Below are 118,822 nucleotides of genomic sequence, written 5' to 3'. Positions count from 1 at the left end.
AAATCAGAGTCAAATATACACTTTGTAACTGCAGAATTTTAAATAAAACAAGTTATCACAAGTTTAGGCAAAAGACCTCTCTTTCTGTTCCTATTGACGAATAACGGAGTCAAAGGTCATCAGGGTAGACAGAATGTGAAGCTGAGGCCACAATCAGATCAGCCATGATCTTATCGAATGACAGAACAGACTCAAGGGGCTGAATGGCCTACTCCTGCTCCTAATTCGTATGTATGTGCTTTTAGTGCAATTATTTACTTGTTTATTTTCATGTTATTTTCTTTATGCTCCCTGTCACATACTGCATCCAAGCCTGATAAAACAAGTGGGTGATCCATTTTAAGGAGTATAAACTAAGACTTTGAGGTGTTTAAAATTTGGTGCATGTGATTAGTCAAGTGGTGCTTTTATACTGTCAGATTCACTAGAGGAGATGTCATCTACTCTGACTCTCCACAGTAATAAGGCTGAGACCAATAAATCAGTGGGATGACCAATTATGTGTACAAACAAGGTCAAACCACTCCAACAAGTAAAACATAGCCACAAGCAAATCTAATTATATTATTTTTAATGGTAGATACAAATAGGAAAATACAATTTGACTTAAATGAAAATCACAATCAAAATGAAACAACTGAATAATTTGAAGTCTTTAATAGTAACAATGGTTACTAATTTTATGCTAATTTCTCAGTCTTTATAAAATTCCTAAAAACAATGTAAAGAAAGCAAGCACAAATGCGCTGGGTTTTGAACTATATTTATTTATACAAAGCACATTTGGTAAACAACTTAACGCTAATTTTTCATCATACCAATACCACAAGATATTGATACATTTACAAGATACATTTTCTTTTTAAAACTCTAATTATCCAATTTAACACTTTCATATCATGACATCCCTATTCATTGCTTCATGCTTCCATTTTCATTAGTTCAGAGGAAAGATTCCAATAATCTGAAATGTTAATTTTATATAATCTTTAGAGATTAAAACTCTTCGCACTTAACTGGTGGGGCCTAAGATTTGAAAGAAATTGCAAACCTTAAGGTCAGCAGTCATGAGCAGGACGAGTTAATCAATTACAAGAAAGAAATGTCATGTAACTCGGGCTATATGAGAGTCACATTACTCTGTTCCACGAGTGAGGTAGCCTTCAGACAGTTCTCACTTGGATAGTCCTACTTTGACTTTAAACATGGTTATACAAGCATTAAAGTTAAAAAGGAGTAGGGTTTTTCCCAAAAAAAAACTTATTTGTGGTTATATACAGTGCATTCTTTAAATTGGAACAATTTTGTTCACCAAAAAGCTAGTGCTTTATGAACATATTCCAAAAACTTTTGGGAATATTATATTAGTTTTCTTAAAACTTTTTTGTACAAAAAAATACTTTAAAACTGTGTAGATTGTGAATTTTGAGTGTGACATTGTTTGCATCAGCTGCAGCTGAGCTGTTTATTTGACACAAAGAACAGGTCTTTCCCACTTGGAGAAGGTTAGGAATCATCATCGTATTCAACGGGAACTGACTGGCCACTTTTGGTCACTTGTCTTCTCACCACATAGGAGGGTAAATCATCATCAGGCATGGCTAAACAATGCAGTACTACACTACAGCCAAACAGACCTTAAGGTCTTACTGGAAGTTCCATGCAATTCCAGTTGAAGCAATGGAATATTTCTAATATCCCATATGAGTATCACCACTTTGAAACCTTGCTGATAATTGTGTATGCACAATCATGTTTATACAGTAATTTTTCAATTACGTTCAAAAAAACTACATTTCCCTTTTAGAATCATGTAATGCTAATTAAAACATAAGATTTAACTTAACTTGAAATTGCAGAACAATAACCTTTACCTTTCTGAATAACCATCGTACAGTCAGCAAAATTAAATGTTGCATCCTGCACTTTGTAGGTTACTCTTTCAGAACCTAGCTTCTCCTTTTCCCAACACTTGTAAAACTAAATGTAGCACTAATAAAATAGTGTTTTAAAAATATTAAGACACTGTGAATGAGTACCTAAAAATAGGAGGTACAAATAAATATCAAAATAGTAACAGCATACCAATTCTAGAAAAAATTAACAGGCAATTTGGCTTTTTAGTAATTAATTGGATTGCACACTAATATTTTCTTTTCATTTAGCCAATTACTTGAAGGTGAATTACAGCAAAATGCCTTCCTTCTAATTTTCTAGCAACCAAATTATTTAATCATTGATATATGTATGTACATTTTCATGAAAAAGTTGAAGTTCTTAAATGGATTATTTTGCAAATAGAACATCTTGAATTGATGGTCAGGAATTTAATAAAGGGATTTTTCCAAATCAAAGAAAAAAGCTGTATAGTCTATTTCTGTAAGACTTTCCATTCTTCCATTTAGGAATGTTCCAGAGTTTCTCCAAATGATATCTTCATATCATCAAAGGAAGAACCAAGTCAAACTCTTAGATGGAGAAAAAAGAACACACAGCACCTAACATTCTCTTCTTAGTCCCATAATAACCAGGCAGCCAAATCAAAGTTCAGGGAACCTGCTCGGGTCTTCGCTATAGTCATTTGGAATATTGAAGATAGAGTCGTTAAACCCGTCATATCGGAATTCCTGAAATGTCACAGTGGCAGTGATGGTTGGAAACACAGGTATATCTAAATAGGAGGCACAAGCAGATTAGTGCAGGTTGACCATACATGATTAAGGAGTTAATTGCAGTAAAATGCTCCAGATAGAGATTGTTTTAAGTTCCTAATTTCTAGCAAAATGTTTGACAAGTTTTAAATGTTTTTAAAGGCAACCAAATTATTTTCATACAACTATTTTGTATACAAATCAATTCTGTGACAGCCATTCATTGGTTCATTCCCTAGGGAATATAGTGACCAGAATCAAGCTGTCTGGTTTAAATTTCAAAGAATGCTTGGCAGTTAACTGTCAGTCACCATCAACTGGGGCATTCTCCATGGCAACGCCTCTACCAGACTCCACTTGTCAACCAACCAGCACACTCTTCTCATACAGTATACATTTGTTCTTTCCCCAGATATTGGCATATTATTGTGAATTGTCCTGAGTGCAAAATGAAAAGCTTCGACAAAAATAAAGTATCTTTCAGTAATACTCAAGTTCTGTAGTACCAAATAACATTGTCCAGTATAATCTTAGATGTCTACATATTTTAACAGTAGGAATGAGATTAGGGAGTGGCTGACTGAAGACACATGAATCCACATTAGCACTATACAATCAGAACATCCCTAATTTTCATTATTCCTGGGATATACAGACGATGAACGACCAGTAATCCTGATCCTATGTGCCCATTATGTTCCTTTATAACTGTATTCACTTCTCCTTTACCCATCTATTTAACCAATTCTTAAGTAGTGATAAAAGCAAAAAACTGCGAATGCTGGAAATCCAAAACAAAAATACCTGGAAAAACTCAGCTTGTCTGACAGCATCTGCAGAGAGGAACACAGTTAACGTTGAGTCCGTATGACTCTTCAACAGAACTAAGGAAAAATAGAAAAGAGGCGAAATATAAGCTGGTTTAAGGGGGGGAGGTGGGACAGGTAGAGCTGGATAGAGGGCCAGTGATAGGTGGAGATAACCAAAAGATGTCATAGACAAAAGGACAAAGAGGTGTTGAAGCTGGTGATATTATCTAAGGAATGTGATAATAAAGGTACAGATAGCCCGAGTGGCGGTGGGGTGAGGGGAAGGGATCAAAATAAGCTAAAAGGCAGAGATAAAACAATGGATGGAAATGCATTTAAAAATAATGGAAATAGGTGGGAAAAGAAAAATCTATATAAATTATTGGAAAAAAGGGGGATCGGAAAGGGGGTGGGGATGGAGGAGAGAGTTCATGATCTAAAATTGTTGAACTCAATATTCAGTCCGGAAGGCTGTAAAGTACCTAGTCAGAAGATGAGATGCTGTTCCTCCAGTTTGTGTTGAGCTTCACTGGAACAACGCAGCAGGCCTAGGACAGACATGTGGGCATGAGAGCAGGGTGGAGTGTCGAAATGGCAAGCGACAGGAAGGTCTGGGTCATGCTTGCGGACAGACTGAAGGTGTTCCTCAAAGCGGTCACCCAGTCTGCGTTTGGTCTCTCCAATGTAAAGGAAACCGCATTGGGAGCAGCGAATGCAGTAGACTAAATTGAGGGAAATGCAAGTGAAATGCTGCTTCACTTGAAAGGAGTGTTTGGGCCCTTGGACGGTGAGGAGAGAGGAAGTAAAGGGGCAGGTGTTGCACCTTCTGCAGTTGCATGGGAAGGTGCCGTGGGAGGGGGTTGAGGTGTAGGGGTTGATGGAGGAGTGGACCAGGGTGTCCTGGAGAACACCCTTGACTACAGCTCCTTACATCCTGCTTCCTGTAAGGATTCCATCCCATTCTCTCAGTTTCTTCGCCTCCGTCGCATCTGTTCTGATGATACCACTTTCAAAAACAGTTCCTCTGACATGTCTTCCTTCTTAACCGAGGTTTTCCACCCACGGTGGTTGACAGGACCCTCAATCGTGTCCAGCCCATCTCTCGCGCATCTGCCCTCACACCTTCCTCTCCCTCCCAGAACCATGATAGGGTCCCCCTTGTCCTCACACCCACCCCACCAGCCTCCACATTCAAAGGATCATCCTCCGCCATTTCCACCAACTCCAGCATGATGCCACCACCAAACACATCTTCCCTTCACTCCCCTCTGCGGCATTCCGCAGGGATCGTTCCTTCCGGTACACCCTGGTCCACTCCTCCATCACCCCCAACACCTCAACCCCCTCCCATGGCACCTTCCCTTGCAACCGCAGAAGGTGCAACACCTGCCCCTTTACTTCCCCTCTGCTCACCGTCCAAGGGCCCAAACACTCCTTTCAAGTGAAGCAGCATTTCATTTGCACTTCCCTCAATTTAGTCTATTGCATTTGTTGCTCCCAATGCGGTTTCCTCTACATTGGAGAGACCAAACGCAGACTGGGTGACCACTTTGCGGAACACCTTTGGTCTGTCCACAAGCATGACCCAGACCCTCTCTGTCGCTTGCCATTTCAACACTCCACCCTGCTCTCATGCCCACATGTCTGTCCTTGGCCTGCTGCATTGCTACAGTGAAGCTCAACACAAACTGGAGGAACAGCACCTCATCTTCTAACTAGTCACTTTACAGCCTTCCGGACTGAATATTGAGTTCAACAATTTTAGATCATGAACTCTCTCCTCCATCCCCACCCCCTTTCCAATCCCCCTTTTTTCCAATAATTTATATAGATTTTTCTTTTCCCACCTATTTCCATTATTTTTAAATGCATTTCCACCCATTGTTTTATCTCTGCCTTTTAGCCTATTTCGATCCCTTCCCCCCATCCCACCCCCACCAGGGCTATCTGTACATTTATTATCACATTCCTTAGATAATATCACCAGCTTCAACACCTCTTTGTCCTTTTGTCTATGACACCTTTTGGTTATCTCCACCTATCACTGGCCCTCTATCCAGCTCTACCTGTCCCACCCCACCTTAAACCAGCTTATATTTCACCTCTTTTCTATTTTTCCTTAGTTCTGTTGAAGAGTCATATGGACTCGAAACGTTAACTGTGTTCCTCTCTGCAGATGCTGTCAGACCTGCTGAGTTTTTCCAGGTAATTTTGTTTTTGTCTTAAGTAGTAATCTAGTTTCTGCTGGGTAGAATCATTCTTGGTTAGGTCGTGAGTTGGTCCAAAGGCACAATTCTAGTTTTCAAAAGGCTGCTTCTGGGCCCAGTGAATTATTTCCCATCAATTATATTAGCAAATAGCCTAGCAGGCAGTGAGGCCTGACCTGGTAGGTATATCCAGAACATTTACCTTGTTTAAAAACAAAATCTAATTTCTTTACCAATGACAAATTAGATTTGTGCCTGGATTGCCAAGTTGATTTTTTACAATTGTAATTATAACTAATACTAGATTCAACATTAGATTCAATAGCCTGCAACCAGTCAAATAGCAATTTGAAGGGTTAGTTAGCTCTTCAAAAAGGAAGACAATTGTGTACAACCTAAAAAATCTCATGAGAGTTAAGATGGCTCAGTGCATCATCCAATCTGTTGGCCAATTCCATTTGTATAATGTAGGGTTTAACCAGACAGACATATTAAAAGGGAAGGCTCTCCCTCTTCTCAGAGCAGCACTTTGATTGATAGCTATTTTTAGGTCCCTTGAACAAAGAGGTGGGTCACCTCCTGCCACCCTGAATCCTATCCTGCCAAATTACTGACCACCCAATTTTGCTTCCTCATCTCCATGTTAGCCAACATTGTTAACAGATCCCTCTCCTCAATTACTGTTCTCCCTTTCAAATCTGGCATTATCAGTCCCCCTCAAAAAACTTACCCTCGACTTGATTGTCCTTGCAAACTACCACTTCTTCTCCAACCTCCCAATCCTCTTCAAAATCCTCAGGCATGCTGTCAGCTACTAAATCAGTGCCCATTTTTCGCTGGAATTCCATGTTTGTATACCTCCAAACAGGCTTTTGTCCCACCACAGTACTGAAATAGCCCTTATCAAAAATCACAAAATGATATGCTAAATGACCGTGACCATAGTAAAGTATGCCTACTTATCATCTCAAACAGTCTGCTGCCCTTGACACAGCTGACCACATTATTGTCACCAACTCGCCTCCTGTTGTCATCCAGCTGGAAGGGACTGCACTGACCTGGTTTCATTCTTATCTATCCAGTCGTAAGCAGAAATTCACCTGCAATGGCTTCTCTCACCACTTCCATACTATTAACCTTTGGAGTTGAGGATCTATCCTATTTCTTATCTACATGGTGCCCCTTGGCATCGTCATCTGAAAGCACAACTTTAATCTTCTGCCATAAGATAAAAGCAAAAAACTGCAGATGCTGGAAATACAAAACAAAAATAAAATTACCTAAAAAACTCAGCAGGTCTAGCAGCATCTGTGGAGAGGAACACAGTTAAATGTTTCGAGTCCGTATGACTCTTCAACAGAACTAAGTAAAAATAGAAGAGAGGTGAAATATAAGCTGGTTTAAGGGGTGGGGAGTGGGACAAGTAGAGCTGGATAGAGGGCCAGTGATAGGTGGAGATAGCCAAAAGATATCATAGACAAAAAGGACAAGGAGGTGTTGAAGGTGGTGATATTATCTAAGGAATGTGCTAATTAAGGGTAGAAAGCAGGACAAGCATGGTGTTCCACCCACGGTGGTTGACAGGGCCCTCAACCGTGTCCGGCCCATCTCCCGCGCATCCGCCCTCACACCTTCCTCTCCCTCCCAGAAACATGATAGGGTCCCCCTTGTCCTCACTTATCACCCCACCAGCCTCCGCATTCAAAGGATCATCCTCCGCCATTTCTGCCAACTCCAGCATGATGCCACCAAACACATCTTCCCTTCACCCCCCCTGGCGGCATTCCGCAGGGATCGTTCCCTCCGGGACACCCTGGTCCACTCCTCCATCACCCCCTACACCTCAACCCCTTCCCATGCAACCGCAGAAGGTGCAACACCTGCCCCTTTACTTCCCCTCTCCTCACCGTCCAAGGGCCCAAACACTCCTTTCAAGTGAAGCAGCATTTCACTTGCACTTCCCTCAATTTAATCTACTGCATTTGTTGCTCCCAATGCAGTCTCCTCTACATTGGAGACACCAAACGCAGACTGGATGACCGCTTTGCAGAACACCTTCGGTCTGTCCACAAGCATGGCTCAGACCTCCCTGTTGCTTGCCATTTCAACACTCCACCCTGCTCTCATGCCCACATGTCTGTCCTTGGCCTGCTGCATTGCTCCAGTGAAGCTCAACGCAAACTGGAGGAACAGCACCTCATCTTCCAACTAGGCACTTTACAGCCTTCCGGATTGAATATCGAGTTCAACAATTTTAGATCATGAACTCTCTCCTCCATCCTCACCCCCTTTTTGATCCCCTTTTTTTCCAATAATTTATATAGATTTTTCTTTCCCCACCTATTTCCATTATTTTTAAATGTATTTCCATCCATTGTTTTATCTCTACCTTTTAGCCTATTTTGATTCCTTCACCCCACCCCCACTAGGGCTATCTGTACCTTGCTTGTCCTGCTTTCTACCCTTAATTAGCACATTCCTTAGATAATATCACCACCTTCAACACCTCTTTGTCCTTTTGTCTAAGCCAAAAGATGTCAATCTCCACCTATCACTGGCCCTCTATCCAGCTCTACTTGTCCCACCCCCCCTTAAACCAGCTTATATTTCACCTCTTCTATTTTTACTTAGTTCTGTTGAAGAGTCATACGGACTCGAAACGTTAATTGTGTTCCTCTCAGCAGATGCTGCCAGACCTGCTGAGTTTTTCCAGTTATTTTTATTTTTGTTTTTAATCTTCTGCCATCAAGTTCACATATAAAAGAGAAAAAGTTGCATCTTTATCACTTTCATAACTCCAGGCGTATAACAGCATATGGCTTCTCACTGTGTCAAACTTATGTACATAAACCAGCTAGCTATCCACTTCAAGCTTTGAATAAGCACTGCTGAGTTGATACATAGTTACATAGAATTTTATAGCATAGAAACAGGCCAGTTAGCCCAACAGCTCTATGCTAAAGTTTATCCTCCTCGAGCCTCATCTCGCCTCACTGCATCTCACTTGATCAACATATGGTCTATTTCAGTTCACCTTACGCACATTATATTTCAATGGCTAGTGTACAGAATAAGAGTTCTCTGTTAAAATTCCTGAGCAATGCTATAATTTTAGTTATTTTACAATATGGAGAAGGGTGCTTATGAGTGATTGGTGAAATATAATCAGCGAATATGGTCTTGAATTTCCTCACATTTTCTGCCCTATGTAAATGGGGTTTCCACTATACTTTTGATGAGTTTGCAACATCTCAGTGGAAGAAAGTCAAGAAATTTCAGGGCTAACATCTAACATAAAATCTCAAAAACTGTGACATTATGAGAGAGTCTTTCTACTACGCAGTCTTTGTGGACATATTCCTGTCTTCACACTGTGTTGTGTGGCACTACGACAGTGCTAAACAGATCTGACATCTCAAAGCTGGGTATTCATATGTCGCTGTGGGTCATCAGCAGAATTCTATTCCACTACAATTTAAGCTCATGGCCCAACATATCACTTTACCATTATCTTACTACTTACCTAATTTAACAGGAAATCCTGGTGGAAGCTTCATCTGAACAAATTCTCTGAGTTTATTAAAGTGCTTGAAGGGTGCTATGACCTCTAAAACATTCAGTAACCTATCAGTAAGAAATCAATAGGAAAAGAAAAATTATGGAACCAGAATAAGGTTACCACAACAAAATTAGGAAAAACATATACAAAATACATTCTAATTGATCTTTGACCGTTACGCAAAATTTTTATATTATTGTGTGGTGACACCTGCAATTTAAAACAAGGGATGAGAACCCACTCATTTACATATACACGGGTTAAATGTTTCACTCTTGTCCAATACAACGTATATTTATATAGCATCCCTTAACGTAATAAAACACCCCAAGGACCATAATAAAACAAAATATGACACCGAGCCACAAAGAGATATTAGTTCAGATAACCAAAAGCATGGTCAAAGTAGCAGGTTTTAGGGAGCTTCTTAAAAGAGGAAAGTGAGGTACAGAGGTCAAGAGGTATCGGATGGGAATTTCAGCTTAGGGCCTAATCAACTGAAGGTGTGAACACCAATGGAGGAGCGATTAAATTGGGGATGCTCAAGAGGTCAGAATTAGGTGAGCTTAGATATCTTGAAAATTTGTGGGGTTGAAGAAAATTAGCAAGGATGGGGGTGGGGGGGGCTGTAGTGAGGTGAGTGAGGGAGGAGGAGAAGCCATGGACGGATTTGAAAGCAAGGACGACAATTCTAAACTCAAAATTCTGCTTGGCGGGGAGCCAATGCAGATCAGGGAACAAAGGGATGATAGTTGAATGACATTTGGAGAGAGTTAATACAATGTGGGAGCAGGAAGAGAAACCATTATAAGTGACACTCTGGCAATGATTGAATTTTCAAAGTTTTTTGTTTCAAAAATATCTCCTGATTGGGGAAGGGAATGTTAGATATTTTACATTAATGTCCAGTGAAAGGAAAATCAGCTTACTGAGTGTGTAATCTAAAGATAATGTTCCAACCAAATAATTATCAGTTTGAAACCATGGGGAAAGTTAGCAAGCAAAACAAATACTTGTTAAATCAGTTGTGTTTATGTAAAATACTAATCGGACTTTCACTGTTAAGTTTTCTGTACAAAAGTTTTAAAGTTTTCGAATACTCAAGGATTTGTTGTGCTCTGCATAAGCATCATATCTGCAAGGAAATTATGATGAATACATCCACACAAGACTACTTACGAGTCAATGCCCAGAGGAAACTCCTGGCTCATGGCTATTGTGGCTTTGAATGTTTTTTTGCTCTCTTTGCAGACCAGTTCTCTTCCTAGATGAGGAGCCCTAGATGCAAATTAAAGTTATATTAGTGAACAGTTATTGATAAGATAATAGCAGTGTAGAAGAGAAAATCTAAGATTTGTTATACACATGGTTAGCTTGTATAATAACCAAGATAACCACAGGAAATCAAGGCTTCTCTCCCATTATATATAAAATTTAATATCAACAGCTAGGAGCCAAGTGTGGTGGCTTGTTCACTAAGCAATAGCCAACATAAAATCACAAATATTTTTCCAATCCCACAACACTGATTATTAATCTGAAAACAGTTAATTACCTCCCATCCACTTGCTTTAGAAACTAACAGATATTGCCTCAAAAAAAGGCATTAGAGAATTAGGATGCATTTGTATTGCCACTTTAACATTACTGCAAAGCATTTTTCATGAAGCAGTAATTCTAAAGTTACAGTGCAACTCTAGAGCAAGACTCTGGCGAGATCTCATGAAGCAGATGGTCTCATGTCACTTAGCTATGACAAGGAAGTATAATCCCAGCACACTATCAAATCAGGTTTAAAAGTTCTGGATCCTTTGGATTTTGTTGACACTTTATAAAGCTTCGAGTGGATTTAAATGCTACAAGTGGGTGCACTTGCGGCCAAACTCAGTTTCAAGAAGGGGAATTTTGCCTCAAAAATTCAATTCATTATTTTATGATAGGCAGCTCTCTGAGCACTGTAAAATTAGAATCTGATTGTTCTATTAAAACTGTCTTCTGGTGGATCTGGGATGGTATAACCATGCATATGTAAAGTTCTCTTCTTCTAGACAGGACAATTAGTTTGAGCAAGACAATTTATTCGAGCTAATGCTTGGCTGGAATCAATATTATTATAAAAGCAAAAAACAGCCACCATCCTGCTGATCTCCTACTGGGTAAATGTACCTGCTGGTATAGTACTAAATCACAGGGCACCAGACTATCCCTGGTTCAATACTTATTTAGTGCTGAGTTAGCTCTCCATCAAGGCAATATTTGGGGTACCAGTGTTCACAAGATAGGAAGGCGGCTAAAAAGATTAGATAGATTAGAGTGGATGCCTGATGAAGGTAGCACCAAGATTTACCGTAAAGCTCAAGACCATGGTCTGGGATCACAGAAGGAGGAGCCTGAATGAGATACCGAAGAGCTGACAACATATATAGAACCGTGCCCCTAGCATCTTCAGAAGTGGCAAAAAAAATTGTGGGGGCGTGTGGGGGAAGAAATAAAAGTATAAAAGCATAAGGGTTTCAGAGATAGGAAAATGCAAAGCCATAAAAGGATGAGAATTTTAAACTGGAAGGATTGGGGACCTGGAGCTAAAGAAGATCAGCAAATACAGGGCTAATGTAGAATAGTATACAGGCATCAAAGTTTTGCAAGAGTTACAGGTTTATGGAAGGGAGAGGATAGGATATCGGCAGGAGGGCACTGGATCAAGTCTGGAGGTTGCTGCAGTATGGGCAAGGGTTTTTGGCAACGTATGTGATAAGGCAGGGCAAATATGTGAGCGATTGGTCTGTGTTGGGAGAGGATGTGGTCAGAAACTCAATTCACGATTATAAAATCGTGCAGCACAGAAGGATTCGGCCCATCGAGTCTGCACCGACTCTTTGAAGATTAATCCAGTTAATCTCATTCCCCTGCTTTTTCCTCGCAATTTTTTCTCCTTCATGTATTTAGCCAATTCCCTTATTATTTTATTACCTATCCATAGCTACCCTGAGGTGGTAATACTTTCCCTTAAATCACAACAGTACTTGCATTGATGGATCTTCCACGATGGTGTCACATAGGAAATTCCAAGATTTTGACCTAACGACAATGATGAAATGACATTATCTGTCCGTGCAAGGATGGTGTTTGGCTTACTTCAAAGAGGGTGCCGAGATTACATTTCAATTCAAGCTGACATAACTGGTGAAGGGGACAAAATCAATAGCAAAGAAATGGAATCTGTGACTTGACTAAATACAACAGCCTGGGTCTTCTCAATGCTCAATTGCAGGAAATTGCCTCTCAGTGGGCTGAATGTTGTACATAAGGCAGTGGAAGGGTTGAGTGAGCTAGTGGTCAGATAAAATTGAATGTAAACATGTGATCACACTTAGCGTACAGTTCTAGTCACAACAGTCCCAAAAAAATTGCAGCTTTTGAGAGGATACAGAAGAGGGCAATCAGAATGCCGGAAGAGGTGAGCAGATTGAATTATATCAAGCAATTACTCAAATTGGGCATGTTCTCACTGGAAAGGAGATGTGGTGACATGATTGTGTTTTTAGGATTCTAATGGAATGAGTTAATGTTGAGCACAAGCAGCAGATTCACCTAGTTTAGAAATGTAGAATTGAAGGACACAAGCCTGCACTTTGAACAGAAGTGCAAACCTAATCTGCAAAAATGTCATGATCATAAGGGAGCCTGTTTCATAAGTTTACACTCTCGCACTAAAGCAGAAGTAGATGGTGCTGATTCAAACAAATGCAAGTTAGATTTCTTTCATAAAATAAACTTTGGGACACAGTATATGAGGAATTTAAGACACGACCAAATTATGTTTAATAAATCAGAATGTGCTAGAAATACTCCGCAGGTCTGGCAGCATCTGAGGAGTGAGAAACAGAATTGATATTTCAATTTGAATACGACTTCTTCAGAAGCTTTGGTAGAACTGGATCTGGATCTTTGGTTCCCGAAGCTTTCTACCATTTAAGGTTTGCCTCAGCTGATGACTGGGTTGTTGTCGATTAGTTGGTAGAGATTGATTGCCATGATTAGTCAATAACTCTACTGTTGCCATATCATGTGATTACCAGGACGGCAGAAAGTGAACTAGATGGACCTTGGTCTTTTTTTTCATCTTGTACCTCCTATGTGGACCCTGGCCCCCATGTCTTCGGATGTTGCTGCCAAGGAGGCCACATATAGATTCGGAAGAGGGGCTAAGCATACTTCATTGGTGGACTTCAGGAGTAACTGTGCAGGGATGGGAAGAGAATCCATTGTGAATTATGTTTGGATATGCAAGATTGAACCAAAGTAAGTGTTGTCCCACGGTACCTGGACAATGGAGGACAGCCATTGGAGGATGGTGGTGTGGTTGATGATACCAAAGGATGCAGAGAGGTGATGAAAAGCAAGGAGTGAAAGTACAGCACAGTCAAAAAGGATGTCATCTGTGACTTTGACTGGGGCCATTTCAGTGCTGTGACAGGAGCAAAAACCCGGCTGAAGAAACTCAAACATAGATTTGCAAGAAAAGTGGGCAACTACATATTGAAGGACTTTGGAACGGAAAGGCGGAAGCTAATGGGACAGCATTTTGGAAGGGCACAGAGGCCAAGTGTGGGTTGTTTTGAGAAGTGGGTTTATGGCAGCCGTTTTGAAAGGAAGGGGGACAGTACTCGAGGAAAAAAAAACGTTTACAATTTCAGCTAGCATCTGGACAGGAAAGGGAAGTTCGGTGGTCAGCAGTTTACTGGGACCTGGTCAAGAAAACAGTAGGTATGTCTCATAGACAAGATGAGCTTACAGCGAGCTCAAGGGTAAAGGGGAGAAATATTAGGGAAGGACATGGGTTCAAGGTTAGGGCTGGTGGTATAACAGAGGCAACTGAGTGAATGGTCTCAACCTTACTGACAAAGAAGCCCATGAGTTATTAGCACTTGTTGGGAGGGCAGGATGGAGGTGACAGCAGATGGCTGGCAACAATGTTCCCTCGAGTTCTGTGGCATGCAGAATGTACTGTGCAGGCAACAAAAAGACTGCACACAAGCAGTGTTCCCATTAAGATATGTACATATGTGTAGCTGTGTGACAATCTTAAAGGCAGTGTACTGTGCAACAAACAGACTATGTGCAGTAAGGGAAATTAAAGTACAGAGTAAGGGGATGCACAGAGAGGAGACTACACCAGAGTGCGATGTAGACAGTGTGTGTAGTTGGGAATCTGGGTTCATGTGGGAATTCAGTGCAGAGGGTCAAAGATGTGCTCCTTTGGTGAGTTTTCTTCCTTTGATTCCAAGCTAGGAGGATGCAACTTTCTATTATTTTAAACAAAAACAGAAATACCTGGAAAAACTCAGCAGGTCTGGCAGCATCGGCTGAACAAAGTTGACGTTTCGAGTCCTCATGACCCTTCAACAGAACTAAGTAAAAATAGGACAGGGGTGAAATATAAGCTGGTTTAAGGTGGGGGGGTGGTGGAGGTTGTAGGGACAAGCAAGCAGTGATAGGAGCAGATAATCAAAAGATGTCACAGACAAAAGAACAAAGAGGTGTTGAAGGTGGTGATATTATCTAAAAGAATGTGCTAATTAAGAATGGATAGCAGGACACGCAAGGTACAGATAGCTCTAGTGGGGGTGGGGTGAAATAAGACTAAAAGGGCATAAAAGGTATAGATTTAAAAATAATGGAAATAGGTGGGGAAAGAAAAATCTATATAAATTATTGGAAAAAACAAAAGGGAGGGAGAAGAAATGGAAAGGGGGTGGGGATGGAGGAGGGAGTTCAAGATCGAAAATTGTTGAACTCAATATTCAGTCCAGAAGGCTGTAAAGTGCCTAGTCGGAAGATGAAGTGCTGTTCCTCCAGTTTGCGTTGAGCTTCACTAGAACAATGCAGCAAGCCAAGGACAGACATGTGGGCAAGAGAGCAGGGTGGAGTGTTAAAATGGCAAGCGACAGGGAGGTTTGGGTCATTCTTGCGGACAGACCGAAGGTGCTCTGCAAAGCGGTCACCCAGTTTGCGTTTGGTCTCTCCAATGTAGAGGAAACCACATTGGGAGCAACGAATGCAGTAGACTAAGTTGAGGGAAGTGCAAGTGAAATGCTGCTTCACTTGAAAGGAGTGTTTGGGCCCTTGGACGGTGAGGAGAGAGGAAGTGAAGGGGCAGGTGTTTCATATTTTGCGTATGCATGGGGAGGTGCCGTAGGTTGAGGAGTAGGGGGTGATGGAGGAGTGGACCAGGGTGTCACGGAGGGAACGATCCCTATGGAATGCCGCCAGGAGGGGTGAAGGGAAGATGTGTTTGGTGGTGGCATCATGCTGGAGTTGGCGGAAATGGCGGAGGATGATCCTTTGAATGCAGAGGCTGGTGGGGTGATAAGTGAGGACAAGGGGGACCCTATCATGTTTCTGGGAAGCTGAGAGCTTCTTCTTCCTCAAACAGAGGCCCGAACAATCCCCATCCACCACTACTCTCCTCCGTCTGGCTGAACTTGTTCTCACACTGAACAATTTCTCCTTTAACTCCTCTCGCTTCCTCCAAATAAAAGGTGTGGCTATGGGTACCCGCATGGGCCCCAGCTATGCCTGTCTCTTTATGGGGTATGTGGAACATTCCTTATTCCAGTCCTACTCCGGCCCCCTCCCACAACTCTTTCTCCGGTACATCGATGATTACTTCGGTGCTGCTTTGTGCTCTCGTCGGGACCTGGGAAAATTTATTAATTTTGCTTCCAATCTCCACCCCTCCATCATTTTCACATGGTCCCTCTCTGACACTTCCATTCTCTTCCTTGACCTCTCTGTCTCAATTTCTGGTGATAGACTGTCCACCAATATCCATTACAAGCCTACCGACTCCCAAAGCTATCTCGACTACAACTCCTCACACCCCGCTTCTTGTAAGGACTCCATCCCATTCTCTCAGTTCCTTCGCCTCCGTCGCATCTGTTCTGATGATGCTACCTTCAAAAACAGTTCCTCTGACATGTCCTCCTTCTTCCTTAACCAAGGTTTTCCACCCACGGTAGTTGACAGGGCCCTCAACCGTGTCCGGTCCATCTCCCGCGCACCCGCCCTCACGCCTTCTCCTCCCTCCCAGAAACATGATAAGGTCCCCCTTGTTCTCACTTATCACCCCACCAGCCTCCACATTCAAAGGATCATCCTCCGCCATTTCCGCCAACTCCAGCATGATGCCACCACCAAACACATCTTCCCTTCACCCAACGGGGGCATTCCGTAGGGATCGTTCCCTCCGTGACACCCTGGTCCACTCCTCCATCACCCCCTACTCCTCAACCCCCACCCACGGCACCTCCCCGTGCATACGCAAAATATGCAACGCCTGCCCCTTCACTTCCTCTCTCCTCACCGTCCAAGGGCCCAAACACTCCTTTCAAGTGAAGCAGCATTTCACTTGCACTTCCCTCAACTTAGTCTACTGCATTCGTTGCTCCCAATGCGGTTTCCTCTACATTGGAGAGAACAAACGCAGACTGGGTGACCGCTTTGCAGAACACCTGCGGTCTGTCCGCAAGAAAGACCCAAACCTCCCTGTTGCTTGCCATTTTAACACTCCACCCTGCTCTCTTGCCCACATGTCTGTCCTTGGCTTGCTGCATTGTTCCAGCGAAGCTCAACGCAAACTGGAGGTACAGCACCTCATCTTCCGACTAGGCACTTTACAGCCTTCTGGACTGAATATTGAGTTCAACAACTTTAGAGCTTGAACTCCCTCCTCCATCCCCACCCCCTTTCCGTTTCTTCCCCCTCCCTTTTGTTTTTTCCAATAATTTATATAGATTTTTCTTTTCCCACCTATTTCCATTATTTTTAAATCTATACCTTTTATGCCCTTTTAGTCTTATTTCACCCCACCCCCCACTAGAGCTATCTGTACTTTGCGTGTCCTGCTATCCATTTTTAATTAGCACATTCTTTTAGATAATATCACCACCTTCAACACCTCTTTGTTCTTTTGTCTGTGACAACTTTTGATTATCTGCTCCTATCACTGCTTGCTTGTCCCTACAACCACCCCCCCACCTTAAGCCAGCTTATATTTCACCCCTCTCCTATTTTTACTTAGTTCTGTTGAAGGCTCATGAGGACTCGAAACATCAACTTTGTTCTTCTCCGCCGACGCTGCCAGACCTGCTGAGTTTTTCCAGGTATTTCTGTTTTTGTTTTGGATTTCCAGCATCCACAGTTTTTTGTTTTTATTTCTATTATTTTAGTTGTGTAATTATTAACTCATTGACTAATTAAATACATAAGGTTAGACAGAAATGGCAGGAATGATGGTGTGCCATGGCTACAGCATGTGGGAATCTGTGGAATGCAATCCCAGACAACCGTATCTGCAGTAAGTGTCTACAGCTTGCAGAACTTTGGCTTAGAGTTGCGGAGCTGGAGTCAGAGTTGTGGATATTGCGGCGCATGTAGGGTGGGGATGGGGGTTGCCTGTGAACACTGTTCCAAGAGGCAATAACACCCTTATGTTAGGCAGAACTTTAGAGTTGGTGAATGGTCAGGGACAGTGGGGGTGTGACTGTGAGTCAGATAGGATGGGGAATCAGCACACAGTGACGGAGGAACCTCAGCCTCGGACTGTGTCCAACAGATAAGAGGTGCTTGCTATCTGTGTGGATGAGGAGAAGGACTGCAAGGTGGATGAGTGGACTGGCCATGGTACCATGGTGAAGGATGCCATTCAAGTGGGGGAAGCAAAGAAGCATTTGGTAGTGACAGGAGACAGTATAGTCAGGGGGATAATACTGTTCTTTGCAGCTGGGACAGGGATCTCAGAAGGTTGAGTTGCCTGCCAATGCCAGGGTTAACGAAGTCTCCTCATGGCTAGAAAGGAACTTGGAGTGGGAGGGGGAGGATCCAGTTGTCGTGGTCCACATGGGAACCAACGACTTAGGCAGCACCAGGAACGATGTTCTGAGAGACATTGTTAAGTTAGAGTCCAAATTAAAACACAGAATATCAAAGGTAATCATCTCCACATTGTTACCTGAGCCACATGCCAATTGGTGTGGGGTCAAGCAGATTAGAGAATTAAACACATGGTTCAAAGAATGGTGTGGGATTAGGGGGTTTCGATTCATGGGGCATTGGCATCAATACTCAGGGAAGAGTGAGCTATTCCGTTGGGATGGGCTCTGCTTGAATCTCACTGGGCCTGGCTGGCCAATTGTATCAGCAAACAAGGTAATTGCAGAGAATAGAAATTAAAGGTTCTTTATCTGAATGAAGCATCTGCAATAAGATAGATGAACTAGTGGCATAGAGGTAAATGATTTAGATCTAATTGCCATTAAAAACATGATTACAAGATGATCAAAGTTGGGAAATAAATATTCCAGAGTACACGATGTTTCAGAAAGACAGACAGAATGGCAAAGGAGAAAGGTGGCCCTGATAGTAAAGGATGATACAAGCATATTAGTGAGAAATCATCTTGGTTCAGAAAAACATGAAATAGAATCAGGATGGATGGAAACTAGGAATAGCAAGTGTTAGAAAAAACTGGTGGGAGTAGAAACATGTAAAAATAGCAAATAGGAGCAGGTGCAGGTCATTCGGCCCTTCGAGCCTGTTCCGTCATTCAATATGATCAGAGTTGATCCTCTATCTCAACGCTATACTCCCGCACTCTCCCCATAACCCTTGACACCTTTAGAGTCCAGAAATTTATATTCTTCTTAAATATATTGAGTGACTTGGCCTCCACAGACTTATGTGGTAGAGAATTCCACAGGTTCACCACCCTCTGAGAGAAGAAGTTTCTCCTCATTTCAGTCTACCCTGTATCTGGAGATTGTAACTGTTTTAGACCACCCCCCAACCCCTGCCAGCCAGAGGAAATATCATCCCTGCACGCAGTCTGTCCATCCATGTCAGAATTTTATACATTTCAATGAGATCTCCTCTCATTCTTCTAAACTCTAATGAATATAGGCCTAGTCGGCCAAATCTCTCCTCATACAATCCTGCCATCCCAGGAATCAGTCTGGTGAACTTTTGCTGCACTCCCTCTATGGCAAGTATATCCTTTCTTAGTTAAGGAGAACAAAACTGCAACAATACTCCTGGTGTGGTCTCACCAAGGCCCTGTACAGCTGCAGTAAGACATCCTTGCTCCTGTTTTCAAGTCCTTTCACAATGAAGGCCAAAATATCATCTGCCTTCCTAACTGCTTGCTGCACCTGCATGCTTTCAGTGATTGGTTTACAAGGACACCCAGGACCCTTTGTACATCAACATTTCCCAATTTATCACCATTTAAATAATACTCTGCCATTCTGTTTTTCCTACCAAAGTGGATAACTTCATACTTATCCACGTTATACTGCATTTGCCATGTATTTGCCCACTCACTCAACTTGTCTAAATCACCTTGAAGCCTCTTAACACCCTCCTCAATGCTCACATTCCCACCAAGTTTCATGTCGCCAGCAAACTTGGAAATATTACATTTTGTTCCCTCATCCAAATCATTGAAAAATATTGTGAATAGCTGGGGCCCAAGCACTGATCCCTGTGGTACCCCACTAGTCACCGCCTGCCAATCTGAAAATGATGCATTTATTCCTACTGTTTCCTGCCTGCTAACCAATTCTCAATCCATATTACCCCAAACCCCATGTGCTTTAGTTTTCCACACTAACCTCTGATGTGGGACTTTATCAAAAGCTGTCAGAAAATCCAAATACACCACATCCAATGGTTCTCCCTCACCTATTCTGCTAGTTACATCCTCAAAGAACTCCAGGAGGTTTGTCAAACATGATTTCCCTTTCATAATTCCATGCTGACTCTGTCAATCGCCTGAAGCCTGATTAGGGCCCGAATAGGTGTTGATCACCATTTGAAGCTTAACTAGTGAGAGTAATCTCAGCTCTATTTAAGAAAGGGACTATTTAGAAGCACACTACAGTGTGCTTGCACACGAGCAGGGGAGAGATCTCATCCTGAGTGAGTGTGGGTATTGGCAATTTGGTGCACAATGGGAATTAGGGGAAAGAGGTGCTCTTTGCATTTTTTCTTTGCTATCCAACTTCTTAAATCTTCAGGAGAGTGGTCTTGCCCTGCTGCAGCAGTAGAGGCAACAAGGGAAAGGAATGAGTGGTAAGTAGTGGGTAAGGTCAGGTAAGTATTTACTACTTTCATCGCTTATAGTTTAAGGTATTTTTGTGATTTATAGTTTGTATATTCTGTAGTAACGAGGATCAGGAAAGAAGGGCCCTCGAGTAATTGATTTAAAAGGTTTAATTTAATGGAATAAGTCATGGCAGGAGAGCTCAAAGCCGTGGTGTGCTCCTCATGCTCCATGTGGGAAGCTGGGAACATTTCCAGTGCCCGGGACCAGCACGTGTGCAGGAAGTGAGTCCAGCTGTAGCTCCTGGAAGCTCAGGTTTCAGAGCTGGAACAGCAGCTGGGGACACTGTGGAGCATCCACGAGTCTGAGAGCATCGTGGATAGCACGTTTAGAGAGATGGTCACACCGCAGCTGAAGGGACTTGAGGAAAGAAGGGAATGGGTGACCACCAGGCAGTCCAAGAGAAACAGGCAGGTAGTTTAGGAGTCCCCTGGGGTCCCGCTCGCAAATCGGTATTCCATTTTGGAGGCTGATGAGGGCACTGGTTCCTCCAGGGAGTGCAGACAGAGCCAAGCTTCTGGCACCACAAGCAGCCTGTCTGTACAGGAGGGGAGGAAGAGAGGAAGAGCAATAGGAATAGAAGATTCTACAGCCAGGGGAAGAGGTAGGCGCTACCGTGGCCATCAGCGTGACTCCAGAATGGTGTGTTGCCTCCCTGGTGTCAGGGTCCGGCATGTCACTGAACGGCTGCAGGGCATCCTGAAGAGAGAGGGTGATAAGGCAGAGGTCATGGTACATGTTGGTACCAATGACATAGGTAAAAAGAGGGATACGGTCTTGCATCAAGAATTCAGGGAGTTAGGCAGTAGACTAAAAGGCAAGATCTCTCGGGTTGTAATCTCTGGATTACTCCCAGTGCCACATGTTAGCGAGCTCAGAAAGAGAATTGCGCAGATGAATACATGGCTTAAGAGTTGGTGCAGGAAGGAGGGTTTCAGATTGATGGATCACTGGGACCGTTTTTGGGGAAGGTGGGACCTGTACAAGCGAGTCTACATCTGAACCAAAGCAGGACTAACGTCCTTGCGGGCAGGTTTGCTAGTGCTGTTGGGAGGAGTTTAAACTAATTTAGCAGGGGGAGGGGACACAGAATGTTAGCAGAATAGGGACACATCATAATACAGTAAAACAATCAAGTCAGAGGGAGTACGGCTGCATTAAGTTTCAGGGGAGTAAGGCAAGGCTGGATGGCCTCTACTTTAATACCAGGAGTATTACAGGTAAAACAGGGGTGAGGACTGACATGTGGAATTGTGATATACTAGCCATCACTAAGACGTGGTTCAGGGAGGGGTAGGTTTGGCAGCTCAACATTCCGGGATATAGAATCTTCAGGTGAGACAGGGGAGGGGGTAAAAGAGGAGGAGGCATTGCATTATTAGTTAAGGAGTCAGTTACTGCAGTAAGGAGCGATGATATCTTGGAGAGGGCATCGAATGAAGCTTTGTGGGTAGAGTTTAGGAATAAAAAATGAGCAGCCACATTGTTAGGCGTTTATTAGAGACCCCCAGATAGTCAGTGGGAAATTGAGCAAATATGTGCACAATTTACAGAAGTACGTAAAAACAATAATAGGGTAATTATATTAGGTGATTTCAACTTTCCCAACATTAATTGGGATAGACATAGTGTTAAGGGCTTGGATGGAGTGGATTTCTTGAAATGTATACAGGAGAACTTTTTTGGTCAATATGTAGAGGGTCTAACAAGGGACCGGGCAGTGCTGGACCTAATTCTGGGGAATGAAGCCGGACAGGCGGTTGAGGTGGTGGTGGGGGGGCATTTTAGTGATAGCGACCACAACATGGTACAATTTAAGCTTGTTATCGACAAAGAAATAGACAAGTTGCAAAAAAAATGTTTTGGATTGGGGGAGAGTGGATTTTAGTGAAATAAGGCAGGATCTGGCCAAGGTAGACTGGGAACAGCTACTTGTGGGGAAATCTACAGAGGAACAGTGGGGGGCGTTCAGAAAGGAAATGGGGAGGGTACAGGCTCAACATGTTCCCTCTAGGGTGATAGGAAGCAGTAACAAGCCCAGAGAACCATGGATGACCAGAGATATTCAGGATATGATGAGAAGGAAAAGAGGCTTTTAGCAGGTACAAGGGAAGCAAATCAGCGGAGGCATTAGTAGAGTACAGAAATTGCAGGGTGGAGCTTAAGAAAGCAATTAGGAGAGCAAAGAGGGGATATGAGAAAACTCTGGCTGGTAACAGTAGGGAAAATCCCAAGATATTCTATAAGTATATCAATGGGAGGAGGATAACCAGGGAAAGAGTGGGGCCCATTAGGGACCAAGGGGGCAATCTATGGGTGGAGCCAGAGGACATCGGTAGAGTGTTGAACGAATACTCCACATCCGTCTTCACCCAAGAGAATGAGGATGAAGGTATCGAACTTGGGGAGAGAGACTGCGAGGTTCTTGAGCAAATTGATATAAGGAGTGACAAGGTATTGGAGGTATTGGCAGGCTTAAAAGTGGACAAATCTCCAGGTCCGAATGATTTGTGTCCCTGACTGCTGAGGAAGGGAAGGGAGGAGATCGCAGGGGCTATGACCCAAATTTTTAATTCCTCTTTGGCCACGGGGGAGGTGCCAGAGGACTGGAGAACAGCTCATGTGGTTCCGCTATTTAAAAAGGATTGTAGAGAGAAGCCACGGAATTACAGGCCAGTGAGTCTCATGTCAGTGGTAGGGAAACTATTGGAGAAATTTCTGAAGGAGAGTATCTATCTCCACTTGGAGAGGCAAGGTTTGATCAGGGATAGTCAGCATGGCTTTGTCAGAGGGAGGTCATGCCTAACAAATTTGATTGAATTTTTTGAGGAGGTGACCAGGTGTGTAGACGAGGGTAGTGCAGTTGATGTAGTTTATGTGAATTTCAGCAAAGCCTTTGACAAGGTCCCACATGGGAGACTTATAAAGAAGGCAAATGCACATGGGATACAGGGTAATTTGATAAGGTGGATTCAAAATTGGCTTAGATGTAGGAGACTGAGGGTGATGACAGAAGGATGCTTTAGTGACTGGAAGCCAGTGTCTAGTGGCGTACCACAGGAATCTGTGCTGGGTCCCCTATTATTTGTCATTTATATAAACGACATAGATGACTGTGGGGGGTAGGATTAGTAAGTTTGCGGATGACACAAAGATCGGCCCGGTGGTTAACAGTGAGGTGGAGTGTCTTGGGCTACAGGAAGATATAGACGGGATGGTCAAATGGGCAGATAAGTGGCAGATGGAATTTAACCCTGAAAAGTGTGAGGTGATACAGTTTGGAAGGAGTAATTTGACAAGGAAGTATTCAATAAACGGCATGACACTAGGAAGTTCTGAGGAACAAAGGGACCTTGGCGTGTGTGTCCATAGATCTTTGAAGGTGGAGGGGCATGTTAGTGGGGTGGTGAAAAAGGCATATGGGACACTTGCCTTTATCAAATCGAGGCATAGGTTACAAAAGTAGGGAGATCATGTTGTATAGAACCATGGTGAGACCACAGCTGGAGTTCTAGTCGCCACATTATAGGAAGGATGTGATTGCACTGGAGGGGATGCAGAGGAGATTCGCCAGGATGTTGCCTGGGATGAAACATTTAAGTTATGAAGAGAGGTTGGATAGACTTGGGTTGTTTTTGTTGGAGCAGAGAAGACTGAGGGGCGACCTGATCGAGGTGTACAAGATTATGAGGGGCATGGACAGAGTGGATAGGGAGCAGCTGTTCCCCTTAGTTGAAGGGTCAGTCACAAGGGGACACAAGTTCAAGGTGAGGGGCAGGAGGTTTAGGGGGGATGTGAGGAAAAACTTTTTTACCCAGAGGGTGTTGATGGTCTGGAATGCACTGCCTGGGAGGGTGGTGGAGGCGGGTTGCCTCATATCCTTTAAAAAGTACCTGGATGAGCACTTGGCACGTCATAACATTCAAGGCTATGGGTCAAGTGCTGGTAAATGGGATTAGGTAGGTAGGTCAGGTGTTTCTCACGTGTCGGTGCAGACTCCATGGGCCGAAGGGCCTCTTCTGCACTCTGATTCTGTAATCCCGTTGATATTTTCTAAGTGTCCTGTTTTCATAGACCTTTATAATAGATTCTAGCATTTTCCCTACTACTGATGTTAGGTCCCCCGACGGTTGTTACACCATTGGATAGAGCAAGAAATTCCTGGAGCTTGTGACAAAGGAAATGTAATAATTGTGGGGGTCTTTAATCTTCATATTGACTGGGACAATCAAATTGGCAAGTTTGTAGAATGTTTTTGTGACAGTTTCTTGGAGCAGTATGTTGTGAAACCGACTCGGGATAAAGCTATCTTAGGTTTAGTACTGAGAAATGAAGCAGGGTTAATCAATAATGTCATAGCAAAAGATCCACTGGGAAATACTGATCATAATATCATTGAATTTCATGTTAAGCTTAAAAGTGACATACTCCAATCACAAACACGAATCTTAATCTTAAACAAAGCCAATTCCATATGTATGATGGGAGAACTGACATAAGGTTAATTGTGTAAATAGACTAAAAGATATGGAGGTAAATGAAAAGTGGGGAACATTTAAAGAAACAGTTCAAAATGTTCAACAAAAATACATTCCATTGAAAAACAAACTCAGCAAGACAGACCCATCCGTGGCTCACTCAGGAAGTTAAGGGTCCTATTAGATTAAAGGAAGAGGCTTACAATATTGCAAGAAACGGTATTAAGTTGGAGGATTGGGAGTGTTTAGAAACCAGCAAAAGGCCTTCAAAGAATTGATAAAAAGAGAAAAGACAGAATGAGGGTAAACTAGCCAGAAATATAAAAGCAGACTAAGAGCTTTTATAAGTTTATAAAAAAGGGAAAAAAGTAGCTAAAGTAAACATTGGTCCCTTTGAAGCAGGGACAGGGGAAATTATCATGGGGAATGAGGAAATGGCAGAGGTACTGAACAAATATTGTGCAATTGTAAAAATATTCACAGTAGAAGACACAAACTTCATGCCAGAAATAGACAGTAACCTAGGGATTAAGGAGAGTGAGGAAATTAAGATCAGCAGAGTAAAGGTATTGGAGAAAATCCGACAAATCCCCAGGTCCTCATGGTCTACACCCTGAGGTTCTAAAGGAGATAGCTGCAGAGCTAGTGTTTGTGCGTTAGCTATGATTTTCCAAAATTCCTTAGGTTCAAGAATGGTTCAATGAGATTGGAAGTTGGCAAATATTATGCCACTTTTCAAGAAAGGAGGGAGAGTAAGCAGTGAACTACAGGCCAGTTAGCCTAACATCAGTTGTTGAGAAAATGCTGGAATCTATTATTAAAGGAAGTCTTAACAATGCACTTAGAAAAGTATGGTATGATTAGAACAAGTCAGCATGGTTTTACTTTAGGAAAATCCTGTATGACAAATTTAGAGTTTTTTGTGGATGTAAATAGTAGGGTAGATAAAGGGGAACTAGTATACGTAGTATACCTGGATTTCCAAAAGGCATTCAATAAGGTGCCACAAAAAAGGCTAATAGGCAAGATAAGGGCTCATGGAGTTGGGGGTAATATATTAGTATAGACAGAGGACTGGTTAATGTATAGAGAGCAGAGAGTGGGCATGAACCAGGCTTTTTTTCAAGTTGGCAGGCAGTGAACAATGGAGTGCCGCAAGGATTCATGCTCTGAAGGCGACATACAGACTCGAAATGTTAACTTGGTTTCTCTCTCCACAGATTCTGCCAAACCTGCTGAGGTTTTCCAGCATTTTTAGTATTTATTTCAGATTTTCAGCACCCGGAGTATTTTGCTTTCACTTTATTAAAAGAGGATTGGAGTGAAGGAATAAAGTAGTCCTGCTACAATTGTACAGGGTTTTGGAGAGATCACATTTGGAATAGTGTGTGTAGTTTTGGTCTCCACATTTAAGAAAGGATATACTTGTATTGGAGGCGGTATAGCGAAAGTTCACTAAATTGGTCCCTGGGATCAGGGGGCTGTCCAGTGATGACAGACTGAGTAAATTGGGTCTATATTATCTAGAGTTCAGAAGAATAAGAGGTGATCTCTTTGAAACCTATAAAATTCTGAAGGGGCTTGACAGGGTAGATGTTAAGAGATTGCTTCCGCTGGTCAGAGAATTGAAAACAGAGGGCACAGTCTCAGCATGAAGGGCTGATTATTTAGGACGGAGATGAGGAGAAATTACTTCACTCAAAGGGTGGTGAATCTTTGGAATTCTCTATCCCAGCGGGTTATGGATGTTCAATTGTTGAATAATTTCAGGCTGGGACAGATTTTTGGTCTCTTAGGGAATCACGGGATAAGGGGAGCAGGCAGGAAAGTGGAGGTGAAGTCCAAGATCAGACATGATCATACTGATTGGCAGAACAGGCTCGATAGGCCATGTGTTCTACCCCTGCTGTGATTTTGTGTTCTTGTAAAGAGAACATTGGTTGACAGTACAGATAAGAATCTGGGGGTGATTCACACTTTCCAGGATGATCTTGAAGCAGGTGGTGGTTTTGGCTGCATATCAGTGCCAATAGCGCTTGGATGTAGTCCAGCCAGATCTTCACACTGGTATATGCATGTATTCCTTTAATTGTTCACTCAGAAGGTACATTGGTAAAACTATCATACCCCTACGCCGGTTACTAATTGAGTGATATGTTGCAGTACATTTGTTGTCATCAACATTCTCATAAAAACGTTTTTGCTTTTTGTTTTTGCCTATACCATGAGATAGTCCCGAGAGATTTGTTGACATGAACCCTCAGATCTGCCAAATCTATTAAACTTACTGTAATTCACAGCATACAAATACATGCCATAACTATTGTACAGTATGTATCGAACAAGAAATACTGTCCAGAAACTCCAAGTGAATGCTTAATGTGAAAAGGATCAAAGAACAATTTAAAGGATTTTCCTCTATTAAAAACAGATTACATTGTAATGTTTGCTATTAATTCTGCAGTACTTACTTTCCAGGCTCTGCGGAGATGTATTCCTCCCAAGTGATTGTGTTAGCAAGGGGGGTGCTGAGTGACTGTCTACGAACCGGCTATTAAAAAAGGAAAAAAAAGTGTTCATCTACAATGTTTAAAACTTTAAAAAAACCTTCCCCATGGCAATTTTATATGCCTATATTTCCCAAATAATGGACATTTTAACCTATTTCCAAAAAGGAAAGATTCCCTTTGTCTGGGTCCCAGCATAAATCCCAATGCCTGGCTCTTTTGGATGCTGGTTCACTTGGCAAGTCCAGCAAACCAATAAAGGAAAGTAAAGTGGGAAGTCAGAAATGCCCTCTCCCAACTCATTTGAATTGTTACACTAGGGTGTCTCCTAATCCAAACGCAGATTCACATAGTCCAGAAGGGTACCAAAGAATTCCAAAACATAGTGGGATGGAGAGATGATGAAATGGATAACCACCCCTTTAACTTTTACTCTCCAGGGCCAACGAAGAGTTAATCTATTCTCTGCCCTTCATAAGTGTACAATTTCTCTACACTTAGCGCACAGAGGAAACATTTCCTCCCAAGTGCCTAACAGCTTCCAAAACACTAAATACTGTGTTTTTTAAATTAATTCATAGGATTTGGGTGTCGCTAGCTAGGGTAGCATTTATTGCCCATCCTTGACTGCCCTTCAGAAGGTGGTGGTGAGCTGCCTTCTTGAACAACTGCAGTCCATGTGGTGTAGGTACACCCACAGTGCTGTTAAGGAGGGAGTTCCAGGATTTTGACCCAGCGACAGCAAAGGAACAGTGATATATTTCCAAGTCAGGATGGTGGGTGGCTTGGAGGGGAACTTCCAGGTGGTGTTCCCATGTATCTGCTGCCCTTGCCCTTCTAGATGGTAGCAATCGTGGGCTTGGAAAGTGCTGTCAAAGGACCCTTGGGGAGTTCCTGAAGTGCATCTTGTAGCCAGTACACACTGCTGCTACTGTGCGTTGGTTGTGGAGGGGGTCCCAATCAAGTGGGCGGCTTAGCCTTGGATGGTGTCAAGCTTCTATTGCTAGAGCCGCACTTATCTAGACAAGCGGAGAGTATTCCATCACACTCCTGACCTGTGCCTTGTAGATGGTAGACAGATTTGGGGAGTCAGGAGGCGAGTTATTCGCTACAGGATTCCTGGCCTCTGATCTGCTCTTGTAACCCCAGTATTTACATGGCTAGTACAGTTTCTGGTCAATGGCAATCCCCAAGATGTTGATAGTGGGGGCTTCATTGATGGTAATGCCATTGAATGTCAAGGAGCGATGGTTAGATTCTCTCCTGTTGGAGGTGGTCATTGCCTGGCACTTATGTTGTGCGAATGTTACTTACCACTTGTCAGTCCAAGCCTGGATATTGTCCAGGTCTTGCTGCATTTGGACATGGACTATTTCAGCATCTATGGAGTCACAAATGCTGAACATTATGCAATCATCTCAATTCACATCATGTGACTTTGCTTGGAGCCATTTAAGATAACTGCCACTCAAGAGTTTCACCACATGACTGCCTTAGAATACCAGTTTAAACAAGTTTATAATGCATTTGGCTTGTTGAATAGATTACTAGGCTTTACAGAAGCACATATCTTACCATATACAATTACTTACAATGGCTTAATGAACAATTACTCCTACATAGTTTTCAAACCATACTGAAGATCGAGCCCATAAGCAAGAAAAGCACTGAAGTGTACCCATCTTCCCTGATGAGTGTTGCCTGCAGCTAAAGTGACAAGCATCATCACAGGTACTACAACAGTTCATGAAGGCTCACCACCACCTTCTATGGACGATTAGAGTACAATATGGGCAATGGGCACAATAAATATGGTCTTTCCAACATTACCCACATCCCAAGAATAAATAAATAATATAAAACAGAAAAATAAAATTTCCTCTGATGGAGGAAATTAAACATGCCAGCTAGGAAAAAACACCAACCCCTTTCGATATTCTCAATTCAGATCAAATGACTTTGCTTCGAGCCATGTAAGATAACTGCTACGCAAGAGTTTCACTATATGACTATCTTACAATAACAGTTAAAATTAGCCCATGAGAGTTGTAATTAATCTTGCTGATTGGTCTATAACTATACTGGCGTTGAATGGCAATCCTAGAGAATATACCTCCAATAAACTATTTTGAGTTCAGAAACAGACCATTTAAGGTTTAGTTTTATCAGACACCACTAAGTTTAAAAATAATTCTGCAGTTACTCCATATAATTTTGGTTGCAATTCACAACTTGGATACTAATTAAGTGAATGGGAAGAAATGTTAAACTTAATATCTTGAGACAGTTTCAGACACCTTAGGAGCATTACTGCACATTACAAACTGACTATAATGATCACAGTGTCACACATTGAGCTACTTTAAGAGTAGCCAATGAGAAACTGAGTCTTTGAATCTGCTGTATGTCTACATAAAGCCATTCAGTAGGTAAGACTCCATGAACAAGTTAGACAGAGTCAAGTAATTAATCCCAGCTGACCAAAATGCTCTTAACTTTATAAACTTCTTTATGGTCATTACAGTGAAACTAAATGATGCTCACTTAGCATTTGATTTATAGTGCAACTGTTAGAATGACAATTTTTCAGCACTTACAAAACTGGAAAGTAATAAAATCCTTCCAAAGTTAACTACTTTCCAAAAGGATTAATTGAAATGCAGATTACGGATGCTTTATGTACACTAGCAGATTTATTTTCTTATCAGCTGAACAATTAATGTAAGAATGCTATATTCTAATCTTACTCAAAAATATCAAACTTTGAACATTAAAAACCATTTGATAAAAGATCCATCTTTTGACATCGCCACTCCAAAAATAACATGTTCATAACTCCACATCACTTACATGAAGTGATCAGTGTAAGCTCTGAAGCAGACAATAAAGAAAATAGGCAAGATAGCAAACTGGAGTGCAGCCATACAATTCAGAAGTCTCAAAATTTTAATTTAATAGGTACTATAAATTTGCTAAAAAACCTAACAGGCCGTATAGATTAGAGCATACAAAAAGGAATCTGTGCCAATGATTTAAAAACATCAATCTTTTCCTCTTCTCACACCATCATCTAAGGATGTGTAAACACCGTTGTAATTTGATTGCTTTAATATAATCCAGACTTCTTGATTTAAGTTTGTTGATAGTTGCAAAAATAACTTCAAAATTAAAGCTATTTTCACAATTTATTTCTAAATTTACAGGTTTTACTTTTAAAATGGATTTTGAAATGGAATGTGTTGATCTACATAGCATTTTTAAAGTGTTTATTTGCAGTATCCCTAGCACTTTTACTTGAGGCTTAAAATGATAAAACACCTGTTGTGGTAATGTGTGCTCTCGACTTCTAAATTCTGAGTCTACCTACAGTTTCTGCATGAGGCCACTGGGTGACAGCAAAGGAATCAGTTTGGCTTAAGCAGACCAAAGAGGATAAAACATACTTGTGTAAAAGGATGCTCTAATTAGCAATGTTTTCCAACTTCTCTCCCTCTAAGTGGGTGTAACTACATTATGACAAGTGTGCATAGACAACTCCTATTACAATTGTGGACAGAAGAGTATATAATGGAAAAAGTTGACAGGAATATTTAATACTTCAGTAAGGATTCCACCATGGTGTTTTCATGGTGAGTCAGACAACTTGCCATTTTATAGCAGTAGGTTCATCAAGTAGGGAACAATATCAGGAACACTGACTTGTGTTATTAAATGTGGATCTGAGAATTAAATTCCAAAGCTCCATCCATCATTTGATGTAATTTTTAATTTAATATAGATCAGCATCTGATCAACTCACTTGATCATCAACTTAACAGGTAATAATTAGGTGAGATAATTGGAGGCTATTTGTTTCAAAATTCAAATAATCTTTCTGATGAATTTTTAATAAGGACACCAACTGTACTTCGCAGAATCAGAATTATTACTGCACAGGACGCAACCATTCAGCCCGCTGTGTCTGAGCTGGTCTCTGTAGGAGCAATTTACCTAGTGCCATTACCCTGCCTCCTCCCAGTCACCCTGCACACTCATTCTTTCCAGATGGCATTGAATGCCTCAATTGAGCCTGTTTCCACCATACTCTCATTTTGAAGACCTTCAAAATGTGACTGTCTAGGTTTTGGAATTGATGGGTAGGATCCCAATAGGAAGCATCTGGTACAGGTAGGTAAAGCAAGGAAGAGTATTCATTTTTATTATATGCAGACTATTCAGGGAGGTCTTGTGCAATAGTGGGTAGCATCTCTGCCTCTGAGCCAAAAGCTTCAGGTTCGAGTCCCACTCAGCACTTGATGACTACGGAAAGTGTATTCATAACACATCCAAACAGGTTGATTATCAACCTGCAAACCCTTCCAACAAACCTACTGCAAGCAATAAGAGAGGGAGAGACTCCTGATCTGCCATGCTTGATGTGCAGAGCACCCTTCAACTTAAAGCTTCTGGCTTCAGGCTAGCAACCTGTTCCAGGAAAAACAAGCTATAGGATAACAGATATAAGCACATGCTTTGTCTGCCTCAAAGGATCAGGATTCCTGTATGCGCACAGGATACCCTGTATTAGGTACATGTCCTCAGTTTGAAAGTTGTTGAGCTTGTAAGCTCAAAGTCTCCCAAATTCTGTGAAATATTGGAGAACGTGTAGTATTTCAACAACATAGAGATATTTCGTGCTTGGTCTCTCCAAACAGCCCTCTATTCATTACCACAGAAGACAGAGTTAAGCAGACAGCCACTATCAAAACAGTAATTTCTAGCCTAATACAACAAAATCAAACTAATTTTAACAATAATAAAGTAGCTTGTAGCCTGAAACCTAATTTATTCTCAAATTTAACCTCATCTAACACTCATTAAAACAGAGATATAGCATAGATTTACCTCAAAATTTTGTTCCATCAAATTTCCTCCTTTGCTCAGACTTTCCATTATAGCCTTATTTCTTAGTATATCCTCTTCACTGAGGTGCTCACGACGCTTTCTTGATTCCAGAACAAGGCCATTTACAGAGTAAAAATCTGCCAAGAAGTTCCCAACTCGTTCCTATAAAGATTTGTTATTTTCAAGGTTAGGCAATGGCCATAAATTTATCAATTGCATTACATAACATTCAAGTAGAATCAAAGGAAGGAAGAGGTGGTGCACACCTCTGGAGGCTAGTTTTAGCTTGAAGTCTAGATTTGGGTAGAGTAGGACAGGACAAACTGTGCATAGTTAATGGAAGGAATGGTTATGATTAGTCAAATAACTTTTCTCATTCCACACCTTAGATTTCTATGACACCCACCTTAGATTTCTATGACATCCATAAAACTACTGTCAAGTTCTTGCTCCCATTAATGGCCAAAATAAAAAGTGCACCTTCATTTCAGCTTCATATTCACTCTAGTCCAGTTAAAAGCACAAGAACTTGAAATATAATCTAATGCAGTAAAGGGCTTTTGATAGTAGAGTTATCACTATACAGTCCTACAGTGGTTAAATGTCAAAAAGTACTGTACTGACAGTCCAGAGGTCCATAAAAGGCACTTTGTAAATGCAAGTTTGTTCTTTCTTTGGAGCACATTTGCCTGGATTTACATAGTAGAAGAGGAAAGAGGAACAGCTACATTCTCTAGTACCAATTATAACCAAGTATAAAAAAAATCACAATTAACTTGTGGTTTTTTTTCCTTCATTCTTCTTGAATCTCCCCAAACCAAGCATCATGCTCCTAGGCATCCACAAAATGTGTATTAATATTATGCACCAGTGAGTGTATGAACAGCACAGAGTCGTCGTGCCCCTCAGTGAAGAAATGCATGGCATGTGTGTGCCCACTGCTTGAATTATTAGTATTTATTATGTAGAGGATCCTGTCAGTGTACTGCACTCCTCACACAAACATTTTGGGAAGCTTAGTTTATACATTACAGACCATATATCTTAATGAAAGTTTACACACTCAAATAAAAGCAATCATACCGTTTTGTCTTCCCGGAAAAGCCAGCCTGTCTGTGCACGTGTGAAGGTAATAGATTTTGTAGATAATGTTGCTGAGTAAATGTCACTGCTCATCAAAATATCTACCTCCTCTTCAGTTTCCATCTCTGATTCCTGAAAGAAATTAAATCGGTATATAAACCAGCAAAAGTAGAATTGTTATGTACCCAAATACTTGCAGATAACAGAAATGCAGGAGGTTTTAAGTGAAGGTGGGCAGATTGGCAATGACACACTATATAATTCGAAGAGAATCATAGGACAGAATTTTACCGTTGGCATGCAGGGGCGGGCCCCGCAACCCCACGCATAAAATGACACGCAGCGACGTCGGGCGTGCGTCCCGATGTCACCACGCGTCATTTAGATTTTCAGTTTGGCAGGTGCACAGCTGACTCGGCTGCGCGCCCGCCAAACTGTCAAAGGCCTACTAAGGCCATTTAATTATCAATTAAACGAATAAACTGAGCTCCATAGGTGGGATGAGGTTTCATGAAGGGTTTAAGTTCACTGACATGTCGCAGCTCATGTGACAGTGCCACATGAGGGGACGTCTTAAAATTTTTTCTTTATTAAAATTTTTGGAACTTAAACTAATCTCCCTGAGACAGCTCTGTACCTCAGATTTCTGTTGACTCAGGGAACCGTCCCCCCGCCCGCACAGGGAGTGCTCAGCGCTTCAGGGCATACGTCATGCTGGGCAGGCCTTAATTGGCCTGCCCACATAAAAATAGCAGTGCAGACTCGATTGGGGGCGCTGATCGGGTCTGCGCCTGCCCCCACCTGCCTCCGCACAAGCCCCTCGACGAGGGGGGTGGGGATTATCTCCATAGAATTGTTATAGCACAAAAGGAGGCCATTCAACCTGTCATGTCGTGGTGGCTCTCTGCAAGAGCAACTCTGCTAGTTCAACTCTCCCACCTTTCCCCATTGCCCTAAAAATGTTCTCACTTCATGCTTAAAAATGGAATCATTACAAAATGATACAAAATCATTACTAAAGGAGAGAACAGAAAAAACACATCTAGAAAGTATAATAATAAACAGTCAGCATGGATTGCAAAAGAAGATGTAATTGATCTGGATTTTCAGAAGGCCATGAATAAGGTGCCCCATAATAGACTAGTGAATAAGGTTAGAGAATGAGGAGTTAGGGTACAAGTGGAAGAATGGATTGTTAGCTGGTTCAAGGCAGAAAGCAGAAAGTGGGAATGAAGGGTAGGTATTCAGAATGGAAGAAAGGTGGGAAATGCTGTCCCGGAAGATCAGATATAGATGGGAAAAGAAGTGAGGAGATTCGAGTGGAGCATAAACATCAACATGGACTGGTTGGGCCAAAAATTCAGTTTCAGTGCCATGTATCCTTTTTAATCCTACATAATTCCCTTTTGAAAGCCACGACTGAATCTCCCTCCTCCACGCCGTGCATTCCAGATCTTAACCACCAGTTGCATAAAATTTTTTCCTAATGTCACCTTTGGTTCTTTTGCCATTCAACTTAACATCCTGCAGTTCTTGATTTTTTCACCAATGGGAAATCTCTCTCGATCTATTCTGTTCTAGATGTCTCAGGATTTTGAGCACCTCTATCAAATCTTCTCTCAGCCTTCTGTTCTGTAAGGAGAACAACCCCAGCTTCTCCAATCTATCCTTGTAACTGATGTCCTTTGTCCCTAGAACCATTCTTGTAAATCTTTTCTGCAACCTCTCTGAAGCCTTCAGATGCATCCTAAAGTACTGCTCAGAGTTAGACACAAAACTCCAATTGAGGCTGAACCAGTGTTTCAGTAAGGTTCATTTTTCCTTGCTTTTGTACTCTATTTATGAAGCCCAGGATCCCATATGCCTTTTTAACCACTTTCTTAACCTGTCTTGCCACCTTGAATGATTTGTACACATATCCCCAGATCTTTCTGTTCCTCTCTGTACCCTAATCAGAATTGTACCCTTTATTTTATATTGCCTCTCCTTGTTCTTCCTATCAAAGTCTATTAACTTCACAGTTCTCTATATTAAATTTCATCTGCCACTTGTTGCCCATTCCATCAACCTGGCTGTCCATTCAACGAGTGTGACTTTAAGTCTATCACTGTCCTCCTCATTGCTCATAATACTTCCAACTTCTGTCATCTGCAATTTTTTAAATATTGCCCTGTATACCCAAGTCTAGCTCATGAATACAGATCCTAGTAATGACCTCCAGGAAATCCCACTGTATACCTTGCTCCAGTCAGAAAAACAACCATTCACCACTACTCTGTTTTCTATCAGTCAGCAGACTTTGTATCCATGGATACACTTTCCCTTTTATTTCATGGGCTTCAACTTTGCTCGCAAATCTATTTGTGGCACTTCATTAAAGCCTTTTGGAAGTTCATACACACATCAATCACAGTACCCTCATCAACCTTCTCAGTTATCACAAGAAAAAACTCCAAGTTGGTTGAACACAATTTTTCTTTAATAAATACTTGTAGTCTTTCCTTAATTAATCCACACTTGTGACTGTTAATTTTGTCCCGGATTATCATTTCTAAAAGCATTCTCACCATTAAGATTAAATTGACTAGCCTGTAGTTGATGGGATTATCCTTGCACCATTATTTTAAACAAGGGTGTAAAACATTTGCAATTCTTCACCTGCTGCATCTATGGCCAGCACCTCCACAATTTCCATCATTACTTCCCTCAACATCCTTAGACGCATCCCATATGGTCCTGGTAGCTTAACAGTTTTAAGTACAGCCAGCCTTTCTAATATCACCTCTTTTCAATTTTTAGCACATCCAGTATCTCAACGATCTCCTAGTTCACTATGATTTTGGCAGCATCTTCTTTGGTAAAGACAGATGCTAAGTACTCATTTTCATACCTCAGCCACACCCTCTGCCTCCATGTGCAAGTCTCTGTTTTGGTCCCTGATCAGCTCTATCCTTCCTCTTACTACACTTATACTATTCATATGCCTATAGAGGACTTTTGGATTCTCTTTCATGTTAGCTGTCAGTCTCTTTTCATACTCTTTCTCTTTGTTGTTCATTTTCTTTTTTCATTTCTCCTCTGAACTTCAATATTCACCTGCTTCTGACTTGTTTAATCAACCTGACATCAGTCTATGCCCTGCTTTTCTATTTTATCATACCTTCTATTTCTTTTGTCATCCATCATACACGAGTGCTCTGGCTTTGGTTTCCCTACCTAAACCCCCATGTGGGAATATACCTTGACTGTACCTAAACTCCTCCTCTTTAAAAGATAACCCATTGTTCTGCCAATCTTTGATTCCACTTTTCTGGGGAAGATTCACTCTCACCCCACTGAAATTGGCCCTCCTCTAATTAAGTTTTTTTTAATGCTAGATTGCTCCTTGTCCTTTTCCATAGCCAACCTAAATATTATTATAATATTATGATCAATTTCCCTGGATGTTTCCTACCGACGCTTTATCCACCTCACTCCCCAGAATCAGATCTAGCAAAGCCACCTTCCATGTAGGGTCAGAAGATACCAATCAAGAAAATTCTCCTGCATGCACTTCATAAACTCTTTACCCTTCAGCCCTTTACGCTATTACTATCCTAGTCTATATTAAGATAACTGAAGTTCCTCACTGTCACTACCTCAGAGCTTTTGCACTTCTCTATAATTTCCCTGCAAATTTGCACCTCTAATTATTTATTTATATATAAATATAATTAGTGGAGAATTTGCAGTTCTGGATTCCGATTAATTTAAGATTTTTACTCTGACAATACCATATGCTCATGTTTTTATACTTTTTTCCAATTGTTAATTCAATCCACTGAGAATGTGGCAAGATCGGGAATGTCAGGAATGAAGTCAGTAATAATCAGTAAAAAAAAAGTCATTTTGCGACTCGGGCACAAATACCAAGTTACTTATGACAACATACACTCATGAAAACACAAGATGGTCATGGTGACAGTGTCAGGGCGGCTTAATTATCCTACTCTCAATAGTATAATACACAATATGTATTAACAACTGCACAGGTCAAATAAAACTAAAGCATTTTGAACAGCAACTGAAATATTATACAATCCTAATTCATTTTTTTATTTGCAGCTGAATAAGTATTCAAAGTACAAGGAGAGCTCAATTGTACGAGCTTTGTAGGTTTGCACCTGTGTGTACTCGGGAAGATAAATGCACAAGCTAAAGCTTAAAAAAGCCTAATCACAACATGGGATCGCTGCAGCGCATGGGTCAAAACTGTTATTGTGAATTTCAGTATCTTGCTACCATTTTAGTAAATAACATGTATGAATACATTTGCATACATATGTTAATAAACATAAATCAATACATATCCAGTAAAGCTATTTAAAAGAGATAAATATTTTGGTATTAATGATGCAACTTTCATTTACACATCCACTTTACTATACATGATATTAACTGTTTATAGCTAACTGCCTTTCATACAGCACAAAACTTACCTCATGATGTATTCGCTGGTAAACTTTCTGCTCGTTGTCTAATACTATGAAAGATTCAGAGGGTATTGCATCACCATTGAAAATGAAGCTCAAATCTCCACGTTGACACTTCATATCTGTAAAGTCTATTAGAGTTGTGTCAAGCCTGAAAATACATTAGTTACACAGGAGTTTTTAGCTCATGTTAAATTTTACTACTGATAAGCTTCAAGAATTTCCTCCATTAAGTGATCTCTTACGGAAAAGATGTTTCACTGGAAAACAAAATATTTCTTTGAATAGTTAATGAATAAGAAAATTCAACAAAAATCTTATGTTAACAAAATTTACTTATAATTATTTGGTGATTTTGTTGAACTATGCTAGAAAGCCACTTCATCAATGGAATATAATCTGCACAGTATTTGTTTCATGGGCTGCCTAATGCTATCTTTAAATTGCTTCAACTTGTAATGGATTACATACAAATGGGTGATATTAGTCCAGAGCTATGATTTAAGTGCCTTAGGCCTGTGTGAAAACTTGAAACTCCAATTAGTTTATACACAAGCTGACTTATTAATGATTCCATGCAAGATCCTTGATGATGGGCACTCCGAGTGGAGCGTATTTGGGTGAGGTAAGGCTAGTAGGATTTATAAACTAAATTCGAACAATAGCAGACAACCATTTGATGAACTAAACTCGAAAAGATTAGAAAACATAGGAAATTGAGTCAGACAGTTCAATTGCAACACACTCATGAAACCATAGTGATCATGTTACTGCATTAGCAATTCAGAGAATGTGGTCAAACTCTATTATGGCTGATTGAGAATTCAGTTTAGAAAACAAAAAGCTGGAAATAAAAACCGATTTCACACAAATTGGCTGACTCTCAACTGCTGTCTGAAGTCACCTCACAAACCACTCAGTTGTGTCAAGCTGCTTTAATGCAGTGTTTCAAGGCAGTGGTCTACAATCTTCAAGGGAAACAAATGCATACAAACATACGGATTAGGATGAGTGGGCCACTCAGCCCCTCAAGCCTACTCCACCATTCAATAAGATCATGGCTGATCTGAATGTAACCTCAACCCCACATTCCTGCCTACCCCCGTTAACCTTTCACCACCTTGTTAACCAAGAATCTACCTAGCTCTGCCTTAGAAATATTCAAAATCTCTGCTTCCACTACCTTTTGAGGAAGAGTTTTCCAAAGACTCTGAACCCTCAGGAAAAATTTCTCCTCATGTGTCTTAAGTGAGTGACCCCTTATTTTTAAACAGTCACCTCTAGTTCTAGATTCTCCCACAAGAGGAAACATCCTCTCCACATCCACCCTGTCAAGACTCCTCAGGGTCTTCAAGCTTTAAATTAAGTAGTCTCTTACTCAAATTCCAGTGGATACAAGCCTAACCTGTCCAGCCTTTCTTCAAAGGATAACCTGCCCATTCCTGGTATTAGTCTAGTAAACCTTCTCTGGACTGCTTTTAACGCATTTACATCTTTCTTTAAATAAGGAGACCAGTAACATACACAATGATCCAAATGCGATCTCACCAATGCCCTGTACAACTGAAGCATAACCTCCTTACTTTTATAATCAATTCCCTCACAATGAATGATAACTTTCTATTAGCTTTCCTAATTACTTGCTGTACCTGCATACTAACCTTTTGTGATTCATGCACTAGGACACCCAGATCCCTCTGAATCTCAGAGCTCTGCAATCTCTGACCATTTATATAATAAGCTTTTTTTTTTAAATTCTTCCTGCCAAAATGAACAATTTCACATTTGCCTACATTATACTCCATTTGCTGGATCTTTGCCCACTCACTTAACATATCTATGTCACTTTGTAGCCTCCCTATGTCCTCTTAACAATTTACTTTCCTACCTATCTTTGTGTCATCGGCAAATTTACCAACCATTCCTTCGGTCCCTTCATCCAAGTCATTTATATAAAAAGTTGAGGCCCCAGCACTGATCCTTGTGGCACACCACTCGTTACACCCTGCCAGCCAGAAAAAGACCCATTTATGCCAACTCTACTTCCTGTTAGCTGTTATCTTCTATCCATGCCAATATGTTACTCCCTGCACCATGAACTTTTATTTTCTGTTTATAACCTTTGATGTGGCACTTTATCAAATGCCTGCTGGAAATCTAAGTAACGTACATCCACCAGTTCTCCTTTATCAACAACACATGTAAATCCTTCAAAGAACTCTCCAATAAATTGGTTAAACATGATTTCCCTTTTACAAAACTATGTTGATGCTGCCTGATTACCTTGAATTTTTCCAAGTGCACTACTATAACATCTTGAATAATAGCTTCTAACATTTTCCCTATGACAGATGTTAGGCTAACTGGCATATAGTTTCCTGCTCTGTCTCCTTCCCTTTTTGAATAAAGGAGTTATATTTGCTATTTTCCAATCTAATGGAACCTTTCTCAAATCTAGGGAATTTTGGAAAATTAAAACCAGTGCATCAACTATCTCACTAGTCACTTCTTTCAAGACCTCAGGGCGAAGTCCATCTGGACCTGGGGATTTGTCAGCTCGTAGCCCCAGTATGCAACACCCAAATCCCAAGAATGCATATATAAAAAAAACTCATGAATAATTTTGTATCCAAAAGTATGAATGTGCTCTCTAGCAGTGATCAATTTAAGCACCTTGTTCTTTAAGAAATTAGAATATGAAATTAACTTACCTGATGTTTATACCTTGTTTGTAAATTTTACAAGCATCTGAAGGCAGGATTCTGGAAAGTAAAGGCACTGTAATAGAGAAGGGAAAAAAACAATGGTGAATCTAGCTTGGTTACCATACACACTTAAATTTCATACTTAAAAGTTCTATAACAATTGCTTGGAAAAAAAGTCAAAAGAATATGACAATCAACACTTACCCCAGCTTTGGAAATCCCAGTGAAGCTCTAAATAAAAATCCCCTAGCTAAAAAATAAAACAAAGATATAAACCCCTAAGTAACAGACTAATTCAGCTTAATTAATCATTCATTTCTGAGCACTAAAAATTTACAATGGCAACAGATAACCTTTTATTTCAATTTACTTGCCTGAGAATTGAGCTATAACATTAAATATTTTAAATCAATGATCTTCAAATTATTGCAATTTGCAATATTCACACACAGCTTGGGAAAGGGCTAGAAGAACCAGAATCAACCATGTTTAGCATGAGTGATGCAAGTAAGTGTACTAAACAGTGGGGAAACTTCAAAAGGATACAGATTGACCGGTGGAATGAGCAGACGAGTGACAGAAGAAATTCAATGCAGAAAACTTGAGATAATACCCTTTGTTCAGAAGAAGGCAACATAAGTTAAATGGTACATTTTTAAGGAAGTTGCAAGAAGAGATCTGAGGAATGTTTGTGCACAAATCTTTGAAGGTTAACAGGTTAACAAAGCATCCTAGATTTTTTAAATAGGGGCAGAGAGTAGAAAAGCCAGGAAGTTATGCTAAACCTACATAAAACACTTGTCTGCCACAGCTGAAGTGCCGTGGTGGCCCGCTTGCTTCATTGTACAAACATGATAAAATGTTGCAGAGGCAAACAGGGTAGGAAGTGAATTCTGGGCACCAAATTTTAAAAATGTGAAAAACTCGGAGGGTTAAACAGAATTTACTAGAGTGGTTCCAAGGATCAGGGTTTTCAGTAACATGGATAGATTGAGCTTCTCCTGAGAACAGAAACAATTAAGTGGAAATTTGATAATGTTGTTTAAAATCTTGAAGGGTTTAAATAGAGTAAATAAAAGAAACGCCATTTCCAATGGCTGAATGGTCAAAACCAGATTTAAAGGGCATTGGCAGAAGGACTAGAGTGACAGGAAGAGAAACTTTAAGCATCAAATGCCTTCAATACCTCTAGACTCGACTATTCCAACACATTCCTGGTTGGTCCCCACAATCTACCACCTGTAAACCTGAGGACAGCTGAAACACTGCTGCCGAAGTACCATTCTCCTTCACCTGTGTGCTTGCTGACCTACATTGGCTCCTGGTGAAGCAATGTGTTTTTAAAATTCTCATCCCTGTTTTCAAATCACTCCATGGCTTTGCCCCTCCTTATCTCTGCAATCTCCTCCAACCTGACAATCCTCAGATACCTGCGCTCCTCTAATTCTGATCTTTTCCTAATAATAAATTGCTCCATCATTGGTGGTACTGCCTTAAGTTGCATAGACCCAAGGTCTGAAATTTGCTCCTTACACCTTCCTTCCTCTCTACTATGCTTTCCTCCTTTAAGACACTTCTTAAAACCTACCTTTTTGACCAAGCTTTTGGTCATCTGACCTAATAATCTCTTTATGCGGTTCAGTATCATACTTTGTTTTATAATGCTCCTGTTAAGTGCCTTGGGACTTCACATTACGTTAAGATGCTATATAAATACAAGTTGCTTTTGTTGCCGAGATTGATTTGGTACACACCGCCTAATAATGTGATGGAATAGCTTCCTTCTGTACTGTATTGTTTAATGATACTATAGTAGCTACAATGGTTCTTGCCAACTGCATACAGCCAATATCAATCACACCAAATTTCAGCACAGACACATATTTGTCTGTTTGAGTATTAGGATTCTACCCTCCATTTTTTGCCTTTAGAACTGTTGCGGTGGCCCGCTTGCTTTATTGTACAAACATAATAAAATGTTGCAGAGGCAAACAGGTTAGGAAGTGAAACAGGAGAATGAGAGATGGAAAAGAAAAGAGAAGTTGAAAAAGAATTGGAGACTGACTTTCTAAAACATTCCACATGAATAGCTGCTCGTTAAGCTTAAAGTGACAAGGATTATAGATAAATCTGGATATGGATAAGGAGCTGCATAAAAGGAATATTAAGTAGCAGGATGGAAAACAGAAAAGGAAAAACATTTGTCCTTAACAGGCTGCAAGAGTATTTTGATAGGGTCAGCTTAAAGAAAATAGGAACCACAACTTTAAATGAGCCAGTAAAATGTTAGGTAGCAGAAAGGCAATTGTTCACTAGACTCTGAGCATGAGGAGCAATAAATGATTACACATGAAATGTTTTTCCATTCAACACACTCAGATGTTTAAACATGACTCTTCAAAACTAGGCAAAGCCTCATTTATAATTGGCCAACATTAATACTATTAAACTCACTTAAGCCACTCATTTTAATCTACATTCCAGCACCTGGTCCATCGCCTTGCAGGTTACAGCACTTCAGGTGCCAATCCAGGTGCCTTTTAAATGAGTTGAACGTTTCAGCCCCAACCACCAATTTAGACAGCGAATTCCAGACGCCCACCACCCTCTGGGTGATAATGTTTTTCACAATGTCCCCTCTAATCCGTTAACGAATCACCTTAAATCTATGCCCCCTGTAACTGACCCCTCAGCTGGGGAAACACGGGCAGAATCTTCAGCTCGCCGAGGCGTAAAATGACACGGGCTGACATCGGGCGTGCGTCACCACGTGTCATTTAGATTTTCAGTCTAGCGGGCGCACAACCGACTCTGCTGCGTGCCGCCGGACTGTCAAACGCCTATTAAGGCCATTTAAAAAGCCACTTAAGCAATTACCTGGGCTGCCCGTCCAACCTTAAGGTTGGCGGGCGGGTGAAGAGCCCAGGCGGCCTTCACATTTTTCATGGAACCTCATCCACGAGCGGGATGAGGTTTCATGAATGATTTTACATTTTCACAAAAATTTTTATTAAAATTAATGTACATGTCCTAGCTCATGTGACAGTTTTTTTTTGCGCATGAGCGAAAGAGCGCGCTCCCGACTCAGGTAACACCCCCACCCTGCACAGGGACCACACAACACTCCCGGGTGTGCGTCACGCTGGGCGGGCCTTAATTGGCCACCCACGTAAAAACGTGTCGCAGACCCCATCGGGGGCGCCAATTTGGTCCACTCCTGCACCGCCTGCCCGACAGGCGGAAAATTCTGCCCCAGGTCTTTCCTATCTACCCTAGGCTTCTGTTCTAGGAAAACAACCCTAGCCTAACCAAACTTTCTTCATATCTGCAACTTTCAAGACCTGGGAAAATTTTTGCAAATCTCCTCTGTACTCTCTCCAGAGCAACTATGTCCTTCCTGTAATGTGGTGACCAGAACTGTACACAAAATTGCCAGCTGTGGCCTAACCAGTGTTTTATACAGTTCCTGCATTACATCCCTGTTTTTGTATTCAATACCTTATCCAATAAAGGAAAGCATTCCATATGCTTTCTTTACCACCTTACCCACCTGTCCTGCCACCTTCAGGGACCGGAGGAAATGCACTCCAAGGACTCTCATTTCCTCAGCCCCTCTCAATATCCTCCCATTTATCAAGTATTCCACTGCTTTGTTTGCCCTCCCCAAATGCATTATCTCTCAATTCTCTGGATTGAATTCCAGATTTTGTAACATTACAATATTCACTTCTCCCAAAGAAACTTTTGTATTGAACTGTTCTGTGATATTAGGTATACATTCTCACGATTTTTGACTTTTTCACTGTTATTTTCATTTTAATATTAAATTGAGGCATTTGATCTCAATTCCTGAACAAGTAGTTCGCTTGCTTTAATACATTTTTGTGCTCAAGGTGAGGGTTGTCAGTGTTCAGAAATGGAACACACACACTTTGGCTTCAAGTCACCTCAGGCCAGTGTTACGATTGCCAAGGTTTTATAAGATGGTTAAGTTTTAAAGCTCCTCTTTCAAAGGTAAAATGGAGCATGCACCCTCCGACTAGGTCTGCCCGGTGATAAGCCAATGTGACCTGGTTGCCATGGAGATAGAGTCCAAATGAAACCCAAGTTCCAATTTTAACACGAACACAAAAGGGAAGCTGCTGGCTTGGTTTTGTGTAGATTTACAGACTCTCAGATTTATTGATTCAGAGATCCTAGACAGAGTGAAAGATACTGCTGAGTGAAGACAGGAAAACAGCAGTGGTCATGGTCAGCAGGGGAACAGGCTTTTCTCTGTTAGCTACCAAGCAGAATGCTGATGGGAGCTCATCTGTGGTTGGAAAGACAGAGCCTGCAGAAATTCGAGGATACTAGAAGATTCACCCTGACATGTCCAGGAGAAGGAATTACTGGAATGGGCCTTGCTGCTGGAAGTCAGTTCAAGGATTCTCAGAAGGCTGAGGCAAACTACTTTTGGCAGGCACTAAACGTTACGACTCAAGTGGAACTGGGAGAAACTGAGCCTGTTGAAAGTTGAGAGTAAATCAGGACTGGCTCCTCTTAAAAACTACAATTCTGCAGAGTGTGGGGTATAGCATATAAATGTGGTGTAGGCTTATCAGTCCTGTCAAGAAACAAATAAGGAATACCTGTTGTATTAGTTGTCTACTAAGTGATGTTTCGATGTTAACTTATTTGGCACAGTAAAAGTCTTAAAACTTAAAGGAATTGCACACGATTCCAAGTCGGTCACTGGGAATTCAAGTCATCAGTCTCTACAGGAATCATAACACCAGTTACTGCCAAAGTCACATTTCAAGAACACCTCCTCCTCTGTTGCAACGTTAGACTTTAATCTGATTTTCAGAGGAACATTATGTTCTGCAGACTAAATTTGACAAATTCATATCGTATAGTAAACAATACTTTTCAAATAATAATTTGCATAGGTGCTTAAAATGGATTCTCTGGTAAATGATGAAGGGTGAAAATTACATACTTGTTAAAAGTGTTTGGTTAAACCTTACTTTATTTTTAATTGTTTCTTCTTGGGATGTGAGCGTCGAGAAGCAAGTGGTGAGCCACCTTCTTGAACCGCTGCACTCCATTTCATGTAGATACACTCTCAATGCTGTTGTTAGGAAGGGAATTCCGGGATTTGGACCCAGCAATGGTGAAGGAATGGCAATATAGTTTCAAGTCAGAATGGTATGGGGCTTGGAGGGGAACTTGCAGGTGGTGGTGTTCCCATGCATTAATTGCCCTTTTCTGTCTAGGTGGTAAAGATTGCAAGTTTGGAAGGTGCTGTCGAAGGTGCCTTGGCAGTTTCTGCAGTGCATCTGGTATATGGTACAAACTTCTGCCACTGTACGCTGGTGGTGGAGGGAATAAATGTTTAAGGTGGGGATGGGGTGCTGATCAAGCAGTCAGCTTTGCTTTGGGATGGTTCTGAGCTCCTTGTGTGTTGTTGGAGTTGGTATCCATGCAAATGGAGAGTATTTTAACACACTCATGGCCTGTACCTTGTAGATAGTGGAAAGACTTTGGGGAGTCAGGTAGTGCGTTATTCGCTGCAGAATTCCCAGCCTCGTACCATTGACCAGAAACTTAACTGGACCAGCCGTAAAAATACTGTGGCTACAAAGAGAAGTTAAGTCCCAGGAAGTTGGTGGGGGTTCAGTGACGGTAATGCCATTGGATGCCAATGGGAGATGGTTAAATAGTCACATGTTGGAGAAGGGAATTGCACTTATATGATACAATGTAATTTGCCTTTACATGCTCAAACCCGAATGTAGTCTATGCTTATAAAACATGGACTTTTTCCAATAAAGATGGTCTACTAGAATGTAAATAGCAATATAACGCTGCAAGGCTAATGCTAAGTGTGTAAATTTAAAGGCTTTTGAATAGGATTGGCCATCAGATTATTAAATGTCCATTCACGAAACTATTAACTGATGTTCATTGGAGGTAACCAATTAGGATTAACCTCAACCAAATCAAAGGACTGGAAAAAGAAAATATTCTATGGCATCAGGCATAGCAATGTGTCTTCTTCAATAAAGATTCTATCCTATTATTTCAGATTTTCCTTAAAATTTTACCATTTCCAGATGCCTAGAGTGTACCTTCTTTGGGAACATGTTCAAAATTATAAAATTTAATGTATTTGGATAATTACTATACTTATAGTACCAGTTTTCTATCGATTTGTTTTTGTTATTTCATATTAATAGTTCATAAAAGGCTCACAAAAAGTCTCCAAGACTACTCAAGAAATAAATATTTAGTTTGCTATGGATGTATTCAGTAAGATTCAATGCTGTGAATATCAAGTTCATAATTCATATTTTAGAATATAGTTTTAGTTTAGAAATTAAAGTTTTAACTGTAGAAAGTAGGGCATCTGATTAAGCAACTCTGATGTAAATGCAACTCAAACAAGTCTGGGTTTATTACGCTTAAAAGCTAACCTATGTTTGTCTTGCAAGGTCAGAGTTGATAGGGAAAAAAACTTGAACAATGAATGATCCATCTCCAAGTTTGTAATGGAGCCAGGGTGTCTGGAGGAAGAGATGTAAAACTCCATTTGCAAAATAAACGATTCGTCTGGGCTACAGAATCAAAGAGCCGAGTTGAAGGTTAAATAATTTGCTCGTATTTCTGTTTGAACCATCCTAAAGCATGCCACATTGCCAGGCAGATAGTGATTCAGGGTGGAGCATTGTGGGGGGGGTGGGGTGTGTGTGTGTGTGTTTGTGTGCATGCGCGCGCTTGCCGACAGGCAGTTCAGTTTGGGTTTTATAAGGGAAAAGCAGTTGGGTGGTATTTCCTAGCTTGCAGCTAGTGGAAAGATCTACAATGGTTCTCAGAGATCCTTGTGGCAGAAAGCAGTCTGCTTGACTAGTTAGCTTGGAAAGAGATGTACAGAAGCTGTGGGGAAAAAACTGTCTATGCATATCCAAAGTCAGGATAAGCGGCTGAAGAATCCACAGTCGTGAGGTTTTTAAAGAAAACTGGAGGATCGCTTTGTCAAAAGCTAATGGAAGGATCCCCATGAAAAATATATATCTTTGGGAATAGCTGGAATACTAAAGAGAATTAAAGTAAATTCTGGAGGGCATATCTTTTGGGTTGGTCTCAGGAAAAGTGAATGAACCTGTAAGATTTTCTAAGATAAGGGAACTCTTGGGGTAAGGGGGAGTAAAAAGTAGAACTAAATTTATGGCATTATAAGCAATAGTGTTAAGCTAATAGTGTGTGCTTTGTTCACTTTCTCTTTACAATAAATTCTGTTTCTGTTTTAAAAAAGTGAAATCTTGTTATGTATTTCTGTCAGTTAATTGTTGGGTTTGGATTTCTTCTTTAAACATTAACAGTCCCTAACAGGATCATAACAGCATTTTCAAAATTAAAGTGCAAAGTTGCACTGATTTAGTAAATTGTGAAGTATGGATTTAAACTAATTATATTCTTTAACCATTCTCACCAATTATTAAAATCTGGTTGAGGTACTATTAAAAATACTAAGTACTAAACACAGGATTCACACAATAGAGGGCATTTCAATCTACTAGAAAGAAATGTCAAAGATATATTATATATATTTTCAATGCTTCCATCCTTCCTTCCCCCAGGCAGCTGTAGACAATTTGGAGCTGCATTTTAAGTTTAAATTTATTCTTTAATTGGTTTAGTTCACGAGATAAAGAACATTGCATTGTCGATTGATGGGTTTGGTGTTACTAAATTTCTGGTAACAGTTATATAATTGTGTGCAGGTGGCATACTGGCTAGATTCTTTGGCATTAGGAAGGAGGGGAAACTGGAATAAATCTTGTTACATAAGTGTCATTTTTTAAAAAGTGGATTATTTGTGGTGATTCACAATTTAATTAACAAAACAAAGTCAACATCACTATACAGTTTATAGACATCCTTTAAACAGCTAAAAAAAAATTAAAACCAAGAACAGCTATAGGCTTTAAATTTTCCAACAGTTCCAGTCCTCACGGCAATGAAGTTTGCACAATAAATGACGTTGAAAGACAGAAGCTGACAAAGAACTACGTACAAGAGAAAAAACAAAAAAGGTAAACGTTTGTTACGCAACTTTTGCTACAAGCCATTTATTTTTTTCCCCTTCTATGGTCTCACTGCATCATACGCCATCTACTACAAATCACGAGCCCAAATGAACCACTGGGATATGCAAGAGTAGGCTAGGATGACCCCCTTCATCTTCACTCCCTTCTTCTTCGTGGGAAAGTTACTTCTGCTTACTCTTCCCCAAGACAGCAGTACCAAGCCCTGGAGCTCAGTGTGGAATCAGAAACACAAATGCCCAAGCCAACATTTAAGTCTCCATTTAATCTCAAAGATTTTACCATATTTCAGGTAATGTTATTTACAAAGTATCACGATGAGCAAAGTTAACTGATCCCTTAGCTCAATTATTACAATTAGACATGTATTTAACAGGAGTAACACTGCAAAAATATTTTGACCTAGCAAATTCAAATTAGCCCTGGCTTTAAAAAAGCACAAAATTTCAAGCTTACCTCCTTCAGAGCTTTTAGTAATCGAGGTCGCTTTTCTTCTACATTTTCTCTTGATTGCTGTTTAAGTTTTCGCAACAAAGCTGTGACTAAACACAACACAAAAAAATCTTGATTACTCAAAATTAAACTTTTCAGAAGCTTTCTGCTTCAGTTCCCTCTGCTATAATTTTGTAACATTGCAGATATAGAGAATTGATATAGTACCCAGCATTTACACCAGGCTTGTTCTCACTCACTCTCACCAAGTAAATGCAGAGAGAAACCAGCTTGTGATTGGACAAGCAGCTTTACAGCATCTTTCAAGGCCAAGTCTGTTGTATCTCCACAATGTTTGGTAGGCTGGACAGAGAGTCACGTTCCTACACCGCATGGACTGCAGCAGTTCAAGAAGGCAGCTCACGACCACCTTCTCAAGAGCAACTAGCGGTGGGCAATAAATGCTGGCCCAGCAGCGAAGCCCACATCCCCTGAATGAATTTTTTAAAATTCTGGGCCTTAGGCTGTCTGATTTACACCATCCATGTTTATCTCAAACAACCATCAACAATCGCCATTTATCACCCTCCAGGCACTAATTACAAAGGTGCCATTTAAACCACATTAAAGGCCAACTGGCCAGTTAAAGCAGTTATTTGTATTTCACCAAAGTTCAATTCCTTTAAGCAACCCAACCACCTTCAGTCACTGATGGTCTGCAGTTGCTACTTAGATAGTGAAACTGATTCAATTGTTGCATCCTATTGCACCAGGTCAAAATCCCTTAACCAATTGCTTGTGAATTGCAGGCAACTTTGTCTCCAGCATTTTCTTGTAAGCTGGGCAGTAGCTATTTTAAAGTGAATACAAACTTCCCCAAAGAATAGTTGGACTGAATATTCCTTCGATTCAACACAAACTTGCACCTAAAGTGCCAACTTGCTAATCAAAAAAACTGGTATAATGGCTTCTTCATATTGAATATAGAATCTGACAGAACTACTCTGGTTCGTCCAGGAGCTAAACTCAATCCTCTTTAGGCAACTACAACTGTTTGACACAAACCCATTTTTCAAGGGTAGGGCAATGAGAAATGAAGGATGAAGATTCCCTCAGTGGGAGACAAATTTACTCAGTGCACTAAATATCAGTGGCTTTACTCGGAGAATGGACTGGTAAACACACAATTACGCTGGCTAACGCATATAGCGGGCAAATTAAATTGACATCAACACATCCACTATATGCGATGGGGACTGTATATCGATAGATGCTCTCCAAAAGATGGCTCTCTTTCTGTAGACACAGACTACACCAAAGCTGTTATAAAATTAAACTGGGAGTAGAGTCTTGACTGAAGAAGTGCGGACAAGATATATAATAATGCAACTTGGTTTATTTCAAATTTTAACTGAAACGAAAGTAGATTGCCTTACTCATTTGTCGGTCTCCATAGCTGATGGCTTCTGCCAGCGGGCTCCATCCCTGAGCATTTTTCACCTTTACTAAAGCATTGTGAGCTAGAAGCAAATGGGCACACTCTGCAATGAAAAAAATGAATAAATGAAGTACATTGAGTTGAGTCAAATAACTATAATGCACAATTAAGTTTGGATAACCAGCTCCAACTTCATTTCAATGGCAAAAATTTAACAGCAGTCTTGTTACATTGAGTTAATACAAAATGAATCACCAGCAAGTGGATTTTACTCATCTCAGCTTGTTCAAATGAGTAACATATGTTTCATCATTACTTAGCAATTATGAAGTATCAGTGAGAGTGTCTATGGTGCAGTGTCTATAAAAATGCAGGAGCTAAAGGGAAATGAGAATTAGCACTCAAGTTGGGAACTTCAATTGAAAGTTTAGTTGGTAAAGACAGTGCAAAACTGCCATAAAGATGAGGAAAAACTCAGATTCAAATCTCCAAGTTAACTCTCAGCTGGGATGGAAACAAATCTACATGTCACAATTGACTCCATTACACCTGGATCAGGAAATCAATCAGAATTCACATGCCTGTATGATTGGACTAGGCAGAGATGCCTTCATAGTTGAGTACTTGGGCAGCACTGACTTTTTTGCACCTACACAAAGAACATCTCCATGGGCAAGTTGGAATGGTATTACTCCCCCCCACTATCTTCCTTGAAGATGCAGGAAGGAAGAAAGCTAGAAGGAATAAAAATAAAATGCAGGCCTAAGTGCAAAACAAAATACAAAAATGTAGAAAAGACGACTGAATTTCTTTGCATTTTTGTTAACATTCCAAAAGAGCTCCCATGGCATTTAAGTCTAAGGATAAACTTAATAAAAAACTGAACTTCACACCATTTAAAAATCACACATTGCGAGATTCTACTAGTAAAGTTGAGCCATGTTTAAATGTGACACTTCCTTCTAAAGGTACAGTCTACTGGCAGAGCAAACAGAGCAAGGTCAACCAACTTAAATTGCTGTTTAGCTGGGCATGATTTCCAGCTCCAGCACGAAATCACAACCTTCTGTTTTTTTCTCTGTATACTTTGAAGTACGAGGTCTGAGAAGCAAATGGTTAAAAATGACAATCATGCAAACCATAACACTGAAGTAAAAAGGACATGAACTTTTTGCTTTTCATCTTGGTACAATTGCAATTTTTTTTTTTTAAAAACAACACTCCGTATTACCCTCCATGAGTTTTAATCAATCACTCCTTTCACCACACAAAATGCAGGGAATTTCAAGCAAGATCTAATATCTATTCATGCAAGTGGAGAATAAGACTACGATCAGGTACTGGAACATATCACTAACCAAATCACTGGGCAGTTCATCAAAAAAATACTCTCGTCATCGTCGTGGACCAGCTTTATTAGATATAATTTCACCAGCAAACCATTCTCTAAAGCCACAATCTAGAACAACTTGGTTATATGCTTTCTTCTTCATATGAAACGCCCTTAAACAAGTATCTTATTAAAAAAATTACATATAAATTACTCAACTATCCAAAGGTTTTAAAATTTAAATTTTTGAAAGAGCTTATTTGGAATGTCTGTAAAGAAAGCCTATTGTTTATTTTTTTAAAAACAGACTAACTTTATATCAATTGTAGTATATCCAAAACAACCAAAAATAAAACTTGCACTTTTAAGTGACTTCCAAGTTTTCAGACATCCCAAACAGCTTTACAATCGATGAAATACTGTTGCTATGCAATCACTCTGGTTATGTAGTTGAAATCTGCACAAAACGTAACCTCACAAATAAAAGTGAGATGCATAATCAGTTAATTTGTTTCAGTGGTGTTAGTTTAAAACCAAGTATTGGCTAGGACACAGAACTTCTCTGCACTTTCAGTAATGCCACATTTTCAATAATGTCATATTTGCATACACCTGAACAGAAGACAGAACCTTGGTCTAAAATCTCATCTGAAAGCTTCAACAATGCAACACTTACTCAATTTTGCACTAAGAATTAGCCCAGGTTATATGCTCGAGTCCTTGAGTGCTAAGAGTGATCAGAGCGACCGCCTAACAGAAATGCCAAGTGACAAATGAGCACAATCTGGGTTGGAAGTGAAGCAATTAAGCAACTGCCAGAAAGTGCACAACCCACTAGATTATTGCTGAGCAAGTCCTCATGTGAAAAGCAAACTGTGTAATTGTCAACTACTTAAAACTTAATCCCTCAAACCCACAAAGCCCCTTCTTGTGATACTCTTTTCGAGTTATCAACAGTCACAGATTGCAACTCTTTTGAGTACAATCACAGTTCTTGGTTTCCGGGAGTGGGACATGAACCCACAACCCTCTGATTCAAAGGCGAGGGTGCTATGAATTGAAACTGAGCTGGCAAAATTAGTTGGCTGCATAACTTTGAAAAAAAGAAATCACTTTGCTGGTTTGTGTTTGGTTGCTGGTGCTTACATTTTAAAAAAATTTCCGTCAATGGCCCAATTTGACTTCAGACTTACACAGGCAGATTTTTCTAACCCCACAGACCTGAGAGAGAGTTAGAGAATAGTTCAGTGTGTGCAAAATCAGATTGTATTTAAATGAGGGAATCTTCCAAGATGTCAAAATATCTTTGCATCAACTAAGTGACAAATGGTCAATTTGACCTATGCATCAACCAACTGCAGACAGATATTTTGAAGTTGAAACCAGCCCATCCTGCATATCAGACACTTACAACACTGGGATACAGGAGGTGGCGGCAGGTTGGATTCAAAATTGGCTCAGTGACAGGAAATAAAGGGCAATGGTCGATGGATGTTTCTGCGAATGGAAAAAGGTTTCCAGTGGTGTAGGCTCAGTGTTCTGGCCATTGCTATTTGTTATATATATTAATGATTCAGACTTAAACGTGGGAGGCATAATTGGGAAATTTGCAGATGACACAAAAATTGGCCGAATAGTTGATAATGACAGCTGTTGACTCCAGAATGATATCAATGGTTTGGTTGAGTGGGTGAATAAGTGGCAAATGGAATTCAATCCAGGAAAGTGTGGAGGTAATACAATGGGGAGGGCAAACAAGGGAACACTCAATAAACAGGAAATTAGTGAGGGGGGCTGAGAAAGTGAGGAACCTTGGAGTGCATGCCCACAGGTCCTTGAAGGTGGCAGGACAGGTGGATAAGGTGGTAAAGAAAGCATATGGAATGCTTTCCTTTATTCGGCGAGGTACTGAATACAAAAGCAGGGATGCAACGATGGAATTGTATAACACGTTGGTTAGGCCACAGCTGGAACTTTGTGTACGGTTCTGGTCATCACATTACAGAAGGACATAGTTGCTCTGGAGAAAGTGCAGAGGAGATTTGCAAGAATGTTGCCAGGGCTTGAAAATTGTAGCTATGAGGCGAGATTGGATAGGCTAGGGTTGTTTTCCTTAGAACAGAGGAGGCCAAGGGGTGACCTAATTGAGGTGTATAAAATTATGAGGGGCCTAGATAGGGTAGACAGGAAAGAATCGCTTCCCTTAGCTGAGGGATCAGTTACCAGGGGGCATGGAATTAAGGTGATTGGTTGAAAGATTAGAGGGGACGCAAGGGAAAACTTTTTCGCCCAGAGGGTGGTGGGCTTCTGGAATTTGCTGCCTAAATTGGTGGTTGAGGTGGAAATGCTCAACTCATTTAAAAAGGTACCTGGAGCTGCACCTGAAGTGCTATAACCTGCAAGGCTATGGACCAGGTACTGGAAAGTAGAGTTAAAAATGAATGGCTAGCTCCTTTCTTCTCTTTTTGGCTAGTGCGTAACATAGTGGGCAGAATGGCCTCTTTCTGCACCATAACGTTTCTATGGTTCTATTGCAAATTTAGCACCACAAAGTTTGCATTGCACATATACACTTCACAATCATGCAGCTAGTAAATACATTTATAGCAAAAGTTTAAACTAAACTTATTAAATGGTAATGTTTAAAAACACAATTTTACAATTGATGTTTCATATTTATTAGCAGCTAAATCAAAAACCAAAAATTATTATACACGCGGAGGCTGGTAACGCAGCAAATTTAGAGAATTCACAATTTTTCAGAATTCAGTTTGTAACATCATTTAGGCAAAAGATAATCAATTTTCAAATTTCTAAACATTTTCCTGGTTCTTCCATTTCATACATTTACAATGAAGATTTTGAAAAACTTAACGATGGTGACATACTGGAGAAACATTTATTAAAAACACAAAAATCAGCAATTCTATTGTACATAAAACTTGAGCTGTTGTATGCTATTAAAAAGTGAAGTAATTTGCACTGAAGGTTTTGATCTTGGAATATAATGCCAAGTGGTTTTCCAGTAACCACAATATAGTGAGGAGAGATTTTGGAAGGGTCAGTTCTAAGCAGTAACTACAATTTCATAAGCAACATTGACACATGGAGGAAGCTCAAGTGGAGTATAAATACAGGCATAGATCAGTCGGGTCTCAGGGCCTGGTTTTGTACTGTAGATACTTTGCAATTCTATATAAAAATTCCGAGAAGCTTGGCCAATGACAAATTGCACACAGGTCTTCTGCTCATTCCTTCAGTTATTTAAAGTTATTTTGTCTGCTTTACTTTGACCAAAATGAAGACCATGACGCTGTCTATTTTGCTAGTGTCCTCCACACTTTTAAGTCAACATACATATAGTGTAAGATTCAAAATTGGATGGTGGGGCAGGTCGTAGGGTGCGTGGTGTAAGAGAAAGCATAAATAAAAAACATTAAAAAAAAATCAGAAACAACATCCATTCTACATGGTCAATGGTAAAATAGCCCTTTCAATGCTATCAAAATGCAACCTTGAACTATTTCTGTTGGTAAGATCAGTTTCAGAATTTGGTATAAAATAGATGACCAAAGAAATCCAACTGGTCATTATTACTTTTGAAGACCCATTGAGGTGGGTGGAGAACAGAGGGGGCTGTGTGAAATTTATAGAGTATTAATAATTTCACATTTAATGTCAGCTTGTGTGTAAAACAATCACCATTTTTTTTAACAAGATTATTACAGAAGGAACCAAAGAAAAAGCAATACTGAAAGTGACAAAAAGAATGATGCATATTAAATGTCCTGCTCCAAACAAAACTGGAATTTTTAGGCCTTGTTTATTAGTGTACCACAAAGATGGCATTTCCAAGACCCACAATCTGATAAAAAAAAGACCTATATCCTGCTAGTACCTCCTATCTACAATTCTCAGGTGTTCCTGCAATTCTTTAGTTCTTGCTTTCCTTGATCCAAGAAACTTTTCTAACACTCTGGATCCCAACTACACCTACTCAACAAGAGTGTTTTGCAAGCTGAGTGGGTGGTAAAAATATTTTGGATCCATGGATCATTAGATGGGATAACACCAGCTGGAGACAAAAACCTGTTAACCTAACTTGGTACTGTCCAGTGCGCATATAGTGCTCTCTGGGGGCTGATTAACAGATACAAATGTTACCCAAAATAACCATGGCAGTTTAAGGCCTAGCAACTGCCATCTTAAAGCGATGCAAGGGGGCTTACAGATGTTCTGAATATTCCTGGGATTTGGATGAAAAATATGTAATTTCTCATTAATTTTTAGGATTCTGGTGAAGCATACATAGGTTTTACTGAAGCAAAAATGTGTAACCAAGAGTATGGGGCAGAGGAATTCTGGATATTCTGGCAACCAAAAGACCCAGGTCAAGGGCATTATTTGTCTGTCCTAACTTCAATATGGTACTTTTTTGGGAAATGCAATTTAATTCCCTCCTTTAAAACCTTGAATTAAATATTCAAAAGAATTAGTTTGAAATGTGTTAAAAATCTATTCTAGTTTCATTGTGTCTTGAAGCTGGACCATTGGCGACAGCTCATGAAGGTAACAACACATGAACATACAATATATGGAAGTTGATTAAAAAACAAGACTACCCACACGAATGATAAATTTGTTTCTTTTCCTGAAGCATCAACTCTTGTTGAGGTACAGATCATTAAATGCTGATTGGCCTCCTTACCTCACCCAACTGACCATCCTTCATGCATCATCCCAGTGAGTTCATATAGGTTATTTAACTTCTGGCACCAAGCCTGGATTTCATTCTTAACAGATATTCACATAAGAACACTTCAGCAGAGGCAACTGGATAACCATCAGAAACAGGATCATTGGCTGCTAAACCTTTCCCTTGCCTACAAAGATCAAAACCAACTGTAGTACTTATATTGTCAGGTCAGTTAACTTAGCACAGTACAATCCAGGAAATGAACAGGGGATATCTGGCTTCTATTGCTGGGCTATACACTGATTTTCAGCTAAAATACAGAGGAAGATTAACCTTTATTCTTCATACAAATCTGGCATCAAAAAAGCATTACACTCTGACAAATACTGGGTAGGGTGAACGGGTCACAGAACCTTTCCATATAAAACAAAACTGGCATAAAATGCTAAGTTAGGAGGAACAAGTCCTGTAAGCAGCAGCAGGAATTTAAAAAAAGAGGCAGACAGAATAAGTGGATAAAACTGTAGTTGATGGAATTTAATATGGACAAGTATAAGGTCATCCACTTTGGAGCCAAGACAGACAAGTCAGGATATTTTCTTATCGGCAAAAATTCACAAAATGTAGAGGAACAAAGATTTGGGTGCCCAGGCACACATCACCAAAAACTTGTCGCAGGTATAAGGAGGCTAGTAGAATGTTGGCCTTTATTTTTGGAATACAAATGGGGGAAAGTTATGCTTCAGTTGTACATATGATTGGTTCTGACCAAGGCTGAGTATTGTTAGAATGGATGTTATTTTTTAATATTTTGGGGGAGTAGTGTCTTATTCCGTAAACATATACAAATGAAAAAGGAGCCATTCAGCCCCTCGAGCCTGCTCTGTCATTTAATAAGATCATGCCTGATGTGATTGTAACCTGAAATCTGCATCCCACCTACCCCCAATAACCTATCACCCCCTTGCTTACCAAGGATCTATCCACTTCTGCCTTAAAAATATTCAAAGACTCCCTTCCTGAAAAAGGTGGTGGAAGCAGAATTCCAAAGACTCACGACCTTCCGAGTGGAAAAAAATTCACCTCATCTGTTTTAAATGGGTTATCCCTTATTTTTAAACAGTGACTCCTAGCTCTAGATTCTTCCACAAGAGGAAACATCCTCTCCACATCCATCCTGTCAAGACCCTTCAGGATCTTATATGTGGTCTCACTAGTGCCTTGTACAACTGAAGCTTAACCTCCCTACTTGATCTCAATTCCCCTTGCAATAAATTATAACATTCTATTAGCTTTTCTAAGAACTTGCCGGACCTGCATGCTAGTCTTTTGTGATTCATGCACTAGGATACCCAGATCCCTCTGCATCTCAGAGCTCTGCAATCTCTCACCATTTAGATAATATGCTTCTCTTTTATTCTTCCTGCCAAGATGGGCAATTTCACATTTTCCCATATTATATTCCATCAGCCAGATCATTGCCCACTCACTTAACCCATCTATCTCTGTTTGTAGCTCGTTATGTCCTCTTCACAACTTACTTTTCTACTTATCTTTGTGTCATCAGCAAATTTGGCAACCATCCCTTCAATCCCTTTACCCAAGTCATTTATATAAGTTGTAACCAGTTGAGGTGCCAGCACTGATCCCCATGGCACGCCACTCGTTACATCTTGCCAATCTGAAAAAGACCCATTTATGCCTACTGTCTGCTTCCTGTTAGCTAGCCAATCTTCTATCCATGCCAATACGTCACACCCTATACCATGAGCTTTTATTTTCCACATTAACCTTTAATGTGACACTTTATCAAAAGCCTTCTGGAAATCTAAGTAGAGTACGTCCAATGGTTTCCCTTTATCTACAGCATGTTACTTCCTCAAAGAATTCCAATTAGTTGGTTAAACATGATTTCTCTTTCACAAAACCATGCTGACTCTGGCTGATGACCTTGAGCTTATCCAAGTGCCCTGCTATAACTTCTTTAATAATAACTTTCAACATTTTTCCTACGGCAGATGTTAAGCTAACTGGCCCGTAGGTTCCCGCTTGGTTCCCTCGCTTTTTGAATAATGAATAAGCTGCATTTGCTATCTTCCAAACTAATAGGACCTTCCCCGAAACTAGGGAGATTTTGGAAAATTAAAACCAAGCATCAACTATCTCACTAGACACTTCTTTTAAGAACCTAGGATGAAGTCCATCAGGACCTGGACTCTTGTCAGTACCACTTACTTCTCTGGTGACTGTAATTTTCCTGACTTCCTTCCCCACTTCCATTTCCTGGTTTATTGCAGCTTCTGGGATGTTACTTGTATCCTCTATAGTGAAAACTAATGCAAAATACCTGTTCAATTAATCTGCTATCTCCTTGTTTGGCATCATCAATTCTCCAGGTTCACTTTCTATAGGACCAATGCTCACTTTGTTAGCTCTTGATTTTTAAAAAAAAAATATTTATTTATATATTCCCTTACTATCTGTTTTTATATTTCTGGCTAGCTTTCTCTCATACTCTAATTTTCCCCTCCTTATGAGTCTTTTAGTCTTTCTTTGCTGTTCCATCTTCTGGCCTTCCACCCATCTTTGCACAATTATATGCTTTCTCTTTAAGTCTGATACTATCTTTAACCTTTCTAGTTAACCACAGATGGTGTATCTATGCCTTGGACTTTTTCTTACTCGTTGGAATGTATCTATTGTGTGCATTCTGAAATATCCCCTTAAATATTAGCCACTGCATCTCTATTGACCTATCATTTAACCTAATTTGCCAATTCACTTTAGCCAGCTCAGTTTTCATGCCCTCATAATTGCCCTTATTTAAGTTTAAAAACAGTCTCAGACCCATGCCTCTCTCCCTCAAACTGAATGCAAAATTCAATCATATTATGGATGCTGCTACCAAAGGGCACTTTCACTGAGATCATTAATTACTCCCATCTCATTTCACAATACCAGGTCTAGTATAGCCCGCTCTCTGGTTGGCTCCAGGGCATGCTGTTCTAAGAAATTATCCAAAAAACATTCAATGTGCTCCTCCTGTAGGCTATCTTTGCCCACCTGACTTTTCCAGTCGATATGTAAATTAGCACGATCAAGGCTATGGGCCAAGTGCTGGTAAATGGGACTAGATAGGTAGGTCAGGTGTTTCTCACGTGTCGGTGCAGACTCGATGGGCCAAAGGGCCTCTTCTGCACTGAGATTCTGTGAAAATCTCCCGTGATTATTGCCGGCCTTTCTGACAAGCTCCAATTGTTTCTTCCTTTATGCTCCACCCTACCATATGGTTACTGTTAGGGGGCCTGTACACGACTCCCACCAGTAACTTCTTGCCTTTACCATTTTTCATCTCTACCCAAACCGTTTCCCCATCCTGCTTTCCTGAACTTAGGTCATCCTTCTCGATTGCACTCATACCATCATGAGCAAAGTGAGCCACCTCTCTACCTTTTCCTCACTTCCCATCCTTCCCAAACATCCTGTACCCTTCAATATTCAGGTCCAAATCCATGTCCTCCTGCAGCCATGTCTCCGTAATGGATGTCAAATCGTAATTATTTATTTCTCTGTGCGCTCTAAGTTTATCCGCTTTGTTTCAAATGCTACGTGTATTCAGATACAGAGCTTTTAGTCTTATCTTTTTATTCTTTTTTATATAACCTCTAGTTTCATCTGTTGATTTACTGTTAGATTTGTACTCTCTATCCCTTCCTGTCACTGTCTGTTTTTCATTTCCCGTAATAGTACCTTTTTCTTTTGCCTTGTCTCTGATCTCTGATCTGTGATTTACCACATCTTCCCAAATTTGATCCCTTGCTCCCACTATTCAATTTAAAACCCTCTCTACTTCCCTAGTTTGCGGCTTGCAAGAACACCGGTCCCAGCATGATGCGGGTGTAGACTGTTCCAACGGTGCAGATCCCACTTTCCCCAGTACTGGTGCCAGTGCCCCATAAACCAGAACCCACTTCTCCCACTCTTTGAGCCACACATTCAACTCCTTAATCTGATTTGTCCTATGCCAATCTGCACGAGGCCCAGGTAATAATCCAGAGATTATGATCTTTGAGGTTCTGCTTCTTAATTTGGTGTCTAGGTCCTCATATTGACTATGCAGAACCTCCTCCTTTGTCCTGCCTATGTCGTTGGTACCTACATGGACCACGACGACTGGGTCCTCGCCCTCCTACTGCAAGTTCCTCTCCAGCCCCGAGCATATGTCCTCAACCCTGGCACCGGGTAGGCAACACAGCAGTCCGGATCCCCATTCTTTGCTGCAGAGAACGGTGTCAATCCCTCTGACCATACTATCCCCTATCATTTCATTCCATTTTGCTTCCCCCACTTGAATGGCGTCCAGTACCACAGTGCCATGGCCAGTTAGTTCATCCGCCCTGCAGCCCCCACTCTCATCCAAAAAAGCTGAAAAAACCTCAAATCTGTTGGACAATTGCAGAGGCTTGCGCTCCTGCCCTCTGGGTCCCCTTACCTGCCTCACTTGCAGTCACACCCTCCTGTCCCTGACCAAGTTAGAAGACCCTGTCCTAAAAAGTGTGACTGCCTCCTGGTATAAAGAATCCAGGAAACATTCCCCCTGCCTGATGCGTCGCAGTGTCTGTAGTTCAACCTCCAGCTCAAACTCTGAGCTGAAGCTGCTCAAACTTCAAACACTTACTGCAAACGTGTTTGCCCTGGATCAAACTGGCATCCAGGAGCACCCACATGCTACAGCTGTGACACATCACCTGTCCTGACATCCTTAACATGTTCTAATTAACTATTTAATTATATATTTTATTTTTGTTTTATTAACCTTACCACCAGTTGCTAGACTATTTCGAACCTTAGGAATATAATAAACCTTAGTCACTTACCAGATACTCACCAAATAACTAGCTTCTTCTCCAGAGTCAGAAGTGCAAAGAAAATGTTTACATATTGCAGGAGTCCATTGGTAAACAAGTAGTGGGGATAAGATATTTTACTGACCCAAAAGCAAAGACAAGATGGAAACATGAAGGTCTTATATTTGGAAGGGTTTGAGTTTCAAAGAGGTGTGTGAGAACAATGGAACTAAGATGAAAGGGGAAATAAGGTATATTAGAGTAGCTGTGGATAGCTGCTGAGCTGCAGAGAGAGCTAGAGATGGATGGAGCACTGGGCTGGAGGAGGTTGCAGTTTGAATCACCCACCCAGTCAAGCCAGAAAAGTCTTGGGCTGCAGCAATAATTTTATTCTGAAGTGAATTCCACCGCAGAGTGCAAAAGGGTAAAGGTCATGTGGTACACCTTTATTGAGGCTACAGCAGTTTGTCTTATGTAATATTTACTGGATTTCTTTTATAGTTAACATCTATAAAGGGAGTGTTGCCTGCAAGGTGCTTACTTGTGGGTTTGACCAAGTAGAATGTTTTTGGGGGAATGTTTTGTAAGATTAATCTTTGAAGGAACTGGCTGCAGAGATCGTGGAAGCATTGGTTGAAATATTCCAGAACTCATTGGATTCCGGAAGGGTCCCAGCGGATTGGAAAACCGCTAATGTGACACCTCTGTTCCAGAAGGGAGGGAGACAAAAAGCAGGAAACTATAGGCTAGTCAGCCTAACATCTGTCGTTGGGAAAATGCTAAAGTTCATTATTAAGGAAGAAATAGCAGGACATTTAGAAAACCTTAACACAATCAAAGAGAGTCAACATGGTTTTGTGAAAGGGAAATCACGTTTGACAAATTTACTAGAGTTCTTTGGGGATATAAAAAGCAGAGTTGATAAAGAGGAACCGGTAGATGTAATATATTTGCATTTCTAGAAGGCATTCGATAAGGTGCCACATAAAAGGTTATTGCACAAGATAGGAGCTCACAGTATTGGGAGTAATGTATTAGCATGGATTGAGGATTGGTTAACACACAGAAGACAGAGGCAGGATTAAATGGGTCTTTTTCAGGTTGGAAAGATGTAACTAGTGGAGTGCCACAAGGATCAGTCCTAGGGCCTCAATTATTTACTATCTATATTAATGAGTTGGAGGAGGGGGCAGAGTGCAATGTATCCAAATTCGCTGATGTTAAAAAAATAGGTGGGAGGGCATGTTGTGATGAGGACATAATGAATCTGCAAGGGGATAGAGACAGGTTGAGTGAATGGGCGAAACTTGGCAGGTGGAGTTTAATGTAGCAAAGCGTGAGGTCATGCACTTTGGTTGGAAGAATCAAGAGGCAGACTATTATTTAAATGGAGAGAGACTCCAAAAAAAAAGTGCAGCAGAGGGATCTGGGTGTTCTTGTGCATGAAACACAAAGTTAGCATGCAGGTGCAGCAAGCAATTAAAAAGGCAAAAGGGATTTTGGCCTGTATTGCTAGGGGGTTAGAGTTTAAAAATAGGGAAGTCTTGTTACAACTGTAAAGGGTGTTGGTGAGGCTGCACCTGGAGTACTGTGTACAGTTTTCGTCCCCATATTTAAGAAAGAATATGCTGGCATTGGAGACAGTTCAAAAGAGATTCACTAGGCGGATTCCTGGGATAAATATCAAGAACAGCTCAATAGGTTAGGCCTTTATTTATTACAGTTTAGAAGAATGACGGGTGATCTTATTGAAATGTACAAGATTTTGAGGGGGCTTGACAGGGCAGGTGTTGAGAAGGTGCTTCCACTAGTGGGGGATTCTCAAACTAGGGAACATAGTTACAGAATAAGAGGACAATCACTTAATACTGAGATGCGAAGGAATTTCTTCTCTCAGAGGGTAGTGAATGTCTAGAATTCTCTACCCCTGAGAGTTGTGGGGGCTAGATCACAGAAAGTATTTAAAGAGGAGGTAGATAGGTTTTTGAAATATTGGAGTTGAGGGCTATGAGGAGCTGACACGAAAGAAGAGTTGAGGCCTGGGGCAGATCAGCCATGATCTTATTGAATGGCGGGGCAGATTTGAGGGGCTGAATACCCATTCCTGCTCCTATTTCTTAAGTTATGTTATGTTCTAATTATGTAATTGTAATCTTGTGCTCTTATGGTTTCTTTTATTTTTGTTAATAAAACTTTTAACTTTTAATTTTTAAAATCCCAAAAAAGTGTTCCTGGACATCTTACTGCTGCAATTGGTATGTCGTCTTCTGTTTCAGAATACAAAAAAAGTTATGGCCCATAAGCCAAGTTTCCTTCTGGGATTTGGTTTGCACAGTAATTGACACCGGCTGTGGTCATAACAAGTATTGCATTCTGTTTTGGGCACCGCACCTCAAGAAGGATATACACAGGGCAGAATCTTCTGGCTGACATGCGGGTGGCAGAGTCCGCACACCAGCACTTAAAATGTCGCGCAAGCGTCCCGACGTCAGCGCGCGGCATCGCGATATTTCGGTCAACAGGCGTGCTATGCAGCGGGACACGCGCCCGCCATTAATTAAAGGCCTTGTTAAGGCCATTAACTCTCCAATCAACCAGGATTTTGAGGGGCCTGTGTGAACTTCAGGTCGGCGCACGGGCCCAACGGGTAAGTGAGTTTTTTTTTACAAACCTCATCCAGTAGTGGGATGAGGTTTGATATCGGATTTTAAAACTTTTAATAAAGTGTTTGCGTTCTTCAGTAACATGTCCCATCTCATGTGACATTTTCAATGAGGGGGACATGGTAATGATTTTTAATTTTTCTATTTTTAGAGTTTCACAGGGTTTCAGCGATCTCCCTGAGGCAGCACTTTGCCTCAGGGAGATGTGCGCTCTTTCACGTGCATGCGCGAAAGAGCGCACTCTGGCAGTTGGGGAATCGCCCCCCTCCGCCCACACAGGAAGCGCATAGCGCTTCCCGTCGGGCGACAAGCTGGGCGGGCCCTAATTGCCCCCCCCACCCCCACTTAAAATGGCGGCGGGGCCCGTTTCGGCGGTGGCGATCGGCTGCCCATCCGCCACCAAGTCGGTCGGGCCCGCCCGCCCATGAGGGGCAATACAGTGTATTTTTACTTGAAAGGGTTAAAGCATGAGGACAGGTTGCATAAACTTTGATTTGGAAGGTTGAGGGGTGATCAAAGTGTTTGAAATGATAAATGGATTCATCAGAGTAGATACACAGAAGTCAATTTCTCTCATGGGGGAATCCAGAACAGGGGACACAATTTTAAAATTACAGCAAGGCTATTCAGAAGCAAAACCAAAGAGCACTTTTTAAACACAAGGGGGTAGTGGAAATGCAGAATTATTTCCCCAAAAGGCCGTGGATGTTAGGTTAATTGACATTTCCAAGACAGAGATTAACAGTTTTTTTTTATTAGGTAAGGGTAGCAAAGAATATGGATCAAAGGCAGATAAATGGAGCTGGCCATCATCCAGGTGAATAGTAGAACAGGCTTGAGGGGCCTACTCCCAATTTAAAAATTACCTTAGTTCAGAAGGTATGTTTATTTATACAAAAAAATTGCATATATAGACAACAGAAAAGAGACAGAACAACAAGGCTGTATTCTCTTGAACTGAGAGGATTGATGAGTATTTGATAGAGGTGTTCAAAATAATAAAAGAAACAATATAAACAGGTAGATTATTTGTATGGGTGGGTATCTAAAGATAAGCTCTTGATAAATAAAAGGTATGCATTAGAAAAAACATTTTCCAAAGAATGGGAAAATGTTTTGCCACTATCAGTGATCAATACATTCAAGAAGATGCTGGATATTTAAAGTTCATGTGGAGAAGGCAGTAAAAGTACAACAAAGCAAGAAAATAGGATTATGTAAAATCAGCATCCAAGAAGGGTCCAAATTAAGTGCAAGTCAGATAGTGCTGAAGAATTTCTTCTGTGCTAAAACTCTGAACTGCTTTTAAAACAAATTATACCCACATTTATATGAAAGTTTAAGCTCAAGTCTTGAGTAGTGCATGCTAAAGGGAAATTATTCTATTTTAGATAAATTGCTTATTATTAAAATGTTCTTTTGGTCTGTCCAACAAGTTAGTTTCCATCAAAATAAATAATGCAAAAGGAAATCGATTTGCTAATTGAAAGACTGAAGTGCAAACATTTTTTTTTATTTGAATAAAATTTTTCAATATGTGAAATTTTTAGTAAGGAAATGAACCAAATTCAAGCCAGTTACTTTTTAAAAAATTTATCAATAATTATTTCAAATGGGACAGTTCACACTACCCTCAAACTAAACTATATATATCAGACTTCACACATATATATGGACAGAGTTGCAAATCAATGATACTCAGTAACATTTTGTTGACAACCTCAAGCTCAACAACACTTGGAAATAATAGCAAGTAGATGCATGCTCACATTTATCAGGGAAATATGTGCAGCAGGTATGTCAAAGGCCAAAGAGGGAGGCAGACAGCATAATTATCCCTAGTTATGAGCACTGTATAAGCTGTAAAACATATGCAGTGCTTTAAAATTGGTGCTTTAGCATGGCTATTTTAAAGTATGGTGTTCCTGCTTTAAAAAGAACAAAGATTTGTGTTACTTGTCTCCCACTATTCTTTATGAGAGAAGACAAGTGAATAATCTGCTCGGTTACCTGTCACCACCACTTCATAAAAAGTGAAGAAAGTCTGGGCAGGGACAGCAGAGAAGATAAAAAATACACTCACATAGTACATCAAATTCTCAGGAGGACCCAAAGGGTTTTACAACACTGAAGCATCAGTGTAGATTGTGCGTTTTGGTCATAATGGGGCTCATCCAAGATATAAATTTTAAAAAAAATAAACGTCTACCTCAGAGATAAGTCCTTCTGAGAAAAATAGAAAGGCTGGAAACAAACTGTAAGTGAAATCAGCCAGCATCTGTGGAAAGAAAAGACAAGTTAAGATTTTGGATGTAACCAGTCATCAGAATTGGAAAAGTAAAAATTGAATAGTCATTTAAATAGAGTCAGAACAAAAGGAGAGGAGAGGCAAAAAATGCAGGCGAAAGGAAGCATTGATGGGATGAATTTCAATTTGCTTTGAAGGAAATAGAAGGGAAATAGCTAAAAAGCTGAGTGGATTTCCTATCCATTGCAGAGACCAAGTGTTGACAAACTGACTACTTTGCTAAATACTTCCCTTCTGTCACACATGATACTGAACTGCCACTTCACATTTGCAATAACTTTTCCCCTGGACAATATTCAGTCTACTGACTGGAACAACAGTTCCTTAAGCCTTCAACCTTAACCTCACTTCTTTCAGAGGATCCAAGTGATACTGGATGGGTCTGTAAGCATGGAAGTGAGAAGTGGGGGGTGTGGAGGAGAAAGGAGAGAAGATGGAATGACAATCGGAAATTCAGTCACAATACAGTATTGTCAGAGCAATCTGCATCTTTGGTTTTAGCCTGCTTTTCTTCCCTTCAGGTTTTCCACCTGTGCCCCATTTTTACCAGCTTCTCTAGTTTCAATTTTATACTATAATTATCTCGCATTGCTTCAGGCATTCACATGCATTTGGCTTCACTTACCAGTATGTCCTTAATTTATTCCCATTATTTGATGCAATGATCATGAGAGCAATCAAAACTTTCCTATTTTTCCTTTTAAAGCAGGCCACAAGTTATCCCACTGCTATTTCATCAAAAGCAAAAATTGCTGTTTTCCCCTCCCTTTTGTTCTGAATCTGTTCAAATGCTTGTTTATTTTCATTTCAGTTTCGATGAAAGGTTACAACATATTTTCCGTTCTTTGCACAGATGCCGACGATCTGTTGTATTTATCTAAAGTTTTCTGCTTTAATGTTTCATTTTTAGCAGGTGCAAAATACTTCTGGTCAATTCAAATCTCCTCTCTTCCAAGCTACTTCAGTGATGTCACAGGCAGGTAGGAACTAATTGTATCATAAGGTAGTTCCACATATTTCTAATAGGAGGATACAGCTTTAGATCAGCCTCGAAACTGATCTGGGACCACCAAACCCCAGTTATACTTCAGAATTTATATCAAACACAGGGATTCACCATTACTCATAACAGCATGCTTGACTAGCATATATAAAAATTTGCCTTCCAAGCAACAACTTATGTTTATACAGCACCTTTTAGAATGATAAAACACCTAAAGATACTTCACAGGAGTAACATAAAACAAAATGACTCTGAGCCACAGGAAGAGATATTAGGTCCAACAACCAAAAGCTTGGTTAAAGAGGTAGGTTTAAAGCAATGTCTTAAAGGAATAAAATTAAAGTAGAGGTGGAGGGAGCGAAGATTTATGCAACTGAAGGAACAGCTACCAATGGTGGGGCGACTAAAATTAGGGATGATAAAGAGGCCAGAATTAGGTTTTTAAAATTTATTTTTTTCACAAGAGTGTGGGCATCGCTGACGAGGCCTACATTTATTGCCCATCCCTAACTGCCCTCCAGAAGGTGGTGGTGAGCATCCTGGCCAGTTTCCTGATTTTTTTCCATCCACATGCAAAATGAATTTTGTTATGAGCACCAATATCAAGATAATGTGTGCATGTGGACTACAAACAGAAACAAAAACAAAGCTTAATTTTTAAAAACGTTACTATAGGTGTTACCCATAGGGAGAATAATAAACTCCCCCCAGCCACTGACACAGTAATATGCTAGTCCACAAATGAGCAGATTTACTGAGTTCAATTTTAAGTTTACCATGAGGGCATTTGAACTCTCAACCTCTAGGTTCAGTACCGCAACCAGAGTTGGCAGTGGGTAGCATCCCTGCCTCTGTACCAGGTTCGACCCCCATCCCAGGACTTAATCACCACCTGATCACCATTATGTGCACTCATAGGGTGGCCTAACAGGTCAAGCATCAACCTGCAAGTCCTTCCAATACATACCAATGGCAGGCGGTAAGTGGAGAGTTTCCTGGTCAGCCATGTGATGGAAAAGAATGTTGGAGCTTCTACCATCTCCATCCTTAACTCCAGACTACAAAGTGCCTGTCAGCAACTTACTGAGTGAACTGTAACACATTACCATAACCAGTACATTACCATACATGAGAAAAGCATACTAGTTTTTATACTGTAGCTTGTATTTCAGATGCAAAGTTAAATTGGTAATGATGGCTCAAAACTTCTGTTTCAATTTATCAAGCTCAAAATAAGAGCCTAGGAGGGCTTGTTTTTGAAATGATAGAAAATATCCAAAAAGGTAACCTTAATTTTTCAGCTTGAGTGAGTGTTTTCTTTACTTAAAACTGCTATGGCTAGAGAAGACAATAATTCAGTAATTTCTTCACATCAAAAACATAACCAAGCAGAAGTAAAATGTCTGAGAATTTGGGGAGAGGCTGCTCTTCTGAAGTGGAGGGTGAAGTTAGAGCGTCATGACCCTGTAAATTAGGTGAATGCTGAAGGGCGAAAAAACATCAGAAGGGGACATCGGCTGGGGAAGAGAGCATTGTGGTGAAGAGAGATTGGAATCCCAGGAAGGAGAACAACTGTTGAGATAGTTTTTGGAGAAATAGGGGCATTTATTCCACCTACAGATTTTAAAGTTAAAAATCTATGAAATCTGAATTAATAAACTGGTACACCATTTTTAAAGTGAAGTGTCTCTCACAACGTATCCAAAAGTGAATTGGGGAAAGGTAGTATTTTGAAGGGTGCAGAGTTTAAAATGTACCAGGATGGAACCTCATAAGTGCCTATGCATTATTATTTGAAGATCTGGGCTAGGAATCCAAAACTTTCCAAAAACTCTGTAGAAATGCCCTTTTGTTTTTAATATGTCAATGTCTTTGGGATCAGTCTTCCTTCAATAATTCTACAAAACCAGCTGCTGCAAAATGACTAGATCAGTGGTATTAGCTGGCCTAAAATTCTTACCAACTCTAAGTAACTTAAGAACTCTTTCAACTTGACCCCCGCTCGCCACCTCCCTCCCAACTGTTTGCCTCCCCAACCCTCCCACTTGCCACTTCCCTCCTTGATCCTCCTGTTTACTGCCTCCCTATCGCCTGCTGCTTCCTTCCCCAAACCCTTACTGCGGAAGTCGTTGAGGGGGAAAGGGGTGATGAGTGGGAGGGTCAGCGAACAGGCCACAGGAAAGACCAGTACTGACATCACTTTGGGCTCCAAGAACTCTCGCAAGTGAATTTCAGCTGTTAATTCCTGCTGAATAATTTCCTATCATGGAGGAGTCTACCAGTTCGTTGCTCAATAAAGTAGATTTGCAACAAAGCTTTGCTGCCAAGCCTGTTCCTATATTTAAGGGGTGCAAAAACACCCAAAATCTTACAGGTTGGAGCTCAGGTGTATTGTTGGGCCAGGACAGAGGTAGATTTGAATTTAACTGCTAATTCCTGACATGTTAGCACTTGCTGTGGACACTAAGCATCTAACAAGGTTAGGTGCTCCATTTCAAAGCAATATTATTAGGAGGAAATAAACTTCATCAAAAGAGGCTTGCTGGCTCATTATACAAACATTGAAATATCATTACGACAGAAAATGTCAAACATGCTTGACAAACAAGGCATCAATTAACTCCCTGGTCCTGCAAAGTCTAGTAGTTGACTAATACAACATTCCAGCATAGATTCCAGGAAATATTATTACATCTTCTGTAATTTCTGAGAAACTTACAAATAATTAAAACTGCCTCTTATAATCTAAAGATTCTGCTAAAACAATAGTATTACAGGATTGGAAGCGATCATTCACTTTGCAGATGTATAATCCAAATAAAGATCACAAGTAGCTTCTGCAATACCATTATTTTTTTTTGATAAAACTCAAATGAACCATCATGAACTTTACAGTAAACTATGCAAACACAGCTATGTAGATCTGACATTAAGTATAAAATTCAGATCACCAACAGCCTAATAACAGATATGATATATTTGTGAGGAATGAAGTCAGTCATCAGCCTGTCAATGCACTCAGTACCAGCTCACATGATTCAAACTTCCAAGGCATAAGAAAAATAGCAATGCTTCAATTTGGACTCTTGTGAAAATCAACATCTTGACGGGTTGTTTTCTGGACAGTATATAGCTCCAGAGATAGGATTTCTTTTCTCTTAGAATTTGATCATTTAGAAAAAATGATCTTCTTTGGATTTAGGTTGTGGGGAAAGGGGAAAGTGTCTAGTTGGGAAAAAAGACAGTTAATATTAAGATTAAAAAGGAGGAACTTGGGACACAAAACATGATATCATGTTTCACATTTCACAATTCGGACAAAATAAACAAAATCATTCCTGCTTTAAGCTGCATAAAGTATCAAAGGTACTAATACAAATTACAAAGTATTAAGAGAAGATGCTATTTATATTTTTGTTAACATATATGAATCAAAACCATTTTAGACAAAACAGCTCTGCAGACATCTTTCAAATGAACACATTCAAAACAGAAGTTTCAGTTACCAACAGAAGAGCTTTAAAAATGGCCAACCACAAATAAAATTGACAGCAACTACTAAAACAATGCGCCATCTCCATTCTGGGATAATAAATACTTCAGTTAGTTAAGATTTTTTTAATGACGAACCAGATTTACATAATTCAGTAACTACTGACATTACTGAACAAAATGTAAAAGTACTAATCAGGTCATGTAGCAATGACCTAATTTACCTTGTTACAGTACACCATTCACAACAAAATAGTTTCAATTTGAGAAACAACATTGTTTTTAGCATTTAAGGTGTGGTACAATCATATTCTGATCAAGCTCACAGCTAAAGAGAAAAACAATACCATACTGTACTTGTACTGCATTGAGAAACTGCTTCCTGACACAATCCTGCAGCATCACTTACTCAAGAAATTGACATTTAAGTTAGGCAACATGGACAGATACTCCAAAGCTACAACACCATTGCTTCTCTCCCCAGGGTCTTAGTTGTGGGAGAAGTTTGTACAAGTCAGTGCAAAATCACTTTGCTATCTTGTACAATATAGCGAATACAAGCATCTCAGTCACCTAGGAAACTAGTATACAGAAGGATTCCACGTACATATTTCACGTAGTCCTTATCGAAAATGAAGGTAGAAATGCTCAACCGGGGAAGAGCTAATTTCAGTGATTTAATAACATTCGATTGAAGGGCAAAGCACTAATACAGCAATGGAGGGCATTCAAGGAAGTGACAGTTCATGTGCAAACTATATTCCTTTGAAGGGAAAAAGGTAGAGCATCCAAATCTAATGTGTTCTAGATGACAACTGAAAAAAAAAAATCAGAAAAGTGAAGTTTATTTCAAATGTCAGGAGTAAAGCTCCGTTGATGATCAGGAAAATTATGAAGAATACAGGAGGGAATTGAAAAAGTTGATACAGGACGCAAAGAGAGGCAGCAAGAAAAGATTAGCTGGTGACATTAAGCTGAACCCTAAAATATTTTATATGCATATAAACATATACAATGTAAGCAGCTTGCTGGGGAAAAAGTCAGGTCTATTAAGGACCCAAAAGAAAATCATCACAGAGAGCCAGGCAACATGGCTAAAAGTATTAAATAAGTACTTTGCATCTGTCTTCACAAAGGAAACAGATGATGTGAAGTTTACACTTAACGAGGAGGGGGAAGTTCTGGATAGAATAGTAATAGATTAAGCAATACTAAAAATGTCAGCTTTGCTGAAGTTGGTAAGTCATCTGGTTCAGATGGAATACACCCTAGGTTGCTATTTCTACCTTTGTGTCTATCAGCAGAGGCACTGGTCACAATTCTTATATCTTCATTGAATACAGGAGTAGTAGTGACTGAGCACTATAAGCTTTCTAATGTTATACCATTATTCAAGAATGGGGAGCAGGATAATCTAGGAAACTACAGACCAGTCAACCTAACATTAGTAGTTGAGAAGTTATTGGAAACCATGATCAGGCACAAAATAAACTTTCATTGAGAAAGTTATGAGGTTAATCAAGGAGAGCCACCATGGATTCGTTAAAAGCAAATCATCTCCGATGAAGGTGACAGAATTCTTTGAGGTAACAGAGATGGTTCATCAAGGTAATGTAGCAGATGTATATGTAGACTTTCGGAAAGCATTTGACCAAGTGTCATACAGGACGCTCGTTAAGAAGCTGGAAGCCCTTGGAATTAAGGGGAGAGGGGTCATATGGATAGGAAATTGGCTTCGTGACATGGAGCAAAGTGTGGTAGTGGTGGATATTTTGCATACTTGGAGCTGACTTGCAGTGGTATTCTCCAAGGGTCAGCTTTGGTTCCATTGCCCTTTTTAAATGTTATAAATGATCTAGGCTCAGATGTAAGAAGCAGCATTATAAAGTTTGCAGATGATACAAAACTTGGCAAAGCAGTATATAATGATGAAGAGTTATAGGCTTCAGGATGACAGACAGGATTGGGGAATATGGGTAGAAACAAGGCAGATGGAGTTTAATGTGGAGAAGTGTGAAGTGCTATACTTTGGGAGGACTAATATGGAAAACAGTACACTATAAAATTATTTTCATTCATGGGGTGTGGGCATTGCTAGCTAGGCCAGCATTTATTACCCATCCCTAATTGCCCTCGAAAAGGTGGTGGTGAGCTACCTTTTGAACTGAAGTCCATGTGATGTAGGTGCACCCACAGTGCCGATAGGGAGGGAGTTCCAGGATTTTGACCCAGCGACAATGAGGGAACGGCGATGTATTTCCAAGTTAGAATGGTGAGTGGCTTGGAGGATGGTGTTCCCATGCATCAGCTGCCCTTGTCCTTCTATATGTTAGCAGTCATGGTTTAGAAGATGCTGTCTAAGGAGCCTTGGTGAGCTCCTGCAATGCATCTTGTAGATGGTACACACTGCTACCACTATGTTGGTAGTGGAGAGAGTGAATGCTTGTCCAATAATAAGCTATACAAGGAGATATTTGGGGAGATGAACAAAAGCCTGGCCAAAGTAGTCAGTTTTAAGGAGCACCTTGGAGAGGTAGAGAGATTTAGGGAGAGAATTCCAGAGCTTGGAGTTTTGGCACCTCCACTTTTGGAGGAGCAATTAAAATCAATGCTCAGGTGATCAGAATTAGAGGAACACAGTTTTTTGGTGGTTGTTGGACTGGAGGAGATTTCCAAGACTGGGAGAGGTGAGGCCATGGGGAATTTGAAGACAAATTGCCAATCAAGCGGGCTGCTTTGCCCTGGATGGTGTCAAGCTTCTTGAGTGTTGTTGGAGCTGCACTCATCCAGGCAAGTGGAGAATACTCCATCGCACTCCTGACTTGTGCCTTGTAGATGGTGGACAGGCTTTGGGGAGTCAGGAAGGGAGTATTTATAATACTAGTCCAGTTCAGCTTCTGGTCAATGGTATTGCCCCAGGATGTTGATAATGGGGGATTCAGTGATGATAATGCCATTGAATGTCATGGGGCAATGGTTTGATTCTCTCTTGTTGGAGATGGTCATTGCCTGGCACTTGTGTAGGGTGAATGTTATTTGTCACTTTGCAGCCCAAGCCTGGATATTGTCCAGGTCTTGCTGCATTTGGAGATGGACTGTTTCATACGAACGTGTGAAATATGGCCTACTTCTGCTCCTTCGGCCTCTCGAGCCTGCTCCACCAGTCAATAAGATCATGGCTGATCTGTTTGTGTTGAGTTCCACATTCCCATCTACTCCTGATAACCTTTGATTCCCTAGCCTATCAAGCATCTTTCTACCTCTGCCTTAAAAATATTCAGTGACCCTGCTTCCACAGCCTTCTAAGGCAGAGTTCCAAAGTCGCACAATCCTCAGAAAAAAATTCTCCTCATCTCTGTTCTATAATGGCGACCTCTAATTTTAAAACGGTGCCCCCTAGTTCTGGACTCACCCACAAAAGGAAACATCCTTTCTATGTCAACTTTGTCAAGACCATTCACGATCTTATATACTTCAATCAAGTCACCCCTCTCTCTTCTAAACCGCAGTGGAAACAAACCTAGTCTGTTTAGCCTATCCTCCATAAAACAACTTGCTCATTCCAAATATCAAACTAGTAAACCTCCTCTGAACCGCTTCCAACGCATTTACATTCTTAAATAAGGAGACCAAAACTGCACACAGTATTCAAAATGTGGTCTCACCAATGCCCTGCATAACTGAAGCATAACGTCCTTACTTTTATGTTCAATTCCTCTTGTAATAAAGGATAGCATTCCATTAGCCTTCTTGATTACAGGTTGTACCTGCATATTAACTTTTGAGACTCATGCGCAAAAACACCTATATCCCTCTGCACCTTGGAATTCTGCAGTCGCTCTCCGTTTAAGTATCACTTTTTTTAATTCTTCCTACCAAAGTGAACAACTTCACAGCTTCCCACATTACACTCCATTGACCAGACTTTTGCCCATTCACTCAAATTATCTATAATGGTCTGCAAAATCCTTATGTCTTCTTCACAACACTTTCCTACTTATCTTTGTGTCGTCTGCAAATTTAGCTACCATGCTTTCGCCCCCCTCATCCAAGTCATTGATGTAAATTGTAAAAAGTTGAGCCCCCTGCTGGATTCTACTTGTCACATCCTGCCAAAGACCCACTTACGCATACACTCTGGCTGGCTGGCAGAAAACAATCTTCTATCCAAGCTAATATGTTATCCCTACACCATGAACTTTTATTTTTCACAATAACCTTTGATGTGGCACCTTATCAAATACTTTCTGGAAATCCAAGTACAGTATGTCTACAGGCTTCCCTCTCTCCACTGCACATGTTTCTCCTCCAAAGTACTCCAATAAATAGGTTAAACATGATTTCCCTTTCATAAAACTATGCTGAATCTTCCCGATTAGAGTTTTTCTAAGTGTCCAGCTATAACCTCCTTAATGATCGACTCTAGCACCTTCCCCATGACAGACGTCAAGCTAAATGGCCTATAGTTTCCCCGTTTCCTGCCTCCCTCCCTTCTTGATTAGAGGGGTTATATTTGTTACTTTGCAGTCTGATGGAACCTTTTCAGAATCTAGCAAATTTTGGAATATTAACATCAACGCATCTACTATCTCACTAGCCACCTTTTTTAAGGCCCTAGGATGAAGATCATCTGGACCCAAAGACTTGTCAGCCTGCAGCTCCATCAGCTTGCTCAGTACTGCTTTCCTAGTGATTGCAATTTCACCAAGTTCCTCTTTCCCCTCCACCTCCGATTTACAGTTATTACTGGAATGTGTTTTGCATCCTCTATGGTGAAGACAGAAGCAAAATATTTGTTAATTTCATCCACCGTGTTATTATCTATTATTAACTCCCCATTTTCACTTTCTGGAGGACCAACACTCACTTTACCCACTCTTTTCCTGTTTAAATACCTGTAGAAACTCTTACTATCCATTGTTACATTTCTAGCTAGCTTCCTCTCATACTCTTAAAACTTTAATCAGGAGAAAGAAATCAGTCATTATCTGCCATTCTTTATATTCTGACCGATTCAGTACCTGAGGAGTTGCAAATAGTGCTGAACATTGTGCAATCATCAGCAAACAATCCCACTTCTGACCTTATGACGGAGGGAATGTTGTAGAGGAAGCAGCTGAAGGTTGGGCCTAGGACACTACCCTAAGGAACTCCTGCAGTGATGTCCTAGAACTGAGATGACTGACCGCCAACAACCAAAACCATCTTCCTTTGTGCTGGGTCTGACTCCAACCAGCGGAGAGTTCCCTGCTGCCCACCGATTCCCATCAACTCCAGTTTTGCTAGCCTCTTTGACGCCACATTCGGGGCAGTAATTGGACGGGTTGGATTTGTTCTGCTTTTTATGTACAGGGCATACCTGGGCAATTTTTCACACTGCCAGGTAGATGCCAGTGTGGCTAGGGGCGCAGAAAGTTCTGAAGCACAAGTCTTCAGTGCCACTGCCAGAAAATTGTCAGGGCCTACAACCTTTGCACTATCAAATGCCTTCAGCCATTTCTTGGTATCATGTGGAGTGAATCGATTTAGATGAAGGCTGGCATCTGTGATGTTGAGGACCTCTGGAGGAAGCTGAGATGGATAATGGTCAATAAGTTGGTTAAAAAGCATACAGGATTAGAATAGAAAAGCAGGGATCATGTTAACACTCCATAAATCAATGGCTAGGCCTCAGCTGGAATAGTGTGCACAATTCTGGGCACCATGCTTCAGCAAAGTAAATACCTTAGAAAGAGTTTAAGAGTTTTTTTTTCTTTACTCTTTTATGGGATGTAGGTATCACTGGCAAAGCCAGCAATTGTCACCCTACTCTAATTGCCCTTGAACTGATTGGTTTGCTAGGCCATTTCAGAGGGCAGTTAAGAGTCAACCACATGTAGGCCAAACCTTCTCTAAAAGGACATTAGTAAGCCAGATGGGTTTTTACGACAATCAACGATGGTTTCATGATCACTATTACTGAGCCTAGCTTTTAATTCCAGAAATTTTTATTAATTTAAATTCCAACCGCCATGGTAGGATTTGAACCCACATTTCCAGAACATTAGCCTTGGACTCTGGGTTATTAGTTCAGTGACATTACCACCATACTACTGTCTCCCCTAAACAGTAATGAGGGACTTACAGTTGTGAGTGCAAATTGGAGAAGTTAGGTCAAGAGGTTACCAAATAGGGATTTTCAACATAATGTAAGGTTTTGACAGAATAGCGAGAGATAAACTATTTCCTCTGGCATGTGGGTCAATGACAAAACATCATAGTCTTAAAACCATTGGCACAAAATTTAGAGGGGAGATGAGGAGAATGTTTTCCACTTAATTGTTAGGATCTGAAACACCACGTACTTGAAAAAGGTGGTGGAGGTGGATTCCATAAATAATTTTAAAAGGGGAGTTGGAGGCACTTACAAGATCATGAACAGAAAGTGAGAATGTGCAGCTGAGCACAACCGCCCTTTCAAAGAGTCGGCACAATCACAATTGGAAAAATAGCCGCCTTCTGTATAGTAAGTTTTTATGGTTTTATCCTTGCAGCCTCACTACTGGCACACTAGTGTGTATCAATTGTTACATTTTACAAACAATGGTGCTAATTCAGAAATGTATCATTCCATAACTTTCCTGCACATTTCTATTTCTCACCATTGGTTGCTTTATTGTCTTCAAACGTATACCCTTTCATTAAACCTGGCTTTGTCTCACAAATCAAGCATATGGGCTGACCATTCATAACTAAAGAAATATGAAATTATGTTCATAATTCAACTGAATGTTTGGTAATTTACTTAAAATTGGCAACACATGGGTTCTGGGCTACAAACTGCACAGTTTAAGATGGAGTACAAAAGTGACTGCCACCGCTTAAAATTATAGCTTTGCTTTCGAAAAAAAGTAGTTTGCATTTATATAACACTTTAATGTCATTTCAAGGTGCTTCACAGGAGTGTTAAAAACAATTTGACAATAAGCTATACAAGGAGATATTTGGGGAGATGAACAAAAGCCTGGCCAAAGTAGTCAGTTTTAAGGAGCACCTTGGAGAGGTAGAGAGATTTAGGGAGAGAATTCCAGAGCTTAGAGTTTTGGCACCTCCACTTTTGGAGGAGCAATTAAAATCAATGCTCAGGAGATCAGAATTAGAGGAACGCAGTTTTTTGGTGGTTGTTGGACTGGAGGAGATTTCCAAGACTGGGAGAGGTGAGGCCATGGGGAATTTGAAGACAAAGATGAGAATTTAAAGTTGTATTTTTTAACTGGGAGCCATTGTAGGTCACCAAGCACCAAGTAGGTCATAGGTACCTAATAAGACTCGGCGCAGGTAAGGACACAGGCCATAAGCTTACAGAGGGCAGAGTATGTGAAGCCAGCCTGGAATGAATTAGAAAAGTCAAGTCTAGAGGTGACAAAGGCATGGATGAGGGTTTCAGCAGCAGATGAGCTGAGGCACAGCAGAGTCGAGATGTTACAAAAATGGGAATAGGCAGTCTTCATGTTGTGGTATGTGGTTGTAAACTCAACTTGGTGTCAAATATGATACCGATGTTGCAAACAAACAGTCTGGTTCAGCCTTAGGCAGTTGCCATGGGGCACGATGGAGTCGGTGACTAGGGAATGGAGTTTGTAGTGGGGACTGAAGACAATGACTTTAGCCTTCCCAATATTTAATTTAAGAAACCTTTGTTCATCCAGTACTGGATGTTGGATAAGCAGTCTAACCACTTGGGAAATATTTAAGGCACTGAAGCTAATTCACAGGTTCAGCCAAGGCAAAATAAATACTTTATTTCTAAATTAAACCATGGCATTGTTAAATTTAGAAATAAAAGCACATCAGTGGATTTAGCATGGACTCATCTGCTTTTCCATGGGTCTCTATCAAAATCCCGAACAGCTGGATAGCTGCTGCCACTAAACTCATCTTTTAGCTGTTTCCTTTGTCAGACAACATCAGAGTCATAAAGCCATAATAATTGCATACTTATAACAAAATCATAAAAAAATCAGCAATTTTTTTTCTCCAACTCCCACATTCTGTTCATTCATTCTTTGTTGAAATTTATGCTTTCACTTCCTTCACTCTGGACTTCATTTTAACCAACAGGCTGACTAGGCTATAAGCCCAAATTACTTTGGTTCAGATTGTTTTACATGGTCTTATTTTACAAACTCACCTTTTCCTTATCTTAAAGTTCCTAGGAGTGCCCTGCTCCTCTGACATACTATAAAATAACCTGTTATTTAATCGTACTGTGGAATCCAGATTTTTATCATCTAAAATCAATAGCCAGTTCCAACAAGACAACTCAGAACTAAGGCCAATTTGACTTTCTTGCAGGCTATGCAGGATTGACATACACAAGAAATAAAAAAAAAAATCCATTTACCACGTTACATTTTTGAGAAACATATTCAATCCCTATCACTATTGTTCCAAACATTTAAAGAGCAAAATAATATGAAATGCTCTTCAAAAAATGATTCCAAATATATTACTCAAAAATAGTTTCGAAAAATAACCCAGTCACCAAAGTCTCAATATTCAGCTATTTCCATTGTTGCTGATTAAAGCTCAGATTCAGGTTGCAAATTCAGAGACCCCAAGTGAAGAGTCTGCTCGAGATGGAGTGTCAAGACAGTGATGGTTGTGGGATTTGCTGCCCTAAGGAAGGATCTGAGGTCGCAGGGCTGCTCCTGTTCAGTCCTGACCCAGTGGGTAGCAGCAGTGGGCTTAGCACATAAAATTAGTTAAGTGAAGCCACTAGCAACCCAGAAAAAAGACAGCTGTACCAGTCAGGACTCAACCCCACAATACTTACTGACTGCCCAGCTAACCCAGGCCGCAGCCCTCGTTCAAATGCAGTGCGAAGAGCAGAGAGCCACTTAGCATCATAGTCCTCTATTGAGTTGCCATGTTTGGCACTACTAGCCTATAAGATTGTCTCAAATCCCTGATTTTCAAAATGAAAATTCCCATGTTGCTCCTTTTTTTCCCCCCCTCATTCCTCAGAGCCAAACATGAGTGATCAACATTGTGGCTCTCCTCTGCACTACTTAATGACTCATTTGTTTTTCAGAACCCAGGATTGGACATGGTGCTCAAAGTGAGGTCTGTCCAGAATGCTGTATAGTTTGATAACGACTACTTCGGATTTGTTTTCTACTATCTTGGCGGTGCCATTAAACACATCATCAACTTTGTTGCTTGCTGCTCCGCATTAGCTGGATATATTCAGTATTGAACCTTTCCAGACTCCTAGATCCCAACTTCATTCGCAACCATTTCAACACCAAATATGAAGTATGCAAATTGTTCTTTATTCTTCCTTGTATGTACTACTTTAAACTGACCTGCATTAAATTTCATCGGCCATTGTTCACCCTAATCACATTTTGTTTATCTTATTCTGGTCTTTTCTGGATTGCTTCCTTGGGTTCTACTTCCTAATTTCATATACTATCAGTTCAGCCAATTTGCTTTGAGTTTCAGAATCCAGGTATTTAATGTAAATTTTTTAAAAGCTGTAGTGTTCCCAATACCAAGTCCAAAGTACTTTTACCCATTCTAGCACCTGTTGTTTTGACCCTTCAGTTTCTTATCTATAAAAAAATACTGTTCTGAGTTTAATTAGTAATCTTTTCTGTGAAACTTTATCACGTTTTGATAAGTCCAGGACATTTCATATTATTTTGAATTACATTTCATTTTATTTTGCATTTAAATGTTTGGAATAGTGAGTTGGATTGTTACATTTTTGAGAAATGTATTTAGAGTAAATAGATTTTTAAAATTTCTTGTGTACGTTAATCCTGCATAGCCTGCAAAAGGCATAAACCTGATAAGCCTTTTGAAAATCTGAGTACACAAGGTCAAGGGATTATCAAGGCATTATTTGGGTTGTCACTTCCTCAAATGTAATCAAGGAAGTTGGTGAGATTATTTACTAGGTTGTTGTAGATACCCTCCAGTTTATTCATTCATTCCATGTGAAGTAACCAAACTGATTAAATAAAGATTAACACACTTGTTAAATGTCATTTTGTGTGTCTATTATGCTACCTTTTTTCAAATAGAAGCATATTATGCTTGTTTCCAATATACTAGCACTTCTCCAGCTTCCACCGGCTCACTCTATGATAGTGCTATGCAAATCTCCTCTCTAATCTCTCCTGACTATTTGGGATTAATACATTTGATCCTGGGGATTTAGATGTTTTAAATCGTTTGTTTGTCTAAGACTTCCATCTCATTTATATCAAAGTCTTGAATTACACCTTGGTACATTTTTTAGAATAGGGCTTGATGTTCATGCCTTCCCTTGTGAATACCGCAAGGTAGTAATTATTTACTATTTTAGGAGAAGGTATGGTCATGTATTTTCTTAAGCAATTTCTACTGTGGATTTTTAATAATTCCCCACCTCGTCCCCAAAGCACTCCGTCTTTTCTCACATATGGCAAATATTTTTCTCCCTCTTGCTTCTCAGAATGGATTTGTAGTTCTTGCTGCAATAGACATTGGCACAGCAAGGTTTTACCCACTCCCAATGACCAACATCTTGTGCAATGGTCACTCAATATTCTTTGGGCTTAACCAACTTCAACCACAACATCAGAACTCAGAAAAGTAGCTCATACACTTTACTACCCTGTGCAAATTTTAGTCCCCTTTGATGAGACAATTTAAAAAAAAATCTCAAAACATATTAATTCAATTTTTATTTAATAGCTTGAATTGTTAACAAATGCAAAATAGCCAACTTTTTCCCATTTAGGATTCCCCCTTCCCCTGCTGTCTGTCAGAGTTATAGCATTTTAAAAAAAACTTGATTGTGATGTCATGGAGGTTGTTGTGGTGCATTACGAATATTGTAATTACAATAGGTACAAGCTGAAAACCATCACTCTCATGATGTACCTCTAACACACCAAGAACATGTTGACAAGTTGTGGAAAAACAATTTTGCTCAGAATTCACAAGGCCCAGCCAGGCAAGCATGCGTGCAAGGAAAGTTTCGGCTCTGCCTTTTTCAAATTACCTATTTTATGAGTGTTTAGTGAGTAATTTCATTGAAATGGGCTTTGTGATATTGGTTTACCGTGGATTGATTGATTCATTAGAGCAAGAAAGCTAAGTTCTTTTTGATTATTCAAGCCAAAACAGTGTTACAAACTTGTCCTCTGAGGGTTTTGACATCCTATGAATGCATAATCCATATGTGCAATTATTTTTGGATATTCAATGGCGTTACTCAGCGAGGAAGAGGTTACATTGCTGAAAAAAGGGTTAATACATCATGAATGATAAAATGTTCTTTGGTTGGTTTCTGGAAAATTGTGTATAATTTTCTTATTCAATACAGGTATGTTGCTCAAGTTCATTAGCATGTAACAAGTAAACTTCTGCATGCAATAGGATGTACATCTTATGTTGAGGCTGTTTTTTTAAGCGCAAATCTGTTTTTGAGGCTTTTTTAAGCGCAAATCTATAAAATGAGAGATTCCGTTTGCATCAGAATTTAAAATATTTTACAAGAATTAAGTTGAGAATTTTGCTCACCATAGTGAAAGGTTATCACGGGTAAGCAGGAATGTGGGGTTCAGGTTACACTCAAATCAACCATGATCTTATTGGATGGAAGAGCAGGCTTGAGGGGTCGAGTAGCCTACTCCTGCTCCTGATTCGTATGTTTGAATGTATGTTCGTATCTGAGTAACAATACATTCCTTTTAGAATTTACAACCGTTAATAAGAACGTTCACTGTTTGCACTTTCAGTATAAACAAATTAAATAAAAAGGTAAAAAGCAAAATACTGCGGATGCTGGAAATCTGAAACAAAAACAGCTGGAAAAACTCAGCAGGTCTGACAGCATCTGCGGAGAGGAACACAGTTAACGTTTCGAGTCCGAATGACTCTTCATCAAAACTAAAGAAATATAGAAATGTGGTGAAAAAAAGGGGTATAGAAATAAAAAAAGGGGTATAGAAATAAAAAAGGTAGCTGCTGTAACTATTTAAAATAGATTAAATATAAACACTTTAATATGACATTGCTGAATTTTTCATACATTTGTGATGTTTGCTGTATAATATGTACACAGTACTTATATTTATAGTAAAACCACATCTCTCGGGAATATCGCAAACAAAGCTGAAGAGTTCATAAATTGCTTGATCTTCACAAGTCAGATTACTTCCACTGTTCCTAAAATGGCTTCATTGGGGGAAGAGGAGAATAAATGTTCATTCCGACTTACTTTCCACCAAAGGACATGCTTTACAAACAGCATGTCCAGGAACATGCTGTGAAAGGCCAATTTTGCAGATAATCATTAAAATTTTCTAGAAAATGCTGGAATCATGTGCATGCTGCGACTTGCAGCTTGTTAGCTCAATTCTCTTCAGTGAACAATTACGAGTCTGACAACATATACAAACTCAAAATCTCAGGTTAATCAAATAAGCAGAGGCGTTTGAGAAAAACAGGGCATTAGTAAGTTTCATCACTTTCTTGTAAAGTTTTACTATTTGAAATCAGGTTTACAATATAATAATTGAACAGAAACCAAGGAGGCAGCCAAAGGGAATTTTTTTTAACATTGAGAAATGTTTGCCACTATTTTGTTTTCTGCTGCCAATTGCCCGTTTTTGATTCTCTAAGCTGCACTATTTATAGTTTTCTTTGCCATTTGCTACTCTTAATGCATTCCTTAACTTTCATTTACATCTACTATCATTTAGAAATGCAAAAATTGAACCAGTTGCAAGAAATCTGCATACAGAAATGTGATGCCCAAAGGGCAATGAACGGAATCATTGTGCATAATGTATCTGTATAGTACATTAGAAATATTTACATCTGTATGCATTTCCTGTCTGCTTTTACTATTATAAATTTCTATGTTCATATTCATAATGTAAATTGCCTACATATACTTTATTCACATCCTCCATCATGGGAAAGGCTGTAGCGCCTCAGTTTTGCATCTCCCAAAATCTAGACCTGTACAATAGAGAAACTCCCAACTCACAACAAACCATTACTTTTCAAAGTGCTTTGTCAAAGTATTATATTAAAATGAAAGCAGAATATATGACTTAGTATAAAAACAGATAAAAAGGGACTTGAAAGATTAGCAGCACTCAAAGCAGAACAGTCACCTCACCCAAATCCATCTTAGGGTGGCTTTGGCCAAAATCTTACAATTGTGGTGCCAGAAGACTGGAGGGTTGCAAATGTTACACCCCTATTCAAAAAAGGATAAACTCAGTAACTACAGGCCAATTAGTCTATCATCAGTGGTAGGGAAGTGTTTACAGATACTAATCTGGGACAAAATTAATTAGAAAAATGTGTTATATAAAATAAAAGCCAAAGATTTATTAAAGGCAAATTGTGTTTGACTAACTTGATTGAGTTATTTGATGAAATAATGGAGAGCTGATAACAGAAGTGCAGGTGATGTTGTATACACGGACTTTCAAAAATCGTTTGACTGAGTAGTACATAATAGGTACGAAATTGGCTCAAGGATGGAAAGCAGTGGCTAGTACTGAGCAGCTGTTTTTCACCCTGGAGGAAAGCATACAGTGGTGAACCCAGTGGTCTGTGTTGGGACCACTGCTCTTTTTGATATATATTAAAGAGCTGGACTTGGGCAAAATTGCCATAATTTCAAAGGTCGCAGATAACACAAACTTGGAAATGTTGTGAGGAGAGAGAATATCAGGCTTCAGGAAAACAGACAGACTGATAAAATGGACAGACATAAGGTAGATCAAATTTTAATGCAGACAAGCTTAAAGTTATCAGTTTTTACAGAAAGAGTGAGAAGAAGCAATATAAACTAAATTGTACAATATTCAAAGGGGATGCAGGAACAGCAAGTCCTGAGGGTATATGTTTACAAGTCTTTGACGGTGGGAGGACAAGTTGAGAAGGCTGCTTAAAAAAGCATGCCTATCCTTCACTTTATAAACAGGTGCTTAGAGTACCAAAGCAAGGATGTTATGATAAACTTTTGTAAAACATTGGTTATGTCCCAGTTACTGTCAAGACCTTACAGGGCGTCCTGAGGAGATTAAATAGAATGGTACGAGGGAGGGATTCCAGTTACATAGAGAGACTAGAGAAAGTGGGATTGTTCCCCTTATGACAAAAGCTTTTATAGAGGTGTTCAAAATCATGAAGTGTTTTGATGGAGTGAATGAGAAACTGTTTCCAGTGGCAGAAGGATTACTGGTCAGAAGATGGAGTTAAGGTAATTGGAGGTGAGAGGAGGAAAAAATATTACACAGTGAATTATCATTTAGAACTTAGTATCTGAAAGGGTGATGAAACAGACTCAATAATAACATTCAAAAGAGAACTGGATAAATTTGAAGTGAAAAAAGAATTCAGAGCCGTGGGGAAGGACAGGGAATGAGTATGATTAGAAAGCTCTTTCAAAGAGCCAGCAGAGGCAAAATGGGCCAAATGAGTCATGCAGCACAGAAAGAAGCTAGGAATTCTATTCTGTAACTTCATAAAATTGGGACTGGATTACAAAATTTAGTGCGTATAATCTCTCAGCATACATCAGTTTGATTTTCAGAATAACAACTTGGCCTTTGCTTGAGCTATAGCATTAAGTGCAATACAGCTATGGTACTCACTGTAGCACTATAACAGTTGTTACAATCCGGTTGCAGAACCAGTAACATATTGTTTAAAGTAGTACCTGGGGTTTCAAACTTTGTCTAAGAGAATAAAGCCACAAGATTCCATGATTCTAAACAGACAAACTTTACTATACAAAGTCAGGAAAATAAAATCTGCAATATCTATCTTATACTCTACCATTCAGAATTAACAAAGCCAATGTGAGTTAACAACCAAACTAGTGTTGCAATGCAGTGCAGACATCACATCTCCAGTTAAGTAAGCCCACCTGCTGTTTTATGACCTGATCTTTCTAGCTGTTAACCTCTTAAAGCAACATGGTCCCAACCTTAAGTGTAACAAACTCCAAGCTGCTTTAGTTACATTTATCTCATTTTCTACTTTAATGCCTAAAACTAAAAAAATATAAACCATGAACTAGATATTCACAATATCGTCTATAGTACCACTTTTGGAATACAAATAAGCAATTTCAAAGCAAGCAAATCAATATTAAAAGCTATTTTTGAGGTATACTATCACAGGAAAGCCTTTTTCACATGTTTGTTTACCTCAGAATGGCTAGATAACACAGACAAAGGGGATAGCATTGACTTTTCTTCCACTTCTAAAAATTCAGAAATGACCACTATTTGCAAAGGTTTATTTACCTAACGGTTCTATTTATTTAGCTGCAATGAGTAAGAAAAAGACTCAATTTAGAGAAACCAAACATCTCTTGCCTCACTGTCTCTGGGCAGAATGTATACAAATTTACTAGTGCAAAAGTCAACCCATGATTTTGGCATAAAAAAAATAATTTTTCCATATACCTCATGTAAATATCAACCCCACCTTTTCAGGGATCAAAGCCCAAAAATTTCAAATGCAAAGTATCATCGCTGCAATTGCATCAAAAATCTTAATTTATCAGAAAAATTACACTTACCATATTTCCTCCAGTTCTCCTTGTCAATTAAGGCAGGAAGAATGTAAATCTATTTTGAATTTTGGTGGGGGGTGGGGGGAGAAACTGACAGATCAGAGAAGAGTAATAAATAGTGCATATGGAAACAGGGTTCAAAGACCAAATTCCAGAGTGAACTTTAAATAAATGAACAACTGGGTCTTGTGTCCTGAGTCATCACCCTTAGTCTTCCTGGAGTGGGGAGGGGAGGCTCAGGTCCTGCCAATCAGACCATTACAAATGCCAACTCAAGGCAATCCCTCCTGCACCAAGGTCAAGGGCTGGGAGCTGTCAATGTGATATTTTCCAACCACATGGCTCTTCCCTGTCCTTCCCCGGCCCCTGAGCATCATTGAGACCGTCGGCCCAACTGACGTCACTGCTACCTCTCCTGGAATATGGGGGAGTGGGTTAAACACAGAAAGAGAGACAGGCTAAGTAAACAGCTGATGTGGGCACCACTTCTCTCATTACCTTGTGGATTCTTTTGGAGAGCCATGTTACGCATTGCCAAGCGGAACTGTTTTAGTTGAAAGTAAGGCCCTCAAAAACATTACCCATGTAAGCTGGCTGAGTTGTAATAATGTACACTGTATATATACTATGCATAACTCAAGACTAAACCCTAGGTGAGGCAGTGTTGTACGTAGCATCCAATTTCATTTCTGATTGATTACAATGTGGAGAGAAATCAGACCAAACAATCACATTCCACAAGAGTCAAAACACAGCCATTTTACTTCTGTATAACTCACCTCAAAAGTTTAATTCCGTTAGGAGTAAAAAATTAAGTTGATCTTAGTCTAACAGCAATTTTTTGATTTAAAAATTCTCTTGGTATGCAATGTTTTGAGTGATCAATTTGACAATGATACATTAAGCAGTATTTTAGGTTTGTAGAAATCCAGTGTTCAGATAAATGTTCTACAATGAATTAGCAGAGATGAATAATCAGAATACATTACTAAATGCAACTTTTAGAGATGTCAGAAAAAAGTACTCACCTTTGTGTCCCAGCATCACAGCGAGGTGTAACGGTGTGTTTCCTAAAAAAAAAAGTAGAAACTGAGATGTATTCAATTTCAATCAACAGTGTTATTTATACTCCTTGCATCAGTAAAATTTACTAAACCAAAACACTCAATTATGTCTGAATCATTCCTAATTTATTTTTAGTCTCTCTTACATGAAACATTTCAATCTCATGTTCATGATTTCTGGTCAGCTTGTGCAGACGAGTAATTCAGAGGACCTCCTTGCAAGACAGCTCGAGCCTGGCAAAGGTACCATTAACAGGTTTACAGAGTGTGCAGCTGAAGGGACTAATGGGTCCACCATCTGTCTGTCTCTCCTCGTGGCTCCATCTAAGCCCAAGTTTCAATGGAGGGGGAGCAGGTGGTGTCCAATGGTATGCTTGAGCCCTTTTACAACCAGTGGGCACAAAATTGACTGGAGTGCATGGCATCAACATTTTGATTTGATTAGCTTCCTTTTGTATTCAATTATAATTTGAAATTTATTGTTTATGCTCCTTTGGAAAAAGGTGGCACTTTTGTTAATTTAACTGATGGCAACATGCCATTTAACAGACCAAATTTCCACAGCAGCAGTTTTACAAAAAAAATAATCACCATATCATACCTTGGCTCTATCCCTACTCATTGAAAAAGCACAATCTGTTCCGTCCCTTGCTCTTTGCGTTCAAACTTCTTGTTTATCATCCTCCCAAGCCCTGAGCTAATGTCTTCCTCCTCCTTAGTGCCATGGGGTCGTCATTGCTTGGTTCCATTGCATTTCTGAATATTGCCAGAACATTTCTCGCAATGGCTTATCTGCTCCCTCTCCTCCATCACCTCAGGAGTTTATGCATCTATCTTGGCCCACTGCTTTTCCACAACTTCATGCTGCTCCTCAGTGACATCATTTATTGGCTCAGGATCTGCATGTACGCCAACAGTGCCCAGCTCTCTCCCTCAATACCAAAACGACTTGGGTGAGGAAACAAAGTCCTAGATGTATCCCAACTTTCTTCAGTTTAACATGGGCAAGGTTGAAGCCATAGTTTCCACTGGTCACCACAAACTCTCAGCATGAATTTCATTTCTCTCCCTGATCTTTCAGTCTGGTTCAACAAAACTGTGCAACCTTGAGGCTCCTCTTTGAACTGGAGATGGACTTCAAAACTCATTACATCTACAGCATGGTAGCTTATTTTTAACCTCCACAACACTGTTCCAACAATAGCTGCTCTACCCATGCTTTTGCTACCTCCAGACTCAACTACTTCAATGCTCTCTTTCTGCCTTTCCTTCATCCATGTTTCATAAACTTCAAATTAACCAAAGTGCAGTGCATACAAATAACTGCATTAAGTTTGATTCATCCATTATTCCCAACCCCACAGGCCACTAATAGTTTAAAAATCCTCATCTTCAAATTCATTCATGGCCTTGATTCACCCTCTCTCTAACCTCCTCCAGTTTTGCACTCTCTCTGTTTTCCAGCTCTGGCCCGTGGGATATTCCACCGTTCTTCTCCTCCAATGGTGGTGCTGGAACTTTCAACTGTCTCTGCACTCTGCAATTTTTCTCACCGCTCCCTCTCTCTTCCTTTGAAGAAAAAGCATAACTTTTAACCCAGCCTTCAATCAACTCTCCTAAGCTTTCACTTCTGGCAAAGTGCCTTGGGACACTTTTATTTCCCAAAAATAAATAAATAAATGCAAGCGGTAGTAATAGTAGCAAGATTAAAAATATAAAAAGAGGAATCTATATATTTAGAATGAAATTTTTATAGGAAGTGTTTTCAAATTGATAGTTCTCAGACAAAAACTGCCTAAAAATTAGAGGGATCAATTCTAATACTGGAACAAGTTGCTGTATTTTAGGTGTGGTATGGGCAAGATAGCTCAAAATAAATTCGGGATTAGGATTCCAAACAATTAAGATTTAAAGTGTTAACAGAGTTATAACACAATTAGATTTTAACTATTCCACGATAAGAAAAACTAAGAAAAAATGTCTGTGGTCAAATCAAGAACAGGCTTCCAGGTTGTAACCAAGTCTGCTTCTTTAATCAGGGTGTTGTACATCCAAGAAAGAGGGTGCAGTATTAATTCTAATTCTGGCTAATTTGTCAAGAAAAGCAGACAACCTGAAGCAGAGCAGGACTTGAGAAACAGCAACTATTACCCATGTAGATTCACATTCAAAATAGATTTTAAAAAAAGGAATAAAAGTGCTGCACTGAAAATGGGATAATTTTTATGAAATGTATGGTGATCTAGCCCAGTCTTACTGACTGAGAAAACATCAAGCGTTTGTCCAGCAGTGGGAATTATTGAAATAAGGTGCAGGTTAAATACATTCCGACTATGAACACAGCAAGTGTGCCAAAGTGTGCTATGGGTTCTATGGATAAGAGAAGCAAGAGCAATTTAAAAATGCATACAATAAATAGACAAGAAAATGGAAAATAAAAAATATGAAAGCAAAGTAAAAATTGTGATTAAGAAGGACAAGGTATATGAACGATAATGGTAGTTAACATAAAATTGCTATTTCCATTTATAAATAGATTGGTATTTATTGCATGTAGTTATTGAGGTGAACCAGAGGTTTAAGAACTAGAGTGTTATAAAAAGTGGTACTCAAGTGTTCAGGTCCATTCGTTAGCTCTTCAAATAATGAAGCAGTCCTTGTCCACATACAAGACATGGACAACATTCAAGCTTCAACTGATAAGTGGCAAATAACATTCATGCCATGCAACTGCCATGCAATGACTACCTCCAAATGGAGAGTGACTAACCATCTCCCCATGACATTCAATTACCAACGTCAAATCAAACATCCTGGGCAGGTCACCATTGACCAAAAAAAATTGAATGGGCCACCTACAAATGTTGCAGCTACTAGAGCAGGTCAGAAGCTGGGATATTCTGCTGCTGTGAATCACCTCCTGACTCCCCAAACCCTTTGCAGCATCCAGGTCTACAAGAGTGTAATGAATACTCTCCAATTATCTGTATGGATGCAACAACACTCAAGAAGCTTGTCATCATCCAGGACATAGCAGCCTGCTTGATCAACACCCTATCCACCACCTTAAACATTCACAGCCTCCACTAGCAGCACATTGTGGCTGTGGTGTACACCATCTCCAAGATGCATTGCAGCAACTCACCAACAGTGCCTCCCAAACCTGCGATCTCTACCATCTAGAAGAACAAGGGCAGCTGGCACATGGAAGCACTATCACCTCTAGTCACAAACCATCCTGACTTGGAAACATATTGTAATTTCTTCATTATGGCCAGGTCAAAATGCTGGAACTCCCTTCCTAACAGCACGCTCCCCACACAGACTACATCAGTTCAAGGCAGCGGTTCATCACCACTTTGTCAAGGACAATTAGGGGTGGGCAATATATACTGCCCTTGTCAGCAACACCCACACCCCATGAATGAATAAAGAAAACCCATCAGGAACATGGGCTTAGCAGCACTGGGATGAGGTCTAAATGTATTTCAAGATGGGATCAAGTTTTCAGGAACACTGATGAGGCAGGCTCTTAAACAAAGGCAGGTCCAAGGATTCTGGGGCATAGGGGCACTGTGTAGGAAGGTGAAGGTCTGGGGGCAGTTAGAGAATGTGATGCATAGTCTTGTGTTTCTGCATATCATATACCGTATCAGCACTTCTCATCATAATCAGGCAGTTTTTATTTTTATGTTCCTACCTTCAAGCACTTGTGCAAATTCTCCACTTGTTAAAAATTAATTGACAGAAAATCAGGGACTGGAGGTATGCAGTTTCCCAATCTGCAATCATGCCATGGGTCAAAACCCACTATTAATGAGCAGGCAGGCTAATACAATTTTTGATAAATATAAAATTTCCATAAACAAAAATGACCTCCAACAGTTTGTTTTTACAGTTCCAAACTTATTTCCTCACTTTTGTACTCAATTCCATATACTTTCAAAACTGCCTTCTCAACTTGTTCCACCAGGTTCATATACCCCAGGTCTCTATACTGCACCCCCTTTAAAATTTCACCATTTATTTTACATTGTCTCTATTCATATTTTCCACCAAATTGTATGTCTTAAGGAATTTTAGAAATGTAATCAAGAAAATGGTGCTGCACAGGGAAAATGCTATGTAGTTAAAATAATTTTACTATATTTATATTTAAAATTTATATTTAACATAACATTAAGTCTTAAAAAATGGTTCAGGTGATGTTCTGTGCAACTATAAAAAAATCTTCTATAAGCAATCATTGCTTAAGAGTTTTTTTTCCTCTAACCATCAGAGGACAGCAGTGAGATGTGACAGAAGCATTCTGGGAGAAGTCAGCGCAGTCACCGCAACTCAGAAGGGGATCGAGGAGGACCCACTGTCAAAGAACGGAATAGCCCCAAACACCACATTGTAGTGTTTCCATCCCTCCCTCCTCCTCAAACCAAAAAAAAGAGGGAGAGGCAGTACCTTCAGGAGTGCACCAGACCTGCGAGGGACACTCTTCTGAAAGTGGGTTTTTTAAAAAAGCTGATTGGTGAGTAAATCCTGGTGAGTTTTTTTTTCAATCTATTAAAGTAATTCATTGCTTAATACTGAGGTGGGAGATAAAAAAGTATAGAAGTATAATTAGTCAAGAAACAAGGTTCCTAGCTAACATAAATAAGGCCCCGAGCTAGTGCATTTTTTAAGGGAGTAACTAGTTTAATCAAGAGGGACGTCATGGCAGGAGAACTCAGACCAGTGATATGCTCCTCCTGCAGGATGTGGGAAATGAGGAACGCTTCCAGCGTCCCTGGTGACCATGTGTGCGAAAGGTGTGTCCAAATGCAGCTTCTAGTTAACCGGATTTCGGAGCTGGAGCTGCTGGTGGACTCATTGTGGAGCATCCGCGATGCTGAGCAAGTCGTGGATAGTACGTTTAGCAAGGTGGTCACACCGCAGGTGACGATTACACAGGCAGAAAGGAATGGGTGACCATCAGGAACAGTAAAAGACTCAGGAAGGTAATGCAGGAGTCCCCTGTGGTCATCCCACTCTCTAACAGATATACCGCTTTGGATATTGTTGGAGGGATGGACTCTCAGGGGAAAGCAGCAACAGCCAAGTTCACGGCACCGTGGGTGGCTCTGCTGCTCAGAGGGGCGGGAGGAAAACAAGTGGCAGGGCTATAGTGATAGGGGATTCACTAATTAGAGGCACAGATAGACGCTTCTGTGGCCGCAAACGTGAATCATGGATGGTATGTTGCCTCCCTGGTGTCAGAGTCCAGGATGTCACGGAGCGGCTGCAGGACATTCTGGGGAGGGAAGGTAAACAGCCAGTGGTTGTGATACACACAGTTTACCTATGTCATTGGTACCGAAGGGGTGAGGACCTGCAAGCTCAGTACAGGAAGTAAGGAGATAAATTAAAATGCAGGACCTCAAATGTAGTAATCTCAGGATTACTCCCAGTTCCACGTGCTAGCGAGAGCAGGAATAAGAGGATAGACCAAATGAACACGTGGCTGGACAGATGGTGTAGCCGGGAGGAATTCAAATTCTTGAGGCACTGGGACTGGTTCTGGGGAAGGTCGGACCTGCACAAACCAGTCAAGCTGCACTCAGATAGAGCTGGGACCAGTGTCCTTGTGGGGGCTTTTGCTAGTTCTGTTGGGGAGTATTTAAACTAGTGCGGCAGGGGGATGGGATCCCAGGAGTGGGATCAGATAGGTCAGATTCAGATCAGAAAAATGATGGTAGAACATTAGCTGGGGACTTTGTGATAGACATGGAATTACAGGAGAAGCAAAGTTTAAGAAGTGTCAAGCAAGGGAATTTGAAGTATAAACAGTTTAACCCCGTCAATGCAAGGAGTATTACAAACAAGGTAGATGAGTTAAGGGCACAGGTAGACACATGGCAGCAGGATGCCATTGCTATAATGGAGACCTTGCTAAAGGAGGGACAAAACTGGCAGCTAAATATCCCTGGTTATAGAGACTTCAGACACAATCGAGTAGGAGCTAAAAAAGGAGGAGGGGTAGCACTAATGGTTAAAGAATCAATTCCAGTTGTGAGAAGGGATAATATACTAAATGGGTCAACAAACGAGGCGTTATGGATTAAGCTTGGAAATAAAAAAGGGGCAGTCACACTACTGGGAGTATACTACAGACCCCGAAAAAGTGAAAGGGAGATAGAAGAACAAATATGTAGACAAATTTATGCTTGCAAGAACAAGAGAGCAATAATAGTAGGAGACTTCAACTATCCTAATATCAACTGGGATTCAAACAATATAAGGGGCACTGAGGGAGAAAAATTCATGCAGTGTGTCCAGGAAAACATTTACAACCAATTAGTGACAAACCCAACAAGAGGAAATGCAATTCTAGACTAGTCTTGGGGATCAAAGAAGGGCAAGTGGGTGAAGCGACAGTTGGCGACCATATCGGGGACAGTGATCATAATTCAGTTAAATTTAGCATTACCATGGAAAAGGACAGAGATAAGGCAGGAGTAAAAGTCTTGAACTGGGGGAAGGCAAATTTTGCAGAAATGAGAAGGGACTTGGCTGAGGTGGACTGGACAGCACTGCTGGAGGATAAAACACTGGAAAACTAAAAAGCAAGATCCTAATTGTACAAAGTAGACATGTCCCCTACAAAAATAAGAGTGGTACTGCCAAATCTAGACCTCCCTGGTAGTTTAGAGGAATACAGGGGAAGGTCAAACAGAAAAAGAAAGCGTACGATAGGCACAAAGAACTAAGCACTGCAGATAGCCTACACGAATATAGGAAGTGCAGGGATGAAGTAAAAAAGGAAATAAGGAAATCAAAGAGATGGCATGAAAAAAGATTAGCAAGTAAAGTTAAAGATAACCCAAAGATGTTTTACCAATACATTAATGCTAAAAGGTTAGTTAAGAAGAAGTGGGACCTATCAGAGATGAAGTTGGAAACTTGTGCAGAGGCTGTGGGAAAGGTTTGGAATGAATATTTTGTCTCCGTGTTTACAAAGGAAAGGGAGGATGTAGATATAGTAGTCCAGGAGGAATACTGCGAGATATTGGATGGGATAGTCATAAAGAGAGGAAGTACTCGAAGGGTTGAAATCCTTGAAGGTTGATAAGTCACCAGGGCCAGATGGATTGTTTCCAAAGCTGCTGAAGGAAGTCAGGGAGGAGATAGCAGATGCTCTGAGGATGATTTTCTAATCTTTACTAGATACAGAGGAGGTACCGGAGGACTGGAGAAATGCAAACGTAGTTCCATTGTTTAAAAAGGGATCAAAGGAAATGCCAAACAATTATAGGCCAGTTAGTCTTACATCGGTGGTGAGCAAATTAGTAGAATCAATCCTGAGAGATAGGATTAACTGTCATGTGGAAAGGCATGGACTAGTCAGGGATGGTCAGCATGGATTTGTTAAAGGAAGGTTTTGCCTCACAAATTTGATTGAATTCTTTGAGGAAATGACAAGAAGGGTTGATTAAGGTAGCGCAGTGGATGTTGTGTACATGGATTTTAGCAAGGCATTTGACAAGGTCTCGCATGGCAGATTGGTCAGGAATGTAAAAGCCCATGGGATTCAGAGTAATGTGGCAAACTGGATAAAAGGTTGGCTTTGTAACAGAAAAAGGGTAATGGTCAATGGATGCCCTTGCGAATGGAAAGTTGTCTCAAGTGGTGTGCCACAGGGCTCGGTGTTGGGACCCTTGCTGTTTATGTTATATATTAACAATTTGGACATGAACGTGGGGGGCATGATTGGGAAATTTGCAGATGACACAAAGATTGGCTGAGTAGTGGATAATGTAGAGAATAGCCATAATCTCCAAAACGATATAGATGGGTTGGGGGAGTGGGCGGTAAAGTGGCAGATGGATTTTAACATAGAGAAGTGTGAGGTCATACATTTAGGGAGGTCAAACAGTTACAGGGATTACACAATAAATGGGAATATGCTAAAAGGGGTAGATGAAGAGAGATATCTTAGCATAGAAGTACACAGGTCCCTGAAGGCAGCAGTTCAACTAGACAAGGTTGTAAAGAAGGCATATGGAATGCTCTCCTTCATTGGCAGAGGTATAGAATATAAAAGTAAGGATATAATGTTGGAATTGTATAAAACACTGGTGAGGCCACAACTGGAGTATTGTGTGCAGTTCTGGTCACATTACAGGAAGGACATAATAGTTCTGGAGAGAGTGCAGAGGAGGTTTACAAGAATGTTGCCAGGGTTAGAAAAGTGTAGCTACGAGGAGAGATTGGATAGGTTGGGGTTATTTTCCTTAGAACAAAGAAGGCTGAGTGGTGACTTGATTGAGGTGTACAAAATTATGAGGGGAATAGACAGGATAAAATTGTTTCCCTTGGTGGAGAATTCTAGAACCAGTGGACATAGATTCAAGATAAATGGCAGAAGGTATAGGGGGGACCTGAGGAAGAACTTTTTTACGCAGAGGGTAGTGGGTGTCTGGAATTTGCTGCCCAAGTTGGTGGTAGAGGCAGAAACTCGTACCTGGATCTGCACCTTAAGTGCTGTAAGCTGCAGGGCTATGGGCCGGGTGCAGGAAGATGGGATTAGAAAGGGCACCTGGGTGTCCTCGGGCTGGCATGGACAAGATGGGCCGAATGGCCTCCTTCTGTGCTGTAACATTTCTATGGTTCTAACAAAAAGAGTGACAACAGGTGATATTCCTACTGCTGCCTCTATTTGCATTCACATAGATTGGTTCTGTTCTTCAGGAAGTACATCTAAAATTTCATTGCTTGCTTGAAATAAAAGCTTTAAGAATTCAAGGCAATTTCTTTCAAAATCTTTTGGAAAAAGGAAGGAAACCTTAAATCCATACTAGACAGCTGGGCATATTTCTACATTTCAGCTCATATGATGTAAAGAATATAGGCCATCGACCTTTGCAGATGTGAGAAGTAAGTGGGAGAACACGGTTGTGGAAGGAAAGGAGTGAAAGGCTGGTGTACAGAAGAGATTAGAGGGCAAGAAAGAGAACAGTGGACAGAAAGAAGGATGCAAGAAGGGTGAGGGCACAGATAAGGCAGAAGCAGGAGGAATGATAGATGTGGAAGGAGCAGCAAAGACAGGGGTACCTACTTATTTGGAAGAGGCCAAGAAGTGAGGGAATAAATGTTTACTGAAATTAACATTTATAAATATTTCACTACTACATTATCTGGGCAACCAATCCTCCACCATTTTCCTATATCTAGTAACAAAAACAGAATCAGGAGGTCTTAAAGTGTCAAGAACATTTAAGTGATTAAGAATTCTGTAAAAGGTTGCTAAAAAAAAAATGACAGTAATTTTACTCTAACTACACAGCACTTTTTTTGTGCAGCGCCATTTTCTTGATTACCTTTCTAAAATCTTTGAGACATATATTTTCTGCCAAAATGTGAATAGAGACAATGTAAAATAACTGGTATAAATTTAAAGGGGGTGCAGAACAGAGACTTGGGGTGTATGAGCCTGGTAGAACAAGTTAAGAAGGCTGTTTAAAAGCATATGGAATTGACTCAAGAGTACAATATCAAGGAAATTACGTTAAACTTTTATAAATCAATGATTAGGCCCCAAGACAGTAGCTCCCATGACATGTTTCTGTGTATACAATATATAATTATGTAAATACAATACATTTTACAGTAGAAATAACAGTGAGGCTATCATGGTTATTGAGAAAATTGGACACCATTCACACATATGCCGCTAAATATGGAAATTGTAATGTTGCTATCAGAGTTTCCTTGCTCCTCCATATGCTTTGATATACGGGTACCTAACCATGAGACTCAGGATTGAAATACAAGGAAGGTTGTGAAGTTAGGGTACTTATATGTCACTAAACACGCCAGAAAAAGTTTGGGCTTGTCCATTCAAGTGTAAATGAACTTTTAGTGACACATAGGACTTAATTACTGCCAAACAACATCAATAGCACTGAAAATTAATTTTTTTAAAGTTTGGAGACATAATCCTTCATATTTTAAATATTGTTGAAAATTTAAATGTAAAAAAATTGTTTTTTGTCTTTCTGACCTTTATTTCTCTCTCTTTCAATCCCATCTTTCTTTTCCTCTCTTTATTGCACATGATTTGGCATTGAAATACTTGTTCTCACTTACTGAAACACGCAGACCAGAAGTGTAAGAACTCTTCAATCTGATTGCTTTTTGATTGAGGTGTTTCCTTAACCAATATACTGCAGATGTTGGAAATCTGTAATTAAAACAGAAAATGCTGGAAACTCAGCAGGTTATGGCAGTATTTTTGGAGAAAAACAAAGGCAATGTTTTAGCTTTGTGACCTTTCATCAGAACTGGGAGAAGATGCAATGGGTTTTGAGCAACGGATGGGTGGTCCTTGCATCTCTAATTTTTCCCAGTTCTGATGAAAAGTCACAGACCTGAAACATTAATTGTTTCTCTCCACGAATGCTGCCATGACCTACTGAGTATTTCCAACATTTTCTGTTTTTATATTAAGGAAATACCCTGTTGCTTTCCCTCCTCACAAAAGGTGCAAGCTCCCCTGTAGAAGGAACTGTGTTTTGACTCTCTGATAAACTCAATTTTCAATCCAAGCTCAGAGAAAGTCTGTGGGCAAGTGTAAATGCTGATGCTATTTGTTCATCGCTGACGAAAGTCCGGGCCTTTGTAACATTGCATAGTTCTGACACCACCCTTTAGAAGAAAGTCAAGGCCTTAGAGGGTGTACAGGAGATTTACTAGGATGACAAACTTCAGATATGTGGAAAGACTAGAGAAGACGGGGTTGCGGTTCTTAAAACAGAAAAGGATAGGGGAGATTTAATAGGGGTGTTCAAAATCATCAACAGTTTTAATACAGTAAATAAGAAACTGCTTCCAATGGCTCAAGCATCAATAACCAGAGGACACAGATTTAAGGTAATTGGCAAAAGGAACAGGGCGATGACTTTTTAAAAAATATATTTAGTACGTTATGAGCAAGAATGCACAGCCTGAAAAGGTGGGAGCAACATCAAAAATAGCTTTCAAAAGCAAAACTAGATAAATGCTTGAAATGAAAATCTGCATGCCCATATTGAAACATTTGTGGATTGGGACTAATTGGAAAGATCTTTCAAAGAGCCAGCACAGACACAGCATCATTCTACATCAACAAGATTCTATGATTTTAGCCGAGTGAAGTTTTCCAGAGTCATAATCTGTTTCAACGGGTCTCAGCCAAAGCATCACAAATATTTCAGGTTGCACTGCAATGTCAATTAGGAGGTCCTTACAATTGCTCTTTGTAAATACACATAAAAGTAGCACGAATCGTCTGTACAACTTGCTAAATGTGTTCAAAACTAGAACAATTCTCTCCTTTAAACTTTAATTAACTCAAACGGGCTTAACTTCCACAGCGCACCATTAATTAATTGATCAATCTATTCAAAACTAAACCGGACTGAAAAAAGTATTTTCACTGAGTCTGAAAACTATAGCTATTACCCCAAAGTTCCCAAAAAGTCGCTTTGAGCAAATCTCGAGACCAAGTAATTAAATAGATTCTGTACTTTTCCCCAACAGTGGTGTATATTATATTTGGTCAGTTTTATATCTGAAAATTTAAAATTGAAAACCGGGCATAATAAATGATAAAAACTGGAAACATATGCATTTCACTATCAAATATATTGCCCAACTTAATTAGTTAAAAAACATACATTTCATAATAAGCAAGAGTGTGTATGCATTCAACTTTGATTTGCAATTGTTACTTGAGGTAACATACTGCCAGAAGTTGCATAGCGCTAAACAAACTCACCGTGGAGATCTTTTTGAGCTATGTTGTGGGTCCTTATCGATGACGACAATCTACGGATATCGCCTTTGAAGACGCACTCGTGGACTGGGAAATCCTCGCCTCTGGTCGCGGACGCCTCCGTGGTGAAAGCCGGGCTCTTGATCAGTTTGTGGTTCGCAAAGAGTTTAGCCCGATTTTTAGTCCTAGCCGCTTCGTCGTCCTGCTCAGCCTCAGCCTCCTCTTTGAACAGCCGATGATCCCTACGCACCGAGCGGCCGTTGGAAATCCTTTCCGCCTTCTCTCCTGTCATGACGACGAGGGAAACAGTAAAGGGGACGGCGGCAGAACAGCTGCCGCGGACCTCGCACACACTCGGAGGTTAACGAGAGCACTTTCAGCTGCTGTTGCGCCGCGACAGCCACACAACGACATGTAGAGGAGTCAAACGCGGGGCTCGGAGGCTGCGGTAACATAGGAATAAGACAGCGGCCTGGAGGGGTGGGGGCGGCACCGAGGAGAGCCCGCGGGAAGGCAGGAGGCACTGGGTAAACTAACTCTGGGAAAAGAAAAATGATACCAAACACGACTTAAAAAAATACGGGCAGATATAAAGAGAGAGCACCGCCGATCGCCAGCGCCACTGTCCAGTTCGAAAACTCTTCGATCTATACTTCTGATGAAACCGCCATTTTTCTTCTCTCACCCCCCCCCCCCCGTTCAAATCTCGCGAGACTTTGCGCGGCTTTCAGTTTTATCGCGATCTTTCTTCAATCCCGATTGTCGCGTGGCGCTGTAACCATGGTAACCAGGGCAGCTACGCGTTTGCACGGGCCGGATCTTGGTTTGTGGTAGGATGAAGTAATGTGTGTAGAAATACTGACTATTATATTATATAATAATTAACGCAAAAAAACCCACACTGTTTGAGATAAGAGGAAACCAAATTAGGTGACGAAACCCGCGTTTTACACAAACAATGTTTAATAGTGCTTCCAATGGAGGACATATTCACACTGGGTTGTTGGTGTTGAGATGGAAAGTGAGGTGAGACTATATTTTAAAAACATAAAGAGCAATAACGATGGCCTGGAATTTCCTCTCAGCGGCGAAGGAACGGCTTTAGCTGTTCTCCAGGAGCTTGTCTGATCCAGTGTGAGATGGGATTTGTGCCATCTGCCAACTGCAAACGCAGGGAAGTTTTTCAACCAATCTCACTGAGACACACTGACTAAAGCAGGAAGTGAGAAACAGGAAATATAAGCAACATTTGAATCATTTACAGGAAGCAAAGTAAAAATCGAGCTATGTATAAGAAATGAAGGGAGAGAGAGAGAGATTAGAAAAACAGAACAGAATTGTTATATTATTCGTAAAGAAATAGGAACTAATTGTTACGGGAATATACGTCTGGGGTACTGCCATATTTTGCTGCTGCACTGCACTCGTGCCCTGTAGCAATGTATCAGCCCACCAGCCACATAGGGAGCAGCAAGAAATACATTGGAAGCTCTAGCATTTTGAACCTGAAGTGTGATTATTTCTAACTTAGGGGAACCAGAGACATAACAATTTTTAAATTTCATTTTTAAAGTTTACTGATGCAAAGTAGTAATATGTACCATCTAGAAGATGCACTGCAGCAACTCTCCAAATCTCCTTCAACAGTACCTTCCAAACATGCAACCTTTACCATCTAGAAGGACAAGGCCAGCAGATGCATGGGAACACCACCACCTGTAAGTTCCCCTCCAAGTCACACACCATCCTGACTTGGAACTATATCGCTATTCCTTCACTGTCACTGGGTCAAAATCCTGGAACTCCCTTCCTAACAGCACTGCGGGTGTTCAAGAAGGCAGCACATTACCACTTTCTCAAGGGCAGTTGGGGATGGGCAACAAATGCTAGTCTAGCCAGCAACTCCTACATCCCATAAACAAATAAAAAAGGAACATTAGTTTTCTTCTGAGGGAATGGGACTACACACTTTTAAAATTATCTTTTGCACTTGAGTTTTTTCAGCAATAATTATTACTTATTACACCATTTAAAAAAAATCACTTCTGAATGCACTAGCCTTAATGTTTGCAGCCATTTTTTGTGCATGATTAGTGTGTAAAAGTTCACACCATTACAGTGATTTCAGTGCTGAGTCTAACCCAAGGACTGCAACAGTACACCCTTGGAGGAGCAGTGTATTTCTGATAAAAAAAACCTCTGGATTTCCACATTTAACTGCATACATGGAAGCCAAAAGTTGCTGTCATATTTACCCTGTATTTATGGACTCCAGCGAATGTACCATGGCTGAGGAAGAGGGCGTTAGTGCAAAGTGTACACAGGCTGATGAAATAGCCAATACTTCCGACACTATTTCCACTGAAGAGATGATCCAGCAAATTGGCCAGATTTTTTTTGACAACAAGATGATAGACATTTTCATGGCTAGAGAGCCTGTGAAGATAACTGGTAGTGACTATGTCTTTCCAAAGAATAATGAGAATCAAAACTTTTCAGAAGACTTATACACATGAAGAATGCCAAATGGAGAAAGGGTTGAAAGAACTTGGCTGGTGTACTCAGAAAACTGGTGTAGTTTTGTGCTTCTGCTGCAAATTGTAAGGCTCAAAAACAGCACGCAAATTAATAAAGGAAGGCTGCAATGACTGGAAGCATCTTAATGACATTGTGATCTCACGAATTATCCTGTGAACATATTCAAATCACAACAAAATGGATTGAAATAAAGCGAAGTTTCTCTGTGCGTATTCATCCACTGTCTTCATTGCAAAGAGAAATAAATAAGGAGAAGAAACATTGACACGTATTACAGAATTGTCCAGTATCTAGCTGAGCATAACTCAGCATTTCGTGGAACAAATTCAAGGCTTTATGAACTTGACAATGGCAACTTGCTGGGATTAATTGAAATGATAGCTAAATTCGATCCTATGATGCAAGAACATGTCTGACATGTCAAAAACGAAGAAATCCATGACCATTATCTTGGACCTCATTCAAAATGAGCCAACCTTGATAATGGCATTGCAGGTGAAGAAAAACATTACTGAAAAAGATGAAGACTGCAAAATACTTTGCAGTTATTCTTGACTGTACTCCTGATCTGAGTCACCAAGAGCAGATGTCCCTTATGCTTTATTATGTTGACATGACTTCTGAAGAAGTGAAGGTAATGGAGAATTTTATTGACTTTCTTCAAGACAAAAGCGGACAAGGGCTGTCAGATTCTCTCAAAGCTGCGCTGGATGGATTTGGCCTGAATGTATGGGGCAGAGATGCAACAATGGGGAAAATATGAAAGGCCAGAAATGGGGCGTACAGACGTGCATCCTTCAACTCAACCGCCGAGCCCTTTTCACTCCATGTGGCTTCCACAACTTAAATCTGGTATTGAAGATATGGTAAATGTAGTTCTAAAGCCATGACATTTTTTGGAGTTGTGCAGCGAATTTACAATCTACTTGCGGCTTCAACTAATAGATGGCAAATATTGAGAGTGAATGCTTCTTCTCTAACTCCAAAGCCGTTGTCAGACACTAGATGGTAGTGTCGAATAGAGAGTGTAAAAGCAATCCATTTCCAGACAAGTGATATCAGGAACATCTTGCTTAAAGTTGCTGAAGAATGCAATGACTCAAAAGTTAAAAGTGAGGCTGACTCCTTGGTCAACTATGAACTCCAAAGTTTTGAAGTTCTGTTTGCAATGGTTGTGTGGTAAGATATCATGTTCACTGTAAACATTGTGAGCAAGACACTTCAATCCAGGGAAATGCAGCTTGGCTTTCGCACACATTAAAGGACTCATTGACTTTCTGTGGAAATACAGGAACATTTGGATTTACCTCAGCCAAGCACACTGCAACAGAAATAGCAGCTGAAATAGACGTTAAACCTAAATTCGGAGAACGTATGAAATGAAAGAGAGGTGAGGAGGATCTGGAGAATTCACCCAAGAAAGTATTTGGAAACAATTACTTTCTGATCATTGTGGATCAGACTCTCGTGTCACTGACCACACGATTTGAACAAATGCAAATGTTCGCCGGTTGTCTGCATGATGTGAAAAAACTCAGAAATGACATAAGATGACATGAGAAAGCAGTGCAGGGAATTGAGTATCGCATTAGCTGATGAAGAACCTCACGATATCGACAGTGCAGATGTTTTCTCAGAGCTTCGGGTGCTACGAAGCTGAAAGAACAAGCACTGCACTTCAAACACTTCAGTTTCTTAAAACACTTGAAAGTTCCTTCCTAAATACAGCAATAGAGTATAGGATTTTGCTGAAAATCCCAGTCACTGTGGCTTCAGGGTAGGGAAGTTTTTCCAGATTAGAAATGATAAAGAACTACCTGAGGACAACTATGTCTCAGGATAGGCTGGGTGGACTGTCGATTCTGTGCATCGAGAAGGAAGGAAGTAGCATCTAACCTGGATTACCACGCTCTGACAGCAGAGTTTGCTGCAAAGAAGTCTAGGAAGGTGGATTTCAGAATATAGGCTGCATGACACTGATCATGATCGGTGAGATTTGTTTTTCATTATATGAACTTCATTATAATTATACAAAAGCAGTACAATATAACTACATTGTAATTTTGCAGCTGGGCACTGTCAATATGTAGCTGCATCTGCTCTTGACATTCATTGTATACAGATTTCACCTGTATAAAAATGTTACAGGGGGGCCCACACAGTGCGATTTGCCCCGGACCCCAAACCCCACCTAGGAACAGCCCTGCTCATGGGAAATAATCTGCAAGGTAAATTTCCCTTTAAAGAAAGCATTGGGCCTTAACTTCTGAGCTCCCCAGATGTCGGATTGGGAGGAGTAACCCAAAGATGCGCTGGGGAGTCGCCTTCGGAGATTCCCAGGTAAAGTTTTCACGGCAATTGCCCAGAAGTGCAAACTTCCCCTTGGCAATTGCCATGCATTGGGAACCATCCAAAAATGCGATTTAAATCTCAAACTTCAGATGGTTCCGACCTGGGTTACACCAATAGTTACCCAGAAAAAGTTAACTTCTGGATAACCATTGTACAGACCCACACCGACCCCCACGGGACTCCTCCCACACCTCTGACCCCCCAAGGGTTTTCTCCCACCACTCCTCTATTCCTCACAGGACTCCCCCAACTGCCCTGACACCATAGGGGACTCCACCCACTCCCCGACAACTCCCTCCACGGGATTACCCCACACGCACGGGACTACTCCCCCCTTCCAGTGGGCCCAACTCTCACTGACACCCCGTCCCCGCCTGCCCGAGGCTCGACCAATCCCCCCCAACCAAGGCCCGATCGTCCCAGTGCCCCCAAGGTCCAAATACCACTCCCCCGCCCCCAGCGACCTCCAATCCCCCCTGTCTTCCAATTTCCCTCACCGACCTTTGATTCCCCCTCCAAATGCTATCCACTTACCTTAGACACTTACCTTCTCCCTGGCCTGTCAAGGACCTTTAAATTTCAATGGATCTTTAATATTACGTGGTTTATGGCAGCCGGTGCCATTAAAAAAGGAGGCATGTACTTCACTTTGACTCTCCTACAATTTGACACTAGGCCCCAGGGACGCACTGCACTGCCTGAGTCGGGAGGTCGGGCGTGACAGGCTGGGAAAAAAAAATCAGTAAGAAACAGGGCATGGAGTGGCAATCTGATGCTGATTGCCACTGCGATGAAGTTCTGGCCCAACATATTAAAATTCAAGGTCTGTGTTTGGGCAAGTTTCTACATTAATGTTCAAAGGAAAGATCTGCATATCCTATAATTATTAATTTATACATTATAGCATGATACAGAACAGGAGGCAGTAATTCATCGCAGCATAACTGTGCCACCTCTCTGTTAGAGCTATCCAATTAATCCCACATCCCTGCTCCTTCTCCATAGCCCCTTTGATTTTTTTCCCCGCCAGTTGTTTATATATTGTGAAAGCTACAATTTGATCTGCTTCAACCATCCATTCAGGTAGTGTATCCCAGTTCACAGCAACTTTGCATTAAAAAAAAAAATCTTCCTGACTTTGCCTCCGGTTCCTTCCCCAATCACGTTATTTCTCTGTCCTCTGGTTACTGACCCTTCTCCCACTGGAAACTGTTTCCCTTTATTTACTCTATCAAAACTGATCATCATTTTGAACATGCCTATCAAATCTCCTCTTAAGTGTAACAATCTCAGCTTTTCCAGTCTCTCTACATAATGGGAGTCCCTCGTCCCTGGTATCACCCTAGTAAATCTCTTATGCAGAATCATAGAGATTTACAGCATGGAACAAGGTCATTTGGCCCATCATGTCTGCATCAATTGACAAGGAGCCATCAAGCTAATCTCACTTTTCAGCTCTTGGTCTGTAGCCCTGTAGGTTACGGCACTTCAAGCATATAGCCAAGTATCTTTCAAATATTATGAGACCGTTTCAGGCAATGAGTACCAGACCCCCACAGCCTTCTGGGTGAAAACATCTCCCTTCAAATCCCCCTAAACCTATCCCCTGGTGATGGACCCCTCAACCACGGGGAGTAACGCCTTCTTATCTACTCTATCTAGGCTCCTGATATTTTTATACACTTAAATTAGATCCCCTCTCAGCCTCTTCAGTTCCAAAGAAAACAGTCTTAGCCTGTCGAATCTTTCCTCATAACCAAAATTCTCCAGCCCAGGCAACATCTTCATAAATTTCCTCTGTACACTATCATAATCACATCTTTCCTATAGTGCAGTGAGCAAAATTGCATGCAGTAGTCCAGCTGGTGTTTTATACGTTTCCAGCATAACCTTTTTGCTCCATATTCTATACCTCGGCCAATAAAGGCAATTGTTCTGAATGCCTTCTAGACCAGCTTCTCTACCTGTCCAGCTGTCTTCAGGGATCTATGGACATGCACTGCAAGGTCCCTCGGCTCCTCTACACTTCTCAGTATACTATATATTGTGTGTATTCCTTTGCCTTGTTATCCTTCCACACATGAAGACCTTGACATCCTCCATAAAGTTCTGGTGCCCAGTGCTGAACACTACTCCAGCTAGAGCCTAACCAGTATTTTATCAAGGCTTAGCATTATTTTCTTGCCTTTGTGCTCTAACCCTTTGCTCAAAGCCAAGAATCATGAGTGCTTCCATTTTTTCAAAACAGCCTTCTCAACTTGTACTGCCGCCTTCAATGACTTGTGTAGGTACACTCTCAAATATTTATTTTTAATATATTTTTATCCTATCAAATATTGATACTGCCTCCTCCTTTATTGCTACATTGGTAGCATCCTCTTTTCTTGTGAAGTAAATTGCAAATTATTTATTTAGTTCCTCTGAAACCACAAGAATCTCTCCATTACATCCCTTATCAGCCCCACCCTTCCCTTAATTATCTATATGTTTATTAAAAATATTTTATTAGTCACTAATCTAGTCTCATGCTCTCTTTTTGATACTCTTATCCCACTTTTTAGATCTCTGTACTTTCTGCATTCAGCATGGTTCTCTACTGCATTACGGAGCTTACATTTGTCATAAGCCTGCTTTTTCTGTTTCATTTTAATCTCCATAGCTTGAGCCACCAGGGAGCTATAAGTATGGATGCCTTTCCTTTTTCCCTCATGTGCTCAGAGCAAGAGTAATTTACCACGGGATTTACAATATTCTTCACAAAAATTAGGAATTTCAAGTGCTATTCTAAAAACAAATCGTTCTAAAAGTTGGCCTTGCCCACAAAACTGACCACAGCAGATCAAATTAATTACCATGGTGAGTTTCTGCTTATTGCACTCTTCCTAGCCTTCAAGAAGGCTCTTAATTAAGCTGTTTTTAAGGCACATTTTAAAAGTTTTTGAATATTATTTTTTAATTTCCTTGGAAACAGACTACTGTGCACCAATATAATTAGTAAAAGACTCTATATAGTTTCTTAGTCATTTTCAGCTATTTAAAATTGGATTACTGACAGTTGGTTGACTTACACTGATTAAAAATGTTTATTTTTTGTGAATACCCCATTTTCAGTTGTATTAATAAAGCTGCACGAGGTTATACTCTTTAATATAAAAGTAATTCTTTTTAATGGAAGTATTTTTAAAAAACTATATTCTAAAATACCGCCAATTGCACTGATCCGTGGCAGATTTTATATTTGGTAATATATAAAGAGGTTTGACCAGAAACTTGAAGAAAAAATGTCAATTATGGAAACTAGAGCAATTTTGAGGACAATTTGCACGCAGATCAGTAATCACACCCTAAGTGGAAACACTTCTTAACATTTCTTATTCATATAAATTTTCCTCTTAATTTCTCTTTTTTCAGAATGGTTTGAAACATCTTTTACGGTTTTTAATTTTCTGTGTTAAACAACCATCTTGAAAACTTTCTAATGCCTCCTTGGAGCCTTCAAATTTAGGAATGGAAGAAGCATGATCTTATATACCATTTGACTAACAGAATTTTACTTACAAGAATATTAATGACCAATCAAGAAGATTAGTTTTGCAGCATGGACTCATTTCAAGCTATCATTCAATTCAATTATTCACTGCTGCATCCTCCAGCCAACTTCTTTACTTTCTCATGAGAATATCGTTCTTCCTTTTTGTTGTAGTTCTTCCAGTTCTTTGCACTGCAGTACCCACCAACACCAATATCTTACCTGGTCAGTACTCTCCTTAGCTCATTGTTTAGATTCTAATGTCAGTATCAATGACTTTGTATCATACGGCGGAATTTTCTGCTCCCCCCAGCATCGGGAATTGTGGCGGGCAGGGGCACAAAATTTGGTGCGAGTCAAAAAATCTGTTTCCTGACAGTGGGATAAACAGTTGGAATTTTGTTCTCCTGATTTTCAAGGCATGTTGAGCTTCCCAACAAATAATGTCAGGAGCCCCATTTGCTTCATTAGCATCTCATGCATGTTCATGCCGGAATTAAGTTCGCCCTCCAAATTAATTTCCCGCCAGCGAGAATTTAGAATGTTCAATTTTACGACTATGTAAGTGGCATGTACCTGGTAAGCTTCAACTCTTGCATGACTTTGAGATCATTTGATGTTGCTTTCCTCTTTTGGGGACCTTGCATAAATTCACTCAAGTGCCATTAGCAAACCCTGCGCCAAGGCTAGACAAGAGAGGTAAACGAAGGCTGAAAGGCGGGTCGGGGGGCGTCCCGAGGAAAAGGGAGGGAAAGAGTCTGGGGAAAGTAGGGGTGGAGGAAAGAGTGTCTGGGAAAGGGATGGTGGGCAGTGGTATCTCAGAAGGCAGGGTCAGTGGTTTTGATGGTCGGGTCCCGTGGGGAGAACTCAGGGTACTGGTGATAGGAGGGAACAGTCACAGTCAGAGTGGGGAGTGGGTAGGGTGGCAGGTAGGGTGAGAGTCAGATAGGTAAAGGTCTCATCAGGTGGGTCACGGAGGGGGACAGGATAGGTGGCTTGGATAAGGGGAGGAGGTGGGGTCAGGGTGGACATAGTAATGAGTGTCGGCTCTGAGAAGAGGAAAGGCATGTGGAGGTAGATCATGATAGGGTCCAGAGTAACAGAGGGAGAGGAATGGTGATATTGGGTGGGTCTATGGAGATAGGGGAAGGTGGTGGGTGACAGGGGGTGGGTAGAAGTCGTGGAGTGAGTTTGAAAGGTGATACACACCATTTTTCCAAACTGGCCTTGACCACGTTGTTAGTCAATCAGTGAGATCACTTGAGGTGGGAGGAGGGTCTTTTTGGGTGGGTTCGAGGTCAGCACAAGTGGTAGACTAAAGGGGCACCCTAATAATTATGAAGCAATTAGATGTCAAAGATGCTCACTTGCGTTCTCCTCTCTATGCTAATGACTGCATTGCAGCAACTTTGTTCCCAACTCATAGGTCTCATAACATCAAGATCCCAGCAAGGTGTTGAACTGCCGTACATTCTGTGTGATTTGTCATTGGCTGCAGTCAGAGACAGGGAGGGATGAACGTGGAATGCCAGCAAAGGACACGGCTGGTGGAGGGCAGACAACTCGCAGCTCCAAACCTTTATCTTCATGGCTGACAAGGGATCATGCGGTTAGTCTTTCTATGCTTCCAAGGCAATGGCCTCTCCATAGAGTTTCGAGGGGTAGTGGAGCCAAGCAGAAAAGTGTCCACATGAGGCTTCTTGCATAAGGCTCTCATCACCCTAGTCAAAGAGGAATGTCACCACACGCATTCATGTATGAACAGCAGAAACACCCATTTCTGGTCCTCCAGGATGTCCTTTTACCTAGAAGGGGTGGGATGGGGATGCCATGTCTTGATGGAGGCCAGGTGAAGGGATTAGCACTTGCCTGCAGCATTGAGATGGAGGTAATGGACATGGTCACTTAATGTTTCACTTCACTTCAATTCATTCACACACCCACTGAGGCATCAATGATGCAGATTATAGGCAACACTGCCTTGATAATGGCTCCCGTCCAGATGAGGAGAAGAAAGGCCTGTCACCAGTTGGCACAGGGTCATGAGGAGCAAGGGCCTGAGCAGCAAGAGGCAGCGGGGCCTCTTCCAGGTCAAGAGGCTGGCAAACATGGATCACTGCAATAGCAAGCATTGGCCTGACTGTGGGTGAATCACCAGCAGTGCTCTTATCTAGACATAAGACGGTAAGCCGTAGGAGCAGAAGTAGGCCATTCGGCCTATCAAGTCTGCTCCACCATTCAATGAAATCCTGGCTGATCCGATAATCCTCAGCTCCTGCCTTTCCTGCCTTTTCCCCATAATCCTTGATTCCCTTACTGATTAAAAATCTGTCTATCTCAGACTTGAATATACTTAACAACCCAGCCTCTACAGCTCTCTGTCGTAAAAAACTCTACCGATTGACTATCCTTTGAGAAAAGAAATTCCTCCTCATCTCGGTTTTAAATGGGCATCCCCTTACTCTGAGATTATGCCCTCTGGTCCTTGACTTTCCCACAAGGGGAAACAACCTCTCAGCATCTACCCTGTCAAGCCCCCTAAGAATCTTATATGTTTCAACAAGATCGCCTCTCATTCTTCTAAACTCCAATGAGTACAGGCCCAACCTACTCAACCTCTCCCCATAGAGAAATCCCCCCCATACCCGGGATCAACCTAGTGAACCTTCTCTGGACTGCTTCCAACCAACACCAGTATATCTTTCCTTAGATAAGGGGTCCAAAATTGTTCACACTATTCTAGGTGTGGTCTAACTAGTGCCTTGTATAGTTTTTATACTCCATTCCTTCGAAATAAAGGCCAACATTCCATTTATCTTCCCTATTCCTGTTTAACTTGTATGTTAGCTTTTTAGGATTCACAAGGACTCCCAAATCCCCCTGTGCTTCAGCCTTCTGCAATCTTTCTCCATTTAAATAATATTCAGCTCCTCTATTCTTCCTGCCAAAGTACATAACCTCACATTTTCCCACATTATATTCCATCTGCCAAATTTTTGCCCACTCACTTAACCTGTCTATATCCCTCTGTAGACTCCTTGTGTCATCCTCACCACTTGTCTTCCCACCTATTTTTGTGTCATCCGCAAACTTGGCGACAGTACATTCACTTCCCTCATCTAAGTCATTAGTATATATTGTAAGTAATTGAGGCTAAAGCACTGATCCCTGTGGCACTCCACTAGTTACAGGTTGCCATCCTGAAAATGCCCCCTTATCCCAACTCTCTGGGCTGAATTTTCCCAGAATTGCACTAAGTGCAGGTGGGCAGGTAAAATGGAGTCCTACCCGCCAATGAAAATGGCGGGTTTTCACGCCGTATCTTCCTGAGACTGCCTCATTATATATTCACTCCCACGAAACATGCCATTTCCATGACGAGCGGGCTCTCATTTGCCCGCTTGCCATCACGCCGACTGCCATCTTTAAAAGGCAGCCGCCAGCAAAGCGCTCATCGCCACCAGCTCACCACTGCTGCCTGGAGACATGGCTTACAAAGGCAAAAAGATTACAGCCCCCTGCTTCAACGATGGGTCTCTCGAGCGACTGCTAGATGCCACGGAGGCCCACCAGGATGTGCTGTACTGCCGCTCTGGCCACAGGATGGGTAGCAATGTCACCAACCAGGCTTGGGAGGCAGTGGCAGCGGCGGTCAGTGCCAATGCCCTTCAGAATAGGACAGCCACCCAGTGCTGCAAAAGGATGAATAATCTCTGTTCCGTCAGGGTAAGTCATTCTTTTCATCACTCCTAACTCACTCACAAACCCATCACACACCCACAGGGCCCTCACTCACGGGACATCACCATTCACTCTTTCACACACATCATCAATGTCCTCATCCCATCCATGAGACCACTCACCACCCACAGAGGCCAGGCATACTTATCATCTGACTCGGCAGGCATCCTGATACACCTTCGCCATCTCTATCCATGCAGGAAAACTGCTCACAACAGGAGGGAAAGGACGCAGACAGGTGGGGGATGCCGGAATTCTAAGTTCTCACAGAATTTGAAAACAGACCCATCCAGCTGGCCAGTGATGACCGGGACCGGTCCTGTGCTGACGGTGAGGTCGGTGCTGCTGTAACAAGTGAGGATCCAGCAGTGCAACATCCATCAGATAACCATGCTGCGAGTGATGTGTCCTCTTTCACAGGGCACTACCATGCACTAATGATCTCCCCTTGCTTTCGCAGGTACATCTGGGAAGCAGCAAATGTAGTGCATGACCCAGAGCCTCCAAGTAAGCTCCGAATAAACCCCCCAAGAGGAATCTGAAGGCACCCTCCCTGAAATTCCGTCATAGTGCTCACCCACACTCTCCGTCAGCGCAGAGACACACACCTCAGTGGGACCTAGCTTTAGAGTAGCCTCAGGACCACAATTTGGTGAGCACATCGCATTTCTGATCCACAGCAGGCAGAAGCAGGGACTTCCCAGGTCCCCGGCACTCGGAGGACTGCTGGAGGCCAGAACGTTGCTGAGCCCAAGACAGATGACGAGCCTCTGGACTTAGTCATGGCAGAGTTGCTGGAGGTGCAAAGGCAAGCTCGGGAACATCAGGAAGGGATGGCTACTGCACTCCTCAGATTGCAAGGCACAGTGGAGCAGTCCGTTCATCTTCAAGGTGAGGTGATAGCGCCAGCATTGCAATGCACTGAGGTCAACACTAGTAGGTGGCAGCCGCCATGAAGACTTTGGTCTAGGACGTCACTGCTGCGCGGGCTTAACTCCATCGCTGATGCCATAGTTGGCCTCCAACAGTGTGTACGCGAGAGGGGTGCTGGGCAGCTCGATCTCACTCCAGCTACTCCTTCTGCTCATGGAGTCAGCCAGGGGCCCTTGGGCACCCATAGGGAGGAGGATCAGCAGGTGCACGCTCCGGAGCCATCCACCCAGGTGACCCTGGGAGTGACCGGCCAATCTGACTCCCCTCTTCCTGTGACCTCCGCAGATCCAGGCCGAGGCTGCCACTGCCACACAGCAGGACCCCGAAAGGCCGGCGCCCTCCAAGTCTCGGCCCTCCAGAGGACGCACACCAAAGTCATCACAGACAGGCCGTGACAGTCAGGCTGCCCCCACCTCTGCTGTGGCTGTCCGCAAGGTTAGGACAGTTAAGGAGAATTAACTCTTTTGGAGTCAACCAAGTTAAGGAGAATTGTTTGCACAGCCTGGGCACAGGTGTTCACTATTGTCAATAAACTCCCAAGAATGCCTCCCTGCCTATGGCTCCTTGTTCTGATGAGCAGTGTTCTTGTCACTCAGATGTGAAACCTTCCTGCACAAGATAAAAGGCAGGTGTCTCAGTCCAGGGCCTCTTCCCTGTACGGCCTTCAGACCACAGTGATGGTCCAGCCTCACAATCCCTGGAAACATTACTGATGTCTGCACCTTGGCGGTGCTGGTCATTGCTGCCAGAATGTAGTGGGCAGGCGCCACAGAGTTCTCTTATACTCTGTGTGCACTTAGCACCTTTAAGGTGGGGCTGGCCCCTATCACACCAGCATATGTGACCAGTGATGCTGTGCACCAGCTCCTGAAGGGCTGAGTTGCTGCAGGCAGATGCAATATCAGATGCATCTAAAGTTTCATGACTGTGTCTCTGAGATGGCCCCGATCATGGAGCGCAAACTAGACAGGACTCAGACATTTTCAGAGGCCATGTGAAGATCTATGGAGTGCATGTTGTCATCATCTTCCTGCAATCGAGCGACTATTAGGGCCTCCACTGCATCTCCATGACAGGAGCATTCTCTCAGAGGGTATTGGCGCTGAGATAAGCCAGACTGGAGTCAAATGTTCACGACTGCAATGTGAGGATCTACAGGAACACCTCACTGCATGTCATCGTCATCCTTCACAAATCCGACAGCTATGAGGGCCTCTGAAGTGCACCTGCTCATCAAGCCAGTGCGAGAGCCTCATCCCCATCATCGTCACCACCGAGGACCCCCTCACCCTCATCCCAATCAACGTCCTCCTCATCGGAGGAGATGTGTTCCTCAGCCAGCTCCTCGCCCCGTTGCAGCACCAGGTTGTAAAGGATGCAGCAGATAAGGACGATGCACGCCACCCTCTGCGGACTATATTGCAGGGCTCCACCAGGCCGGTCCAGGCACCGGAACCACATCTTCAGCATCCCGATGGCCTGCTCCACCAAGTTGCGAGCTGCTGCATGAACCTCATTATAGCGTCGCTCTGTCTGAGGCCGGTGCATGGGTGTCATTAGTTACGGCCTCTGCGGGTAGCCCTTGTCCCCAAGGAGCCAACCCTGCAGCCTCTGTGGACCCTAGAAAACTGCAGGGATCTATGAGCTACTCAGGATGTAGGCATCGTGCACACCCCCTGGAAATTGTGTGCATACCTGCAGGGTGTGTTTTTGGTGGTCGCATACCAGCTGTACATTCAGTGAGTGGAAGTCCTTGCAGTTCATGAAGTCCACTGAATGTAGTGATGGAGATGTGAGCACCACATGAGTGTAGTCAATCACACCCTGCACCTGTGAGAATCCCGAGATCAGGGCGAATCCAATGGCCTTGCATCCTGGCTGTCCCAGTCCCGGGCGAAATGCACAAAGTTGTGTGCCATGGAGAAGATGGCATCCGTGACCTCATAGATGCATTTGTGGGTGACGGATTGTGAAATCCCACAGAGGTCACCTGTGGAGCCCTGAAAGGAGCCACTGGCACTTCCACAGCCACAGGCAGTAGATGCCCTCCATGTCCCCTTGGCGCCAAGTCCTGCAGTAAGTGGCAGATGTGAGCCACCAGGTCCCTAGATGTGCCAGTCATTGGCAACACTGGTTCTCAGTCATCTGCAGGAATGGCAGGCAGTGTCTGTAGACCCTGGATGTCACTAAGCGCCGACCAGCCATGGCTTGCTGTCGCTCCTGGGCAGTGTGTGTGGGAGCCCCTGCTGCCCCTTCTTCATGAGGTTGCTGCTGCTGCCTTTGCGCGGTCAGGTGCTTCAGTTGCTCTCTCCTCCGTCTTCTACAGTCTCTGTAGGCCATCAGGCATACAGCTATGTCACCAGGATCCATGATCCTGATGTGGTCCTCCTACAGCATGAAAGAGAGACGTGGTTATCGTGGCTGTACTTAGCACCTTTCCTGGCTCTGTGTGACCATCTCTTAGTGCTTCCTGGAGAGTGCTGGTCACCCCTCGGATGGCCAGAGATGAGGGCGCTGCATGGCTGCCCTGTTATCCTGCGACATGGGGGTCAGTGGACCAAACCAGGATGCTAAGATTGCAACGGGCTGTGAGCACCTCCAGCAGTGACTGATACATGACCAGTGTTGTTGAGGAGATTGTGCAACGTGTGTAGTCTAACTGCTCCGCGATCCAATAAAGTAGTGGCGGAATCAAAGTCTGTACCTGGGCTTTGGGGTGGCAGGGTGGGGGGGTGGGGGAACGGTATGGTATGGAGCACATGGTGACCCTTTAGTGCCTCCACGATGCTTGCATGGGCAGGCAGGCTAGGAGCCTGACCCCAATCATATCACTGTGCTGTCTTAGTTGCAGAGGCATGGTCAGTTCATACAGGTTTCATTTCCCTCGCTTACCCTGCTCCCCTTCTGGAATAGCTATGCTCAGGAAGCAGCGCCAGGGCAGCACTTGACCCCCACCCCCCTCAGCCGTCACCTGCAGGGCTGGCCAATACTTGCCCCCAGACACTCCCCACCCCTCAGCCATCGCCCCCGAGTCTGACCAGCACTTGCCTCCAGACATCCCCTACCCCTCAGCAGTCACCTCCGGGGCCCAGGCATCAGTTCCCCCCCCACTCACTCCCGGCATCGCTGAAGCCTGTAAACAAGAGGCGAGCTATGGGGACCACTGCTACTCACTCACCTCAGTTCCTCCAAAGTGAAGGCCGCCAAGTGCTATTATGAAACACATCGGCATCATTTCCCGCTGACGTGGATGGACGATATGGCGGGGTTCTAAGAGCCTGGTGAGATGACCTTTTAATTATATGCTAATGTATTACAATTAGCTCCCCGCCAACCAATAGCGGGAAATGCGGCCGGCAGTCGGCGGGCTGAGCAGAAGATCGTGACCTGCCTTCATGCTGTCATGAAGTGGGTCCCACCATATTTTCCGCGCAGGGCACCCAATGACAGATGTTAAGCTAACTGGCCTACAGTTACCAGCTTTTTGTCTCCCCTTTTTGAATAAGGGTGTTACATTGGTCATTCTCCAATCCTCTGGGACGATTCCAGAATTTAAGGATTCTTGGAAGATTACTACCAGTACGTCCAGTATCTCTGTAACTACTTCCTTTAATATCCTAGGATGTAACCCATCAGGTCCAGGGGACTTATCGGCCTTTAGCCCCATTAGTTTCCCTAGTACTTTTTATCTAGTTATAGTTATTGTATTTATTTCCTCCCCCATTTTTGCCCCTTGATTATTTAGTATTTTTGGAATGCTATTAGTATATTCTACCATGAAGACTGAAGCAAAGTATTAATTCAACTCCTCTGCTAATAGAAGAGCATAAGATTGTTTAGGTACAGTTAAACTATAAAGCCCAACACTTATGTTTTGTTTGGCAGCTGGAAGCTACTGAGTACACCATGCGTTTAATTAGGTACGGGGCCGATATGGATATGACAGTAGCACAAAATGAGCTGATAGTGAATCAGCAAACTGTTTTGCATCACGCCTAATTATATCCTAAATCCTGTACTACTTTCATCCTTTATGACAAAAGATTGCCTTTAAAGTAATCTTTAGAAATTGCATGTAAGCATTGCTAATGGTGTAATATACATGTGTGTGTATAATTATAAGCCACTTTCCTTGCTCATATTTTTTGTTATGAAAGTTTTAACTTTGTTGTTTAAAGTTGTGAATTAAAAACGCCACAGTACTCAGCAAATTATTTTCCTGTAAATTGTCACTTGACAGTAGTTTCAGTCCACAAACTTTACCTTGGCGAACTGCTTCAAAATTAAAATAGAACAACTTCATTTATTGCAATCAAATCAGTTTTAATTGTACTATGGAGTTCTTACTATAGCTTAAACCTGTCAGATGTTGAAAGCGCTGTGGCATCGACTATCACACTCTTCTCAAAACTACACAAGAAATGGCATTGGAAAAAAAAAATCATAGACCATGTTGTGATAATCAGCTTTTAATATTTCTTGTTTTAAAGTTTTCATTTAACATAATGCAAGAGTCTGGCAGTTGTAACAATGTCTGTTTTATGTATTCGATGAGAAATTTACTGAACAAAATAAAATCAGTCAGTATTTAGTATATCAATCTGTTTGGCTTTCATTATTTGTTTCTCATCTGTGTGTTACTAGTTTTCTTGATGCTTTGATAAGTAGTACTTATTCTGTTGCTGCGTAGGTACAGAATTCAATACAGAAAATTAATGATCAGTAGAAAAAAAGGGGAAATTTTGTAGGATTACCACTTTCTTATCCTTATTTTAAAATGATGAGTTAAAATACTTGTGTTATTTATGCATGATGCATGTCTAACACAAGAAATTGGACCAAGTTCTCCTATTAGTAAACGCGCAGCCCATCCTATAGCTAGGTCTCATCTTGCAGAGGTGGCCAGTTCAGCCTGGGCTAACTGCTTGCTGGTGGTAGGAGGGGCAGTTCCATGGTTATGGTGCACTGGGCTCACTGGGGAGGAAATAACTTGACCAGAGTTCTCACTTCTGTCATGAACCCACTGGAAAGTCATGTGTATGGATCTCAGATTTGGACAGTATCAGGCTGTGCCATGATTGAATAGTAACCAATCATTCTCCTTCAAACCAATACCCCTGAACCTATGGAAGAGCAGGTTAGAAAAGCATTTTGATAATGTCTGTTCCCAGTTAGGAATCAGACAATTGCATTGTATGACTGTAGTGAAACAAAAAAAGGCAAATTAACTCACTTGGAAGAACAAACTTAAACTGTGAGAAACAAACCGAAGACAGCAAGCCTAATGAAAACTGGAAACAGCACAAGTGACTGTCGGGAACTAGAGCCTAACAAGAAAAATTAAGAATCATTATAAGCAATAAGAGTACCAAGACTGATTCCTGCAAGGAAGAAGTAGACAAGAGTCACAAAGAAAGGATCAGAACTGGAGGTTCAGAATCTAAATTTATGTTCACTGGGAAAATAATCAAGCAATACAAGAGAGAAATCAAAGTATAAGCTATTTAGATAAAAACTAAGTTAAAGAAGCCATGAAAATTTAAGGAATAACATCTGCATACTTTGGGGTATATTTTAAGTTTAAAATGAACAATGTATTTTCTAGACTGCAATAATCACAGTTTAGGAAAAAATAATGTAACTTTGCTTACAGGGGAAATTATAGCCCCTAGTGTTCTCAAATTACTTAAGGCATATGTTAAGTCAGTTGAAGTATTCAAAGGGAATGAATTCCTCATTTTATGAACAGTAGCGGGAGGTAGATTATAGATAGAAAAAATGCAATGTGTTCAGATTACATCATAAAACGAGACTTCAGTTCAGAATGGGCAAAATTCCCATTTACCATTTTTAAATCCAATACGCTATAAAAGGAACAAAAGTGCTTTTGCTATTCAGTGCTAAAACTAAGATCTCATTGTGATGATCTACTGAATGCAAACAAGAAATCCAGGTACTTTTTACATCAGCAGCACAGGGAATTGTTATAAATAAAGATATGAACATCCTTAGTTATCATTAACATCACACCCTGAGTGTCACAAGATGTACTTCAGTAGTGCACCAGTGACGTTTGACAATATTCCCCTCAATTCACAATGGAAAGCTACTGTACAGTTTTTATTCAGCTTCCCAGCAAAAATATAGGAAAACTTAATTCCTCAGACATGTCTGTTTCTCATGCCAGCTACCTTCCTTTGTAAACTATGAGTTGCTCCTTGAGTGACGTGAGATGAGAAGCTAATATTCTCTGAAGCCTTCAAGAAATGATGAGACCCTCATTTCAGAAACGATGCTGTCTCTGAGGAACACAGTTGCCATTTTTTGATGTCAAAAGGTGAAAGACCATGATATGAATCTCCCTCAGCAGCACAGGAAATTGCTATAAAATAAAGATTTGAACATCCTCAGTTATCATTAACATCACACCCTGAGTGTCACAAGATGTACTTCAGTAGTGTACCAGTGACCTTCTACAGTGA

At 41.0% G+C, this 118,822-nt stretch overlaps 1 protein-coding gene across 1 annotated transcript; it reads right to left on the bottom strand.

The window, feature by feature from the left end:
* Positions 1-747: 747 nt before the first annotated feature.
* Positions 748-99,959, bottom strand: ankrd13c (ankyrin repeat domain 13C). The gene is made up of 13 exons (XM_078561256.1): positions 99,251-99,959; positions 87,427-87,468; positions 50,475-50,579; positions 49,063-49,148; positions 40,721-40,766; positions 40,523-40,589; positions 37,818-37,962; positions 33,340-33,471; positions 32,257-32,418; positions 27,337-27,416; positions 10,406-10,504; positions 9,191-9,291; positions 748-2,671 (listed from the first exon to the last, which is right to left on the bottom strand). The coding sequence occupies exons 1-13, from the start codon at positions 99,537-99,539 to the stop codon at positions 2,541-2,543; spliced, it is 1,485 nt and encodes a 494-aa protein (XP_078417382.1). The 5' UTR covers positions 99,540-99,959; the 3' UTR covers positions 748-2,540.
* Positions 99,960-118,822: the final 18,863 nt, after the last annotated feature.

This window comes from Cetorhinus maximus, chromosome 17 (genome assembly GCF_964194155.1).
Source record: "Cetorhinus maximus chromosome 17, sCetMax3.hap1.1, whole genome shotgun sequence".
Lineage (NCBI taxonomy): Eukaryota > Metazoa > Chordata > Chondrichthyes > Lamniformes > Cetorhinidae > Cetorhinus > Cetorhinus maximus.
This window is presented reverse-complemented; position numbering and strand designations above follow the sequence as displayed.

Excerpts from the sequence above, each read along its gene's own strand:
- ankrd13c (XM_078561256.1), bottom strand. The coding sequence starts at position 99,539 with ATGACAGGAGAGAAGGCGGAAAGGATTTCCAACGGCCGCTCGGTGCGT. Across the intron at positions 49,149-50,474 it reads CTATGGAGACCGACAAATGA|TCACAGCTTTGTTGCGAAAA; the intron begins GTAAGGCAATCT and ends TGTTGTGTTTAG. Across the intron at positions 27,417-32,256 it reads TGATGGAACAAAATTTTGAG|CCGGTTCGTAGACAGTCACT; the intron begins GTAAATCTATGC and ends CTTTTTTAATAG.